At 57.8% G+C, this 134773-nt stretch overlaps 7 protein-coding genes across 19 annotated transcripts in view; 5 read left to right on the plus strand and 2 right to left on the minus strand.

Moving 5' to 3' along the window:
* Positions 1–1656: 1656 nt before the first annotated feature.
* On the plus strand, positions 1657–26585 carry ENOX2 (ecto-NOX disulfide-thiol exchanger 2). Of its 2 annotated transcripts, none has more exons than XM_082289504.1 (15): positions 1657–1811; positions 9234–9365; positions 9977–10108; positions 12132–12287; positions 13000–13206; positions 13677–13910; positions 14726–14938; positions 16427–16533; positions 18600–18714; positions 19722–19903; positions 20451–20558; positions 21375–21431; positions 22400–22508; positions 22752–22837; positions 24158–26585. In XM_082289504.1, exons 3-15 carry the CDS (start codon positions 10012–10014, stop codon positions 24287–24289), a joined length of 1803 nt encoding a protein of 600 aa, XP_082145630.1. In that variant the 5' UTR covers positions 1657–1811; positions 9234–9365; positions 9977–10011; the 3' UTR covers positions 24290–26585. The 2 variants fall into 2 exon arrangements, with proteins under 2 accessions (XP_082145630.1, XP_082145629.1); XM_082289503.1 differs by lacking the exon at positions 1657–1811 and adding an exon at positions 4914–5056.
* Positions 26586–40265: 13680 nt separating this feature from the next.
* On the plus strand, positions 40266–43530 carry LOC309577512 (regulator of cell cycle RGCC-like). Its single transcript, XM_082289610.1, has 5 exons — positions 40266–40316; positions 40902–41057; positions 41630–41710; positions 42000–42062; positions 42996–43530. Exons 2-5 carry the CDS (start codon positions 40904–40906, stop codon positions 43001–43003), a joined length of 306 nt encoding a protein of 101 aa, XP_082145736.1. The 5' UTR covers positions 40266–40316; positions 40902–40903; the 3' UTR covers positions 43004–43530.
* A 6936-nt stretch (positions 43531–50466) lies between these two features.
* Positions 50467–77036, plus strand: LOC309577319 (H(+)/Cl(-) exchange transporter 5). Of its 8 annotated transcripts, none has more exons than XM_082289244.1 (14): positions 50477–50590; positions 51515–51567; positions 60842–60991; positions 66156–66307; positions 67664–67763; positions 69056–69240; positions 69708–69830; positions 70274–70480; positions 71056–71136; positions 71797–72339; positions 72957–73143; positions 74248–74646; positions 76095–76311; positions 76664–77036. In XM_082289244.1, the coding sequence occupies exons 3-14, from the start codon at positions 60859–60861 to the stop codon at positions 76752–76754; spliced, it is 2418 nt and encodes an 805-aa protein (XP_082145370.1). In that variant the 5' UTR covers positions 50477–50590; positions 51515–51567; positions 60842–60858; the 3' UTR covers positions 76755–77036. The 8 variants fall into 8 exon arrangements, with proteins under 8 accessions (XP_082145376.1, XP_082145370.1, XP_082145373.1 ...); XM_082289247.1 differs by having other exon boundaries at positions 50480–50590; positions 51518–51567; XM_082289246.1 differs by having other exon boundaries at positions 50497–50550.
* Positions 77037–81835: 4799 nt separating this feature from the next.
* On the minus strand, positions 81836–87996 carry LOC309577398 (tumor necrosis factor ligand superfamily member 10-like). Its single transcript, XM_082289388.1, has 5 exons — positions 87678–87996; positions 84625–84771; positions 84334–84370; positions 83815–83922; positions 81836–83569 (listed from the first exon to the last, which is right to left on the minus strand). Exons 1-5 carry the CDS (start codon positions 87945–87947, stop codon positions 83139–83141), a joined length of 993 nt encoding a protein of 330 aa, XP_082145514.1. The 5' UTR covers positions 87948–87996; the 3' UTR covers positions 81836–83138.
* A 3671-nt stretch (positions 87997–91667) lies between these two features.
* Positions 91668–96862, plus strand: LOC309577515 (contactin-4-like). Its single transcript, XM_082289613.1, has 6 exons — positions 91668–91786; positions 92870–93199; positions 93289–93558; positions 93699–93758; positions 94938–94986; positions 95670–96862. The coding sequence occupies exons 1-6, from the start codon at positions 91705–91707 to the stop codon at positions 95671–95673; spliced, it is 795 nt and encodes a 264-aa protein (XP_082145739.1). The 5' UTR covers positions 91668–91704; the 3' UTR covers positions 95674–96862.
* Positions 96863–105357: 8495 nt separating this feature from the next.
* Positions 105358–116498, minus strand: TMLHE (trimethyllysine hydroxylase, epsilon). 4 transcript variants are annotated; one of them, XM_082289385.1, is made up of 10 exons: positions 116390–116498; positions 115986–116220; positions 112829–112952; positions 112349–112521; positions 111552–111728; positions 110588–110912; positions 109436–109555; positions 108634–108870; positions 107846–107984; positions 105358–106991 (listed from the first exon to the last, which is right to left on the minus strand). In XM_082289385.1, the coding sequence occupies exons 4-10, from the start codon at positions 112518–112520 to the stop codon at positions 106860–106862; spliced, it is 1302 nt and encodes a 433-aa protein (XP_082145511.1). In that variant the 5' UTR covers position 112521; positions 112829–112952; positions 115986–116220; positions 116390–116498; the 3' UTR covers positions 105358–106859. The 4 variants fall into 4 exon arrangements, with proteins under 4 accessions (XP_082145511.1, XP_082145512.1, XP_082145510.1 ...); XM_082289386.1 differs by lacking the exon at positions 112829–112952 and having other exon boundaries at positions 110588–110867; positions 116390–116492; XM_082289384.1 differs by lacking the exon at positions 116390–116498 and having other exon boundaries at positions 111552–111753; positions 115986–116344.
* Positions 116499–132642: 16144 nt separating this feature from the next.
* Positions 132643–134773, plus strand: part of SPRY3 (sprouty RTK signaling antagonist 3) — a 10506-nt gene continuing 8375 nt past the window's right edge. Inside the window, exon 1 of one of the 2 annotated variants that reach the window (XM_082289552.1) lies at positions 132643–132724. The gene's annotated coding sequence lies outside the window, so the exon portion shown is untranslated. Of the gene's footprint in view, positions 133000–134773 lie in introns of both variants that reach the window. The other variant, XM_082289551.1, reaches the window with a different exon arrangement.

Raw genomic sequence — 134773 nt, forward strand, 5'->3', positions numbered from 1 at the left:
CCCAGGGCAGGGGGCAGCCTGGGCACTGCCATCACTGTTTACCCAGGCTGTAAAAGGAGTCAATGAGTAACTGGCTGAACAGGGAGAGGGAGGATCGGCTGCCTCAGAGGTCCCCACGAAGGAGAGCTGCTGTGTCGCACTCAGGATTTGGGACTGGAAGGGTCCCTGCACACCCACTCACCCCATGGGACCCCCCCTTCTGCCCCAGTGGCCAGATGGCTGCCCCTGCCAGAGGCTATGCTGGTATTTAATTGCTTCTCATAAAATCGTTTTGTTTCATCTGCACGGCAAGAAAACTTCCCTTAGAAGAGGTTCATTTACTAAAAATGTACCCTCCCCTGAAAATGAGGGTGCTCTGCATGAAACAGCAGCTGTTCCCACCTCTGTTCTTGCCCCACTAGCAGACACGAAGGCTCAGGGCTGTATCCACTCGCATCCAGAACTCGCCATGGAGCTGAGGCCTTCCTGATCCTACAGAAAGAGACAAAAATGAAAGTGTCTTTAAAAGACCCCAAAACAAGAGGCCCTCTGTGGCATCCCCCTCGGCCTGGGAAAGGCCTGGGACCACGTACCACACGGCAGACACTCTTCCTGGCTGTGCCAGACGGACTCAGCCCGGGGGAAGGCTGCCCAGAGCAGTCTGGCTCCGTGGGCCGCTGTGTGTGGATCCAGCCCGGCTCAGCTCTGGGCTCAGCCCGTCACCTCCCCGCACCGGCGATTTGCTGCCTGTTCTTGGTGAGCTCTGCCGGCCGCGGCTTCGATCATCCTCATCCTCGCCGTTCCTCGTGAGGCCATGCCTGCTCCCATGCCTCACCCCAGAGAGGCCCTGCCGCCGTCCGCCTCCAGCCCGCGGTGACCGCGGCACCGAGCAGCGCCCGCGGGAGCGGCCGGACCGGGCTGTGCGCAGGGCGGCCGTGGGGGCACGGCCACGGAGCCATCCTGCCCCACAGGGAGACACGGAGGGCGCTTGCTGAATAAACGCCTTTGTGCTGGGCTGGTCTCTGCTCCGGTACCGGGGGCTCGGGGCGGCACCGGGGGCATCCGGGCTGCAGCAGGAGGGAGAGCACAGAACCGGGGCGGGGGAAAGGAGGGCGACAGCAGCGGACCCGCGGCTGCGGGGCCGGCCCTGTCCCAGTGAGGTGTTGCCGGTGGGATGTTCCTTATGGGATGCTCCCGGTCCCGGTGGGATGGTCCTGGTCCCGGTGTAATGACCCCTTGTCCCGGTGGGATGGTCCCGGCCCCGGCGGAATGGTCCCGGTCCCGGTGGGATGGCCCCTTGTCCCGGTAGGATGGTCCCGGTCCCGGTGGGGTGTGGCCTGTCCCGGTGGGATGGTCCCGGTCCCGGTCCCGGTGGGGTGTGGCCTGTCCCGGTGGGATGGTCCCGGTCCCGGCGGGGTGTGGCCGGTCCCGGTGGGATGGTCCCGGTCCCGGCGGGGTGTGGCCGGTCCCGGTGGGATGGTCCCGGTCCCGGCGGGGTGTGGCCTGTCCCGGTGGGATGGTCCCGGTCCCGGCGGGGTGTGGCCGGTCCCGCCCCGCCGCACGCCTCACGGCCCCGTCCCGGTGCGCGCGCAGCGCCCGTCCCGCCCCTTGCCCCGGGTCAGCCAATGGGCGCGCTCGGCGGGGGCGCGCGGGGCGGGGCGGCAGCGGTGGCAGCGGCGGCGCGTGCGGGAGCGGCCGGGCCGGGCCGAGCCGAGCCGAGCTGAGCCGGGCCGAGCCGGGCCGAGCCGAGCCGAGCCGAGCCGAGCCGAGCCGAGCTGAGCTGAGCCGGGCCGAGCCGGGCCGAGCCGAGCCGAGCCGAGCCGAGCCGGGCGGTGAGTGCGGGAATCGGGGGGAGCGGGGCCGGCCCGGCCTCGCCCTGTCCCGGAGCCCCGGCGGGAGAGGCGGAGCGGGCGGCGGGGAGCGGGCGGCGGCCGCGGCTGGGCCCGGAGCGCTCCCCTGCCGGGGCCCGGGCGTGCGGAGCGGCCGCCCCGCTCTCCATCGCCCTCCGGGCCGCTGCCCGGCCGTCAGCGGGGCTCGCCGGGCAGGACCGGCCTCCTCCGCGGCTCCGGCCGGGCCGAAGCAGCCGGGGAGTTTTGTGGAGGGTCTGAACAACCTCGTGGGAGCCGTCGGGACTTTGGAAGACTGGCGGGGACACCCGCGGGGCTCCGGTCCGTCCGGGTGGTGGGCAGGCTGTGTGGGAAAGTTTATTCCATGCGGGAAGTGTCTGGGCCACTGTTTGGGTTCAGTGGTAGTTAAAATCACTTCAGAAAGAACGTGAAAATCGCGTCAGAAAGGATGGAGAGTGTCCAGCGAAAGGTCTGGAGCCGCAGGAGCAGCTGAGGGAGCTGGGAAAGGGGCTCAGGCTGGAGCAAAGGAGGCTCAGGGGGGACCTTGTGGCTCTGCACAAGTCCCTGACAGGAGGGGCAGCCGGGGGGCCGGGATCTTGTGCCGTGTCGTGTTTCCCCAAGGTGCGAGGAACTGGCCTCGGGTCGCGCCAGGGTGGGTTCGGGTTAGGCATTAGTAACAATGGTTTCTCTGCCAGAGTGGTCAGGCCTTGGAATAAATTCCTCAGGGGGTGGTGGATGCACCACCTCTGGAAGTGTTCAGGAGGCACTTGGGGATGTGTTTTAGGGGTTATTGTGGTGGTGCTGGTGGGGTGGATGATCTTGAAGGTCTCTCTCACCCCCGATGATCCTGTGAAAGTGGCACAAGGAGAAATTGGTTGCATATAAAGAAATTATTCTGATGCTCCAAGAGTGAGTGGTTTGCAAAAGGGGTGGGGGGTGAAGGTGGCAGCAGCTTTCCCCCGGGGAGGGATGCACCTGGCTGTGCTCTCCCTTCTCCCGGGGCTCACACGTGTATCTGGGCTGTGCTGGATCCGTGGTGCCACAGCAGATGGTCCGTGGGCAGCACAGGGAGCTTTGGGGACGCTCGTGCCGGTGCCCACAGCTGCCGTGGGCTGCAGCTCTCCCACAGCCCTGGACTGTAACTCATATATGCACATGCACTCGTTTGTTTGGTTCCTTGAGCGTTTATATCGAGCTTCTTTAGTTTATGTGCTTCTTACTCTTATTTTCCTCCTGTTTTGGTGCTGTGTGCTGTTACCAGTAACATCCATCCAGGCCACTCTGCGTGGAGATGTTTTTGTTCTTTAGTGGCATGTGTTTGTTACACAAACATTAATCCTTGGGTAAGCTCCTCATTAGTCTGCACCATTCCTACCTCCCCTGTAGCTACATTTATTAGCCATTGTACTTTTTTGTATTTTCCTGCAGAAAGTTGCAGCAGAGCTGTGAGCTGGTGGGAAAGCATGGAGGTGACCTGGGGTAGGAGTTTGTCCCTCCAACTTGAGTTCCTTCTTACTCCAGCCATCCTCTTCCCTGTGCTGGAAGCCAAGTGGTTGGGTTCTCTGTTTCTTCAAGGCTTATTTGAGGAATTTTGAGGATCTAGTTAAAAAGCGCCTTGAGCAGAGTTGTTGAAAGCTGTGTGGGAGCTGGGGTAAGGTCAGGTTTCTGTGTTGAAGGTCATGTGTTTGGAGCTCGTATCAGGGATGAGGTTCAATCACCGACTCATTTCAAAGATCAGGTGTTGCTACTGAGGAATTCTGTATACCTTCCAAAGATGGTGTGAGATTTCTCCCTTAATCCCCAACTTTTCTGCTGACATTATTCCAGTTCCAGCAGGTCCATCCCGTCCAGCTGCTCCACTCTCAGCCAGCAGTTCCTCACGCTGGTGCTGGCTTTCCACAAGGCTCTCCTGCCCATCAGTCCAGGATTTTGCAATGGGGTTTTCTGATGATCCTGATTGCTGGCTCTCCTGGAGTTTTATTTGTGTATTCCCCTTTTTTCCCCCCCTCTTTTTCTTCTTCTTCCCCGTTTTTCTTCCTCAGTAGCTCTGCGTAGTTAGTCCTGCATCCCTTTGCCCATCAGTTTTCTTCTCCAAGCTTTTCAAAAAGATATTTCTGAAAACAGGAGCTGTTGAGCATTGTTCTGAGGTGGCACGTGCTGGGTGTTGTTCTCCAGGAGCGCTGAGGGGGTCTGGAAGGACAGAAAGGGATGGGGCTGATGAGCTGCCTGCTCTGCACCCCATGAAGCACGAGCAGCTCCCCCCCTGGACATCCCAGCGTTAGAGTTCCTAGATGTGTGTGCAGAGGGAGGGTGGTTTGGCAGAGCCTTGTGAGCACCCTGAACACATCCTGTGGAATATTAAATAATTTGGTGTGGTGAGCAGGGCAGGCTCCTCTGTTGGGAAGCACCGAGGGCTGTGTTGGGTCGCTGCTGGTGACACGCATGCGTGTACACACATGCTGGTAAGGAATTTTTTCCTTTGTTTTGGGTTACAACAGTGAGTGAAGAGCACAACTCACACAGGACTTGGTTAGCCCCCTATTTTTGCTGCTGTGGCTGTATTTTTGTGAAAACTCTGCAGGCTGGTGTCCCTGACTGGAGTTGCTGACTGCTGTGCTCTCGGCGCAAAGGAGAAAGGGGCTCTTCGTGCCTCTTGGTTTTACAGTGCCCTGCTAGAATAATTAGCTGCCTGAAATTAATATATTTCTTTCAAATACAAGTTTCCAGAATCAAGGAAAGCGAGCAGTGTGCCTCTTACCATCAGGGATTACCAGGAATTAATCTTTCAGTGCAAAGGCCACTAATCTCGGGCATGCAAACAGGGTTTGTTGAGCTGCGTGCCAGTGCTTAGAGCAGTGATGTATGAAATCCCTGGCAAATTCAGATGCTCTGGTTGTTAATTGCCTCCCCACCTGCTCATCCGCCTCCGTCCCCTGCATCCTGGAATCTGCCTATGGGTGTCAGTCACAGGAGATGGATGGTGACACATGGAGCTGCTGGGTGCCAGCCCCAGGCTGGCTTGGGCTCTCACGCCTGGGCAGTCCTGCCTGCCCCCGGGCAGTTCTGCTGTCACTAGGTCCCAGCTTTCCTGTTGTGCTGGGAGCTGAGCGTGGGGGCTCAGCCTGGCACTTGGATTTTCAAACCAAAAGCCAAGCTGGGAGCAGTGGGAGAACTGGCTGCACTCCTGCCTTACGACGAGCATCTTGCCATGTTCCTCGTGCAGTTCGCAGGTAATGCGGGGGGGTTCTGGGATTCCCTGCACGGATCCTGCTGTCCTGTAGGATTATCTGGAGCTGACAGAAGTCACTGTCAGAATTGTGCTGCTCTCATCAGCATGCCTGGCCAGCTCCCAGCTCAGGCTGATGACTGTGAAGCCCTACCAGTGATAATTAAGCCAGGAGTGTGGTAGAGGAACATGCACGAGCCCAGCAGTAGTTTTTGAATCTGGGAATTAGTTTTCAAAAGGAAATGATTGGGATCAAAATGTAACTTCAGAGCTTCGGTGTCCCTCTCCCTTCCCTGCTGGTCTCTTTTCTCCTGTGCTCTAATTGATTGCTGCAGATGTACTTTGGTGTCTTCTAAAGTGCATTTCTTGAGGGCTTAAAACCAGCACTGTGTAATCAATGGCACAGTGTATCCCGGAATCCAGTTTATTCCCACAAACACAGGCACCCTGCTCAGACTGAGCACTGCTTATTTCCTATATTTACCAATGTTGGCAAAAGGTAAATCCATATTTATAGTAAAGCCTGTGTTAGCCCATTTCTGGAGTTTCCCCGATGCTGGGAAAGAGAAGTCTCATATGTGTTCAGAGGAGCCCAGGGGACCCCAAAATATCACCTGAGGGGCTCAGAGGGACCTGGGGCACCCCAGAGTGTGACCCAGAGTAGTTGAGGGGGTTCCAGGACACCCCAAAATACAACCATACAAGCACCAGCCTGCACAGCCTTTTTGAGTGTATCATTGAAAGGCTTTTAGGTGTGTGACAGTGTCAGAGTACCTGTTCATAGTTGTAATTTGAGTTTTGGGGCAGAGGTTTATGTTCCTGCTGTTTATTAACTGGTTGGATGGCAGGAAAACTGTTCCAGTGCCTGGGCAGAGTGAGGCTGCAGTCGAAGTGTGTGGCTCCAGAGCAGTGCCAGGCTTGTGGCAGAGCTCGTGCCACCCTTCACTGAGTGTTCCTGAACCCAGCAGGGAACATTTCGCCCACATCCCAAGGTGGCAGCCCTGTAGGTGCTGTGTTGTTTCTAGGTGGTTCCAGGAGTGTTCCACAGGAGCTGCACAATCCCGTGTTTTCATTGTGATTTCCAGTGTTTCCAGCTCTTGGTCATGGGAATGATTTCAGAACAGGCTTTTCAGTTCACCTCAGGGACTGTTTGGGGTTTATTTTCCTCCTGGTCATTAAGGCGAATGGCCAAGCTCAGTTAGCAGGGTTGGAAAACCAAGTCCTGTCCTGGGTCTGGCACGGGACCCAGTGAGGATGGATCCTTGCCTTGATTTACGCCTGGAACATTGAGATCTTTGCTCTCTCTCCAGCCCCTTTCTGAAGCTGTGCTGTGAAAGCTGCAGCCATATTTAGCCCCTGGATTGATCCCACCCCAGTGGAATGGGGGGACTTTGCACTGTCAGTGCTCTTAGGCCAGTGGGAAGTGTGGACTCTTCCCATTAGGCACAGCTCAGCACCTATTTCCAGAGGGATAAACCGCCCACAAGGACCCGCTGTGCTGAGGGAGAGGCCTTGCTCAGAGTTGCCTTCTGCTCATCTTTCAGCATCCCCCCTTCTTTCCCTGATCTGTTTTTCTACTGAGGAATCTTCTAGCCCAAGTTTTTATTTTTAAATGTTTAGTCACTGCATTATGGCAGTGCCTCATGTCTCACTCTCAAAAATTGACTCTTCTGAAAATCCCTGGAGATAGGGATGAGGAGATGAAGGGCACACTGACACCTGTGCCACATATGGCTCTGGAAGTGCTGACACCGGTTCTGACACTTGCTGGAAACCCAAATTTTCTTCTTCCCCCCTTACTTTCTGTGTAGCATTTCCCAGCAAATGCAGAAATCTCATTTTGGCCTTTGCAGGCTGGCTCACTGCAGGAATACTGAGCAAACCTCCGTGGTTTGCTCCTGTGCTGGTCCCTTCCCTCCTGAGCAGAGCAGCTTGGAATGGCCAAGGACACTTCATTGTGGTTGGCACAAAAGACAGAGAGATGCTCCTGTTTGTGCCTCCTGGCTGTACTGGCTGAGCCTGTCAGCTTTTATCCTGCTCTGTGCCCAGGAGAGAGGATTTTTTGCAGCCTCAGCTTTCTTCTGAGCCCATTCTCTGTATCCAGTGGGGTGTGGCTGGAGCTCCGGCTGTTTGCTGAGATGACAGGAGAGAGGCAGGCAGGTCTGAAAGTTGGCTGCTGTCCACGGCATTTATCCTGTGTAGGGTGGCAAATCTGACATAATGAGGGTGTTGGGAATCTTATCTCTGGCTTGTTTTAATTTTTGGAGCAAACTTGCTGCTGCAAGAGCAGCAAGCAGGGTCCCTTTTACTGCTTCCATCGCCCACTTTCCATACTGCCCTTTGCTTTCCTGGGGCATTTGCTCTTTCTCCATCCTGGTGAAGTGAGAGCAAAGCTTTCCCAAGGAGTTTTGCTCCCCCATGTTTGTTGTTAGGTTCTGGTGGATGGTAGCTGGTCCTGTTTTGGGGAGCCCTGAGGACAAGGCTCATGCTCCAGGTCACACGGGTGCCTCCACCCAGAGCCTTCCAGGTGATTTGTTTCTGACTGTCAGCTGGCCCTGGGGACATTTGAGCATCCCAGCTCAACCTGGGGCTGGAAGTGCCTGGAGTGAGTGGCTGCTTGTGTTCCCCAGTGGGCTGGAAAGCAGTGGCTGGAGCAGTGTCCACTGGCATTGAGGTGCTGGTCAGTGCCAGGTGTCTCCACAGCGTTGTCTTCAGCCAGAGCAGTGTGTCTGTCCATCCTGGCAACACCAGTGTCCGGCTGTACTGCTGCTTCTCTCCATCCTTCCCTGTTCCCAAGGATCGGAAAACGTTTGTTTGAGTTCAATTTTGCCTTTTCTGTCACACGGGTGATATCAATGTAAGCTTAGAACTGCTCCTTTTCCTTTCTCCTGCTGTCTTCCCCGTGCACAACCTCTCTATTTTTAACCTACTGCATTCAGATTTGTTTTCCTGAGCCCTCATGACCTCCATGATATTTTGACTTTGGAATATTTAAGACACAGCATTGTAGGCATCCTGCATAGCCGGGCGTGACTATTGTTGTTGCCAGCTGAATAGTCCTTGTTTTTTTGGCTGCTTCTTGCGTTCTCACCTTTCAGTGGCTCAGAGAGGAGCCCTCCAGGCTCCCTGTATCCCCTTGGCTATTTACAGCCAGACCCAGCAGCCACGTTTGTTAAGTTCTTGGAAGTGGAATCCTCTGGAACAGAAACCACAATGCTGCAGAGAGTCTGGGGGAAGGTTTGGTACAAATGCCTCGGCCCATCAGTGCCTTGGGATGGGATAATTATCATTGTTGCTGCTCTGGGAGTTCTGCTGATTCCCCTGGGAACACAGAATATCTTAGAAATGTGGTTATCTGTATCACTTTATATGGGTCCACAAAAAAGATTTGTTTGGTTTTTTTTCTTTTTTTTTCCTGTATTGGCTGTTCAGAGTGATTTGCTGAGACAGAGGTAAATCAAACTCGATATTTTAATGCTCCTTTGGACTTGCATCCCTGCAAATGCTGGTTGTGGCAAGGCGGAGTGAGGAACTCGATGGTCAGTCAGTTCAGGGCGCTGGACCCATCTCTTCAGCCTGGAGAAAAGGAGGCTCATGAGGGACCTTCTTACTCTCCACAGCTCCCTGACAGGAGGGTGCAGCCAGTGGGGGTCTGGAGCTCCCCTTTTTGGGATGTGCATCCCAGAGCCCCTTCCACAGCCATGACCAGAAGCAGCTGTCTGGCAGGCTCTTGGAACAAAAATTCCAGCAGCATCTTCTCGTTTTGAAGATGATTCTCAGTTGTGCCTTGTTTTTTGGTAGTAAATCACTCCAGGTAAATTCTCCACTGGTGAAACATAAGTAATTATTAACAGTGTATTCCTGGACTGAAGAAACAGGGAAAAATCCAGTCCTTTGAGTTTCCAGGCTTGAAATGCTGCTCAACCCGCGGAAGATGCACCCCTGGCTTACACTGTCAGGCAGTTTGATTTGTGTGGGTGGTGGAATTGATGCTGGTGAGTAATATTTTATTGTGTAACATTCAGATCAGGTGGAGCTGGGGCCTGTAAGCAGCAGTCAGGATTCCTTCAGGGCCTGGAGTGCTGCTTGTGCCCACAATTGGGCATTTCTCTCACTACTGTGATCCAGAAGCATCACAAACCAGTTTAAGTAAAGCCTCTAAGTGTGCTCTTCTCCCTTAGGTTTAAACCACCTGCCCTTTGATCGTGCCAGCACCGAGTCCCTGGGGCTGGGCAGCGCTGCTGGCCCGCGGGGGTCGGACAGCCCGGCTGAGGATGGAAGTGACCCGAGGAAGAGGAGCAGCATTCCCCCAGGTGAGCCAAGTGCCAGCTCCATTGCTGGCAGTAGACAGGGGATCCCTGAATCCAGCCTGAGTGCAGCTGCTGTGCTGGGGTGTGGCTGTGCAGGCTGGGCAGGGCAGCTCTGGTGCTGCTGCAGCCCCACTGCTGTGCCTGGAGCCAGGCTCCGATTGTGGGATCTCCCCGAGGAGTACACAGTGATAGAACAGGGGGGAATGGCTTCCCAGTGCCAGAGGGCAGGGTTAGATGGGATATTGGGAAGGAATTGTTCCCTGGGAGGGTGGGGAGGCCCTGGCACAGGGTGCCCAGAGAAGCTGTGACTGCTCCATCCCTGGCAATGTCCAAGGCCAGGTTGGACGGGGCTTGGAGCAGCCTGGGATAGTGGAAGGTGTCCCTGCCCATGGCTGAGGGTGGGATGGGATGGTTTTTCATGTGCCTTCAAACACAAACCCTTCTGTGATTCTCTATACCTGTCCCAATAGATGTATTTTCATAGCTGGACAGAATCTGGCTCTTCCCTGAGAGTGGGTTGAGCTCTGGTTTTGGGTGCTGACACTGCAGAGCCTCACTGGGCAGAGCTGAGATCTGCTCTAAGCCCTTAATCACTTTTATGTTTCTCTCAACAGATGGTGGCAGAAATCTGAGCCTGGACTCCATTCCGATGGGATTGCCAATGTCCGACCCGACCGCCTGGGCCACCGCCATGAACAACCTGGGCATGGCTCCCATGGGCATGACAGGACAGCCCCTCCTGCCTGGTGAGCTGAGCCTGCCACAGCTCTTTGGGAATAGCCTGTTTCGGTGCTCTTGGGCAAACACCCCCACGTACAAACTGAGCTGTGTTTGAAATGCATTCATTCTGCACGTGATTTATTTAGAGACCTGAATTGAGAGGAAGTGAGGATACACGTGTTTTAATGCAAATAATAGTCATTGTGGGGTGCCTCTAGATACCCTGCAGCAGAGCAGGAGGAGGAGGGTGCCACACAGGACAGGAAGCCAATGATATCCAGGAACGAGTTACTCTGAGCTAAACTGGAATGGCTTATAAGGAAGGATGGGAGGAAGGTGAAGAGGAAAGCAACAGGGCAGCAAAATGGATATAGCAGAAATTAATGGAAGATTCTGCTCCAGAAATGACTACCTTATAGTCTGAAATACATGTGCATGGGTGAGTCACCTTGTACTGGGTGAAAGAGCTCCTGCAGGAACAGAGCTGAGCTGTGCCTGATTGCCCAGCAGTGCAGGATGCTGGACATCAAAGTCCTGAGTGGAACTGACTGTTCCAGTGCTTTGCTGCACTTAGAAGGATGCTCTCCCCTGCCTCAAGACCAGCCTGCTCACCTGGGGAGGGAAGTCTGTGCTGGCAGCACTCTGCCATCCCATTTCTGCTCTTGTGGCACACAGCAGGTGGGTTGCTGTGCAGCCAATCCTGTATTTAACACAACCACTTAACTTGCCCTAAGTTTTGCCTCCAGTCTGTGCTCTTGGAATCATGGAATGGTTTGGGCTGGGAGGGACCTTAAAGCTCATCTTATTCACCCCCTGCCACGGGCAGGGACACCTTCCATGAACCCAGGGTGCTCCAAGCCCTGTCCAGCCTGGCCTTGGACACTGCCAGAGATCCAGGGGCAGCCACAGCTTCTCTGGGCACCCTGTGCCAGGGCCTGCCCACCCTCCCAGGGAACAATTCCTTCCATATATCCCACTTAAATTTCCCTTCTGGCAGTGGAAGCCATTCTCCCTTGTCCTGTCACTCCAGGTCCTGATGCAGAGTCCTTCTCCGGTTTCCCTGTAGTGCCTTCAGATGCTGGGAGGTGTGGTGAGGTCTCCACACAACCTTCTCTTCTCCAGTTTGAACAGCCCCAACTCTCTCAGCAGTAATAGAGAAAGTTCTCTTCTGTCCCCGAGGCCTTGGTTCACATTTGGCTTTGCTGTGGAGATGGTGTTTCCATGTCCTTCTCCTGCTCACATTCTTCTATGAAGTAAAAATCAAATCTCTCCCATGGATAAGGATACAATTCCCATGTGCTCCTACGTCCATGTTTCGCAGCTGAAACAGGAAGGTTTCTTGTCCGTTCCTCCAAAAGCGCCGGTTGATGGCAGAGGGTTGGCCTCAGATCCGTGTTTTTGCTATGACTGTATTTCAAAATACCGAGGAGATGGCAGGTTCTTTGCTGCTGGAGTTGCTGCACTTGCCTGGTTGGTGAGATGATGCCCTAAATCCCAGAACCATTTAGGCTGGAAAAGACCTCCAGGATCATCGAGTCCAACCTGTGACTGTTCCCCACCTTGTCAACAGCCCAGAGCACTGAGTGCCACATCCAGTCATTCCTTGGACTCCACTGCTTCCAGTGCCTGACAACCTTTTCCATGTACAAATTCTTCCTGATGCCCTTAAGCCTGTGTCACAGCTGTCTGTGCTGCTGAACTACTTAATACAACCAAACTGGGTCAGGTTTTCCACTGTTTCCTTATGTCACAGGTGTCTTTTTGTGGACAGACCTCTCTGGGAAGGGTTTGACACTGGATGGGAGCCGGTTTCTACAGAGGAGAGAAGGAAGTAGTTTATTTTAACAGAGAAAAGTTACTAGGCTGTGGCAATGAGCAATGAAATAGTTTTAAAACATTATTTTAAGGGCGCAGATGTAAAGTTTGATGTTGTCACGTTCCTGATTTTCACCGGCAGGCGTGGGAGCGTTCCCCGTTTGCTGTCAGGGCTCACAGTCGCTGTGTGACTCTAGCCCCCCACTTGACTCCCTCGTTCTCTCCCCCACTTAGATTTTGATCCTGCTCTTGGGATGATGACTGGAATCCCTCCGATCAACCCCATGATGCCAGGCCTGGGGATCGTCCCACCTCCCATCCCTCCGGACATGCCGGCCGTGAAGGAGATCATCCACTGCAAGAGCTGCACTCTCTTCCCACCTAACCCACGTAAGTGTCTGCTTGTGCTGTGTCTCTGTAGGAGTATTCCCATGCTGGTGTTTCTATAAACCCCAGGTGTGTGTGAGAAAAGGGCCATTCCCGTGACTCACTGCTGGCAGGAAGGTGACAGAGCAACAGGAAAAGCCTGTTCTTGTCACTGAGTGTTTGCCATCTCCAGAAATAGCCTTTGCAGTTGCTAGATTGGTAAGGACTGGGGAAAAAGCCATTCCAGTTGCTGGGTATTTGAAGTGTTTGTGGTTTGATTCTCGTGTGTGGTGTGAGGTGTAGCTCAAGCACACAAGTCTGGAGCGTGTGCAGTTGCAGCACAGAGGATCCCCTGAGCAAGTTTTGTATGTGTTATTTACATTAGGGCACTCTTTTAAGCTGTGATTTTATAGCACCTCCCATGCTAAAGCTGGGAGCTCCTGGTGCTGCTTGTGTTCTTTGACAGCAGCTCAGTGAACCTCCTGCACTTGGGAGAGTGCTCGGAGGGCTCCAGGCTCCCAAGGTCTTTTGGAAACACGCTGGTGAATGTGCTTATTTTTTTTATCCAGCACCTCAGCAGTGCTGTGGATCCACTCCATAAATCTGAGTGTGGCATAGCCAGGTGTGTGTTTGGAGGAAGCCAGGAAGGTGTGGTCATCCCTCAGGAGAGAGGAGCAGGTGGAAGGAATGTGTGCCGGCAACCCAAAACCTGACCTGCTCTGCTTTCTCCCTTCAGATCTTCCCCCTCCAGCCACGAGAGAGAGGCCCCCAGGGTGCAAGACAGTGTTTGTTGGAGGCCTGCCAGAAAATGGGACAGAGCAGATCATCATGGAGGTGTTTGAGCAGTGTGGGGAGGTCATAGCTATCCGCAAGAGCAAGAAGAACTTCTGCCACATCCGCTTTGCTGAGGAGTTCATGGTGGACAAGGCACTTTACCTGTCTGGTGGGTGTGTTTGGCTCAGAGGGAAGCTTAAATTTCTGGGACAGAACTGTGATGGTGCCTTTATAGACGGAACAGTAGGAACTGGGGCAGATTTCTCTGATGCTGTGTCAGTTTGCCTTCTGCTGCTGTTGAATTTCTGCTTAAATACAAGAAAGCAGCTCCTGAGAGGAAAGGCAGCGATGCTTTGTCACCTGAAAACGTATACAAAACATTGGGCTGAGGTACAGAGTCTATCCCCATCTTACATGGATAAGTGCCCAGCTAATTCTCTAGATAGTGCCTACAAAAATGGACAGTTGCTCCTAATTTGCTGGCTGGGCTTGACTTCATGGGGTTTTATTTGGCTGATGGGCTTGGCTCGGTAGGATTTTCTTCTCTATCAGCCATCGGGGCTGAACCCCGTGGCCTCCTTTTGCCACGGGAGCCCCAGGTAAGCCCCCGTCCTACCTGAGCACCCTCATTCCCGCCAGGCTACCGCATCCGGCTGGGCTCCAGCACGGACAAGAAGGACATGGGGCGGCTGCACGTGGACTTTGCGCAGGCGCGGGATGACCTGTACGAGTGGGAGTGCAAGCAGCGCATGCTGGCGCGCGAGGAGCGGCACCGGCGCCGCCTGGCCGAGGAGCGCTTCCGCCCGCCCTCCCCGCCCCCCGTCGTCCACTACTCCGACCACGAGTGCAGCGTGGTGGCCGAGAAGCTCAAAGGTGAGAGGGGCTGGGCAGGCACAGCGCTGCGTTCGCCGGGGGCGCAGCAGCTCTCCGCCAGATTCCTTCTTTTTGTCAGAAAAATCCCCCGCGCTTGAATCGTATCTGTAGAAGCTCAGGATGGAGAGGACCTGAAGGCTCACCTGGCCCAACCTTTCTTGGCAGAGGCACGGTCTAGACCAGATGGCCCAACACTCTGCCCAGCCCAGTCTTGAAAGCCTCTGGTCTTGGGGAACCCAGCGCTTCCACAGTGCTGCCATTGTGAAAAGTTGTCCCCAGGAGTACCCATTCCCCCTCATCCTTTCCATCTTCATAGCCCTCCCCAGGATTTAGTGATGAGGTCTCCCCATAATCTTATTTTCCCAAGGCTGAACAAACCTGTTGAGTGCAGCAAACTTGTTCAAATCAAAACTGTTCAGTACAAGTTTCTTCCAGATAATTTTGGTTAAGGTTGAAAGGACTAGTGTAAGACCTTCTTGGAAGCCTGAGATTCATGTGTGACCTGATGATTTTGGAGCTGGAGGACATTTCCTTTCAGGGCCCATCTGAGTAGACATGGAGTTTTCCAGTAAGTTTCTAGTGCTCGTTCCTCCTCTTGCTGCACCTCAGCAGGTGATTTGCTCCATCAGCTTGGTGCTAAACTTGCCTTCCTTTGTACAGCCATGTGTTCAGATCCTTCCCTGCTTCCAGGAGTCATGATCAGTCACCTGAAGGATGCTGACCTTTGAAGGAGCAGTTCAGCTCCAGGAAAAGGACCTGAAAGCTGCCCAGGCCACCCCAGAGCTGTGGTGTAAAGCTGTCCTTTCTTGCTGCAGATGACACCAAGTTCTCGGAAGCCATCCAGACCTTGCTGACCTGGATAGAACGTGGGGAAGTGAACAGGAGAACTGCCAACAACTTCTACTCCATGATCCAGTCGGCCAACAGCCACATCCGCAGGCTCGTCAACGAGAAGGCGGCTCACGAGAAGGAGATGGAAGAAGCTAAAGAGAAGTTCAAACTGGCTCTCTCAGGGATCCTGGTGCAGTGTGAGTGGTGTCTCCACGCTGGATGTTGGTTGTCTGCTGTAGGGAAGACTCTTTAATTTCCAGAGTCTGGAGAGGCCCCGCTAAAAGGGCTCTGGGAAAAGAAGTGGCAATCGCTTCTGTGCAGCTATGGCTGATTTGGAATCATGTGGCACTAACCTGGCAAAAATTCCTTGTGGGACTTTTTACTGGAGTAAGAGTCCACATCTGGGGGGAGGAGAGAATGAATTCTGAATTTGTTTCCTCTTAATTATCGTCTGTTATTAGTTCTGTCATCTTTTCAACCCCTCCTGTGCACAGACAAGGTAAGTTCCTGGGAATCTGGTGCCTCAGCCAAGTGTGCAGGATTTGTTCGCCAAAGGTAGGACGCAGCAGAGTGCTTCTGACACCCTGCTGCAGAACCTGGGTCTTTCAAATCCCAGTACTTTAAAAACCAGGAAATCAAGGAAGAGGCATGGACTGTATTAATTCCAGGATGTGATTTGTAACAGTTCCTCAGACCATTCCTTGCCTCTTACACATCCTTGCTTTAATAAATCTGAATATTTTTACTTCTTTCCGGGTACCTTCTCCACAGTTGTACTAATTCTCCTTGAGCCCCTTGCCTAGCTTGTGAACATTCTTAACTTTTGGTTTTGTATCTAATGATTTTAGCTGTTAGTTGATTTTTTAAATTATTTTTTTTCTTTAAATTCTGTTAATGGTAAAAACTACGGGCACACGGTCCAGAGGGACATACAGTGAGCACTGCAGAGTAAGTAGTAATAGAGACTAGTGTGTAACTCCACTCTCTGAAACCAAGATGGATATCTCAGCCACTCTTAGGTTACTCTAAGGAGCAGGGAGATGTGTTTGTTTTGTGAGAATTATGGGTGCTGCATCACAAGCATAGAAAAAAGTCAAGTGGATGTGCTTTGTGCTGTGGGTGAGCTCTCAGCCAAGGAGAAACACTTTGTGTATTCCAAATCCTGTGAATTTTCTAGACAAGCAGAAGGCATAAATCCCAGGACCAAGAAAAGGTGATGGCTGGTGCCTTTGCTTTGATCCTGGTGCTTTTCCTGTAGCTCACACAGGCTGTGGCACTGTCCAAGGGCCAGAACTCGTGGTTGTAGCTCATCACCCCCTTTCAGAGGTGAGTCCTGCCCCTCTGAACTTACACTCCCAGCCAGCCTCACACAGCATATTTGGCTATTTTTCAGCACCTGTGCTGCCTTTTTCTCCACGTGTCCTGCCTTTTTCCCAGCTGAGAGCAGAGCCCGTTCCCCAGTTGGTCGTTGCTCCGTGAGCGTTTGGCACTGGCCTGGTGAAGCCCACAGGGCTCTTTCCAGACACTGAGCCCCTTCCCTGAGCGTAGCGTCAGCGCAGTGCAGTGTTATGAGAAAAGGGGAGCCAAACCACCTGCCTGATTCCACTTTTTTACTCCTTTACTCCTCTTGTTCGCCCTCTCTGGATGCTATTCGGGCCCGATTTGCTGCTGATTTGCTACTCCAGTCGAGCAGATAGTGGCCGTGTACCATTCTGCCTCCAAACAAAAGGCTTGGGACCATTTCACGAAAGCTCAGCGTAAGAACATCAGCGTGTGGTGCAAACAAGCAGAGGTTGGTAATCTTTTCTTGTGTTAGATCCTCCAGCACGGTCTCTTGCTTGTCAGGATGTTGATGTTCAGTTTGCACGATGCTCGCGTGGATAACAACACCTTCCTTCACAGTGTGAGGTGGGGATCACTCAGGAGGCTCTTGTGGTACAGGTAATAAATTTTCTCTTGGTATTTGTGTCACCAGTAGCAATACATCGAGACCCGTCTGCTGATTGAAGTTGTGCACAGTAACAGTCATAATAATGATAATAAACGTGGATTTTTCTGCTGGTTTTAATATTAAAGCAAGAAGGATTTCTAGAGAGATGTTTAAAAAAGCAACAACAAACCCTAAGTGTCATCAGAATCTGTTTTATCACGTTTTTGTGTGATATTTCCACCTTGAGAGGTGGAAATGATTGCAGATGAACAGCCTGGAAAGCTTGAGGGCGGATGTTCTCATGTTTGTGTATTTATCCCATGAAGTGACATGATGAAATGTGTGGTTTAAAGATGGTGATCAGGAAGGAGCTGATGGAAGAAGGCTTGTCACTCTCACTGCTCTTCCTGCAGGAGGAAGAATAGTTCTTAGTCCAATAAGATTTGATCAAATCAGATAAAGGAGTCAGGCAGAATGTCAGAAATAAGGAAGCTGAGGTAAAGAAAGGGTGTCCACTGGAAAGTGATGGGTGGGGAGATGTTTGTCCTGGGGGCTGTGGTGAAATCCGTGCTGCCAGCTGTCACCTTGGGCCTGCAGGACCTTGCACTTGGCCTTGTTGAGTCTCATGAGGTTTAATCCCACTCCTCCACCCTGTCCTGGTCCCTTTGGCTGTCATTCCTTACCTCTGGTGCAAATCGTCCTGTGGTTCTGGGTTTGTCTGGGATATTGAGTTCCTTACAACAAACTTGGAAAGGAAGTCTATCCCAGCAAAGCCAGGAGCTGCCTTTCACCTTTAAGATTATTTAACAACCAGAGTGAATTTGGGCAAAGCTGAGAGGCTGGTGATCCATGGTCACTGCAGGCCAGAGATGTGCAGGCTTGGGATCCCTGTGGGCTGGAGGTGTCCAGGCCTGTGATCCTCGTGGATTGGGGTGTCCAGGCCACCTTGCTGTACAGCTGCAGCCTGAGAAGGCTCTGGATCATGCCCAGCCAGGGCCCTGCTGGTACCAAGCAGGTGGTTGATCCTGCACCATGCTGGAACACTAAATGTCCATGCTGTCCTGGGAAGTTCCCAGCTGTGATCCCCCCATGAGACTGCACTTGTGGGACTTGCCAGAGCCCACTGAGTCAAACCTTGGTAGCAGCTAAAAGAGGAGCCAAGGTTCCTTTTGCACCTGTGCAATCTGATTCAGATTCACTCTGAGCTCAGTGCTCCTGTCCTTCCCTGCCTTCTGATTGCTGGCTGTGGCTGGGGTGGGAGCTCTCTCTCCAGCTGGAGCTGTCTTTTGTTCCAAGGTAAGTTCTCCCAGTGGGAGGAGGCTGTGAGACCACTGGTGAGGCCTCTTTCAGGAGCACTTCAGCTGCCAGGGCTCAGTCTGCTGCTCTCCCCCAGCTTAGGGACTGCTCTTAAGGGAAGGTGGAAGCCACAAGATGCAGCTTCTTGGTACAGGTGTTGGCAGATATATTTATAAAAACGTTGTGAGTAGATGATGCATTTTCAGGTGTAATTTAAAATGTCTCTCAGCTCATTGTAGATACCAGATGCTGGCTAACGGGTCTCTCAGCCTTTTGGGGTCACCTTGAGGAGGTCCCTGTACATGCAGGGGTGAAGCTGTAGCTTGCTTTGCTCTGTCCCAGCTCAGGTTGGGACTTTTGGCTCCAGAGAATTAGGGCTGACTCCAGTTCCTCACACAGCAAGGCTGACCTGCCTCATCACAAGAGCAGAAGGGACATGGAAGAGTCAGTAATCCCAGCAGCACTGGCAGAGTGTGCTGGATATTGCCCTTGATCTAATAATCTGTGCCAGTTTTTGAATCGTATCCTGGAGTTGTGTTTTGCAGACCTAGATTTCAGCAACTTTTCATCCAGTTCAGCCAACCTGTTCCTCGAAATGTGTATTGAAACCCCCTCTGCTTTCTGAACCCCAGGAAATCCGTAACATCCACAATGATGAGCTGATGGGCATTCGGAGGGAGGAGGAGATGGAGATGTCTGACGAAGAAATAGAAGATCCATCAGAGATGAAAGAAACAGAAGAGTCAGGTAAAATCCCTTTTTGCAGCTCATAACGTGCTTCTCTTCAGTGGTTTCTTTCAGGAGTCCCATTCTCAGTGTTTTGTGCCCCAAAGTGGCCACGGGCAGAGCAGAACCAGTGCAGTTCTGGAGCTGTTTCCTCTCGGTGCCTGGGTCTGCAGCCAGGGTCTGTCACTGCTCCCTGCCACACTCAGGGGAACCGAAAGCAGTGTCTGAGCTGCTGTTCCTGGGAGAGGGTTGGGATTCCTGGAGCTGGATGTGGAGGAGCTGGAAGCTCCCTGCCCTGTGCAGGTGGTGTCCAGGGGCAGAGGTTTACCCTAGAGCTGTCCCGTTCCAGTGCACTCCTGAGTCTGCCTCGGGATGCTCTTCCCCTCCTTTTTTTTACCTCTTCCAGCCTAAACATTGCATTGACACTGAGAGGGCCTCTTTGTCCAGAGGAGCTTGTTTACTAAAGAGATGCTGGAATCATGGAATGGGCTGGAAGGGACCTTAAAGCTGATTCAGTGCCACCCCTGCCATGGGCAGGGACACCTCCCACTGTCCCAGGCTGCTCCAAGCCCCAGTGTCCAGCCTGGCCTTGGACACTGCCAGGGATCCAGGGGCAGCCACAGTTGCTCTGGGCACCCTGTGCCAGGGCCTGCCCACCCTCCTAGGGAACAATTCCTTCTCAATATGCCATCCATCCCTGCCCCTCTGGCAGTGGGAAGCCATTCCCCTTGTCCTGTCACTCCATCCTTTGTCCAAAGTCCTTCTCCAGCTGTCTTGAGCCCTTTTAGGCCCTGGAAGGAGCTTTGAGGTCTCCCCCAGAGCCTTCTCTTCTCCAGGTGAGCACCCCCAGCTCTCCCAGCCTGGCTGCAGAGCAGAGGGGCTCCAGCCCTGTGATATCCCAAACAGCAGAAGCCATTCCTTTGGGTGCTCAGGATTTGTAACTGGGAGCTGCTGAGCCCCTGTGCAGGGTGGGGAGAGCTCCCAGGGGCTTCTTGCTCCCAGCTGTTTGACCCTGGTGCTGTCCCCAGCGCTGGTGTCTCAGGTGGAGGCGCTGAAGGAGGAGAACGACAGCCTGCGCTGGCAGCTGGACGCCTACCGCAACGAGGTGGAGCTGCTCAAGCAGGAGCAGGGCAAGGCCACCAGGGACGAGGACACCACCAAGGAGCAGCAGATGAAGCTCCTCCAGCAGGCTCTGCAGGGCATGCAGAAGGTGGGCCTGGAATTTTCCATAGCTGGGGCCACGCTGCAGGGGAAGGGGCTGGGATGGGCGGCTGAAACGTTTGGAAAAACACTCTGGATTTAAGCAGGATCCAAACTGCCAAGGGGGAGCAACTCTGTCGTTTCCAGTGTTGCTAAAAAAAACCCCAAAGCAAATATTGAAACCAGGGATTGTGTGTGAGCTGATAAATCCCGTGGAGGCAATCCATAGTTAATGGATTGCTCGTGTGCTCTTCACCGTGACTTCCAAAGTGCCCAGTCTGTCCATAACCAGCTGAGTAAGGAAGTGGGAAATCCGTCATTGGGGATGGAATTACTGCCCCATGTTTACACAACCGTGCTTTTTTGTATGCTGGTAGGCAAAGTTGGGATTTGAGGTAGATCCTTCTTGTTTTATGCTTCGTCTTGTAATGATGGATATGACCGGTCTGGTCTTCATGGAAAAGCCCTTCTAAATTGTATAGTCTTTGAACAATAGTTGGTGGAAGGCAGGTTAAGAAGGTGGCAGGCAGATTAAGAGTTTATCTTGTCTCTTCTAGCATCTTTTGAAAGTCCAAGAGGAGTACAAAAAGAGAGAAGCTGAGTTGGAAAAAGTGAAAGAAGACAAACTGAAAATAGAAACATTACTAGAAAACCTGAAGGAGCAGGTATGTGCCATCCAGGTCTTCCTTGTGCAGTGCTTGGATTTTCTGGTTGCTCAGGAGTGTGGTGAAGGACTTCTGTCCTGCTGCACTCTTGGTGAGAATGCCCAGCCCTGGTTTGGAGCAGTTGTCCTTGGAAAGTGAGGAGAAGTTACCTGTCAAATTGCAGGATGTCTGTCAGTAGTGGACCTGCTGATGCTTCATGTACCTGTGAGACAATCTCAGCAACTGTATAAATAAAATATAACTGTCACTGAACAGTGTACAGTGGCATCACAGCTGGAATGGGGTTTTATGCAACCTGAGCCTTTAAAAGATAAGAAAAAAGGTGTCAATTATCAGACTCTGGTATTTACAGTTGTGGTTTAGGAGCATGTTTTGATATGCCCTCCTTTGGAACGGGAAGTTTTTCTGGGTGTTCTAACACTTCTGTGCTCGCTGGGTTTATTCCAAGCAGAAATCCACACAGAATTCCAAGCAGAAATCCATAGTGCTGCTTCTCGGGTGTGATCCACTCTGATTTGATTGTGGATCAGGGCATGAATCTACACTTGCCTGGTCCTTTCCTCTATAGCACAGACACAATTACACAAGAAGCATGAGGCAGCACTGTCCCCCGTGGCCCACACAGCCTGATACTGGGTCTATCTCATTTTCCATCTTTAGTCCCACTTTTTTGTGCCAGGAGCTAAGGAAGATAATAAATGCTATTCTACTAACTAAAAATGGCTTTGTGCATTCCCGTAATCATCAGAGCAGGAGCTTCAAAACAAAAATGACAGATTATCATCAGTAATCTTGCCTTTCCTTGCCCATATATAGCAGAGCATGGCAGATGAAGAGGACAAGGAGGGAGATGCAGCTGACTGCCAAGGGAATGTAAGTCCAAGAGCTGCTTCTCTGGGACGGTGGAAGGTGTCCCTGCCCGTGGCGGGGGCTGGAACAGGGTGGGCTGTAAGGCCCCTTCCAACCCAACCCATTCCATGACTCTGTGATCTCCAGGAGAAGGCAGCCTGTGGGTTTGCAGTGCTGATCCAGTCCCTGGATCAGCTTCCACAGAGCAGAGCTCCTCTTTCTCCCCTGGAAGCAAATGTGGGGGCTCAGGCCATTCAGGCACAGCCTCAGCCCTGTGCAGCTGAGAACTGCACTGGTATAAGAATTTGAGCAAACCCAGGGGACCACTCAAGTCTATCTTCGTCCCTGGCCTCCCTCCAGCCCATCTCACTGGTCACTGGAGCTGTTCCCAGTTATAGCTGTCCACAGCTCTCAGGCCACTGGAATTCCGCATAAAATTAGGGGATAAAAGCAAGTCCTGCTTTTAGTGCAGCCACTGTCTTTGCATTGTTGTGTTTGTGTCAGGGATAATAAATGGTGCCAAATTCTGTTTTAATTCAGTACCACAAGCTCAAGTCAGGAACAGTCTGATCCTAAGCCCTGTGCAGCCCCATGGCACTTGATTAATCACATTTGTCTCAGTTTGGGCATTTGTAAAACAAACCTCTGCAGCTGAATTAGTCATGGCAAGGCCATGGTCTGGTTTGTATTTTGTTGTTTAAATCAAGGCCCTTCTGGAGCAGATGTCATGTCAGAGAGCAGGGCTGGTACAGGGTGCATGGTGGCATCTGGTGAACTTCATGGCCTTTTCATCTCACTTGGTGGCTCAGGCCCAGCAGCACGGACACAGCTGTGCTTTGTTGGGAGCATTCTGGAAAATAGAGAATACAGCAGTGATGGCTGCAGTGACTCAGAAACCAGGAAAACACCCCTGCATGGCCTGTTGAGCCTGCCCAAGGCAGTGCCTGGTGTGCCAGGTTGTCTGGAATGTGCCTTGGGGGTTTGTTTTGCAGGAGGGCAGCACGTCCAGAGTTTGTGCCTGCAGCCAGGAGAAGGAAAGTCCAGTGGAGAAGACATTGAGCAACAGCCCTGTGAAATCTGAGCGAGAAGTTCTCTTGGTTGGTGAGTCCTGCTGGGCTTGGTGGTGATGCTGGGGGAACCTGCTTCAAGGTGACCTTGCACTCCTCCTGCCCACCTCTGGCTCCTTTGGTTATCCCAGGGGAGGTGGCAGGCCTGGAACTGAGGAAAACCTTGAGCTTTGCTGGGGTCAGGGTGTGACCTTGTGCTGCCTGCAGTGGCGCAGGGCCGGTGTTCCCAGCTGGCTTTTGTCTCACGACAATGACCTCTGTGGTGTTCCTTTCCCAGGGATAATTTCAACGTTTCTCCACGTGCACCCCTTTGGAGCCAGCATTGAGTACATCTGCTCCTACCTGCAGCGCCTGGACAGCAAGGTGGGTGTGGGGACAGCGAGGTGGGTGTGGGGACAGGGGGGTGTGGGACAGGGGGGTGTGGGACAGGGGGGTGTGGGACAGATGGCTTTTGTGCTCCTTGAGTAATTGGGAGCCGCTGTGCAAAGGCTCCTGTCTGTACAAAGGAATTACAGCTCATTCTCCCCTATCCTGTTCTCCAACTGTCTTCCTTAAAGAGCCCCAGGGACAGGAGGCCCCACAGGCACGGGAATCCTGTCTTGGGATTGGAACTTTTCCAGCTGCTTGTGTTTGTGATTTGCTGAGTGTTTAATTTACCCTTTCCTAAGAAAACACGACTCCCTGGGCTGGCTCACTCCAGCCTTATAAAGACAGAGTTAATAATTCATCTCCTCATTCTAGCTTGGAATTTGTCTGTGGGGCCAACAGTCGCCTTTATTTTGGTTTGGAGCTCCTATAAAACTGCCATCACTGCATTCAGCTGCCTTCTGGAACTTCCTCTCTGGTCTCCACAGTGCAGAGAAGGGCTCCTGGAAGCTTCTGCCTGGGAGAACCCCTGTGCAGAGCCCACCCTTTAACCTGTGCTATGGCATCAGTCTCCTCGTGTTCACTCACGCTCAGGGCTATTCCCATTGTCCTTTGTGTTCCTTCTGAGCTCTTCTGTCTCCTCCTTGACTCTTGCAGGAGCTCACATTAGTTTGGGATGTTGTTTTTAACCCTGAGCAGATCTTTGGGCCTGAGGTGAGGCGGGAGGAGGGCGAGTACTTGGAAGTACAACCTGGTTTCTTGAAGCTGCCAACAGGGAAGGAAGGGGAATACCTTTCCCCTGTTCCCTGTCTATCATTCTCGCCAAGAGGGTCAGCAGAGAGCACAAAAATTACGATCCAAGGTGGATTGGAGCCCTTCAGAAGTTGTCTGTAGCCCTGAGTGTGGCTTGGCAGGACCTTGGGCTGACAAGCCCACCTCACCTCAGGTTCCTTCTCCTCAGTGGTGCAACCCCAGTTTTAGCTCTTGGCTCTGTTGGAGCAGCTCCTGCCCCATCAGGGATGTGAGAATTAAACTAAAATAAAGATAAAAGTGCTCCCTGTTCAGTGACTTCAATACCTGGGAGGTTTAAATCCATTCTCTTGCATTCCACAGAGGAGAAGTTCAGCCTGTCCCTTTGCCCTGACTCCAGTGTTGGTCCTGCAGCCATCTCACCCCCCAGTGTGACCCAGCATTATCCCCACGAGTTCAGGGAAAGCCTGGGTGAACCTCAGCAATGTAACTCCTTGAGTTTGAATGATCCCCAGCCAGCAGGGCTTCCATCTTCGCTTTCAGTGACGCTTTCCTTGTGTTCCCCAGATCTGCACGGCGGAGGTGGAAGTTCTCATGACACGACTGCAGAACACGTTCCGGCAGGAGCTGAGCGGGGTTGGGGCCAGCCTGGAGAAGAGGTGGAAGTTTTGTGGCTTTGATGGGTTGAAAATGACTTGAACTTTGACTTAACACTGGAAACAGTGGGATGGGGATGCTGAGAAAACCCGGGGTGCTCCTCCCTCTGTTCCTGATGATTCTCTCGCACCACGGCCTCGGGGTACAAGGTGTAAAAGTGAAACCAAGTCCACAGCAGCACTGGAAGGAACATTCTGCAACTCCTTTGGTCAGTTATTTGTTAATGGGCAAGTGCTGTTCAATATATTTGGGGAAAAAGCTCCTGCCTGACCCTTTGAAGCACAGCGTGTCGACTCCGTGTTCTGCCAATGTTGTATGTGCTTGTGTGCCCAAATTCCTCCTCCTCAGCCTTCCTTCTGCTGGGAACAGCCATAGACTGTCCTGAAGCAACAACCAAGGGGCATCTTCTGGTTTCTAGATCACCAAAAGGGACAAAAAAAGGCACTTTTTAGATATTTCTATGAGTAAAAACCGAGGTATGTTTAAACAGAAGATTTAGATGGCTCAGGAGCCTCTGAGCCAAGGCATTGGTTCTTTCTGTGCTGTTTTCTCTGGTAGCAGTTAAGCTGAGGTGGGGCAGAGGGGGATTCTGGCAGTGCCACTCGTGCTCTGGGTCAGTCTGTACAGAACCTTTCACATGGGAAGGGTGTTTAATTTCCTGGGGCTGTGGGTGAAGCAGAGCTACATCAGCCTGGCTTTTGGTGATTTTTACCACCCACTTCCTCCACCTGTGTTGCTTTGGAGACCAAGCTCAAGCAGCACAGACTCTCTGCTCCTGAACCTTCCCAGCACTGTTCCTCGTGTTCCCAGTGCACGCCAGGCTCTCCCCAGCTGTGCAGAGGTGCAGGGTAGCACAGCTCAGCCCATCGCTCCAGCCTGCCCAGAGCCCTGCGGGGATCCTCCTGCCCCAGCAGCCCCACATCCCTGCCCTGCCCGCTGTCACCTGCAGTGTTCCTGTTCCCACATCCTGACTGTTCCCAGCCCAGCAGCTCTCACTCTTTTTTCTCTCTCGGTTTTCCAGCTGCACTCTTCCAGCCCCTCCTGTTCATTCCCCACGCCCCAGGTGTTGGTGTGCTTCACTTGGGCTGTCGATCCCGCCTCATTTTTGGGGGAGAAGCCCCAATTCCTACGTTCCTGTTCTCAGGCACTTCCTGAATTTGTGACACATCCCCAGCCCTGGTGTCATTGTGCCAGATGTTTCGCCACCCTGTGCCATGGCTGAGGTGGTGCCCAGGTGAGCACAGGGACATTTCTGGAGTGTTCCTTGTAGCTGGCACAGACACCTGGTGTTGTGTGAGCAAATTCCTCATCCAAAACCCCAAAATTCCCCTGGTGACACCAGGCCTGGAGCCAGGCATTGACCTGCTGGCTCTGTTTCTCCTCCCACCATTCCCTGCAGGTGGAAGGATAGAGGAGAGCCCTCCCTGTGCTTCTGCTCCCTCATCCATTCGTCCCAAGGCCCTGAGGTCTCTCCAGATTACCTGGATTTCTTCCTGCACCTTCATCCTCCAGCCCAGATGAACCATCCTCTCCCTCTGCTCCCACTGGCAGGGCGTGGCACCAGTTCTCCCCACTGGGGGAGCTGGGATGGTCACAGAGGGGACGCCCCTGCTGTGCCAAGTGGGAATGTGGCACCTGTGCCAACTGTCCCTTGGGGTCAGCCCGGTGGAGAGAGGGCAGTGAGGTGAGACCTCTCCTTGGGAAAACCAGGGAAGAAACTTCAGGAATCAGGACGGTTCCAGAGCCCTGAGAGCAGCCATGGCTGGAGCACACCTGGAGTCAGGGGAGACGTGGGATGAGCGGGGCCGGGGCTGGGCTCCCCAGCGCGGCAGCTCCCGCGGCACAAGGGCTGCGGGGTGGGAGCTGGGATGGGGCCGGGGCACCGTGGGCAGCCAGAGCCCCCTCCCGGGGGGCTGAGGGGGCTGGGGCTGTTGGAGAGACCGGGCAGGTTGTTCCATGGGGCAGCAGGAGGGAGAGGAGCCAGGGCCTGTGGAGCAATGGCTGGTGCTGTGAAAGTGAGTCAGGGCTGGAGCACCCCAGGGTCCTGCTGCTTCCCCTCTCACGCATTTCCCTACCAGGGCCTTTCCAGAGGGGCTGAGGTTTCTCCCAGGAGAAATCTGTCCTGCAGATGAGCTGCCGAGGTGACACCCAGGGGTGGGTGACAGAGCCCTTCCCTCGGGATGAGCTGTTCCCGTGGGCTGTTTGCTCTCCCTGCTCCCAACACTGAGCACTTGCCACACTGGGAGCAGATAAAAAACTGTTAAAAAATGTTCTGAATAGTTGTGTCCCTGCAGATGAATGCTGTATTTTTAAGGAATAAACATTTTTTATGGGCAAATCTTGGCCTTGCTGCTTTCTTTGTCTTGTGTTTGTTGCCTGCCCGGGGGAGGGAGAGGCTCCATCCCATCTCCTCGGCTGTGCTCCTTCCCAGCTCCTCTTCCATGCTCCATCCCAGGTCCTCCAGCTTCCTTGCGAATCTCAAGAGCACTCACAAACACCAGGCCCCAGCTGCTCCCTTCTCCCTCTGCAACCTCGACGGTGACCCCAGCCCAGGCAGCGAATTCCTGGTCCATGAGCACCTTCCCCCCGCAGAGCAGCTGGAGTTTGCAGGTTGTGGCAGTGGTGGGGTGGACGTGGCCCAGCAGCACCAGTTTGTACTGGTGACCAGCATGGTCAGGGAGGTGATGCAGAGCAAACAGAACTGAGCAGCCCCCGGGGGTGTGTGCTGGGCTGGGAGGGAGCTGCGAGCGAGGCTGTGGCCCTGGAACGGAGCTGCTGTGGGGAAGGAGGCTGGGGGTGACTGGTGGCTGCTGGACTGGGACAGGCAGAGATCCCCAAACAAGCAGGAGCTGCTGAGGTTAAAGGGGAGCCTGGGGATAGCCCAGGCCCTCCTGAAGGAAAGATGCTCTGGAGATACCGAGCTGGCACAGGGTGCCCAGAGCAGCTGTGGCTGCCCCATCCCTGGCAGTGTCCAAGGCAAGGCTGGACATTGGGGCCTGGAGCAGCCTGGGATAGGGGAAGGTGTCCCTGCCTATGGCAGGGGTGGAATGAGATGAACTTAAAGGTCATTCCAACCCAAACCATTCCATGATCATGGGCCAGGAGCCTGGCTGTGGCCCCCGAGGGCTCGTGGATGTGTTAATGGGCAAGGAAGTGCCACTTTTGGGTGTTGGTGGAGGTTTGGGAGGCTCTCCAAGGTCTGTAACCTTCCAGGAACAACCTGAGCTGTAGATCCACCTGATCAGGTCTGTGAGCTCCTCAACACCAGAGCTCTACAGGGAACCTGGATGTGGAGAGCACCCGTGTGCCCAGGCTGTGCCAGCCCCCGCCGGACACTCAGTCACTGGGAAGATGCCATGAGGGAGCACCAGGAGGGTCTGCACAGAGAGCTGAGGTGGAAACCACCCACTGGCCCTCATCAGCCAGCCCAGGCAGCACGTTCCCAGCACATTCCCAGTGCAGGGTTCACCTGCCAGCACAGCCGATGCTTCGGGGGTGTCCTGGTCACCCTCGGGTGGGAGCGGGGAAGCCGAGGATGGAGGGGATTGAGCAATGGCCGATCCCTGCCAAGGCTCAGTGTCCAGCGTGGGAAGCACGGCTCCTTCCATCCAACCCTGCCCTCTCTCCACACGCTGTTTCTGGCTCTCATTTCTTTGGCAGAAAATTCACATTCTCATCCCCTCTCTCCTCCCCTCAGCTCTGGCAGCTCCTTTCCATCACTTCCCCACTTCTCCTCCCGCCTGTGGGCTGGGAAGGGCCCCTGGAGCCATTGAGGAGACGCTGCTGTGAAAACCTTCATCCCAAAGGAAGAGCCAGGAGCTGCTGGTCCTGCTGCGAGGTAAATGTGGGCCCTTTGTTCCAGCGGGGAAGAGAGAAACTCTGCTGCTGAAACTGGGGGAGCAGCCACTGCTCCTTGGGAATGGAGGGGGCTGGACTGAGCTTTCCCCATGAGATTTCCTGAAAAAGCACTGGTCCTGTTTTGAGTGAGTGAGATTCCTGCTCTGGCATCCCCTCCAAAGGAGGATTTCTGTGGGGCTCTGGCTTTGCCCCCACTGTGGGCTGGCATTTCCTTCCCTGTGGGGAGCCCCAGGGCCTGTCCAGGCTGGTGAGTTCTCCTGTCCCATGGGATCTGCAAGGATCGCTGATCCTTGTCCCCTGCAGGGACACCCACGTTGCTCTTATGCCTCTGGGTTGGAGGTGCTGGTCCCCATCTCAGCTGTTCCCAGGGATGTAAATCCACACCCGGGGTGAGAAGCAGGGGCAGGTGTTTGGGGTTAACTCCTGGAGGATGAGCTTTGGGAGTGCCAGTGCTGGTGGCACGTCACAGCGCTCTTGGAGGGGTGCCTGTGGTCGGGCAGATAAGCAGCAGCTTGTCCAGGCTTCTCCTTCCTGCCTTTCCTTCCTGCCTTCCCTCTGCTGCTCCCTCTCCTAACTGGGATTCCTCCTCCTCCTCCTCACCCCATGGCAGCTGCGACCCCCAGGGCTCTGCTCAGGCAGGGGCTGTGGCCGTGGGCTCTGCCGGAGAGTGGAGCTTCACCTGCACAAAGGTAATTCCCTGCAGTGTCTGGGGGTTTGTCCGTCCATCCATCCATCCATCCATCCACGGCAGAGCTGCTCCCGCCCTGCTGGGAGCTCCCGGTGCAGCAGAGGCACAGGAGCTGTCCCTGGCATGTGGAGATGCTCTCACCGGGGACAGCCAAGGAGTCACAGGCTCCGGGCTGTCCCGGGGGAGCAGGATGGAAGCTGTAAAATTCCCTGCATTGCGTCTCTTGAAGTTGACAGAGGGCAGGGTTGGATGGGATATTGGGAATTGTTCCCTGGGAGGGTGGGCAGGCCCTGGCACAGGGTGCCCAGAGCAGCTGGGGCTGCCCCTGGATCCCTGGCAGTGTCCAGGGCCAGGCTGGATGGGGCTTGGAGCTCCCCAGGATGGTGGAAGGTGTCCCTGCCCATGGCAGGGGTGGCACTGGATGGGCTTTGAGGTCTCTTCCAACCCAAACCAGTGTGGGATTCTGTGATGTAGCTGAATTCCCTTTTCAGTGTGTCCTTACAGGGAGCTCTGAACAGCTCTTTTATATTTGTTTTCTTCTTTAGTTTATGTAATTTCTAAAGACCTTTAGAAACTGGAATTTCAAACCTGGCCAGAAGGAACCAGTCTCAGGGGCTGGAGGGGGTGGCAGCCCTGGCTGAGGCTGACAAAGGAGCCCTGTCCCGTTCCTGGGGGTCTCGCCCTCATCCCTTGACACTTCCAGGCATTTATTTTTCATTCTTGCCTTAAGCCTCTTCGGGGAGGCTCCTTTCAGAGCCTGTACTCTGACCTCCGTCCTGTCTTCCCTCTGGGGCTGCTGCTGCTCTTTGGACTGTGCTGGGCGGTGCTGGTGCTGGGGCGGTGGCACAGGTGGCACCAGGAGGAGGTGGCACCGGCTGGAGGCAGCCAGGTCAGTGCGGGGTGAGGAACCAGCTCCCTGTGCGGGCTCTCCCAGAGCCTGCACACAACAGGGAGGGCTCCCCAAAGCTCTGGGACAGGGGATGGGGTGTCCAGGCTGTGTCCATGGGCTGTGGTCCAGCCTGTGCTGGGGGTAAAGGGCTTTGGCACCTCTGGTCATGTGATTTAAAAGAGATCAATCAGAACTGTGGAACTGCTTGGGCTGGGAGGGACCTTAAAGCTCATCTCGTTCCATGCAGGGACACCTTCCACTATCCCAGGATGCTCCAAGCCCTGTCCAGCCTGGCCATGGACACGTCCAGGGACAGAGCAAACACAGCTGCTCTGGGCACCCTGGGCCGGGGCCTCCCCACCCTCACAGGGAGGAATTCCTTCCCAATATCAAGTCTAAGTCTCTTCTCCTGATGCCTCCAAGGGTTTTGCTTGGAAGGCTGAAGTGAGATGATGTGGTTGGGGCACCTGCAGCCCCGCTGGCTCCTTGGAGAGGTGACAGAGGGACAAGTGTCTCCTGCAAAGACCCCCAGGGGTGTTCCCGGCGCTTTCTCTCCTAAAGCTGGTGTCGCTGCCGTGTGTTCCTTTCACACAGGTCTGTTTTCCAGAGGACCTTTGGCTCGGCCCCTGTGCCAGGCCCCAGCCCTGGGATGCAGCCCGTGGCCCTGCAGAGCCTGTCTGAGCTGGAGAGGGCCAGTCTGCAGGAGCTGGCGCTGTTCTGGCTGCAGGAGAGGCTGCTCGTGGGGCACCTCAGTCTGGACAGAGGTACAGGAGGGACAGGATGGGACAGGATGGGACAGGATGGGACAGGATGGGAGGGGAGGGAGAGGATGGGAGGGGGGCTGAGGCTGAGCCGTTCATGCCGCTCACCCCCGCACCACAGCCTGGGGCGATGGTTATGGAAAGACATTTGTGACACTTTTTGGTCCATTTTATTTCTCATTCCTGCTTTGTTCTGAGCCCCGAGGGCCTGATCAGCCTGTGGAGGGGTTTGCGTGTCCACAGCAGTGTGAGAACATGACCCTCCAAACCCAAACCAGATGTGACAACTCAGCGAGGGCTCCACTGGGATTGTCTGAGTGCCCTTGGGATGGGATTTGCTGCTTGGATCCACGTCCAGCACTAAGTCCCAGTGCTGGAAAGGGGCATGTGAGACAGTGGGCAATGCACTGGGACATTGAGGGTGGATCAGTTTAGGAGCTGAGTACAGAGGCCCTGTCAGGGTTGCCAGGGCTGCCTGTATCCCCCATCAGCAAACCCAGAGAGCTGGGGTTCCTCAGACTCCTTCCCAAATTCACTTCTTACCCCCTTGATGTGCCTCCTCTGCCCTGGGCCATGTTCCAGCAGGGCAGGGGATGCTACCAGCTCACCAGATCTGGGGCTGGGGGGTGCAGAGGGAGCTTGGGGGTCTCCAGCCCCCCTTCCCCTCACAGCAGCCCCAAGGATGGAGGCCCCAGGTCTCTGGAACCTCTCCCAGGGACGGAGCATCTCCCAAAGCCCAGCCTCACACCGAGCACCAAGCGCCTGAGGGGACACCCGAGTTTGGTTTCCCCTTAATATTCCGAAGATTTCATGCCATGAAATGGCTTCATGAAGAGTCCAGCACAGCTCCCCTCTCCCTCCCAGAACTCCCAGTTGCTCCAGGGCTGCAGGAGGACTCTGACCACAAACATCCTGATTCCTTTTCTGTTTTATTTCGGGCTGCTGTGATCTCCCTTGCAGTGACACCCTCTAGCAGCAGCTTCTCTAGGGACCAGTGCAGTGCCAAAAACAACCCCAGACCCCAATATTTCCTTCCTGGTTGGTCAGTGTGCTGCTGGATAATTATGTTGGCTTCCACACTCACGTTCCTCATTCCAGCTGTCAGAGCTTTCCTCTAAGGCTTACAAAATAACCCAAACAAGTAGATATAAGCTGTTCCTAGGAAGAGAATTCCTCAGGAATGAGGAGTATGAGCCAGAATAGGGGGATGTGTCCTGGAAGGATTTAGGGTGGGCAGTGACCGAATTCTCCGTTCACTGCTGCTGGATGTGTGAGGTGGGAGTGCTCCAGAGCAGGATGGGAGTGTGATGGTGTTTTGTACAACTTTGTGCTCCATAAAACATTCCCCAAAGCCCTTCTGGGCCACACTGCTCGTGTGGTGCCGCGGGGTTCCTCCATCCCTTCACCAGGGGAGGACGGTGCCCGTCTCTGGGAATGTCCATCTCCAGGGCTGTTCCCTGGCCAGCTGCTGCCCACCACATGTCCCGGGGGACTCCTGGACCCCCTCGGGGCTGTGGCTGTCACTGCAGTGTCCCCAGGCTGGAGGCTGCAGAGGGACAGGGAGCCTGTGCTGAACCAGCCCCAAAATGCTGGTGCTGAACCTGCCCTTCTCCTCACAGATGGCTCCAAAGGCATTAAATCCATCCGGCAGAAGCTGGAGAGCTTCTCAAAGGAGAGGAAAGGTGAGCAGCCTCCCTGTTACCCTGCTTTGGTCCCTGCTCTCAGGGGAACTGGTGATTTTTGGTGGGGTGGGAGGTGCCTGAATCCAGCAGGATGCTTCATCCCAGGTTGTTCTGCTGTTCCTGGGGTGGCACGAGCTCCATCAAGCCTGGAAGGCACAGACAGGTGTGTGGAATACGAACCTGGATTTCCAAGCTGTACACCTGGAAATGTGTCTCTCTGCCTGTTTTGCCCCAATCTTGCTGCTTCCAGTCCTATTTTATCGTCCCTTGAAGGACCTCGGTGACAATCCCAGGGCACACAGAGCCCTAGAGCAGAGCCAGGTGGGAATGAGCTTCCCCACACCAGCACGAAGCCCACTCAAGGGAACGACTGGCCTTGATGCCTCCTATTTTACCAAATGGATTCGTGGCTCTGCTCCGGGTGTGAAACCCCAGGGCAGTGCAGAGGCTGGGGGTGAGGAGAGCCCTCCTTGCCAGGGGGGTGGACAGGGACAGTTATTTGGGAAAAATGCCACCAATACTGAGACTTTTCTTGAGCAGACCTAGCCGAGGCAAACCCTGTAGAGAATTGGAGGTTAGAATTTGGGAAGGTGATTCATGAAGCTGTTGCTTCATAGACCCCATGGCATCTTCATGGGGCTGTACCCAGTTAAAGAAAGGAGAAACTCCAGGAGAAACTGGGACAGGCTCCAGCAAGCACACTGCCGAGAGCAGCTGTCCTTGGTGTCTCCTTCCTCTTCCTCCAGCACCCCATTTCCCACACCGTGCCCTCCCCGCTCGGCTCTTTGGCCCCCGGGGTCCCAGCACACCTTTCCTGCTCTCCAGGAGGAGCAGCTCCCTTCAGGCTTGCCTGGCTCCTTGGGAATGCACCACCGGCTCCAGGTGCTCCCAGGGGCAGGAACGCTGGGCTGCACAGAGCAGCCCCCTCAGCAGCGATGCCTTTCCCTCCTTCCCTCCCTCCCGTGTTTCCCCAGACTGCTCTCCCCACACCTTCGGGGTCCCACTCCCCCAGGTCATCGCCAACGACCGCGCCTGCCGGCAGCTGCAGGAGGCCGTGGGGAAGAGCCGCCGGCTCTGCCTGGAGGTGGAGGCCACAGTGACGAGATTCCGGGCTCAGAGGCAGCGGAGATTGGGAATGGGCACCAGCTGCATCCGGGCACCCGACGGGGGCTTCCCAGAGGAGCCGCTGTCCCCAGCGCTGCTGGACAAGAGCTCCTGGAGCCAGCGGAGGGTATGGTCCCCAAAATGGGCCGGGATGGTGCTCTGGGATGGGGGGTCTGAGTTCAGCGATACATGGGATTTTCCGGGATCTTTTCTTACTGACTGAGTCGGTTGTGTCCCAGGCTGGGCCTCAGGGAAAGGGTGATGCCCCCAGTCCCCTCAGAGATGGACTCTGAGGAGTGGGAGGCTTTCACTAGCGCAGCTCTTACAGGGGGACATTTAAGGGTCCAGAGGGCAGGGAGGGATGAGACATGGGGAAGGAATTGTTCCCTGGGAGGGTGGGCAGGCCCTGGCACAGGGTGCCCAGAGAAGCTGGGGCTGCCCCTGGATCCCTGGCAGTGCCCAAGGCCAGGCTGGACACTGGGGCTTGGAGCACCCCAGGACGGTGGAAGGTGTTCCTGCCCATGGCAGGGGTGGCACTGGGTGCTGTCCTTTCCCAGAAGCCCCCGAGGTCGTGGCAGTGATGGTTCTGTGGGGTCATTCCTGCCACCTGCAAACCCCCTCTGCCCCATCGCAGGGGGCCATGTCCGTGGATTCCATCGCGGACCTGAGTGACAACACGTCCGAGCTGCTGGAGGCACTGCAGCTCTCACACCCGCACGAGCTGGACCCTCGCAGGAGCCGGGGCAAGAAGAAGGCGCTGAGCCTGAACCCCATCAGCTGGCAGGTGCCACGGATCGTGGACAGGTGCTGCACTCACCTTGAGACACATGGTAAGGGCTGGAAAAGCTCCCGGTGTGGTCACTGGGACATCCTGGCCTGGGCACCCACAGGGTGGGAGGAGGCGCCTGGTTTAGTGGGCATCGTGGGAGTCACCCGAAAGTTGGACTCGATGGTCTTGGAGGTTTTCCAGCCTTAATGATTCTGTGAGTCCTGGGTAGAGCATCTCCCAAAAAGCCTCCTGTGGAGAGTGCTCTGGGCTGGATGCAGCGCCAGAGGGGAATGTCACTGAGAGGGGAATGTCACTGTGTGTGCCAGTGACCGTCTCCTGGGGCTTTAACTCCTGCTGCACATCCAGCCCTCACTCACAGTGACTGTAGGGATGAGATCTCCTCCCTTCCCGCAGACAACCCAAGGAAATCTCACGGCTCCACAGCCTTTCCTTTTCCTCACTGCCTGGAGAAGGGAGAGCCATGCAGGAGGAGCCCTGCCACAGTGCTGAGGTGCTCCCAGGAGCAGTCGGGGTGGCAGGGAGCCGTGGGAAGGCACAGCACTAACCTGTCTGTCCCCCAGGGCTCCAAACAGTCGGCATCTTCCGCGTCGGGAGCTCCAAGAAAAGAGTCCAGCAGGTAATGGGGACACTCGCTGCATCCTCTGGCTGTGCCTTGTCAGGGACAGAGGTTTGCATGGATGGGGATGGATAGAGCTGACACTGGTGTGGAGAGGTCTAAAACAGACCAGAACCAACTGTGATTTTCCTCCTCCTCATTTCTTCCATCTCCAAGCTGAGGGAAGAGTTTGACCGAGGGCTGGATGTTTTCTTGGATGAGCATCAAAGTGTTCATGATGTGGCTGCCCTGCTCAAAGAGTTTCTGCGGGATATGCCGGATCCCCTGATCCCCAGGGAGCTCTACAGCGCCTTCCTCAGCACAGCCAGTGAGTACCTGTGGGGCAGAGCCTGCACAGTCGCAGGAGGATTTGTGCTGGGGGCACCTTAAATCTTGTGGGCACCTCTCACTAGGTCAGGTTGCTCCCAGTCCTGTCCAACCTGACTTTGGACACTGCCAGGAACGGATCCTTCCTCACCACCCTTCTTTTCCAAAGCCTCTGGACAGCGATGGGGTGGGTGTTGTGTTGTCTGGCACTGACACCTGCAGTTACTGTCACCTGTGGGTTCGGTGGGGGCTTGGATTGGTTTCTTAAAAACTGGATTATAAAAATCCCTCTGGTCCAGGACAATCTGACTGGGGCTGTGCAATATCCAATATCCTCAGCCCTTGCTGGGTTCTCCATCCCATGGGATGAAGGGTGGGACAGCAGCCTGGCTCATTCCCACACAAGTGGAGGAGGGCTGGAGGTGCCTGCTGGGTTGGGATCCCCACTGACCACTGCCCTCTGCCCAGCCATGGAGGGGCCAGCACAGCTGGACACGCTGCAGCTGCTGCTGTTCCTGCTGCCCCCGTGCCACAGTGACACCCTGCTCCGGCTCCTGCGCTTCCTGGGCGAGGTGGCCCGGCATGCTGAGAGCTCCCGGGACCCCGAGGGCCGCGAGGTAAGGCTGATCCAGGGCGAGCTGCACGGGGAAGGGGCGCTCGGGCTGCTGCGGCTGGAACCGAGCAGCTGCAAGCCTGGGTGAAGCCTTTGGGAAAAAACAAATCTTTCAGGGAATCCCGGGATCCCTGAGGTTGGAAAAGGTGGGAGGGTGAGGCAGGTGGGAATGGGACCCTTTGTGCTGGCCCTGCCACCAGCTCAGAGAGGACCTAACTGGACCCAGACCAACATCTCGCCCTCAGCTTGCCCTTGTGCTCCTGCCCTGGGGTGCGTGAGGGTATCCTGGGACATCCCATGCCAGTACATCCACAGTCCACAGGTTCCTGTTGTGCTTCCCTGTAGATCCCTGGGAATAAAATGACAGCTTCCAACCTGGCTACAGTCTTCGGTCCCAACATCCTGCAGAAGGAGAAGCCTGGAGAGAAAGATGCCGGTGCCCTGAACTTTGAGGACAGTGCTGCCATAATCCTGGTGCTCCAGAGGCTCATCGAGCACCACCACTCCCTGTTCATGGTACGTGGGGCTCCTCAGGGCAGCTCCTCTGGGCCCTCCTTCTCTCTGAACTCTTCCAAGAGTAGCAGGGGAGAGGTGTGTGGCGTGTGACACCAACACGCTGGGCCTGTGACCACATCTCATCCTGGAGCCCCTCCAGTGCCCTCGGCTGTCTCTGCTCAGCCTCCTGCCAAGAGGAGCTCCTCGAGTGACGTGGCTGTGTCTCCCCAGGTCTCTCCAGAAATGCAGTGTGACGTCCTGAGGAGGCTGTTCCAGACAGACCCCGATGTCATTGAGTACCTGCTGCGCAGGAAGTTCCCCGACGTGCCGTAAGTGCCCCAGGGGCTCCTCGGGGCGCGGGGACAAGGACAGCACACCCTGCTCATTGTCCTGCAGATTTCTCCTTCCTACACTGCTTCTGGCCAGGAGCTCCCCAGCAAAAGCCCTTCTCACCCCAGCATTCCCATTCCTCCGAGCTCCCAGTTCTCGCTGTTTCCTCCCCAGCCTGTGCCAGCTCTCTCCAGAGCTCTCGGTATCCACACGGCTCCTGTCCAGCCCCTCCCCTGCTGCTGCCTCTTGCTGTCCCACACTGATGCCTGCTCCATCACCGGCCTTCTCCTCCATCCTCCATGTCCACGTTCCCATGCAGTTTTTGCCTGCCCCGTGTGTCTATGGGTGGTTGCCAGCTCTGTCCATATGTCCACATTTCGGGTGCAAGGTGGGACAGTCCCATCGGGGCTCAGAACTGGAGCTCGTGCCCTTCCCTGTGGTTGGGTGGCTAAAAGGACCTCATGTCCCATGAGCTGGGTCCACCACGGCACCTTCAGCAAGCACGAATTGTCCCATGGGAAGGGTTTTCCTGGACCACAGGCCACTTCCATACCAGTTTGGATGGGGCTTGGAGTAACCTGGTCTAGTGGAAGGTGTCCCTGCCCATGGACTAGATGGTCTTCAAAGTCCCTTCCAACCCATCTGTGCCACAGCTTCTTGTCTGCCTCCACCTTCCTTTCGGGGCTGTCTGGAGATGGCAGCCTTTGGGACCTTTGGGATCACTGCTGGAGCCCATTCGGGAGTGCAGCAGGCAATAGAAGCATTTGCAGACAGCATCTCTGCCTCTTTTTGCTTCCTTAGGAGCCCAGAGTGTGAGGACCCCGGGGAGGACCCTGCTCTGTCTGGCTGGACACGCAGCGTGGAGCGAGGCTCGGTCTCCTCGGAGCTGTACAGCAACGTCTCCTTCCTAAACCTGGATGTTGGCATCTAGCAAGCCCTGGCCAGCCCCTCTGGACAAAACCAGGCAGCTTTTCCCAGCAAAACCCAGTCCCTGCCTCACTTTGGGGGCAGCCCCTGCTCCTGTGCCATGGGGGCAGAGCTGTGCTCGGGGCTCACCTGCCAGGCCGTCACCTCCTCCCTGCAGGCCCAAAGGCCACCGTGCCCTCAGCACAGCCCTCCCTGCCCCCTCCTTCCTCACAGGACCTTGGGGACTGGGTTTCCATCCCTAGAGCTGGGGGTACTGGAGCATCCCTCTTGGGAGGAAAGGCTGAGGGGGCTGGGACTGTTCAGCCTGGAGAAGGCTGAGAGGGACCTTATCCAGGTACCCAAATGCTTTTGTAAGGGCCTGGAGGGACAGGACACAGGGAGCGGCTGCCCACTGCCAGAGGGCAGGGCTAGATGGGATACTGGGAGAAATTCTTCCCCGTGAGGGCGGAGAGGCCCTGGCACAGGCAGGGACACCTTCCACTGGACCAGGCTGCTCCAAGCCCCATCCAGCCCGGCCCTCTGGCCTTGGACATTTCCAGGGATGAGGCAGCCACAGCAGGGCACTTTTGGGGGTAAAACAGCACTTCTGCAAACACACCCAGGCTGGAATGATTGGCAGAACCACAGCACAGGGAGGGAGGGGGATGTTTAAAGGGCTGAAGCTCAATCACTTGTTCACTCCGTGCAGGTTTTCCTACATTCACATCCAGAGCTCGTGCATGGATCATATCCCATGGTTGTAGATGATCTTTAAGGTCCCTTCCAGCCCAAATCCTTCTGTGAGGGGCAGAACAGGGAATTGCAGCTGGAGCCAGCACCCCAGGAAGCTTTGGGCTGCTGGAATGGTCCCATCACAGAGCCATGGCTTTGGGCACATCTGGTAGCTCTGAGGGGATCATGAAGGACTGGATGAGCCTTTCCATGTTGCTGGCCTGAGAGGGAGGAGAGATTCCATGTTCCACATTCCACCACAGCCTGCACCCAGCCCTGGTCTGAAGGCACCCAGACCTTCTCAGGTGCCCTGCTCAGGGCTGGGCTCTTTTTCTGCAAAGGTCCCTTCCCTACGGATGGGTACAGTTGGGATGGGTGGGGAAGCATTTCCCGGAGGAGCTTGTGCTGTGAGATAGCTGGTGAGACCCCCTGGGAGCTGATAAGCTCCAGAGAACAGCAGAGCTGTTGAGTCTGGAGGAACAGATAAATTTGGGACACCGTGAGGCCACAGAAGGTTCCAGAGGCCACCGGCACAGTCGAGTGTCATCTGTGAAACCAACACTGTGTCCAGCCACTGCTCAGGGTGGGACTGTGCCTGCTGCAAGAGCAGCCCCCAGCCTTTCAAATTCCTTCCTAGGGTGGGCAGGCCCTGGCACAGGGTGCCCAGAGCAGCTGGGGCTGCCCCTGGATCCCTGGCAGTGTCCAAGGCCAGGCTGGACATTGGGGCTTGGAGCAGCCTGGCACAGTGGAAGATGTCCCTGCCCATGGCAGGGGGTGGAACTGGATGGACTTTAAGGTCCCTTCCCTTTATGTTCTGTGATTCCATGACTCTAGGACAGGGCAGGGGCGCTGACACAGGAGGCAGCTCTTTGCAGGAAAAGTCCCTGTTGAATTTCACGTTCCCAGCACCGGTGCGGGGGCACGGGGAGCTCGCTGGGAAGCGCCAGCTTCCTCTGTTCACTGCCGACCCACAAACGTGTCTGCAGGGTGTTTATCCCCGGCAGTGCATGTGGGACATTGCTGGAAACTCCGCTTGAGGGCAGCCCGGCACCGGCCTGGCCGCGGCCTCCTCCCGCCGCCTCAGAGCCTCCGCCTGCCCCGGAGCGGCCCCGGCGCTGCTGGACACGCAGGGCTGGCTCGGAGCTGTTCTGTTCCAGCCTCACGAAATAAACCCTCTCCCCAGTCGGTGGCAAAGCTCATTCATGGAGCCCTGGCTCCACTCCCGTTGGCTTTTGTCACACTCCGGGTTCTGTTCTCCGGGGCTCTTTGCCCCTGCAGGCCTTGGGGGTCACCTCAGAAACAATCGGGGAGTTTCTGTCTTGGTCTTTCCTGATCCCCAGTGTGGGCACAGGAGGGGCTGCTGCTGTTGGGGGTGGTGAATGCTGGGGGGTGTCTGCTGTTGTTGGGGCTGGTGGCTCTCGGGAGCTGGTCCCCGTTTGGGGGTGGTTTAGTATTTGGGGGGTCACTGCTGTTCGGGGAGTGGTTTTTAGAACCAGCCCCACCTTGAGCGCCTCAGCACCGGTGGGGATTCACAGGCAGAGCCAGGCCTAGGGCTTGTGCGAGGGGTACAGCAGGGGATCTGCAGGAGTGGGATTGGCTGCTCCGATTCCTGAGTGAGTTTAGAGCCAACAGCAAAGAAAGCAGAGCTCCTGCTCATCTTTTTATGAACTCCTGTGTCTCCCTCATGCTGCTGACCAGGATCCAGGGCAGTGCCCAGACACAGCTCTGGGCTTGACAACTCTCTGGGAAACCGGTGGGAGAGAATCGTGGAATCGCTGAGGTTGGAAAAGCCCCCCAAGACCACCAAGTCCAACCCCAGCACCTACAGTCCACCACAGGCCACCCTAACCCCTGTCCCCAGGTGCCACATCCACGCGGCTTTTAAATCCCTCCAGGCTTGGTGACTCCACCCCTGCCCTGGGCAGCTGTGCCAGGGCTGGACAGCCCTTTCCACGAAGGAATTTTTCCCAATACCCAACCCGACCCTCGCCTGGCACAACTTGAGCCCGTTCGTCGCTTGTTCCCCGGGAGCCGAGCCCGGGCCGTGTGCGCCAGCTCCTGTGCGAGGTTTGTGGGGAGCGGGCAGGGTCCCGCTGGGCCGGAGGGGAGGTTTGGGGTCAGGGGGGTGACCCCGGGACTCCCCGGGACTCCCCGGGACTCCCCGGGACCCCCGGACCGCGCGGCCGCTGGCGGGCGGAGCCTCCTGAGCCCCGCCCCCGGTGCGGGGCCAAAACCCCCGGCACCGGCACCGGGAGCTGCTGCTGCCGCCGGGACCGGAGCGCAGGGAGCCGAGCAGCCGGTGAGTACCGAACCGAACCGAACCGAACCAGGGCCGCCGCCTCCTCGGAACCCCCCGCCCGCAGGGGCTCCGCTCCTGTGTCCCCCCGCAACCTCCGGGCACCCCGGGAGCGGGATGGAGCCCGCGGCTCCCGCACTGTCCCGGCCGGGGGTTGTGCCCTCCTTCGCTCCCTCCGTGTGCCGCCAGGCTGTGGCTGTGGCTGCCCCTGGATCCCTGGGAATGTTCCAGACGAGGTTGGACAGGGGCTGGGGCAGCCTGGGACAGTGGAAGGTGTCCCTGCCTGTGGCAGGGGTGGGATGGGATGAACTTTAAGATCCCTTCCCACCCAAACCATTCTGGGATTCTATCAAGCCTGTGTAGGACCAGCTCTTACTAGGTCGGGCCCCAGGCTCAGCTGTGGGGTGAGGTGGAGGAAAGGCTGAGCTGTCCGAGGAGCTGGATATGCTCGGACCAGAGCTGGCCACTGCCTGCAGAGACGGGACCTGGAGCCTGGCTCTGTCCCATCCCAGCCTGGGCTGCTCCCAGGAGGCTCTTGCTGGCCCTGCCTGCCTGGTGGGCACCACAACATCTCTGTGTTTCCCCCAGCGATGGCTGAGGAGCTCAGTGAGCTGCTGAGGGAGTTTGACGAGGTCATGGAAGACTTTGACCGGGGCCCTGCAAGTCAGTACCAGCAGCACCTGGAGGAGCTGAAGAGGAAAGCGGGACAGAGCGTGTACGACAGCGGCATCGACGAGCTGGAGAGTGAGTCCAGGGCTGGGGGATGGCATTGGTGAGCTGGAGAGGGAGTCTGGGGCTGGGGGATGGCATCCATGAGCTGGAGAGGGACTCCAGGGGTGGGGGATGAGGAGCCCTGGGGGAGGATGGTGTCTGTCAGGGTGGGAGCTCTGTGGTTCCTCCATGAAAAAATCTTCCTGCTGATGCTGCCTGACTCATCCGTGGTGGGCTGGATGAGCAATCTGGGGGGATGACCGCTGGATACTTGCCCAGGACCTGCCAATATCTGCCAGGGATCCTTATGCCAGGCTGGCTGCTGCAGGACCATGAGAAGCTTGGGATAACCAGGAGCTTGGAGGGACCCAGTTCCCTGTAACAACCCTGTCCTTGTAACTGTGCCCAGACAACCTCTGGTGCTCTTTGACCTGACAAAGAAACTCAGTTCCATTTTCCCAAGCATTCCCAGAAGCAGGGGAGGAGCAGATGGGGTCTCCAAGAGTGTGCCACCCTGTGCCATGGGCATGATTGGGCCCTGTTCCTGCAAAGTGTTCATCAGGTGCCTGTGCCCAGGGCCAGGGACTGATGCTCTGTGTCCGCAGGTGCCAGCACGTCCCCAGGAAGCAGCCTCAACTCCAGTGAGGAGCACCTCAACACCCCAGCTGACACCTATCCCACCAAAGGTGAGCCTGGCCCCATCCAGAAGGGTTTGCAGGGCTTCCTTCTCCGTGCTCAGCTTGCCTTGGCAGTGACAGGCAGCCCTGGATAGGGGGGTGCCAGTGGGGCCCTACAGGCTGGGAATGAGCCCGGCTGTCCTGGGGGGAACCTGGAAGAGGCAGAAGTTGGATTGGGATTTTCCCAGTCGAGGCTGGACTGGCTGGGACAGAAACAGCTGGAGCAGCTGTGTCACGTTGGGGTCTTTCCTCAGGGAGAGGGGCAATGGGAAGAGCTGACTGTGTTTTTCCCCACTAGCAAAGCTTGGAGACACGCAGGAGCTGGAGGAGTTCATCGCAGACCTGGATAAAGCCTTGGAGGGTACGTGCCCAGCCTTGACCCCTGCACATCCCACGGGTGGGACACCTGGGCTGGCACAGCCTGGCCAGCACCTCCTCTGCCTGGGGGTCCCTGCAGGGGGCTTGGGACTTGATTTTGGCTGCAAAACCCTTCCATCTTTTCTTCTGGGGAGGGGCTCGTGGATGTCACCTCCCTCTTCAAGCTCTTTCAGCTTGGGAAGAAATTCCATGGCTTAAGTGTCTTCCCCCTCTGCTGCCTCAGTTTCCCCAGATGAGGTGGAGTGCTGGTGCCTGGGAGAGGGGACTGGGGACATGGAGGCCAGGTTGGTCCTGGCAGTGAAGCCCAACAGCACAGCCTGCAGAGCTGCTGATGTTTTTGGGAAGATGCACGGGGACCTGTGGCCCTCTGCCCGCAGCCTCCCTCCAGCTGCTGCTCAGAGGCTGCTCTTTACTTGGGGGGTATATCCTAACCCTATGGGAACACCCCATGAGGAGGGAGGAGAGTGGGTCTGTGTGGTGGCAGAGAGGGCAGTCCCAGCCTGTGGGTCGTGCTCGCCTCCTCCAGTTGTTTCCCTTCTGATAAGAGCCTGGGGGTGTCCCTGGGAGAGGGGGTGAAGCTGTGCTCAGCATCTCTGGCAGCAGCTCTGGAGAGTTTGGCTGCTTTGCTGGGGAAACCAAGGCAGAAGCCACTTCCTCTCACAGGGGCCCTGCGTGACAGGCTGGAGGCAGAGAGAACCCGATTAAAAAGTACTTCCCCCCACGCAGACTGTGAAGGCACAGTTCTGGTATCTGTTCCCATCCCTGGTGCTCGAAATGAGGTGGCTGGTGGGAGGTGTTCCTCTGCAGGCTCCAGCCATGCTGGGAGGGAGGCAGGCAGGGCACCAGAGCTGACCCCCTGCCCAAACTTCCTGCTGCAACCCTGCAGAGTGTCACCATCTTCTGTGCTGTCCTGCAGAGATGTGAGCCGTGCCTTGGAGTCTGGCGAGGAGCAGCCCCAGCCCTGAGTCTCCCTGATGCTGCCTCTGCTTCTGCACCCCTGGCTGGGGTGGGGACGGCTCCTGGGCTGCGCCGGGGACAGGGACGGGCACTGGGGATGGATCTGGCCGTGGGACGATGGTGGCCAAGCCCTGCCAGCACCAAGAGAGCACAGCCCTGGGCAGGCAGCGGGCCCTGCCCTGCGCGGGGTCTGGCGGCTCCTGGGACCGAGGGGTTTGGGGGGAGTCTGGGCCGCTGTTGAAGCCCCTGGAGTGATTTTGGGGAAGATCAGCTTGCAGGACATCAGCGTGCCCTCGGTGTCCCCCCAGGCCGGGAAGCCCTGTTCCTTGGTGGCATCTGCCACTGCTGACCCTTTGCTTTGCATGGGGAGCCCCAAATCGGGCCCCTCCCTGTCCCCCCCATGCCTCTGCCCCACTGCTGCTGTAAATACTGTAAAAAAGATGTTCTGTGCTGTACAGAGGGGACGTGTTTCTGTGAACAGGATTTTAAACCTCTGCTTGTCTGTGTCCGTCTTTCTCCCTTGGGCAGGGGTGGGAGCAGGGATGCCCGGGGCTGCCAGCTGGTGGGGCTGGCGCTGGAGAAGGGGGAGACCTCAGGGAAGAAAGCTCAGCAGCACATGCCTGGCTGAGGAGGAATATCAGGAATCCCTCATCCTCCCTTCCCCCTGGCGCTAGGACAGTGTGGGGTGGGAGAGGTGCAGAGTCCGTCCCTTTCTCCACGTGCTCAGGGAGATGGGCCATCCTGCTGGGGTGGATGACACTGCTCCGGGGGTCCTGCTCCCACAGGGAGCTGCCCTGGCACCCCTTCCTCTGGATGCTGCCCCTGGCAGCGGCCCCAGGAACCAGGCCCCCGGGATGTGGGTTTGCAGCCCTCTGCCATCCGGGCTCGGAGTGAGCTTTGGCTGTTGAGTGGTTTGATGGGTCCCGCCGGGATTCCCCTCCTGTCTTTCCCCCGGCGGTTTCCCATCCCCGGGAGGTGCCACCGTGAGCACCGGGATAACAGAAGAGGAACCTGTGGCTCTGCTCGTCGCCCCTCTCCCTGTGCTCTCCTCGTGGAGCAGGATCACGTGCGGCTCTGCTGCAACTTGTCCGAGCAGGAAATGGCCAGTTCCAGGCTCTTCCCTCGGCCCTGGGGGTGCTGACAGGAGGATGTTGGGCACCGCGCTGCCAGCCCCCGGGCTCGGTGCTGCCGCAGCAGGCTCTGGGCACACGCGGATCCCAGACCCAGAAGGAGGGTGGCAGCCCCAGAACGCTGGGCAGGGCAGGCGAGGGGACGCTTTGGGCTGTTGCTGTCCCCTTGCCGTGTGATGTGACCACTGATGCCCGTCCCTAGCGGACCCCGAGGGGCAGCCCGGAGATGGAGGTGAGTGTGTGCCGAGGTGGTGACGCTCAGGGATGTCTGTGGCACTCAGAGATGTTTGTGACACTCAGGGATCTGCCCGTGACGCTCTGTGGGACACACAGCCCCCATCCCTGGGGCCAGGGTGGTGCGGGGACTGTCCCCGCTGTGCTGATGGCAGCAATCCCCCTGTCACCCAGGGCGTTTTTCCCCTCTGAGTCACCGCACTCAGCGTTTTGCCCTCCCTGTCTTGCTCTGACTCTGCTGTTTGTTCCACCCACGGTCCCGTTCTGCCCCTGTGGGAAGGGGCTTTAAACCCACCACACGCAGCACAGTCCCGACGGGTCACAGCGATTCTCGGGCTGTCACTGTCCCCAGGTCCCCTTCGCCCCCTTCCACCCCCACAGCAATGGCAAATGTTGCCAAGCTACAGAAAGAAATATTTTCCAGCCCCAAATCTGCGGAGGCCGATAACCCCCGCAGCCACAGCACAGCTCTGGTGACGCTGCGGGGCTTTGTTTGTTGTGGGGGTTGCCAGGAGCAGGTTGGGGTGTCACCCCGGGCTCCTCGGGATCGGGCTGGCTGCGTGGGAGCTGCCTGTGTCCCAGGGCTGAGCTGTCCCCTCAGCGCAGGAGCCTTTCCCACCCCAGTGACACAGATCTCAGCATCTGCTTGGGTCGGGGCTGGGGGGTTCAGGGGGTGTCACTGGGCACTCCACAGTGCCAGTTCAGTGTGTGGGGTGACGGAGGACCTAGTGCCACCCCTGTCCTGCCCAGCCTGTGCTGACAGCAGATCATCCCAGACCTCCATGCCAGGCTTCCCAGGGCAGTGGTGGAATCCCCACCCCTAGAAATGTTCAAAAACCATGTGGATGTGGCATTTGGGGACATGGATTAGTGGTGGCTTTGGCAGTGCTGGGGGAACAGTTGGACTCGATGGTCTTGGAGGGCTTTTCCCACCTAAATGATCCCACGGTTGTGCGGCTTCTGCACATTGCTGAAGCAGTTCCCTGGGGGCACAGGGGCTCTTCTGCAGGGACAGGGGATGGATTTTTTTTCCTGGGAACCCCAGGAAGAGCTTGGGGACACACCAGGGTGGCACTGAGATGGAGGTTGTGACATCCACTGACCCATGCAGGGACAGTTGTCCAAGGGCTGTTGTGCAGCCTGGGAGGACCCCTGACCTCCCTCCACACTCAGGGGGGTATGAGGCTGAGGGGAGTGGGGGGCTGAGGAGTCTGTGGGTTGCAGGATCCGTGGGTTGCAGGCTCTGTGGGTTGCAGGCTCTGTGGGTTGCAGGCTCTGTGGGTCGCAGGGTCTGTGGCCCTGCACGTGCTGTGGAGCTGCTGCAAAATCCATCAGCGCGAACACACACGTCCTGCAGCACAGGCAGTTCCTCCCCAAGGCCTTGCTCCCCACAGCAGGAAAAGCATCCCAGCCCAGCCCTGGCCAGGCTGGAGTGGGGCTGTAGTGCTGCACGGGGCCACCAGCGAGGCTGTCACTGCTCCCTGCTGCGGTCCCCAGCGGCCCCTGAGTGTTTTCTGGGAAGCGCCGGCAGCGGGAAGTGGGTAACCCGAGCGGGGCGGCTGCATGAGCCTGCCACAAACCCGGCTCTTTTGGGGCCCACGTGGGCAGTGGGTCCCACACACTTTCTCCCACGGTCTCCAGTGAGCCCCTCTCCCCGGCTGGGGGATGCAGCTCCGGCTTGGGGCAGATCTCCTGGGGACCCAGAGGGATGTGCTGGGACAGGGAGGTGACAGCTTTAGTGGAGGTGGCCCTGGCTGGCAGCCAGTCACCTCCTTCCTGTACTGCATGGTGGGCACCACTGTAGGGACCACCTCTGGGCAGGGGTTGCCCGTATCTCCCTGCCTTTCCCTCTCTCATATCCCCAGGAAAGAGGGACGGAGGAGGGTCCCTCAAGGCAGGACCTCCGTGCAATGCCAGGGCCTCTGCCTGTGCCTGGGGCTGATGCAGCTGGAGGAGCTCCTCACCCTGCCCAGGTGTGATGTTCCTCAGTGAAGCTGCTCCCCCCTGGAAGGATCTCCCCAGCCACTGAGGGGGAAGGAAGAGTCACCAGAGGTCCCCTAGAAGAAGCTGTTGCCACTCTGATTTGGAGAGGAACCTCAGCTCTCTGGGGAAGTCCCTGGCTGCCCAGACAGTCTGGTTGTGATGGTGGAAGAGGCTGTAACTATTTTGGGAGACAGCCTAACCCCAGGGATGTCACGGGCTTTCTGTGCTGTAAAGCCCCCTCACATGTTTTTGTGGGATTGTAGAATAGTTTAGGTTAAAAGGGACATTAAAGCCCATCCCATCCCACCCCTGCCAGGGGCAGGGACACCTTCCACTGTCCCAGGCTGCTCCAAGCCCCATCCAGCCTGGCCTGGGACACTGCCAGGGATCCAGGGGCAGCCATAGCTGCTCTGGGAATTCCATCCCACCTGATCCCCACCTTCCCAGGGAACAATTCCTTCCCAATATCTCATCCATCCCTGCCCTCTGGCACTGGGAAGCCATTCCCTGTGTCCTGTCCAAGCCATGCCTTGTCCCCAGTCCCTCCCCAGCTCTCCTGGAGCCCCTTTAGGCCCTGGATGGGGCTCTAAGCTCTCCCTGGAACTTCCTTTTCTCCAGATGAACACCCCCAGCTCTCCCAGCCTGGCTCCAGCCCTGGGAGCGTGGAGGGATCCTTCCATATTTACAGGAAATGGAGAATTTGGGCCCTTTTGGGTTTGCCAGGGGCTGCTGCTGCACCCTGGGGCTGGCAGGATCCTCAGCAGTGCTGGGACTTCACCGAGTCCTGATGTCCCTGGGGAGTGTCCGTGTGCCCTCCAGCTGCCCAGGGGACAGGAGAGTTCCCCCTCCCAGGGATACCAGCCCCCATGGATGGGACACAGCCTCCCCCAGCCCTCGGTGAGGCTCAGAGCGTGGCAGGCACCTGTGATCAGGGGTTTGGTGTTTTCCTCTGGCCGCTGCTCCCTGCTCAGCCTCTGACTTCATCCCGCAGGTATCCAAAGAGACAATGCCGGTGGCGGTGGCCAGCACAGCATCCTGTCCCCTCGTGTCCCCCCCTGCCCGGTCACTTCCCGGGATTGTTCTGCTCCCCTGGCCGTGTCCCTCGGGGGCGGGCAGGGATGAGCCGCACGTGCTGCGGGGCCGAAGGAGCTTGGCTCAGCGCTGGGGCACGGGATGGAGCAAGGAAAAGTCATCCTGCCCCTGAGCTTTCTCCTGCACCCTCTGCCCCATCAGGAGCTGTCCTAACAGCTCGAGCCCCATTCCCATCCCAGACAAAACCCTTGGACTGATGTTCCCGAGCCTGGGCCAGATCGGGGCGAGCTCAGGAGCAGCGGCTGAAGCGGGCCAGGCTCCCTGCTGGCTTAGGCAGCATTAACCTCAGAACTGAACTAATTAATCCAATACCAGGAGAATCCAGCCCTGTGTCACCATTCCCTGGCTCCAAGCCTCCATTCAGGCAGGGGCTAAGCCTGCAAATACCCTCCTCGCCATAATCCCCTGATTTCTGTGCCCAGAGGTCAGCAGCTTGCTCCGGCAGTGATCTTTGGACCTGGAATATCGGCTTTTCCCGTGTAATTCTTTGTGTTTGGGAGCACGATGCCCAGCCCCAGGTTCCTTCCTCACTGTGTCCCACAAGTCTCCGTGTCCTGCCTGTCCAACTGCTGTGGGGAATGTTTCCAGTTGTGAAGCTCAGCTCTTTTCCCATTTGGCTGTGATATTTGCGTTTTTTGGGATGTGTTCATGGAATCCAAAACTAGTTTGGGTTGGGAGGGACCTTAAAGATCCAATCCCACCCCCTGCCAAGGGCAGGGACACCTTCCACTGTCCCAGGCTACTCCCAGCCCCAATGTCCAGCCTGGCCTTGGGCACTGCCAGGGATCCAGGGGCAGCCACAGCTTCTCTGGGCACCCTGTGCCAGGGCCTGCCCACTCTCCCAGGGAAGGATTTCTTCCCAATATCCCATCCAGCCCTGCCCTCTGTCTGTCTGAACCCATTATTCCTGGCTCTCTACCGGCTCCAGCAGCATTCCAGCTGTCAGCCCCTGGATGACCAACGCTGGGTGTGTGTTGCTGGCACACCCAGGTGTGTGTTGCTGTGCAGAGCCCAGGGGGATGAAGCATCCTCCTGCTCATCCCTGCAGCCTTGCATGGTCCAGAGCATCCCTCCCTCCCTCCTTCCTGCCTGGCCTCACTGTGGTCAGCTCAGGCCCAGTTCTGGGTCCCCCTGACCCCTCTGGGACAGCAGCTCTGGCCTGGCACAGTTGCAGTAGGGGCTGGGCCAGGAGCTGGTTGTTTCCTTCCTGAGGATTGCCCTGGTTTATCCCAGCCTGGGAAGAGGGGGAGCAGGGAGATCAGCACCTCTCCTCTGGGTGCCCTCTCCAAATGGGGTGCTGGATCCAGGGTGGCCCAGAGCTTCCAGGGATGGGTTCTGCTGGGATGAGGTGGGTGGGAGACGAGGATGTGCCATAGCATTAGAGGCAGAGGGCAGTGGGTTCATCCTGGAATGATGCCAAGGGCCTGTGCAGGAGAGCTGGGGGGACACTGGGTGCTCCCAGCTCTCCCCGGCCACGTGTTTCCAGCTTCTGCTATTTCAGGGCTTCCTGTTTCCCTGAACAAAGCGGCTTCCCGGCAGGCTGGGACCAGCCTGGGGCTGGCCGTGCCTTGCTGGGATGGGGCTGGGCTCCCCATCCAGCCAGCGGGGTTTGCTCTTCCTTCTGGTGGTGCTCCTGAGCATGGAAAACAATGGGCAGGAAACTGGGGATGGGGTCTGTGTTCCTCCCATGGAGCAGCTCAGTCCCGGCTGAGGGGGCTGGGGGGGCTCAGCCTGCAGAAAAGGAGGCTCAGGAGGGACCTCTTTGCTCCCTACAATTCCCTGAAGAGAGGGTGGAGCCGGGTGGGGATTACTTCTCCCAGGTAACAACTGGCAGGACAAAAGGAAACGCCTCAAATTGTGCCGGGGCGGTTTAGGTGGGATATTGGGAAAATTCCTTCATGGAAAGGGCTGTCCAGCCATGGCACAGCTGCCCAGGGCAGGGGTGGAGTCCCCATCCCTGGAGGGGTTTAACAGCACTTGGGGACATGGGGCAGTGGTGGCCTGGGCAGTGCTGGGCTCGTGGAGGGCTTTTCCCCAAAATTCCATGGTTCTGCGAGCGCTGCAGGGCTCCCTGCTCCTCTGGGCTGTCTCCCAGCAGGGACCGGCCACGCTTCCAGACCTGGAGGAGAAACCAGCGGCTTTTGAGCCAGTCCCGATGGGATGAGGAGGAGGAGGAGGGAGATGAGGAGGAGGGGGATGAGGGGGAGGAGGAGACGTCCCCGAGGACAGGCGGGATAACGGGAGCTCCGGGATGCTGCTGCCCTCTAGTGACCGCCAGCACCGCGGCTGGGGACACTGGGGGCACTGGGGACGCTGGGGACACTGGTGGCGCTGGGGGCACTGGTGGCGCTGGGGGCACTGGGAACACTGGGGACACTGGGGGCACTGGGGACACAGGGTGGGCTCTGCTGGTGGGGCTGCGTGCTCCTCCTCCAGACCGGCCCGCTGCAGAAACGGGGGGATGGAGCCCGCCCGGGGAGCGGGGACGGAGAGGGGTCAGCGCTGGGGAGGGGTCAGCGGTGGGGGTCATTGGTGGGGGTCTTTTCTGGGGAGGCTGGTGACGAGGGTCAAAGTTGGGGGGTCAGTGATGGTGGTCAGTGACGGCGGTCAGTGATGTGGGGTCAGCGATGGGGGGTCAGCAGCAGTGTGGGGGGTCAGTGATGCGGAGTCTCTGCTGGGGGCCAGGGCTAAGGCTGGACAGTGGGGGGGTCCGAGGTTGGGTGCCGGCGATGGGACGGAGCGGACAGGACAGGGTAGGGCAGGGCAGGGCAGGGCAGGGCCCGGAGCGGCTGCCGGTGCCGGTGCCGGTGCCGGTGCCGGTGCCGGTGCCGGTGCCGGTGCCGGTGCCCCCTCGGCCGCGCCGTGCGGAGCGGGGCGCTGCCGCTTTAAGAGCCCGCTGCCCTCACCCAAGATGGCGCCGGCGGGGCCGCCCGTGCCCGCGGGGGCGTGGCCTCGGCGGGTCGCGCGCCCGGCTCGCCCCGCCCCTTCCGCCCGCCCGCCCCGCCGGAGGAGCCGCCGGAGGGGCCGCGGGCACCGGGCCCGGGACGGGCCGGGCCGGAGAGAGCGGGGCCGCCGGTACGGGGACAGGGACAGACCGGAGAGAGCGGGGCCGCAGGTAAAGGGACAGGGACAGACCGGAGAGAGCGGGGCCGCAGGTAAAGGGACAGAGCCGGGCCGGAGAGAGCCGGGCCGCGGGTACAGGTACAGGGACAGGGCTGGAGAGAGCGGGGCCGCAGGTACGGGGACAGGGACAGACCGGAGAGAGCGGGGCCGCCGGTACGGGGACAGGGACAGACCGGAGAGAGCGGGGCCGCAGGTGCGGGGACAGGGACAGACCGGAGAGAGCGGGGCCGCAGGTACAGGGACAGGGCTGGAGAGAGCGGGGCCGCGGGTAAAGGGTCAGGGATAGACCAGAGAGAGCAGGGCCGCAGGTGCGGGGACAGAGATGCGGGGACAGGGCCGGGCCCGGGGCAGGGCCGGGGGATGCTCAGGGGACGGCAGCGCAGCCTCTTCCCCTCCCGGTGTGTGCGGCCGTGCCCTGGTGGGGAGGAACGCGGCCGCCGCACCGGGAGCTTTGGCAGAAGGTGGTGGTGGAAGCTCGGGGGAGTGCCGGAATGCGGGGTTGTGGATCCCCGCGTCGGGCAGGGACGTGCCCGTGACTGACAGGAGTCAGTGACTTCCAACTGCCAGGGTGCAGGGCCAGGTGGGCTATTGGGAAGGAATTGTGCAGGCCCTTGCACAGGGTGCCCAGAGCAGCTGTGGCTGCCCCTGGATCCCTGGCAGTGCCCAAGGTCAGGCTGGATGGGGCTTGGAGCAGCCTGGGACAGTGGAAGGTGTCCCTGCCCCTGGCAGGGGTGGGATGGGATGGGCTTTGAGGTCCCTCCCACCCCAAACCCTTCTGTGGCTCCGTGAGTCTGTGTGTGAAGTGCCAGCAGCCCCCCTGCTCCCGGTGCAGGGCTGACCCTGCCCCACAGCTTAGCCTGGGAAGGGCCCTGTGTCGTGGCTGGGCTTCCTTGCCTGAACCCTCTTTCTCTTCCAGCAGCTCCAGGAAGTGCCAGAGTGGAGGCAGGAGCAGCTGATCCTTGGGAGAAGGTACTGACACAGCTTGTTGGATGGATAAATGACCCTCTGGAATGGTCGCTGACCTCTCCGTGGGGGAATGCCGGTGCTGGGGGCAGAGAACGGGATGGAGCAGCACGGGGACGGGATTCCCTCCTGTGTGTCCCTGCTGCAGTGCACAGGGTAGAGCTGGGGTCCCTCTGGGTCTATTTGGGTGCTCAAGGGAAACTTGCCTCTCAAGGAGCCTCCAGGAATAGACAGGGTGAGAAATAGAGCAGCTGGAATTTGGGAATCCTGGGATACTGTGTGTTCCCAGCCTCTCGGTGCTGTGAGCTTTGGGTCGTCCAGGCTTTAAAGCCTTCCTTAATCTTGGAGCTTGTTCCTCAGGTTTTTGCAGCCAGAATGAAATGAATGATTCAGCTTTTTACATCTGTTCAGAACAGGTGTTTGTGGAATGCACACTTTGGGATTTTCCAGGTGTTGGTGGTTCTGTTCCAGGCTCAGGGGTCCGTGGGACAGGGCTGCGAGCACCCGGAGGCCGTGGAGGCGTGGCTGGCAGACAGTGCTGCTCCTCTGACTCCCTTTGTTCCCACAGGGACTCAAAAACAGGATTGTTTTTGTTTCCAAGTGCTGCATGGATGGTGCTTGTGTAGAATAGAGAATTGTTTTTAATTCTTTGGGATGCAGCAGCCAAATCATCTTCTGGCTGTGCTGGGCTGCCCCCTCGGGAATGGCCCCCACCCTCTGCACAGGGCAGGGAATGGGCTGGGGTGTGTGACCAAACTTGGCTGCACCAAAATGTCTTTTGAGGTTTGGATTTGGTTTGCCCAGGATTCTGTGGCATTGCCACTGAGGATTATTCTCCAGGAGCTGAAGTGGCTTGGGAGCAGCTCCCAGACAAAAGTGGGATGTTTACTGGAGCTCTCTTGTACCTGCCTCTTATGCTTTACTGTGCCCACTTTGGAAATCTCTTGTGGTCTCTGAGTGGACTCGGAGCTCACACTCTTCAGCTGCCTGAACACTCAGAGGTTGGAAAATCACTGTGGGCCCTAAAATTCCAGAGCTCATTCCTCTGCCCTGTTTGTAGCAGGTTCTTGGGAAGCTGTGCCAGAGGTGCTTTTCCTTTCCCATGTCCCTCTGTGTACAGCTGTGCTGCTGCTCCCTGCTCTTGGCAACTCCTGTGCCTTTCAGACAGGGTAATGCTGAAGGAAAGATCTGATTTCCATCTCAACACTTTCCTTGGTCCTTCTCCAGCATTATTTGTTCCATCCCATTTGGCCCGGGTTGTTCTTTGTTTAAAAAAACCCTAAGAAGCCACAAAGCTGGCAGTTGGGTGAGAAATGGGTCCACACTGTGGATATTTCAGGCATCTTCAAGGATTCGTGTGTGCAGTGGCCCCACAGATGGAGGGGCTGCAGCCCCTTGGCTCTCAAGGAGCACCTGCTTCTTCTGCTCCTGTGCCTTGCATCCACCTTCACCCCCCCTTCCCCAAATCCCAGATGATTTCTTTCCCTCTGTCACAGTCCCTCATTTTCTTCTTCCATCCTTGTTGTGGAAGGTGGCACCAGCTGTGTCTCCAGCTGGATGTGGCTGCTGGTAAAGGAAGGCAAATTGGCCCCCAAATTCCTCACCTGGAGCATGTTCACAGAGTTCATCCATGCAGTATCCCACGTCCTTTGGGTGTTCTGGGAGTCGGTCAGGATGTCTGCAGCCCCAGGCTGCCCAGACAGGTGAGGGCTGGCACTGACTGACCTTGCCGTGGTCTGGTCACAGACTCATCCAGCAGGTTTGTCCAGCAGCTGGGATTCAGGTGTGAGTGGTTCTGTGCATCAGGCTTTTAATTGTTCCCTCTGGGATAACAACCCACTCGTGGTGGTGCAGCACAGCCTCACGTGCCAGTGCTTGTGAGGGACTGTGAGCCCTGGTTTTACAGATCACGGAATGCTTTGGGTTGGAAGGGACCTTAAAGCCCATCCAGTGCCACCCCTGCCAGGGACAGGGGCTCCAGGCTGCTCCCAGCCCCAATGTCCAGCCTGGCCTTGGGCACTGCCAGGGATCCAGGGGCAGCCCCAGCTGCTCTGGGCACCCTGTGCCAGGGCCTGCCCACCCTCCCAGGGAGGAATTCCTTCCCAATATCCCATCCATCCCTGCTCTCTGGCAGTTTTAAGCCACCATTCCTTGCTCTCCATGGATGAATACGTGTTTTAGTTGGAACAAGGATGGTACAGTTGTCCCTGGAGCTTGGGAAGAGGAGGAAGCCTGGTTCAGCACTTTGGTCTGTCAGAGCAACTGGCATTTTGGGGTGGGATACTTCCATCATATCCCTGATTTTCTTCTTAATAGTCCCTTTTCCTCTTCATGGCTTTTCCTGCTGAGTATTTGGACCCAGAAATGTCCCAGTTTGTGCTGTTGCTGGGTGGAAGGTGAGGTTGGAATGTGTGTCCTGGTTTGGGAGGAGGTTGGAACCATCCCTGGAAATTCAATGAGTCTGGAGAGTGACTCCAGTGCTGCTGTGCCAGCCTGTTCTGCCTCAGTGCTGTGGGGTTCAGAGCTGCTGCGCTGTGACCCAGCACTTCCAAAGGCCTGGCTTTATTCCTCCCTTCTTCAGGAGCTTCTGTTTGTTTCTTAACCATCAACAAGGAAGGAGAGTTTGTAGTTCCGGTCAAGGAGGTGCCTGTGAGTGGAATGAGATCCTGTGGTTCGATAAAAATGTATAAAATCATCTCCTTGTTGTGTGCTGAGCAGCTGGGATGGATTTTGTGGAGAGGGAGGGCTTGGAAAGGTACCTGGTGTGCTCAGCTGTAATTCCCCCTGCAGTTGGCAGCAGCTCCGGGTCATCCATGTGGCTCCTCGGAGGCTCAGTAGCAGCCCTGGCCTGGGCTCTGGCTCTCCTCCCCTGACCCTCTCCCTTGCCTCAGGGAGGCTTTCCCAGGCTGTTCTCTCCTAGGATTTTATACAAGTTGGGTGTTTTATGATCTCTTTGTGCCTGAAAATCTCCTGTTAAACCTCTTGTAGCCCATATTTCAGTATTTTGGGGATTTTCGACCTTGCTGAGCAAGAGGCAGAGCTCAGATCTCCCAAAAATGAGTCTGGATCTGGTTCCATGTGGTGCTGTTTGGATTTTGGGGTGTGCTGAGAAGTGTCCCCTAGAAAGAACACCACAAGGAAGGTGTTCTGCTGGAAGAGATCCAGTGCTGGGCGTTCACAAAGCGTGGAATGACAGGTTTACAGTGGGGACTTGATGCAAGCGTGGCACTAAACTGGACTGTAAAATATAATTGGAAATATCTGTTGAAGTCTTGCTGTTGTAGCCATTATTAAAACAATAAAGGGAGGAAGGAAAGGAAAATGGGGAAAAAGAGATAATGTTTGAGCTGAGATGATATTTTATCAGTGGTTATTTGGTTGTTTTTTTTTTTTGTCTGGCACAGTTTTGGGCATCAGCTTTCTCTGTTAGATCTGTAACAGCAGATCCTTTTTCCTTTTGAATTCCAGGAAAATAACTAAACATAGCAGATATGGGAAGAATGGGATAAGTGTAAGGCATGTGATCTGAAGGTGTGGATTGTCTGTGTTGGTGAACGGACGGTGTGCCACTCCAGGAGGGACATTTATAACCTGGAAAGTGGAAATGAGCTTACAAAATACTACAGAACAAAGCCACAAACCAGTAACTCCCTTATTTGGGAAGTAGAGAGTTATCTTACTTGTTGTCCAGAGCAGCTGTGGCTGCCCCTGGATCCCTGGCAGTGTCCAAGGCCAGGTTGGATTGGGCTTGGAGGAGCCTGGGACAGTGGAAGGTGTCCCTGCCCAGGGCACAGGGACGAACTTTCAGGTCGCTTCCCACCCCAGGCATTCTGGAATTCCGTGGTTCTGGGTACTGACATCTTCTCACTTGCATCCAGGCCATTTCCCAGCTGCTTCTGTGGCGGATGTGCCGGGGCTGTTCTCACACACTGCTGTGAACTGGGGTGAATCTGTGGGGCTGCACCCTCGGGACCCTGTCCCAGAGAGAGGATGGGAAGAGGTCCTGAAGCCACTTTAATGCCATCTGGGAGCCCCTGAGCCCACTTCTCCTCAGCATGGACCTTGGCTGTGCTCCTTGAGCACAGGCTGTGGACACCTCTCTTGGAAATTCATCCAAGGAGCAGCCTAACCCTGTAAGCAAACCAGGGCCTGTAGGGATGTCCTGCTCCCCAGAGCTCTCCTGGGGAAGGAGCTGGCCAAGGGGACACCTGTGGTTGTGACCCGGTTTAAGACTAGACATTTTGGCAGGAGATGCCTTTGGAGCCTTCATCCAAGACTCCGGTGTTTTCAGGACGGAAGCAGTGCCAGATCAGCTCCGTGATGAAAACCAGCCCTGTTTATTCCGGCTGTTTCCCTCTGGGTCATGTGTTAGTCACACTCCTCCCGTGTGCCCGAGGGCTGGCAGCTGGGTGGGTGGTGTGGAGGCTTTGCTGACCCAGACACCTGGGAGTCATCACTTCCCAGCCACACAGGTATGTTGGGAAAACACAGTGATGCTGCTGCACGGAGCTGTGACACTGTCCTGAATTCCCAAAGAGGCTGGGAACGGCGGAGAAGCTGTTGTTGTGTTTCAGTATGGACACTGCTGTAAATAACTGGATCTAGTCTGGAAAATACAGTTCAGATTCCACTAGCAACCTCCCCTCAACTGGTCACAAACTACCTGTACATCTGGTCTTGGGCATTTTCGTGTTGTAGTCAAAACATTAAGCAAAAAGAAAAGAAGCTGGAAGTAGTTGTGAGGAAGCTTCTGGGAAGAGGTGGCTGGACTGAGACTGTGGCTTTTTAAGTGAGAGCTAAAATGGTAATGACAGAAAGTTTAGGAGGAAAAAAAAGAGGTTTTGCGGTGAGACCAATGGATGGGGCAGATAGCAGTGAGTAAGTAACCAAGACATTTTCCTAACTGAACTGTGATGTACCAGTGCTCCCAGCTCAGCTGGATTTGGCTAAACAACGTTTATTTTGGCTTTTGGGGGACTGGTGCTGGTTCTGAACAGGGCTGGCAGTGCCTTTGGGCACATCTGTACGCTCACCTTGGTCTGTACCTGCTGCTGGAGCAGTTGCTGGGGTGGGTTTGGGATGGGGGTGTTGCTGTTTGCCTCCATTTGGGTATTCCAGTGTCGGAGGAGCTCTGTGGAATGGTGGATTGTTCCGGAGGAGGTGGGACTGGTGTGGGTGTGAGGCCGTGGGCTCTGTGTGTCTGTGCATCCTGGGGTGGCAGTGAGTCAATCCTGTGCCAGCCCCGTGCCTGGGAAACCCAAACTGGCACAGGATTCATGTGCTGCTCTCTGCCGTGACCTGGTGACGGGTGCCAGCCCCTGTTACCCTGCTGGAGGGATGTCAGAGCAGAGCCTGAGGTATTGGCTCCCGGGCCCGTGTGAGTGCACGGCAGAGAGCAGCGAAGGAGCCCCGAACAAGCCCTAAAACAATGCAAGTCTTTGTGCTCAGCCTGTGTTGGTAGGATTCCCAGTTTCTCTCAAACCTCCTATTGTTCAGGCTGGCGTGGCCGGGCAGCCCTGGCCCCACACAAGCAGCATTCCCGGGATGTGTTTGTCTTTGCTGGAGCAGCTGCCGAGGGCGAGAGGCTGCCTGGAGAGGTCAGCCTTGTGCCGGGTCCAGCACAGTTCTGTGCCACTGGCCCGGGAGGGACAGCTGCTCCAGGATCCTGCTCCTGCACTGCTGGGAGCACCAGAGTCCTCCTTGGCCACCCCGAGAATGGAGCTGCCATGGAATCTTGGAGTGCTTTGGGTTGGAAGAGACCTTAGAGACCATCTACTGCCACGGGCAGGGACACCTTCCAGTATCCCAGGGTGCTCCAAGCCCTGTCCAACCTGGCCTTGAATATTCCAGGGATCTGGGGGCAGCCACAGCTTCTCTGGGCACCCTGTGCCAGGCCCTCATCACCCTCACAGGGAGGAATTCCTTCCCAATATCCCATCTATCCCTGCCCTCTGCTGGGGTGCAGCCAGTCCCCCTTGTCCTGTCACTCCAGGCCTGTGTAAATTTGGTGTAGTTTCCTCTCTACCGGAGCGGAGGCTGGTTGTGGTCCCTTCAGACAGCACAGGGAGCTGGAGGAGAGAATGGCTTGGAAAAATAACATTGTCTTGGAACTGCCTGCGGCAAATCATCGGCTCTTCTGTCACAGCATGGGGACACAGGGCTGGCCCCTCCCTGGGCTATTGATTTGGCAGCAGAGCTGTGCACGAGGCTTCTCAGTCCAACTCCTCCTGCAGAGGGTTCCATGTTTTGAGGGTTGGAATACAGCAAAATCCAAACCACCTCTCTCAGTTCACACAGAGATGGAGTTTCACCCTCATGGAGTCCCTTCCTCTGCTCAGGATGAGAAATGTGGGGATTTTTTGGTGTTGGTGGGAGCCTGTAGAGTGATGATGTTGCCCAGAGAGGTTGTGGACTCCCTGTCCCTGGAGGTGTTCCAGGCTGGGTTGGATGGAGCTTGGAGCAACCTGGAAGAGTGGAAGGTGTCCCTGCCCCTTGGACTTTAAGGTCCCTTCCAACCCAAGGCATTCCAGGACTGAAAGGCTGGCTCTGCTGGTTCCCAGGAGTATTGACCCAACAGCCAAATGCTACACTTTTTTCTCCTTTACTTTCCTTTTTTTCCCAGTTACAATTGGCTCATTCTGCATTTTTTTCCTACTTTGTACACCAGTGGATCTGGTACTTGTGGGAAGGGATGTGCCTGAGAACCATGTGGGGCTGGGAGGGAAGGAGAGCCCTGAGTTGTTAAAGCTCAGCTTAGATTTGCTGATCTCTAAAAAATGCCCACTCTTGTGATCCAGGGTTTTGGGTTCCCAGAGGAAACAGCCACCAGGTGGTAAGCGGGCTCCTTCCCGCAGCGGGAGTGACTCCAGAGGTGGCTGGTTGGGATTGCTGCCCGCTCCTGGCAGGGTTCTCCTGGTGCCATGTCCGTGCTGCTGGAGCTGGGGTTGAGCCTCTCCTCTGACAGGGAGGGGAAAAATGCTGTGGGAGCTTTTTCCGTGCTCTGACTGGGAAGGCCTCGAGCCTTTGGCTGGAAGGGCTGCTCCGAGCGTGGCAGTGCTCTCGGAGTCCCGGGCCCATTCCCTGGTGCCATGGTGGCACTGGGATAGGTGTTATGGTGAGACTGAGGGAGCCCATCTGCTGGGTGACACCGAAGCCTGGAACTGGGAGAAAACCTTGGAATGCTTGGGTTTTGGATTGGAAATCGCAGCCAGGGCTGATCATCCCGGCAGGATGGCAGCGAGGCTCTGGCTTCCTGCTGCCAGCCCTGTCATCTGAGTCACTTCCAGGCGGTGTCGTGGGGACCCTGCCGGGTTCTGCTTTGCTGCTTCCCTTTCTCTGAGTGCCCTGGGGAACACCAGGACGGAGTAGAAGGGCGGAGGAGGTGGATGGGAGCCGCTGGAGGAGGATGGCATCACACGGGCGCTGGGGACACCGGGAGCCCTGGGGTATGTACGTGTGCTCCGGGGCCTCTGGCAGTGCCATGGCCTGTGCAAGGAGGCAGCTGGACAACTGGGGTAAAGGAACAACCAGAAAAGCATGAAAACAGTCTAGTTTTTATTTTATTTTGTTTTATTCCTTGTGCCTGGGAAAGCATCGCTTACCTGTAGAGGGAGTGTTTTGGTAAGAAAAAGTGTCTGAAACCTGTGTCTCTGGGGCTGCCAGGAGAAGTGAGCATGGAGGTAGCCTCCTGTGTGTTCTTCTTGTGCTGCTGGGTGTTCCCTGGGCTCTGCTGTGGCTGGAAGGTGCCGTGTTTGCTGCCGTGGTTTTGAGTTTTAAAGCTGTAAATGAGAAGCAGCTCGGGGTGGGACTGGGGGGAGCAGGAGGTGCCGTTGCTCCGGTTTCTGCTCCTCCAGCAGGGACTCCGGCTGCCCGGGCTGCAGGACCCGATGCTTTCTGTGCAAAGCAGAGAGGTTTGGATGGAATGTTGGGGAGAAATTGTTCCCTGGGAGGGTGGGCAGGCCCTGGCACAGGGTGCCCAGAGCAGCTGTGGCTGCCTCTGGATCCCTGGCAGTGCCCAAGGTCGGGCTGGGAGCAGCCTGGGACAGTGGGAGGTGTCCCTGCCCATGGCAGGGGTGGGATGGGATGGGCTTTAAGATCCCTCCCAACCCAAACCACTCTGGGATTCTACAAGTGCAGAGATATTTTAACCCCATATCCCACATATTTACACACACAGAGTCTTACTGGAAAATCCCTGTAAAACCATGTTATGTTGCAAACGAGCCCCGAGACACGCGAGCACAGTTCCCTTAATTCTCTGCCAGGCTCGATGGGCCATCCCTGCCTCCTGGGCTGGGAGCTGGATCCACTGAGCTCCCTGGAAGCAGTTCACTGGAGGAGCACCACAGCACTTTAATGCCATTTAATTACTTTCATTGTTAGCTGGCAAATGCTAACTTTGAATTCCTGGGTTTCTCCAGGCCACGCTGTCTGTGTGCTCCCAGGGTGTGCAGCTGCTCATGTGCCTTCCCAAGCACACAGCTCCCCTCAGCTCCGTCTTTTCCAGGATCTTCTGCAACAGTTTAATGAGCAAACACCGCTTACAAGTGAAGGAACATGGTGTTCCACAGTGTAAGGCTCAGCAAAGAGCACCCTGTGCAGTGCCAAGGCTTTTTCTGTGTGCTGTGGTGGCTTTTTCTGTGTAATAAGGAAGAGTTTTCTGCAGAGTGTGTAATTCAGCCTGTTGGGAAGTGCTGGCTGGTGTTTTCCTTTCCTGGAGTAGGGCTGAGCTGGGTAGTTGGTTTCTCTCTTAATTCTCTGGAAAAAAGTGCACATGGCCAGCAGGGAGTCCAGGTGGGCAACCTGGCCTAGATCAAGAGCAGTGTGGCCAGCAGGACCAGGGCAGTGCTTGTCCCTCTATGCTGGCAGCTCGTTATCCAAAATCCAGTTTGAGCCCTTTTCCAGTGGATTGATGAGTAGAGGATGGATGTAGGATCCCTGTTAGGGAAGGACTCTCCTCTTGGGTGGGCAATGGTTGCTGAACTTGTTCTTTGAGCCCCATTTCTGCCATGTTTGTGGCTCCCCAGGTGGGTTCAGAAGCTGTACTGGGACCTGCTCTTTGTTTCTGGCATGTGACACTACGAAATCTAGTGCAAGAGAATTGTAAAGCTGTTCCAAAACCTTGGAATTCCAGCCTGAGCTTCAGGTGACAGCACTGCACGCACCCTTCCCGTGGGAAGAGCAGTGCAGCCTCTGGGTCTCCAGGGTCAGGTGTCAGTCCAGTTGGGTTAGAAAATGAGTTTTCCTGCTTGTGCTCTAAAAAGCTTCTCTTTGCCCCCAGGTTTGGAAGCTCTGGCCATGGATCAGAAGGGCTATCGTCGGGGCAGCTTCCAGAGCGCTACCAGCGATGAGGATATGCTGGAAATCGCTGGAGCATCCATGGATTTCTCCATGGCAGACGACGACCCGCCGCTCGACAGGGAGATGGGAGGTAACACCCACAAGCTCTCCCCCCTTGCTGTTTTTCCTGATGGCTGTGGTTAGGGTTTCATGGTAATATTTGCTGTGTGGATCCTGCTGGCCTCTGCCCGGGCTGGGTCTGGTGTTCCCTGGCACCAGGGTGAAGAGTTTGCAGGATTCTGTGCTGGATTGCATCCCCGTCCGTGTGGCTCCTGGGCTGTGACATGGAGCACATCCTCTGGCTTCAGGAGAGTCCTTCCTGGGGTTTTCCAGAGTAGCTGCTGTGGAGAAGAGCTGGCAGTGGCAGGAGGGAGGGCTGTGAGTGCCGTGGAAGGGCAGCACTGAGCCGTTCCTGGGGGGCTGTGATATGAGCACAGACTGTCCCCTCCTTCCCCTCCCTTCTTCCTTAGCTGTAATTTTGGAGGTTTTCTGTCATGGAGAGATTCTCACAGTGTGGCAGCATGGAGGGATTTGGTGCTTCCCCTGCCACCCCTTGTCTGGCCAGAGGGTCTGCTCCTCCTCCTCGAGTCTGAGCTGTGGAATTCATGGAGAAGGGATGAATCCACATGGATCTGCTGAGCTCTGGGGAGTGGTTGCCCTGCGTGAGGCTCTCTCTGTTGACAGGGTGCTCCAGTCCTCAGGGAGGTGACACTAAAGTAAAAGAGGAAATTTTAAAGGGGGAAGAGCTCCTTGCCCAAGCATCAGTTTCAGTTCTCCCTGGGAACTTCCCCTGCTGACTTCAGATGTTTGCTGGCAGATGTTTGGGTGCCAGGTGTGAAACCTGAAGCTGTGGGATTTAGCAGTGATGGATTTATTCTGCATCTTAAATTAAAAATGAAATTAAAAATTGAAGTGGGAGCCTTGAGCTGGCTCATCTCCCCTGCTTTCTTCACCCGCCTTCCTCCTTGACCTCAGACAAAACCCGGAGCTTTTATCAGTGAGACCAAAGTCCAAGTGGGGAGGGTGCAGAGGTTCAGCCTCCCAGACAATTTGTGAGTGACAAGTTATCACCAGCAAATTGGAGCCCGAGGAACTTAATCACCAGCCCCTTTGAGCTCTGTGTGCGTTGAATAAGGGCCAGATAAAGGCTGCTCGTGGGGCTGGCACTGGGAGAGCCTTTGAAGTCTGGCTGTGCCCGGAGGACAAAAGGAAAATCCAGTGCCTGCCTGCTGGAAAGACAGTGAGCATGGGAGTTACTGAGCAAGGAAAATGTCAGCTGGGTGGGAAAAGAAAGGGGTTTGTCTGTCAGTGCAGCAGTGACTGACCCACCGCTGTCAGGAGGCTGTTGTTAAATGTGTTCTCCTGTGCTGCATCGTGACTTGGGACAGAGCTTTGGGAATGGGCTGCAGAGCAGGGAGTGTGCCAGGCTGGGGTGCCAGGAGCAGGTTGGACGGGGCTTGGAGCCACCTGGGATAGTGGAAGGTGTCCCTGCCCATGGCAGGGGGTGGAATGGGATGGTCATTAAGGTCCCTTCCACCCCAGGCCCCTCTGTGACTCCATGAGCTGAGGTCAGAGTGCCTGGGCTACCCCAAAGCCTGATCTCGGGTGTTTGTGAACACAAACAGGATTTAGCAGCAGGTGTTTCCCCAGCTCTCTGCAGCTCCCAGTCTGCAGCACAGCAAACTGCTGTTAGTCCTGGGGAGTCCCTTCTTGCAGAGAAAATGTCCCAGGTGCTGCTGAAGTGGCTCCACTCGCTGCTCTGGGATTCCCCATCCCTGTGTCCCTCCTGCGAGCCTGACCCTCTCCTCGCTCCTGTCCTGTCCCTCGGTGTGTGCAGGGCTGGCTGTGGTGGCACTGTCCCTCGGTGTGTGCAGGGCTGGCTCTGGTGGCACTGTCCCCCCCTGGTGTGTGCAGGGCTGGCTCTGGTGGCACTGTCCCCCCCTGGTGTGTGCAGGGCTGGCTCTGGTGGCACTGTCCTCCCTCGGTGTGTGCAGGGGCTGGCTGTGGTGGCACTGTCCCCCCCTGGTGTGTGCAGGGCTGGCTCTGGTGGCACTGTCCTCCCTCGGTGTGTGCAGGGGCTGGCTGTGGTGGCACTGTCCCTCGGTGTGTGCAGGGCTGGCTCTGGTGGCACTGTCCTCCCTCGGTGTGTGCAGGGGCTGGCTCTGGTGGCACTGTCCCCCCCTGGTGTGTGCAGGGCTGGCTCTGGTGGCACTGTCCTCCCTCGGTGTGTGCAGGGCTGGCTCTGGTGGCACTGTCCCCTCGGTGTGTGCAGGGGCTGGCTGTGGTGGCACTGTCCCCTCGGTGTGTGCAGGGCTGGCTCTGGTGGCACTGTCCCCCCTCGGTGTGTGCAGGGGCTGGCTCTGGTGACGGTGCCGGTGACGCCAGGAGTGGGGAGGGCTCAGCGGAGCCCGGAGGAGGAGGAGGATGCCCAGAGTGCCGCTGTGAGCCCCGGGAATGGCCCCCTGAGCCCAGCCACGGCACCGACCCGCCCCCGGAGCTGCTCCTGCGGGATGGGGAGCGGCTGAGCCCGGGAGCGGCTGAGCCAGGGCGAGGAGACCCTTCTGGGGAGGAGAAGGAGATGTGAGCCGAGGGGAGCGTGTGCCTGTGCCCGTGTGCCCGGCACGCTGTGGGGCTGCTGGCAGCGGCTCCGGGGCCGGGATGAGGGTGCTGGATCAGGCTGGGTGGGCTGCAGGGGTTCTGCTGTGTGATGGGTGTTTGTTTGCATTCTCTCCCCTGCGAGCCCCCTGCTTTGTTGGGATTTGCTGGAGCAGGGAAGCAGCGGCGGAGCTCTCCAGGTGCAGGACAGTCAGCAAACGCTGTGGCTTTGCAGGGTGACACATGGCACAGCACCAAGTGCAGCCTGGTTTTCCTGAGCCCGGCAGGGCCTGAAGTGGGGCATTAATTGACCCCTTCTGGGGGTGATCAAAACACTGAGAAATCTCTGTTTGAAATGAGCTGTAACAGGGGCGCTTTCCACTCGCTGTGTCGGGCATGGAATTTGGCTGGGAGATCTGGACGTTACAATCAGGGAGATCTGTGCAATCATCTTGGATGTGTTTTGGCAGGGCATCACTGAGCTCATTTTCCTCCTTTATTCCTATCTGGGAATCCTAGGATCTTTGATTTGCAGCAAGCTGAGGCAGGAAATATGATCTTTATAAATATTTATGGCTGTCAGCCATTTTATAGTTCTGGATTACCCCTGGAAAAAATATAAAGATGTTTTCTCATAATCTGTCAAATGAACAATCGTGTGTGGCTGGAGGCCTCGGGATTCTCCTTTGGGAATAGAAATGCTGGTGCTGTAGGATGGCAGGCTGGGCTGAGCAGGGATCCTGGAGAGCAGGATCAGGCTCCAAACTGCACCTGCCTGGTCTGGAGATCACAGGGGCTGTGCCTGGGGGACTGCGGGTGCCATCAGGGTCTTGCTGGGGGCACCAGGACTTGGAGCCCCTCTGTCATTGCAGCTCTGTGCTTGCTCTGTGCCTCAGGGTCTGGTTCCTGGTGCTCCATGACAAGCTTTGAGCTGGGAGAGGGTTCCCAGGACAGCTCAAAGTCGCTGGTCTGGGCAGTTATTCCAGGAGAGTGAGCATGGAATGTGCCTGATCTCATCTTCTTGCAGCAAATGCTTCTCAGGGTGTTCTATTAGCTTGGTTGAGCTCTCCTTCATTAATACTTTTCTTTAGAACAGCTGTATCTTTTATCTTTAGGAAAGGTTATGGTAGACAGGCCAAAAAAAAAGACAAGGAATAACCAGTGAGATGCTGCTGCCTGCAGCACGGAGACAGGAATGGTTGGGGTGCTTCTGGGAGAGGTGGTCATTCCTGGGGGAACAAACCCAGCTCCTGCTCTGGGCTGCAGGTGGGACTTGCTCAGGTGACTGGGATGAGGCCTCTGTTTGTTCCTGGGGTAGCTCTCGTGTCCTTGGAACAGCACCAGCCCGGTGGCAGGAGGAGTTTCAGGCACTTCAGTGTTCCCTGTGCTCCACCTGCTCCTCTTGTGGTCAGGATGGTTTATTCAAGGAGATTCTGATCCATCAGATTGAGGGAACAGCATCTAGGATTTCCAGTGGGGATATTTTAGTGGGGAAGTCTCTGGAAGCCCTGATACTAATTCTGTATTTCCAAGCTTCTGGTCTCAGAAATGCTGTTAAAACTAGAGATCCCTCACGGAAAACGTGCCCCGTTTTCCTCCCGGTGCAGCTGGGGCTCACGGCCTGTGTACTCAGCATTTGGAAGAGCTTTGGAGAACTCCACCTTTTTTTGTCCCAAGTGAAGCGAGGAGCTGTTTTAAGTGGGTTATTTTGTGGTGGTTGTCAGTTCTGTACATGACTCATCTTGTTTCCCTGCAGCTGTGGCAGTCTGGGAGATGGGCTTGGGAAGACTTCACAGCTCTTTTCCCTTCCTGCCTCAGATGATGGGGCAGAGGGCAGCTCTTTGAATTCCTTATTTTTCCCATCTGGAGATACCTTTGCCCCCGTGATATCTGCAAGCTAAATATGCTCAGGTATCAACCATTATCCTTCTGCCAGGGACTTTTAACCCTCCTCTTCCCCTCACCTTTCAGTTTTGACTGGATTTTGGGTTTTGCTCATCTGTTTTTCCCTCTGGATGGCTGCAAACACGTATTGTCTTCCAGAGCCAGAGTTTTGGGAATGTACACCCAAGCTGAGCATTGTTTTCCATGGGCTGGAGCAGGTTAAACAGGAGGCCCAGTGGTTTGGCTAAATTCTCACCTGAGGAGGCTGCAAGTCCCAGTTTGGTGTTTTCCCCAGCCCCCACTTGATACCACTTTTTGCTTTCCAGGCCCCATTGGATGCTTTGCTTTCCCTGTTTCCCTCCTCCCATCCATGCCTTCCTGCCCATCCTGCTCTCATCCTTGCCACATACACCTGGTTCACCCTTCAGCTCTGTTGGAAATCCTAAATATTCCTTCTGTCCTCTCCCTCTCCCATCTGCTTGCCTCAAACGGCAAAATATCCTTGTGGCACATCCTGGATTTAGGGAGAAGTCACCATTTATATGCTGGTGGTGATTTACTTTGGTTTGAACCCCCAGTCTCCAGGTGAGCTGCTGAAGCTGGGAAGGGCACAGATCACCTGGGAACGTGTGCCTGTGCTGTTCAGCTCAGGGGACACCTCAGTAGCTCTTTATTTCCACTGAAATCTCCAGTTTTCCTCCTAAATGAGTTTTGATTTTTTATAAAAAGAGGGGAAACTGAGAAATGCTCAATTTCCCCCCTTCCTTCCCCACCAGGCTTTTCCTCGTATAATGGAGGAGGGATGAACGGCACGAGCACCATGATGGATTTCCTGGAGGAGCCTCTTCCTGGCGTGGGCACCTACGAAGATTTTAACACGATAGACTGGGTGCGAGAGAAGTCCAGGGATCGGGACAGGCACAGGGAGGTAAAAATTCCTGCTCCTCCTCGCTGGCTCTGAGTGCAGGATAAGGAATGTGTGACTCTTGCTGGGGTAGGGAGGCACTTCCTAGAGACCCCTGGGATGGAGGGACAGCCCTTAGGATGGGAGCTGAGAGTTCTGTTCGAGGAAAAGGAGCTCTGGATCCAACGTGTTGCAGTTCATTGGTTGCTGCTTCTCTTCGGAGGGCTTTGATTTGTTTGCAGTGGGGCCTTTGGGGCACAAAACCAGCCTGGTTTCCTGCTCTCACAGTTGCACTGCTGAATGGTGCTCTTTCTGTGGGGATTTTGTGCTTGAGAAGACTGAATGCAATTCTTCCAGAACTCCTTCCCAGTACTTCACTGCTCTGCAATTAAAGGAATCTGCTCAGAATGCAAGGGGGGCTTTAGCTGAAATAACCCATGTCCCCAGCCTGCTCCTGCCTTGCTGGCAGCACTCTTGCAGGGTGGTGACTGAACTCAACTTGTCTATTTGTTTGCCAGCATATTCTTTATTTTTTTCCCTGAGTGTCACAAAACAACTTGTGTCTTACTGACAGAGCCCAGGCAGAACACAGACCCTGCACAAATACAGGAAATAAATAGAATGCCCCAGTCTGGGCGAGTGCAGATCCAGCCAAGGGGACAGAATTCCAGAGAAAAACCCAACCAACGCTCATCCAGGCAGAAAGGATTCTTCTTGCATGTATTCCTCATTTAGGGGTGTTAGTTGTGTCCATCAATGTGCCTTTTTATCTGGGAGTAATAGTGGTGAGCTGGAATGTTTCCCTTTGGAGAGCCAGCCAGGCACACAACGGCTGTTCTGTCACCCTTTGTCTGCCTGTCAGGAGCAGTGAGACTGACAGCCCTCAGCCATCCTGGGGCATCTGGGACAGGGCTGAGTCCCACTCCTCACTGCCACCAGTGCCTGCTTCCCAGCTGGACAGTTCCTCTCTGCTGGCATTAAATCTGCAACCCCCTCATGTCCGTTTCCTTGGGACCCTGGCACAGGGTGCCCAGAGCAGCTGTGCCTGCCCCATCCCTGCAAGTGTTCCAGTCCAGGTGGAACGGGGCTTGAAGCAGCCTGGGATAATGGAAGGTGTCCCTGCCCATGGCAGGGGGTAGGACTGGGTGATCTTTAAGGTCCCTTCCCACCCAACCCCTTCTGGGATTCCGTGATCCTTGATCCATTCTCCTGCGCCTCCCGCCCAGCGCTGCACCAGCTGTCGGAGCAGCCACTGTCAGATGATTTACTCTCCCCCCTCAAAGCAGAGTGACAGTGTCCCCAAGTAGTTTTGGAGCATTCACACCACAGTGGATCAGAGTCCTCATGGATTTCTGTTTCTTTCTGCAAACCCTTTCCCAGATCACCAACAGAAGCAAAGAGTCCACCTGGGCACTGCTACACAGCGTGAGCGACGCCTTCTCTGGCTGGCTCTTGATGCTCCTCATTGGTTTGTTGGCAGGTGAGAGCAAACCTCCAGGTAAAGCCAATTCCTGCACTGCAGCATCAGGATCCATTCATCCCCAAGGCCTGGCAGGTCCCTGGAGCAGCGGGATTTGGGAGTGAGGACACCAAGGGCTCTGCTGCTGCCTTTTAATTCACGGGGAATTATTTTAAAGTGCTTTGAGGCTGTGTTTGTGCAAAACCAAAATACAAAACTGATGCTCACAAGTGTCCTGGACACTGCTCTGGCTCTGTTGCTGGTACAGAACTCTGAAATAAATAAAAAATATTCATTAAAGCAGAGCTGATCAAAATGCTGGGAATGTCTGTGCCGAATGCTCCTCGTGGGTACTGAAGGGATTAATGCCAGGGGTTGCCAGCAGGAGTTTCTTGCTTTTAGGGGGTTTTTCCTTCTATACTTAGATATAAGAAGTGAGAGGTGTTTCTTGGAAGTCAGGTGTCTTTCAGAATTCAGCTGGCTGAGACCTTTTAAATTACTTAGGAACAAACTTTGGCCCCAGGGCAGCAGGAATAAATCACTTGGATACAAATCTTCCCGATAGGAAGCAGCAAGCATCTGTCATGAGGGATGGAGTGAAATCCTCTGTTAATGTTTACCCAGGAAGGCCAGTTGGTCATTAACTGGGGGATTTGCTGAATGTTTATTGCAGCCTCTGGAGCTTGTACTGCCACTTGCTCCTGTGGATCAGAGGTCCCTGGCCTCTGCCTCCTTGTTGTGGGGGTTTTGGTCACAAAAGTGACTTGAAGATTCCTCCTAAAACCTGCCTTCCCTTCTGTGCTGGCTCTGCTTGCCTTGTTTTGTTTGGCACAGTTGTAACTTTCCCCTCCTTTATTTTTCTTTTTTTAAATTAGGGTTGGAAATGTTTTCTCCAAATTCAGAGTTATTCCTGTCACAGTGTCGGTGGTGTTGGTGCAGCTCCTGCATCCTGGTGACACACTTTGTCTGAGTCCCCCAGGAATGTGGGACATCCCTCTCTGCCCTCACTGCTGCTGTGCTGTATTTAACAAACAGTTATTGAGAAGAATTAATTGCTGGTAATGCGGGGGGGTTGAACACAGCCTCTGAAATATCATCAGCCACGCTCTGTTTCCTGACCTGCTCTTTTCAATATATTGAAATTACTCCAAAATTAGGCAAATCCTCTGGTTTAGCTCTCCATAGTTGTAGACAGAGCACCACACTGCTCTCTGTGTTGGGAGGTGAGTCAGAAATTGGTGGGGCAGACTGTGACCGTCAGGTGTTTGAGTCTGTTCATTAAATTATTTGGGTTTTTTTCCCTTTACAACTAGGTTCCTTGGCGGGTCTGATCGACATCTCTGCCCACTGGATGACGGATCTGAAGGAAGGAGTTTGTTTGGCAGGGTTCTGGTTCAACCATGAGCACTGCTGCTGGAAGTCCAACACCACCTTCACCGACAGGGACAAGTGTCCCGAGTGGAAGAGCTGGTCCCAGCTCATCCTTGGCCATGGAGAGGTGATGTGTGCCCAGAACTGGTTTTGCTGCTGAATTCCCTGTTTGCCCAGCCTGTATCATCCCTGGGGTGATGGGATGTAGATGCCAGGAGTCCAAGCTCTGGGTGGTTCAGTGGTTCATCGCTGGGGTCCTCAAGGGGTGTCAATAAACAAATGTTTTGGGTGTTGTCCTTGGGGGGGATGGGGTGAGGCAAAACACTGCTCCCCTCAGAGGTGCAGCGTGTCCCTGCTGTGTCCAGGGGGTGCTGTTGGAGGGTATTTTGCCCATGAGCATTTTGGGGGAATGCCATGATTGGTAACCCAGCGAATGGAACCTGTCCTTGAAACCTCAGACTTAGGGCAGGTCTCTCCGTTTCTAGCTGATGACTCTGGGATGACCTGCTCATTCCTGGTGCTCACTTCAGTGCCCAGGTTTGCTGTGGTTTCAGTTGAAACCATCTGATTTGGGCAATTTTCTCTGCGTTTCAGGGGGCCTTTGCGTATATCCTCAACTATTTCATGTACGTTATCTGGGCCTTGATGTTCTCCCTCCTTGCTGTGCTCCTTGTGAAGGGCTTTGCTCCCTATGCCTGTGGCTCAGGGATTCCAGAGGTGAGTGAGAACAAGAGGGGGTTGTTTTTCACGTGGGGTAGGAATCCACCATCCAAAATTTCCATGTACATGCTATGGAATAATTTCTCCCACTTTAGATGATGGCTTAATACGTCGGTGTTTTTCCAGGCTGTTGCTGAAACACGTCTAGTACTAAAGTCTCCATGCAGTCCCTTGAAAAAATGTGAAAAAGATGTTTTGGCGTTGCTGCAGGAGGCACTGCTTAGGTGTTCCTCCAGCAGGGGTAGTGGCCTGAGGGAAGGACTTGATGGCTGCTTCTGCCTTTGCGTGGAGAGAGATCTTTATGGACTCTCTCACTTTTGATAGCTCAGGGCAACTCTGAAAGCTCTAGGGAAGGGCAGGATTGGGAACGCCCAGTAAACCAGGAGCTCTGACCAGGGCTTGAATGAAAGCCTGTAGAGCTTTGTGTGCTTGACTTCCAGATCAAAACTATCTTAAGTGGTTTCATCATTAGAGGCTACCTGGGCAAGTGGACGCTGGTCATCAAAACCATCACCCTCGTGCTGGCCGTGTCCTCGGGGCTGAGCCTGGGCAAGGAGGGGCCCCTGGTCCACGTCGCCTGCTGCTGTGGGAACATCCTGTGCCACCTCTTCACCAAGTACCGCAAGAACGAGGCCAAGCGCAGGGAGGTGCGTGGGGACACCAGCCTGGGGAGGGCGAGCAGGGCTGGGGCTCTGGGGCTGAGGCTGAATGGTTCTGTTCTGGGGTAAATGGTTCTGTTTTGGCGTGTTCTGGTGTGCCAGTGTTGGCCAGTTTACCTTCTGCTGACCCAAACTGGACAGAATCCTCTGGGTGAGCTGGCAGTGTTTGGGGGGCCCCACAGCACCTCCAGTTACACTGTGGACACTGCTGGGACACAGGGGCAGTGTGAGATGGGAAAAGTCGGGGTGTTGTGGGAGGTGAAATTGCTGCCATTGTGCTGATGCTTTACCTAAGGTGGATCACCTGGAACAGCAGAGGAAGTTGCCAGCTTTGCCACTTTGCTGGTTTGGTGCTGGGACTGTTGAAATGCTAACACTGATTTTTTTTGGAGCTCCTTCTTAGGGAATTGGCTCACTCCACCTTTTCCCTGCTGTCTTAAAGCAGGTCAAACCTGGCTGACTGTACTGTAGATAAATGTTGTACAAATTTAAGTGAAGACAAACCAAAAACGGGGGATGTTTGGGAGGGCTGAGCAGTCTGAGTGCCTCTGTGTGTCCCTCAGGTGCTGTCAGCAGCGGCTGCCGCCGGCGTGTCTGTGGCTTTTGGAGCTCCCATTGGAGGAGTGCTCTTCAGCCTGGAGGAGGTAACCTTGGAATGCTGCTTTAGAGCAGACCTTACCCTGTGGGTTAAAAACACAGCCCATGGAGAAATTCCTCCTGATGTCCAGCCTGAAGCTCCCCTGGCACAGCTTGAGGCCATTTTCCCTTGTCCACTCTCCTGACAGCTGTGTCCCAGGGTACCTGGGAACAAACTTCTCTGGTTTATCAATCCTCTTTTCTTCCCAAGGACCACCTAATCCTTAATCTGCTGATCTAGATGTGAAAGGATCATTGCTGTTTAGCTCAGGGGAGTACCAGGATGGATTTCAGAGGAGGGCAGGGATGGATTTGCTCAGCTGGGCAGTAGTTGGTGGCGGTGATGGCAAGTGCTGCTGTTTGGTACTTTGGACCTTGCAGAGCCACAGAATTCTCTGCATTCAGCTCATGGCTGATGTGTAACAGCTTTTATTACCTGAGTGAGTCGCTCCAGGGATCACGGAGGGCACGTGCTGCAGTGGAAGTGTGCAGGCCAGGGCCCATCCCAGGCGCTGCAATCCCCATTGAACCGCAGCTCCAGACCAAGCCTGGGGTGCTTGGCTGGAGAGCAGGGAATGAGCACATGGATCTCTGTCCTGGCTTTACTCCCTTCACTGGGGTCGTGCTAAGTGGTCCAGTGACCAAAGGTGCTTTGTTCTTCCCTTCAGGTGAGTTACTACTTCCCCCTGAAGACCCTCTGGCGCTCCTTCTTCGCCGCGCTGGTCGCTGCCTTCACCCTGCGCTCCATCAACCCCTTCGGCAACAGCCGCCTCGTGCTCTTCTACGTGGAGTTCCACATGCCATGGCATCTGCTGGAGCTGGTGCCCTTCATCCTGCTGGGAATATTTGGTGGGCTCTGGGGAGCTTTCTTCATCCGCAGCAACATCGCCTGGTGCAGGCGGCGCAAGACGACGCGGCTGGGCAAGTACCCGGTGCTGGAGGTGTTTGTGGTGACGGCCATCACGGCCATCCTGGCCTTCCCCAACGAGTACACCAGGATGAGCACCAGTGAGCTGATTTCGGAGCTCTTCAACGACTGTGGGATTTTGGACTCGTCCCAGCTCTGTGAGTACGTGAATGATTTCAACAGCACCAAGGGGGACGATCTGCCCGACCGCGCTGCCGGCCCCGGCGTGTACACGGCCATGTGGCAGCTGGCACTGGCCCTCATCATGAAGGTCTTCATCACCATCTTCACCTTTGGCATGAAGGTGAGGGTTGCCTGTAAAGCAGCTCATGTTCTTCCCATTGTCTGCAGGGCCCGCAGAGTTTTGTTTCCTCCCTAAGCAGACCTCTGTCCCCCCGGGCTCTGTCAGAAGGAGACAGACTGCAGTTGTTTGTCCTGCCGCTCATACCTGAGGGCAGTAAAAACCCTCCAGCCTGAGTGTGGGCACCAAATGCAGTCACAAAACTGGTGCCTCAGGGCTCCACATTCTGTTTTCTAGGCACAGAATGCTCCTAAATTGTCCTGCCTCAAGCTTTTTTGATAAATATGTGATTTAGATGCAACAGCTAATTGCAAAGCAATCAGTGTCTTAATTTGTAAATGCTTAATTGGAGCTGTTCCTTGCTCAGATGGTCTGGAAGTTGTTTGGTGCAGCGTCTGGAGCTGCAGGTGTAGTTCCCAGGTGTGAGCTTTCCTGCAGCGGATGGAGCTGATGGACAGTTCTTACGGCCCAGCTCACTGCAGGGGCATTGGACTAGATGACTTCTCAAATGTCCCTTCCAGCTCAGCTCCAGCAAAGCCTCTGCCTCCCTCTGGTTGGAGGTTCCATCCCTGCTCTGCGTCGTGCCGGGGCTCTGGTGCTCACTGACCCTGTTCCCACAGGTGCCCTCGGGGCTCTTCATCCCCAGCATGGCCGTGGGGGCCATCGCGGGCCGGCTGCTGGGGGTGGCCGTGGAGCAGTTGGCCTTCTACCACCATGACTGGGCCATCTTCAGCGGCTGGTGCAGCCAGGGGGCCGACTGCATCACCCCCGGCCTCTACGCCATGGTGGGCGCCGCCGCCTGTCTGGGTAAGCTGGGGCTGGGCTGGCCACGTGAAGAGGGGTGTGGTGGGTGAATGGTTGGACCCCCTGATCTCAGAGCTCTTTCCCAGCCTTAATCATTGAAGCAAGGAATGGTTTGGGCTGGAAGGGCCCTTAAAGATGATCTCGTTCCACGCCGTAGCGACTCTGTGGCTGAAGAGCTGTGGTTGTGGCCGGCCATCAGAGCTGGTGTCACCTCAAGAACCCCAGGAAAGGCTGTAATAGAAGGTGCCACGTGCTCCTTGTCCTGGTGGTGTTCTTTTGCCATCCCCAGCCTGGTGCTGGGCACAGCAGGCTGCAGTGGGGAGCTCCTGAGTGGGAGCCAGAACAGTTGAGGCTGCCCAGGAACTTCAATTTTCCTGTGGGGTTTTAATTAATTTTACTTCCTGTTCTGGCCTTAAATCTTGTGATGCAATTCTGCTTCTAAGTGCTCTGTTTTCTCGTAACACTTCTTCCTCTTGGCCGAGTTGGAGAGACTGGGTGCATGTGACTGAACTTCACTTTCACAATTTCCAGTCTCCTCATCCGTGGAATAATATGTTTAACTCCTAAGGGACTACTTTACCAGGAGAAACTCTCCTCTAAAAACGTGCCACCAAACCCCATCTTTGGCCTTTTTAGAGGGGATACACCTTGTTTGAGCAACCCAATCCAGTGGAAGGTGTCCTTGCCTGTGGCAGGGGTTGGAATGAGATAGGCTTGAAGGTTCCTTCAAACCCAGACCCTTCTGGGATTGTTTGTATGGAAGATAAATGCACTTTGACTTCATTAATGGTTCTGTTTGCTGCTGGGCAGCACTGAAGGGTCAGTGCCCCTTTAGGGAATGGGTATGGGAGCAAAACTCCTGTAAAATACTTGGGAGTAGCTCTGGGACTTGAATCTGGAGAACTTAATTAAAACATGCCAAGACAAAACCACACAGAGACCTTGTTCTCCATCCCAGGGCTGGTGCTGTGGCAGGGACCGAGGTTTCAGTGCTGCTCTGATTGTGCTGGACGGGGCAGTCCAGCTGTGCTGGCAGCAGCCCCTCTCCAGAGGTGGGCACTGCTGTGACACGGTCCCAGAGTGACCTGAGGCGCGCTGTGTTGGCAGGGGGGGTGACCCGCATGACCGTGTCGCTGGTGGTCATCATGTTCGAGCTCACCGGGGGGCTGGAGTACATCGTGCCCCTGATGGCCGCAGCCATGACCAGCAAGTGGGTGGCCGATGCCATCGGCCGGGAGGGCATCTACGACGCCCACATCCGCCTGAACGGATACCCCTTCCTGGAGGCCAAGGAGGAGTTCTCGCACAAGACGCGGGCCATGGACGTGATGCGGCCGCGCAAGAACGACCCTCCCCTGACGGTCATCACGCAGGACAGCATGACCGTGGAGGACGTGGAGACCATCGTCACCAAAACCACCTACAGCGGCTACCCCGTGGTGGTGTCCCGGGCGTCCCAGCGCCTGGTCGGGTTTGTCCTCCGGAGAGACCTCATCATTTCCATCGGTAAGAGGGCACGCTGCCCACGTGGGTGTGCTGGCACGAGTAGTGCCAGCTGTCCCCGACTGAGGAGGTCACACGCCCTGCTGCTGGTGGCTGGGCCAGCATCCCTGCGTGCTGTGGGCTCTGCTTGCAGCGGAGGTGAAGGACAGGGTGGCTTGTCACAGGATCGTGGCATCATTGAGGTTGGAAAAGCCCTCCAGGATCATCGAGTCCAACCTGATCCTCACCTTGTCACCAGCCCAGAGCACTGAGTGCCACATCCAGGTGTTCCTAGGACACCTCCAGGGATGGGGACTCCAAACCTCCCTGGGCAGCCCCTGCCAATGTTAGTGAGCTTTCCTGGGAAGAAATTCCTCCTGGTTTCCAACCTGGGCCTCCCCTGGCACAGCCTGAGGCTGTGTCCTCTTGTCCTGTCACTGGGTGCCTGGGGCAATACGGAATAAAATACAGGAACGAGTGCATTAGGATATCATGTGCATTGCCTGCCTCCTGTGGTACCACCTGCACTTGGTCCTGTCCCCAAGCTGTGCACACTGAGGCACAGGATGGGATTTGGGTTTTCATGATCAAATATCCCAAATACTCTGAAGTGTTCTGAATATCCAGCCTGGTGTTTGGGCTGCCAGACCTGCCCCTTCCCAGGAGGTCTTGGAATGCTGGTTATCAGATTGCAGCGTGGCGGGTACCCACAGTGCCTGTGTGTGCACTGCTCTGCAGCTCTGAGGGATGGCCAGTACTTGACTTGTTTTCCATTCCTGACCCTGATGACGTTCACGGAGCCTGTGCCAGTCGTTAAGTGCTTTGAAATAGTCCTTTAACTGCTCTGCATGGGACCCAAATCAGTGACTCATAAAAGTACAGAGCATTTTATTTACCTCCTCTAAAAACTGGGAAGTTAAAAGTTCTCCAGACCTTGTATTTACCTGGCCAGAGCACAATGAGGTGCAACAGCCTCAGCTTTGGGCAAAGCATGTGCTGATCCCGCCCCTGCAGTGGAACTTTGGAGATCCTGGAGGTTGTGCCAGGTAAAGGAGTGACAGGACAAGACCTGAAGTTGTGCCAGGTGAGGTTTAGGTTGGATATTGGGGAAAATTTTTTCATGGAAAGGGTTGTCCAGCCCTGGCCCTCCACAGGTGGTGGAGTCCCCATCCCTGGAAGTGTTCAGGAAACACGTGGATGTGGCACTGGAGGACCTGGCTTAGTGGTGACCATGGTGGTGGTGCTGGTGGACAGTTGGACTTGATGGTCTTAAAGGTCTTTTCCAACCTTAATGATTCCATGATTCTCTTGGAAGAAAGGCTGGAAACTCATCACACCCTCCTGGGGTGGGAACAGCTCTGGTGAAGGGAAGGAAAGGACTCCTAAGGCCATTAAATGTGGGCAGAGGAAAGGGAATGCTCTTCTGTTTGGAAAGGGAAAGGAGTGCTGATATTCAATCAAATACTTTCCAGAAAACGCCCGGAAGAAGCAGGATGGGATCGTGAGCACCTCAGTTATTTGTTTCACTGACTACTGTCCCCCCCTGCCTCCGAGCTCCCCGTCTGTGCTGAAACTCAGGAGCATCCTGGACCTCAGTCCCTTCACGGTGACGGACGAGACGCCCATGGAAATCGTGGTGGACATATTCCGCAAGCTGGGGCTGCGCCAGTGCCTGGTCACTCACAACGGGTGAGAGCCCTGGGAGCCCGGGGCAGAGCCTCCTCTGTGCCCGGCAAAGGGGGCGGCGCTGGGATCCCTCTGGGGCGGGATGCGGGGCCGCTTCTGCCCTGGCCGGGGTGGTTGTGGCAGCCCAGCTCCAAGCCCCAGTGTCCAACCTGGCCTGGGACTCTTCCAGGGATCCAGGGGCAACCGCAGCTTCTCTGGGAGCCTGTGCCAGGGCCTGCCTGCCCTCAAAGGGTGTCATACTTTCTGTGGGGTGTCACTTTGAATCCCAAAAGACTCTTCAGCACCTGCAAGGGGCTCGAGTGGCCCTGCTGGGGTCCCTCCTGAGGGTGCATTAAAATCGTGTTTTGTTTTCCAGGAAGCTGCTGGGGATCATTACCAAAAAGGATGTACTAAAGCACATTGCACAGATGGCCAACCAGGACCCCAACTCCATCCTCTTCAACTAGAGGCAGACTGTAGGGATTGTGTGTCACACACACCTGGAACTTTCTAGCCCATCCTGGGTAGACTTTCCTATTTTTACTGAGACCACAGAACTGTTTCCAGCGTTTTCCTCCATGGAGTGAAGATTTTTTTTTTTTTTTTCTACCAGATAACCAATTGCACTACGGAATCTGTGGAACATGATCTTCTTTTTAGAAGAAAAAAAAAGAGACTTTATTTACGTTGCTTTTGTGAAGTTGCATTGGAAAGATGCCATGAAGGAGTAAAAGCAGAATGCTAGAGAATTGTATTTCCTCCTCGTCTTTTGTTGGAAGTGCTGTTAGGAACGTGGGGAGGAAACGCCAAGGTGTTTGTGCACTTGCAGAGGTGTGGAAGGAGCAGGATGGTTTTCCCACAGTGTTCAGGTGGTGGCAGAGGGACAGGGCTGGGCTCAGGGTGGTGTATTCCCAGTTGGCCACTTGGGAAAAATCACAGCCTTGCAAAGCCAAAATGGGGGAGAGAAAAATAAAATTTGGCCGGCTGAGGCTGCTTGGCTGAAAGAAGGAAAAAAAAATCCCAAACCAACCCCCCCAGATCAGATCTCCTTAAAATTGGGCCCAGTCTCTGACGGGGAAGATGCTGGTTTTGATTAATTAGTGAATGTATTAATTACTCTGCCACTGCCTGTCAGGAGAACCCCGAGGAGGAGGCGGGAAGGAGTCCTCAGGTGTCTTCCCATCCTGCTCCCTTTCTCAGATCCATGCCCAAGGATTCCTTCTCCTTGATTTCCCCTGAGCACGTCACTAAAACCCCAGAGGCCGAGTCTGAAACTCGTGCCCTTCCCCAAACCCGGCAGGGCTGGACATTGCCCAGCGGCTCCTGCTCACCCTGTCCCACTGCAGAGCCCCGTGCCTGGGGCCAGATGCTGTTCCCTGCTCCCTCCCCTCCATGGCTCCCAGCTGGAGGATTCCCAGTGTGGCACTGCTCCAGGTCTCCTCTGGCCAACATCTGTGCAAGAAACCCTTCTCAGCCCCCTCGGCCCTCGGTGCTCCTCAGGCCCTGTCCCAGTGCTGACCAAGTGATTTTCCTGTTAATAAAACTCTGCCCATTTACTGGGATTCAGGAGGCTTCTGGATGCCTTGGGAGGCTGATGCTGCTGGTCCTGGCCTCAGCTATTGGTGGTCCTTGATAAACCTGTTCGTGGGGACTGGGGACTCCTGGCTGGAGTTGGCTGGGCCCCTCTCAAAATCTCTGATACAAACAAATTCCTTGTCTTTCCAAGGAGCAAAAGCCAGATTCTTGATCTTCCAGAGCCATCCAGCAGCCAGTCCCTGCTCTGCTGCTTCCACCTGACGTCTCAATCCTTGTACAGCTCAAAGCTGCCTCAGCCTGAGGATGTCACCGATGGATCCAGTTCCGTCTCCTTGGAAAATAAATGCCTGGGCTGGTCTGTGGTGGTTCTGGGCAGCAGGAGATGGTTGGAATTCTTCGAGTGCTGCCTCAGCCTGTGCCACGGGCAGCTTTGCCTTTAAATGCCTTTTTTTGTTCTGTTTGGGGGGCAGATGGAAGCTCCTGGGATCTGGGGCTGAGTCCAGGGAAGAAGCTGCCATGTCCCCTTTCTGGGGTTGCCTGTCCTGTACTGGCTTCTTTTCCCTGTGGCACACCTGGGCTACCAGAAACACAAAGCTTTTCTATTTGTTTCCTCACCGTACCATCCTCAGGAGGGTCCCAGCTTGAAAAATGTGGTCCTGCTTCAATTAGATCCGTGATCCATTGGGGGAAGGCAGCAGCAGCCCAGTGCGAAGGTAAGGTGCCAAAAGGGAAACCCGTGTGCAGGGTCATCCCAGATGGAACGGCCCAGCTGGCGGGTGGCTCATCCCAGCTGCTCCTGGGGAAGCGGGAGGGCAGGGAGCAGCTGTCAGAGGGAATTGCAGCTGCTCTGCTGTCTGGGGATGGGAGCCCGGGGCAGGAAACACCTGCCAGCAGCTCCTCGCTCTCCTCAGCTGGTGCTGTGTCTGTCCCATGGGTCGTTTTGTCAGTGGGAGAGGTGTCCTGGAGAAAGTCCTGTCTGGGAGGGTGAGAGTGGGAACGGCAGGAAAAGCCCGGTAGGGCTGGGCTGTAGGGAGGCTCGCTTTAGGTGCGGGCGGGATCCTCACGGTGCCAAACTTCCCGCTCCTGAGAAGGGTTTTGCCCTGTCCGGTTCTTGCTCCGCCGTTGCTTCACTCCAGGAGGAGCCCCGTGATTCCCTCCAGCGACAGACGGGGATGCAGGACAGGGCTGGAGAGGTCCCTGCGCTGGATGGGTGGCCCGAAGGACCGGGGTGCTGCAAAATCCTGGGGATGCTGGGGAGCTCTCTGGGGCGGGGGCTGGATGCACTTGGAAGGGCGGGATGGGAGTGGGGGGAGCCGCCTTTGAGCCTCCCAGCGAGCTGATCTTTAAGGTCCCACCCCAAACCAGTCTGATGCCGGTTCTGTGGGGCCGTGCAGGGGTTTGAACAGGACACAAAATGAGGAGTTTCTTTAAAAAGTGGAATTATTTTTCCCTGCTTCTCTCATGGGGGAATAAGTAGGGAAAGCCGCGTGTGAGCCGGGCTGGGGCTGGCTCAGCCCCGGGCAGAGCCCGAGAGGGAACCGGGGAACGGCCCCGCTGCTGCCTCCGGCCCCGCCGCGCCCGGGCTGCTCCAGAGGCTGCTCCGGGAAGGACAACCGGTCCTGGAAAGGGAGAGAAATCCCCTTCTTTCCTTTGGGGTGTCAGTGGGACCGCGGGAAAGGGGCTGGGAGCAGATCTGGGGTGGGATTGAGCTAAATGGCCTTTGAGGTCCTCCCGACCCAAAGCAGCTGTGATTCCCCAGGGATGAGCTGAGCCCCTCCTGCAGCAGCCCCGCGTCCCCTGCTCGCTCACAGCGCCCCAGCATTAATGTTTGCCCGAGGGTTTAGGGAGCGTCCCGCAGCTCCACGAACCCTTCGTGCTGTAGGAAAGAGGTTTCTGTTTTGTTCCCCCTTTTTCGGGCGGAATCCCCGCCTGGGGGGAGCGGTGGCTGGGGAGGTGCCCTGGGGCAGAGCGGGGGGCGCTGCCGGGGTCACACCCCGCTGCCTCTCTTTGTTTGCTTTATTTACAAAGTCCCAAGGAATGATTTCCTGCCGCCTTGACGTGGATTCGGCGTGGATTTCCTCTCCCTGCTGGGAACTCGGGCCAGGCTGGGGACTTGAAAGTAAAACGAGATCGTGTCTGGGCAGGGATGGAGACTTGGAGGCAGTGATGAGCTGGTTCATAACAACAAAGAGGGGAAAAAAAGAGCGTTTAGCCCCAGGATTTATTTAGAGACGAAGGCTCAGGGCTGTGCACGCCCTGGGTTGGCCATCTCTGTGCTGGGCTAAAGCAGCTCCTCGGCAGGGGAGATAAGAGGGTCCTTTGGCAGCAGCTGCAGGAAGCATTTTGTGTCTGGATTGAGTCCACATGGCGAGGCCATGGGAAATCAGGTCACTGTGGAGATGTTATTAGTGCTGCAGTCCCCACCCACCTCCCAGTCCGGGTTAGAGCAGGAGGAAATCACAGAATTCTGGAATGGTTTGGGTTGGAAGGACCATAGAGCTTGTCTGGTTCCACTCCTGCCGTGGCAGGGGCACCTTCCCCTATCCCAGGCTGCTCCCAGCCCCATCCAGCCTGGCCTTGGGCACTGCCAGGGATCCAGGGGCAGCCCCAGCTTCTCCGGGCACCCTGTGCCAGGGCCTGCCCACCCTCCCAGGGAATTTCTCCCCAGTATCCCCTCTGACCCTGTCTCCTTCAGCCTCAGGCCGTTGAGGCAGGGCCGGGAGGTTCTGGAGTTGTCACTGTAGGGACGCTGTCACTGTGCTGCCTGGGGGCTGGAGCTCTTGGTTTTGGGGGATTCTGTTGCTTTTTCCTGTGGCTCTCCCCAGCCTGAGGGAGGTGCTGGCAGAGGAGGCTGTGTGTGGGGATGCAGAGTTGGTTTAGGGACCATGGACTTCGCTTTCTAGTAGGAACTACAGTGAACTTGTCAGCAATGCTCACGGTAAAATAGGGAGTTGTAATTTTTAATAAACAGTTTTAACAATAACAGGAAAGTTGTATGAGAAATCTCCAGTGCTTTGCTCCATTTTGCACACCAGGTTTTGTTTCCTCAGCCAGAGAAAAGTGTTGTGTCCTCATCCAGGTCTTCCCACACTTTGTTCCTCTTTCCTGGAGCCCGTCCTGGGACAGGCAGTGTTGGCACAGGTGCCTCAGGCAGTTTCCGTGGAGGCCGGGTTCTCCTGCTGCTGGAATCTCCTGCTGGTGGCCAATCCACTTGTTCAGGTGGGAGCATGGCCCTGGCCAGGCTGGGGATGTCCAGCCCTTCTCCTGGAAGCACCAGGACCGGGAGCACGATGGGAGAGGCAGAGGGGCCTCAGGGGCTGAGGCTGCTCAGGGTAACCTGTGCCAGGTCCTCGCAGTGAGGAATTCCAGGCCTGGGGCTCTCCCCAGACAGGGCGAGGCTGCTCTTTGCCCTGATGCTGCTGCAGTTCTCCCTCTCCCATCCACCCACCCCCGAGCCCTCTCCTTTCCAGGAAAGTGGGGTGGGCCAGTGCCCGCTGGCGCCGAGCCCGGCTCTCCCCGCTCACGCACACGGAGCTGCTTTCCCTGCTTCCTCCCCGGCACACACAACCTCTGCCGGCTCCATCGGCCGTGTCCCTTTAAACTCCCTTTCCAAGGAAACGCCGGAACCACCTGCTGCGTTTCCTGCAGCCCCAGATCCCCGGGGTCAGCCCTGCGCTCCCCTGGCTGCTGCCAGAGGTGAGATGAGCTCGGTGCTCCCTGGGGGTGCTTGAGACCTGAGGATGTCACGGGCCCTGTTGTGGGTCACCAGGGTGTTGGGACAGCAGGAGGTGGGATGAGAGGTGGAGGAAAAGGGATGGTTTTGGAATGGAGGGGTTTGGAATGCTTTGTTTGCTTTGGGCAGGGGCCCAGCGTGCTCCAGGGCCAAGGGCTGCCAAGCCAGGGCTCGGCTCAGCTCCCTCCGTCTCTCCACGGGGACTGGGAAAACAGAGCCCCTGCCATGGGGGGATCAGCCCTGTCACCCCTCTGGAGGCTGCAGGAGCGTGCTCTTGGTGCTCTTGGGCTTTGGATGAATTTCTGGAGGTTCTGGATGAGCTGGGGAATCTTCCCTTGCATTTGGGGCTGGTCCAGGTGTTGGTGTGCAGGTGCCAGGGTGGCACTGTGCCCTGTGGGGGTTGTACCAAGCCCCCTGGATGGGGAGCCTGCAGGAGATGGGGGCCGGGGAGTGGGAATGCCCAGCACCTGGGGGTGTGGGGGGATGTGGGAGCTGCTCCCCCTGGCTCCATGTCCACCCTGCCCGGGGCTGTGTCCTGGGTGCAAAGGGGCCAGGCCGGTGCTGGAGTACAAGGCTTTATTCTGTCCTTCCTGGGAGCCCCGCGCTTGTGGCAGCCCATGCTGCCACTGTCCATGAATCCCCACAGTCTTAGTTGGATACAGAGAGTACAGGGGTGGTTAGAAAAGGGGGCTGTGCCCCCCCAGTGTCCACGGGCTGAGCCAGCTGGGCCCTGCTCTGCCCTGCCCAAACCCACCTTTGGCCTCTGGAGTGGCTCCATCACCCTGGGGCTGGTTTGGTCCCCCCAAGGTCCTGCTGTGACCACCGGGCTCACCCAGAGCTGGAATCCTGCAGGGATTGCCAGGGCAGGAGATGTGAGGAAGTGGGGGCTGTGCTGGTCCGTGAGGGCTGGGGGGGAGCAAATCCCCACGGGGAGAGGTGCTTGGTCAGCAGCTGTGCCGAGGTCCTGGTCCTGCACAGCCTTGCTCGGTCACCACGTGCCCCAGTGCCACGTGCCGGGTGTGGTGCCAGGACTGCTCCGGTGTAAAGGTCCTGCCCTTTGCCCTCCCTGGAGCCATTGCTGGTGTTCTCCAGACTGAAACTCCTTTGTTCCTTTCCAGAGACCAACACTGGACCTGCCCCGTCCCCAAGATGTGGCCCAGGGGTGCCAGTCCTGTGCCCTGGGGGTGCCTCCAGCCCCGGGTCCCTGGCACCCCCAGCCCTGCCCAAGGCGGGGTCAGACCCGTGGGTGTCACCCTGCCATGGGGACACTTTGTCTGGCAGATGTGGCCCTGGTGCCTTTCCTGCTGCAGGGAGCCGTTGGGAGGTGCTGGGTCACCAGGGCTGCGATGTCCCCCATCGTGCACGTCCCCTGTAGGTCCTCGGACACCCTTCCTGGGTCACCGGCTTCCTCCCACCTGGAGGTGGCACCGAGCACAGCAGGTCCCCGTGGGCAGCCACCCTGGTGCCCTTCTTGGCTCATCCCTCACCACGAGGGACAACACCCAGCAAGAAGGACCCTGTGCCACCCCCGGGCCACTGGCCGTATCCAGGGGCCACGTGGGACAGGTGGGAGCGGAGGGGGTCACAGGTCGAGCCGGAAGGCCCCGAAGTAGCTGGCTGCTGCATCGTTGTAGTCGATGGCCAAGGAGGAGACGGAGACGAAGAGCTCATCACCGGCCTGGAGCTCGAAGAGTCCCCCCTGGTAGAGCGCGTGGAGCCCATAGTCGGCCTCGGGCGCCCAGCACTTGGTGCCCACGCCCTTGAGCAGCAGCACGGGCGGGCTGTGGGCCGGCTGCCACTGGATGCACTGCACGAGCTGCGGGCCCGAGGCGCCGGCGCCGCGGTAGCGGAAATAGATCTGGGAGTACACGTAGTACTTGCCCGGCTGCTCCACCCGCAGCCGCCCCGCCCGGTACGTCATGTTCTGCACGTGGGACTGCAGGCTGCTGGGCCCCCAGTGCGTGATGGCGTGGCGGCACGACTGCGACAGGTTCCCGAAGCGCTGGGAGCGTCCTGCGGGAAGGGAGAGCCACTGAGGGGAGCGACCTGGCAGGGTTGGATGGAGGGGACAGGGTGGCTCCGACTCTTTCCCAGTCATCCAGCTTGGAGCGATGGAGCTCGGTGGTCTTGGAGTGAACAGGAGACATCTCTCCCCCGTGGGCCACCCAACTCCTCCTCCATCCTGGTCCCCTGCCCTTTGATCTCTCCCATTCCCATCTTGGAGACCCAGCAGTGCCCAGAGGGGTTTCCCAACTCACCATCCTGAGCCAGGCTCTGTAGGCGGAGGGTGAGATGTGCCGAGGGTTTCCCGGCTATTTTGGGAGGAGGCTGCCCCTCTGAGGTGTTGAAATAGCTCCGCCAGGCCTCTGCAGGGAAGGGACAGATGCTGTAAGGACAGTGTGGGGACACCCGGCCCCATGCCAGCAGGGCCAGGGAATGCCCCACAGACCTACCAGCGCAAAAGGTTCCTGAGGGACGGAAATGTCTGGTCAATCATCAACCAACACATCTGTGCCGTGCCACGGCCCTGCTTCCCCAGCCTCCGGACAAACGGACATGGCTGTCCCCCAGCCCATTCCCAGCACGTGTGCCTGTCACGGCCAGTGACAATCCTGGCTCTCCCCTCTCCTGCCCCAGCTCACAGCACCGCAGTGTGTCTCAGGAGTGACCGGCCCCCCACCCCCTGCTGGCCTCCCTGGACCACGGCTCCCATGGGCCACAGCTCCTGTGGATCAGGCTCTGGCTGCAGCCCCAGAGCTGGCCCCGGAGGGACTCACCCTTCACCGCGCTCCTGCGGATGACGCTCTCCGTCACCTGCGCCACAGAGAAGAGAAAGTGCCCCGGTTACAGGTGACACGGGGGTCCCCATGCCTGAGCTCCTCCTCCGAGCCTCCCTCACCTTCCCTGTCCCGCTGCCTCTGGGCCCCACCAGGGTGGGGTCTGAGTCCTACTCCCACCTTAAACCACTCTGGCCATTCCCCCTCCCACGGCTCCGGGGAGGTGGATGGGGAAACTGAGGCACGGGGACAACCAGGAGCTCTCCCATCCTCCCCCGGTCCCGGGCTCACCGTGGCCACGTAGGCTTTGATGGTGCTGGCCAGCCTGAGGCAGCCCTGGCTGCTGCTCAGCTCCTCCAGGCTGGAGCCCTCGGGCTGTTGATTGAGCGCCTGCAGACAGCGCAGCTCCTCCGCGCTGCCCGGAGCCTGGGATTTCAGCTGGGATGGAAACAAAGCGAGATTCAAACTGGGACAGACGGAGGGAGCAGCCGGGATCCCACTGGGGTGTGGGTGTGGGGCAGCTGCTCAGCTCCTCCGGCATCCTGGGTGCTCAGAGAATGACCCCGATCCCAGAGCTGGTGCTGGGCCAGGCAGCACCACCGGGATGCAAACCCGGCTGTGTCTCCTGTGTGGGATGGAGGGGGCAGGAGGAGGCTTGGGTGGATCCAAGTTCAGCCAAAAATCTGTTTTTTGTGAATTGAGCAGGTTAAATCTCATCCTGTCCTCCTGCGATCCCCGGGAGACCATCCCAGCGCTTTGGGAAGCATGCCAGCCCCTTTCACAGAATTCCAGCATCAAGTGGGAGGAAGAAGAGGAGCAGGACCCAAGGACACTGACAAGCCACAGAGCACCAAGTAAAGAACCCCAAATTCCCATTATCCATCTCCTTCACCTCTTCCTCCCTATCCCAGGGGGAATGAGGCTCCTCCAGCTGCAGGATGTGCTCACTGCTCAGGGCCAGGAGCTGCCTTGGCTCGGAGCTGCTGCTGGAGGCTGGACCTGCCCAGGCAGCCAGGGCCACACTCCTGCTGCTCCCTGAGCTGAGCTGGGATTGCCAAACAGGCTCTGGCACAGCTCAGCCCTTCCAGCTGCTGAGCCCGGACCCCGAGCAGCGCCGGGGCAGCCCAGGCAGGGCTCGGGCACTTCCCTGTGCTGGGAAGTCTCCCCTCCTTGGGCCTGTCCCAGGGCTGTCCCAGCTCCACTCTGGCCGTGGCGTGGCCGTGGTGACTGTCACCCCTGATCATAGGGTCACACCACACCCTGCTGCTGTCCAGGGAAACTGAGGCACAGATGGGATGGCTGCCCTGCAATCACTGTGCCAGGAGCTGGTAATGAACACACGGCACCTTGGCCACCCTCCGTCTATCACCTGGGCACTTCCCAGGTCCCAGGACAGACCCAGGAGTCCTTGGGTGGCCCCGTGGTCACCTGGGGCTTGGCCACCTCCAGTGCCCCAAGTGTCCCCCACATCCCAGTTTGTTCCAAGACCCCCAGACCCCTGCCCACCACAGCTGGGTACGTGCTGCCTCCGACCAGGATGTGCTCAGGTCTGGGATCTATATCCCATCTATGTGTGGATGTGCCTCTATATCAACAGAATACCGGGATTCATGCAGCCTCTGGATCCACAGGATACTGGGATCAACACAGCCTCTGGATCCACAGGATACTGGGATCAACACAGCCTCTGCATCCACAGGACAGCTGTGTGAGGTCAGATTGAAAGGGTTTGGGTTCATGTCTCCCCCCTAACCCTGCCCCGGCCGTTCCCCGCGGACGGGCTGCGGGAGGGCTGCCGGCTGTTCCTGCACACGCCTGCCCGCCCAGGTGCGTGTGCCGGGTGCTCCAAGGCCGTGAATCCCCCCGGGATGGGGCTGTTCCCTTGGAATGCCCGCGGCGGGTGCGTGTCCGGGCTGGCTGCGGCGTGTGCCCGTCCCGGGACCGGGGCCAGCCCGGCACGGAGCTGCTGGAGCGGCTCCAGAGAAAGCCACGGAACTGCTCCAGGGCTGGAGCCGCTCTGGAGCCATGCTGGGAGGGCTGGGGGTGCTCACTTGGAGAAGGGAAGGCTCCAGGGAGAGCTCAAAGCCCCTTCCAGGGCCTAAAGGGTCTCCAGGAGCCTGACTCCGTATTCCCAGCACAGATCCGGTGACCGGCCGCTGAAATTAGCCCAAATTGTTCCACTACAGCGGTTTTCTCCTCCCTCCACCTCTTCCCTGGGGCTGTGTCTCCCCGTTCCCCTCCTCTCCCCGCCTTTCATGTAAATCCCTCTCAGCGGGACCTCGTGTGACCCAGGGATGGAGACAAAGCCCGCAGGAGGGCTGGAGCCCACTCCAAAGGATGCTCCGCTGGATCCAGACAGGCTGTTTATTCCCTCTGCGTCCGTGGGCAGGGCTTTTCCTTTTTCCCCGTCTCTGGTGTGATTTGTGGAATGTCTGGCACTGCAGGACCCTTTTTTTTGCCGCAGCCTCAGTGATGAGGGTGGCTTCCATGGAGCTGCTGCCAGCCCCGAATTTCCCTCTGCCCATGGATCTCCTGCCTGGCTGCTTGGGGGTTGTTGTGGGTCGGAATCAGCGGCTGAGGGGAGGGGCTGGTGAGGCTGTTGAAAGGATCAGAGCCGTCGCGGCCAAGTTTGGGAGTGGTTTTGGCCGAGTGACCCCGTGGGAGGTGGGAATGGCGGGATCCCAGCACAGTTGGTGGAACTGCACTGGAGCAAGAAAAGAGCGGCTGGAATGGGGGGTGCTGGAATGGGGGGTCCCAGCATCTCACAAAGGGGGTTGAGGAGGATTTGGAGGTCCTGGAGTGTGGGGAAGATGGGAATGAGGGGAGGGAGAGGTGAAGCAGGGGTCAGTGGGGCCTGGAGCCCAGCGAAGTCCCCTCACATCCCCATCTGGGGCTGGAGGCTCCGATGGGATCCCAGGGCAGAGCCCCCTCTCCCAGTGCAACCCCTCAGCTCCAGGCGGAGCCGAGGACAAAGGCACGGTCTCTGCACATCTGGAGGTGGGACAATGTCCACCCCTCCGCCCCCGCCTGCACAGCTGGATCTGCAGCTCCGGGCGGGGCTTGGGCAGTGTCCACCCCCAATCCACATCTGGACCCGCGGCTCCCTGGGGAGCTGGGGCAGTGTCCACCCCCAATCCACATCTGGACCCGCGGCTCCCTGGGGAGCTGGGGCAGTGTCCACCCCCAATCCACATCTGGACCCGCGGCTCCCTGGGGAGCTGGGGCAGTGTCCACCCCGCACTCCGCATCTGGACCCGCTGGTCGCTGCCGTGCCCGCGGGCAGAGGCGCGGGGCGGGGAGCGGGCAGAGCCCTCCCGCAGCCGCCGGTCCGGGACAAAGCTCACCTTGGAGATGGCCATGCTGAAGTAGACGAAGAGGACGGTGGTGGAGGCGATCTGCAGGGCCAAGATGGCCATGAAGGCCACGCTGCCCCACAGCGGCCCGCACCGCCGCCGCCGCTGCCCCCGCGCCGCACCGGGGCCGCCGTCCGGACCGGCACCGGCACCGGGACAGTCACCGGGAGCGGGAGCGGGAGCCTCGGCCAGCATAGGCGTGTCGGAGCCGCCGCTGTCGGAGCGCAGGTAGTGCCCGGCGCTGGGCGGGTGCGGGGCCATGGCCCGGCCCGGTCCCGGTCCCGCTGCCCCGGGCCCGAGCGCGGCGGGACGGACGGGCGGGGGCGGGCCGGGGGGTGGGGAGGTGGGGGTGGCCTGGGGCCGAAGGGGCGGGGCCACTCGCGGCCACCGAGGGGACCGAGGGGGCGATGGTGGCCCCGGGACTGCGGCTCGGGAGGCAGCGGGGCCGCGGGGAGCCGCAGAGTGACCCTTCACGGGTACATAGCGACAAAGGGGAATGGCTTCGCTCTGACAGAGGGCAGGGTCAGATGGGATATTGGGAACAGATTCCGATCCGGGAGGTTGCCCTGGGAAGCTGTGGCTGCCCCTGGATCCCTGGCAGTGTCCAAGGCCAGGTTGGACGGGGCTTGGAGCAGCCTGGGACAGTGGAAGGTGTCCCTGCCCATGGCAGGGGGTGGCACTGGGTGAGATTTAAGGTCCCTTCCCACCCAGCCCATTCCATGATTCCTGAATGCGCCTCATGCCACCATCACAGGACGGTGTGGGTGCTGCTGGGGTGGCCGCAGGCGAGGATACCCCAGCGTGCCTGGGCTAAGAACAGAAGGTCTCAGGACTGGAGGGACATGACCTGAGCCGGGTTTAGGTGATGGGCCACATGTCATCTCTGGCCAGCACCAAAGGCTCAGGGAGGGGCAGGTTTGCAGGAGGGGGGGGTCAAGAGCTGCTGAACATCTCCTGGAGGCCTTGCTGGGGGGGCCGTGCCCACCCTGCCCTCCTGCCCTGGGCACAGGGCTGCCCATCCCTGCTGAACCCCAGGCTCTGTCCTGCTGCTGGGTCACATTCCCATTGCTCCACAACAGAAATGTGGAGCAGTTTGGAAAGCAGAAAGGCTCCTCTGAGCCGCCGGGGCTCAGAGCAGGGGATCTTCCACCCCGAAACATCTGCCAGGCCCATGACTGATTTCTCTGCCTCTCCGCCAGCGCAGTGTGTACCCAGTGCCAGAGCCCCATCCCTGCCCTGGCATGGAGCTGTTTCCCCAGGCGAGATTCCCTCCTTGGAGTTTGGGAAGGGCGCTGAGCTGGGAGGGAGGTAACTATGTCTAAAAAAATCCCGCGGCAACTCAGCCCTCCCGGTTGTTCTCAGGAAAGGGCTCAGGACCTGCAGAGCCGGGTGAGGAGGGAAGAGCTGCAAATGGCACATCTGGGGAACAAATAGGTGCCAGCCTGGTCTAGTGGAAGATGTCCCTGTCCATGGCAGGGGGATGGAATGGGATGAGCTTTCAGATCTCTTCCAGCCCAAACCATTCCATGATTCTATGATTTGCTGTTTGGGGCATGGATGTTTGTGCTGGCACCACTGCTCTGAGTGCTGATCTGTGGGATGTGGCAGGGGCACAGCTGAGCTCTGCTGAGGAGCAGAGGGAAACCAGGAGCCTGGGGCTGCTCTTTTGGAGAGAGAAGGTTTGTCTGTGAGTCAGGGCAGGACCAGAACTGGAACTGTGCAGAGAAAATTGGGTGGGAGCCAGGGGGAAAAGAATGCCTCAATCCTGGCTGAGGAGTTGTTTTTCACTTCTAATGTTTCCTGGTCTGTGCACTGGGAGAGCTGGGTCAGGCACAGCCTGGAAATCTGTTTCCTCAGTGCCCCGTGGTGCAGAGCAAGTGCCGGGGAGCAGGAGAGAGAGGGGCTGGTTGGGGTCTGCCGGTGCTGGCAGTGAGGCGCTGGGATGGGGGCAACCCGGCAGGAGGTGCCGACGTGGACATGGGGCTGTGTCTGGGATTTCCCAGCCCGTCCCTTGGATTCGCCCCGGTTCGCTTCAGGCAGGATGGAGGAACGCGCGATTTTTGTTGTTTTCCATGTTTTATGGGATGGCCAAGGCAGACGCCCTGAGCTGGGTCAGCGCAGGATGCTCCTCCCCGGGGAGGTCCCAGGGCCGGCTCTCAGCTCCCCGCGCTGCTCCCTCAAGCCAAGCCCGGCCCGGCGCTGGCTCCGGCCGCTGCTGACTCCGAACATGTGCTGGCCACACGGCGCTCCCTCCCTCAGGAAACAGCAGCCCCTGGGACGTGAAGTCATCGCGTGCGGCTCAGGAGCTGCTGTAACCTCCTTGGAATGTGCCCTCAGATGTTTGTCTTTCGATGGAACTCATCAGTTCCTGTGCTGAGGTGTTTTTTGGGGAAAAACCTCTTCCCCATCACACCGTACTTCCAAGGGGAAGGTCAGGCATCCAGCCTCTTCCCTCCAAACCCTGGGAGCACCCCAACCCTTCCCTGGGTCTATCCCGCCCGGGGGCTGGGGCCGGGGTTTGTTTGTCCCTGTTAGAGCAGAGCAGGCAGAGACATTCCCTGCCTGGTGGCATCGGAGCTGCTCCAGAGCTGCTCCAGCCTCACACGTGCCGGGATGGAGGGATGGAGGGATGGGGTGGTCACCCAAGTGGGACAGGACGTTGGCTTGGATGGGCACAAGCTGGTCCTCACAGCCCTCCCTGGCCTCTGGCTGGTGGTGGCAGCTCGAGGTTGGGAGCCGAGGGAAAGGAGGAGCAGGGAGGCCCCGTGGGTAGCCAGGGCTGCTCCCCGAGCTGCCGGCAGGCGTTTGCCACAGGAGGGATGGATGGAGGAGCCCCGTAAAACCCTGGATGGAGGAGCCCCGTAAAACCCTGGACCCGCGGGCTTCCCCAGGAGGGATGAGGAGCAGCACCTCTGGAACATCTCAAGGCGGGACAGCAGCTCCCGAGACATCCCCGCCCCGGCCAGGATCGTCCCCGGGCTCCGGTGATGGAATGACAGGAAAGTTCTGCTGCAGCTCCTTCCTGGGCTGGGCTCCCTGATCCCAGCGCCTCCGCCGGCTCCTCGCACAGCCGATGTCCTCTCGGCCGATGTCCTCTCACAGCCGATCTCCTCTCACAGCCGATCTCCTCTCACAGCCGATCTCCTCCCACAGCCGATCTCCTCGCTCCCTCTAGTGGGGTTGGGAGAGCTGCGTGGGCTCCTGTCTGGGCACACCTGTGTCCCTGTTCCTCCTCCTGATGTCCTCCTGGAGATCCTCCTCTGGCCATGCTGGGTGGTTGTTGGTTTTTTTTTTGCTGCCACAAAGGCCCCAGCACTTCCCAAGCTGCCCAGGTGATGGAAACAACCTCCTGGGGAAGGAGAAGAACATTGTCCCGATCCCGCCTGGAACATTCCGAGACGAATCTCCTGCAGGAGCAGCGTCCCAGCCATGTCCTGTCCTCCCCACAGCCCTGCCTGGAGCTGGAAGGGCTGCTCCAGGAAATGATTAAACTCCCAGTTTTTGTGGCTGAGCTGGGATCCTGGGGACAGGGGACGGGGTGAGGCCATTCCCCCGGTGCCCCTGAGCTGGGATTTGGGGGTTTTACACCGCGGCAGGTGGAGGAGGGACAGGAGGGACGGGAGAAGGCAGCGCCTTGGGGGGGGGGGGGGGGTCCGTGTGTTGGGTTTGGATGTCCTGGAAAGGAGAGAGGGAGGAGGAAGAGAGGAAGAGGAGAAGAAAACGGAGAGGAGGAAGAGGATGAGGAGAAGGGAGGTGAGAAGCGGGAGAGGGAAAGGAAGGGAGTGGAGGAAAAGGGAGAGGAGGGAAGGGAAGAAGAGGGGAGAGGCGTAGAAGAGAGAAGAGGAAGAGAGGAGGTGAGGAGAGGAAGAAGGGGAGGGAGGGAAAGGAGGGAAGGGGAGGAGAGGGGAAGAGAAGAGGAGAAGGAGACGGAGGGGAGAGCCCGCCCCGTCCCGCCCCGTCCCGCCCCGAGGAGCCCCCGGAGCCCCGTGGCGGAGCTGTGGCCGCGCCGGCCCCGCAGATGTTCCCCGTCCCCCTCCTCCTCCTCCTCCGCCTCCTCCTCCTCGCCCCCGGCAGCGCCGCGGCCGCCCCGGGGGTCACAGGCGAGTGTCAGCCCCGGGCCGGGCGTGTCCGGGCCGGGCCGGTCCCGTTCCAGGGATGCCCGAGGGTCTCTCCCGGAGCCTTTTGGGGAGGTTTGGCCGAGTTGGGCCGCGGGGGGAAGGCGGGCGGGATCCCCCCGCCGCACGGAGCCGCTCCCGGCTTTGGGAAGCTTTTCCTGGCGCCTGATTTAAGACGCGAGGGCGACTCCGGGCTCGGGCACGCCTTGATCCCGGAGAAAAGCTTTTAGGGGAAGGTCGGGAAGGGACTTGCGGCTTTTCTCGGCTCTCGGCCCGTGTTCCTGGCAGGGACTGTGCCCGGCGGGCCCTCAGCTCCGCTTGTGCCCCCTCAGAGCAGGAGGGAGCATTTCCATGTCCCCGCTGAACGATTCGGGGCTGTTGGTGGATGAGAAGCTCAGCATGGCCCGGCCAGCACGGGTTGAGCCCCAGATCCCCAGATCTGGGATCTCAGAGCGTGGGGAGGGGGGATTCTGCCCCTGTGCCCCCTCAGACCCCACCTGCAGAGCTGCCCCAGCCCTGGGCCCAGCACAGGAAGGAGCCGGAGCTGCTCCGAGGCCTGGAGCTCACCTGGAGAAGGGAAGGCTCCAGAGCCCCTTGCAGGGCCTAAAGGGGCTCCAGGAGAGCTGGAGAGGGACTGGGGACAAGGGCCTGGAATGACAGGACAAGGGGGATGGCTTCCCAGTGCCAGAGGGCAGGGAGAGACAGGGTATTGGAAGAAATTCCTCCCTGTGAGGGTGGTGAGGCCCAAGCACTGATGTCTCCCAGAGAAGCTGTGGCTGCTGCTGGAATTTGGACGGGGCTTGGAACATGGGTCCCTGCCCATGAAACTGGGCGATCTTTAAGGTCCCTTCCAAGCCAAACCCTTCCATGATTCTATAAATAATTCCCTCTGCAGCTGAGCCAGGAGGGGCTCCAGCAGCAGCTCCCAGGTGGATGCGGGGGGATCGCTGTGGCGGTGGGATCCCCGTGGTGGTGGGATCCCCGTGGCGGTGGGATCCCCGTGGCTGTGGGATCCCCGTGGCTGTGGGATCCCCGTGGCTGTGGGGTGACTCCTGGTTTCTCTTCCAGCCCGCACGCTCGCTCCCTGCTACTCCGCCGACCTGCGCCCGGCCTCGGGGAGCCTGGTGTCGGCCGTGGGCTGCACCGTGCTGCTGACGGCCCCCGCGCTGCGGGGCAGCAGGGCGGTGTCCTGGGAGTACAGAGCGGGCACGGAGGAGGGGGTCATCCTCAGCTATGCCCACAACCGCCCCTCCATCATGTCCCGGCTCTACGAGAACCGCACGACGTTCAACGAGTCGACCCTGTCGCTGCAGGTGGTGCTGCAGAGCGGGGACAGCCGCCTCTACCGCCTCCGGTCCCAGGAGGAGGCCACGGCCTGGTTCCATCTGCACGTCGTGGGTGAGTGGTGCCGTGGCCAGCCCTCCTGCTTGGCTGGGAGCCGGGATTGCCGCGGGTTTGAGCGCTGACGCTGCCTCTGCCTCTCCCAGCACCGCTGTCCAAGCCAGAGATCGTGGGCAACTCCTCGGTGAAGGCGGGAGGCAACACCAAACTGGTCTGCAACGTGCTACAAGGGAAGGCAGACTCCTACTGGTGGAAGAAAAATGGGCAGCTGCTCCTGGGAAGTGAGCGCATCCAGTTTGTGGAGAACACCACGCTCTGCATCCTGCGGGCGTCCATCAGCGACAGCGGCTACTACACGTGCGTGGTGAGCAACGCCGTGAGCCAGAACGAGACCTCCTTCCTGCTGCATGTCCACCGTGAGTGCCCCGGGGAGCAGCTGGGAGACAGCCCCGGTGAAGGGGTCCTCCCTCCGTGCCCGTGCTGAGCAGGGTGTGGGAGGGTAAAGCTCAGGTTAAATTCACTCTGGTGCAGAGGCTCTGGGTTCTCCCCCTTGCAGACTCTGCCAACGTGGTGCTGCCCGTGGTCCTGGCCTGTGTCATCATCGGCTCGCTCGCAGGTGGGTGCTGGGCTGGGCAGGTGGGTGCTGGGGTGACTCTTTGCCCTGTTTCTGGCTGGTGGGTGCCATGGCAGGTGCTGTGGCCACAGGAGATAGGTGAGAGGGTCCAGTGTGGCACATCCCTGCCAGGACCTGGCTTTCCCACCCCGGCATCCCGTGGGCAGGGGCTGGGCTGTGTCACAGCTGCTGTTTCCAGCAGGGTGTCCCCAGTCCAGGGAGGTCATGCTGGCCTCCGTTGTCCTCTTTGGCCTTCCCTTGTCTCCCTCCTCCCAGACATGAACGGGAAAGTCGTGAGAACCCCTCCTGCATTTCCAGGACAGGCAGGAGATGATATTTGACTGTTCTGGTCTGAGTCAGCCCCCACAAAATCCAGGGGATGTCAGACATCCCTTCTATGATGACAGCACCGAGCTCCCACCATGCTCTGAGGGTTTTCTGCCCTCAGCAGGGAAAGGTGCCTCCAATCTTGCTTTTCCTCCTTTTTTGGAGCTGGAGAGTGTGTTTTCCATCCCATCCCATCCCATCCCATCCCATCCCATCCCATCCCATCCCAAATCCCTGGCAAAGTGAGGATTTGAATTCTCAGATTGCCAACTGCAAAAAAACCCAAGACCCAGCCAAGCCTGGAGGTGGATGTGGATGGAGCAGGAGGTTCTCCCTGGGGATTGTGGGTGTGTTTTTGTATTGCACAAAGATTTCAGGTTTTTCCTGGGAAAGCCTCCGGGTGCTGGGGAGGTGCTGGAAAAGCTCCTGGCCCTGCTCCTGCAGTTGTCATTCCATCACACTCCCCTTGCCCTGGGGACACAGGTCACGCGTGGCCAGAGCTGGTGGCTGGTCCCCTCCCCAGCTGTTGGGGTGGGAGCTGTGGGGCAGTGTGGGGTGAATAGGGGGTTCTACCCCAGGCCCCAAATCCCAATCCTGTCTTGGGGAGGGCTGATGGGCTCCTGGACTGAGGTTTCCCAGCTGGAAAAGGCATCTCCAGGGCCTTTAATGGAGAGGATGATGATGATGATGATGATGATGATGATGATGATGATGATGGGGCTCTGAGCAGCCTGGTCTAGTGGAAGGTGTTCGTGCCCATGGCAGGGAGTTGGAACAGGATGGGCTTTAAAGGTCCCTCCAACCCAAACAGTTGTGGGATTCTGGGATTCTCTGATGCTGCTGCTTTGTCTCCAGGTATCTTCGTCTGGTGTCAGAGAAGGGAGGACGAGTGTGACAACTGTTGGTAAGATGCCTCCAGCCCCCTCTTGGGGGGGCCCCCTTGCTCCAGCCAAAATTTACTCCCTGCAAGCCCAAATTTATCCTTGGCTGGATCCGAGTGAGCTGGAGCAGTGGGAGAGCTCGGGGTGCTGTCCCAGCCTCTTTGGGAAGAAGCTGCTCTCCCACCCTGGAGGCTCAAAGGATTTGCTGTCCCCTCTATTTAACCCCCCCTGGGATTTCATCTGGAAATATTCTCGATTCCTCCCCCAGAGCCTGACATGTGTGGTTATCTTGGCTCTGAATAACGGGTGGGCTTTTGAATACTCCGGAGATTTCTGGGAAGTGAGTGATTCCTGAGATTTTCTCAGAAATTGCTCCCTCCTCGTGACCACAAACACACTCAGGCTGTTCACTGGAGCTCCCTGGAGGCTGAGGACAAGGATGTGAGTCCCTCAGGATGGAAAACCCATCCCACGTGGTGGCAGGTTGCAAGCAGGAGAGCTCTCAGGTGTCTTGTGCAGCCAAATCCCAGGGAACTCCACCCAGGGATAAACTGGCCAAGGTAGCTCCTGGAATTTGGAGTAGGGCAGAGGTCCAGACCTGCCGGTGCTGCCCCTGCCAGCGTGGGACACTCGGAGCTGGCTGAGGCCGTGGAGGGGTCCGAGTGCCCAGGACATGGTTCATGTGGGGCCTCTCTTCTCCTTGCAGGTAGAGCTGGGTCAGCCCTGCTGTTGCCCTTCCCTGATGATGGATACAGCTGGGAGTGCCAGGTATCCCAGCTCAGCCTCTCCTGGACTCCCCTCTGAAGTGTTCAAGCTGCCAGAACCTGCAGATATTGTTTTGGAAAGCACTGGTTTGGACTATTTCTATGTTGTCCTGCTCTTCCTGTTGTGCATCCCTGGAGAGGGATGTGCCTGCTCCTCCCTCCATCCTCCCGGCTCCCTCCAGAGCCCTGCACAGGCTCATGGCTCTGGAAAGAGCCACTGTCCCTGCTGGGCAAATCCACAGTCCTGGGAGCCAGCCCTGCCTCCCGGTGTCCTGCCGTGCCAGGGGTTTGCCAGGGGGCTCGGGGGCTGAGGCTCTGGGCATCCTGCTCCGTGTGGCCCTCGGAGGGAGGAGAAAGGGCAGGACTGCGCTGCGTGTGCGTCCAGGCGGGAATGGGGAGCAGCAAAGGAGTTCAGGGTTTGAAGGCAGATCCCAAGGAAATCCCTGCAGCCGGCTGAGGTAGGGATGCTCCCGAGCCCATCTCCTCCAGCCCTGGGCTCTGCAGCATCTGGGGATATCCCTGGGGACATCCCCTCCTCTTCCCAGCACAAGGAGTGCTGGTGCCAGCTCTGCTGCTCCTGCGGGTGACATCAGCCTTGGCCTGGTTGGATACCGGGAGCCCTGCTCCTGTCCCCTGCTGTCCCCTCCCTCCCCGTGCTGCTTCTGCAGGGCTCTCCTGGGCGGTGCTGTGAGGGGAGGCAGAGCAGGCATCTCCCACCTGCAGAGAACTGGATGCTCCCCCGGGGTGCTGCACCTCACTGTTGGTCACCCCGGGACATTTGCACCCCCTTTTTGGTCTCAGCTCCAGGGCCCACCCTGAGCCGGTCCCCAGCGCCTCTGGAGCAGGCGGGGGACCTCTCCAAGGCCAACTGGAAAATTGTGGGAGAGGATATTCAGGGGCTGTTAGCAAGGGGCCATCTCAGCCTGGGGTTTCATGGAGCCATTGGAGGAAGCAGAGGAGTTTGGGTGGAGTAGATGAGATTCCGACCCCACTGGAAGCTGCAGGACAGGTTGTCGTGTTCTCTGTTGCACGTGAGGGTGTAAAACGTAGCCACACGTTTTACAAGGAAACCTTTCCTAAGTTGGGGAGTTTTCTGTGAGTTGTTGTGGAGACTTTGTGGTTTGTTGATGGCTGTTGCTGCTAATAAAGAGTGTGTGTTATCCCAGAGGGTGTTGCTGTGGTGTGTAGGGGTGGGAAATGCCCCTCGGGGTAGCAGTGGGATGGGAATCAGCCCCTGCTGGGTTGTGGCTGGTGGCAGCCCCGGGAATGCTGGATTTATCCCCGTGTCCGGCTCTGGGACAGGATCCATTGCTCTTGAGGACAGCATTTGTTCCCTTTGTGGGGTTCCTGCCTCCCATCCCCTCCCTCCCCTGCTCCAGTGGTGGTGACAGCCTGAGGGCCTCAGCTGGGGTTAAAAACAGCCCAGCAGCTCTGCTCCAAATGTGGCTGAGGGTATTTTTAACCTGCCCCCATTCCCTGAGTCACGGGAGCCTGGCAGCTGCCCTGGCAGTGCCAAGGGAGGAGCTGCCTCCCAAGGAGCTGGGTCGGGGCTCACCCAGGGCTCACCCAGGGGGGATTTTTGGGGAGGTTTGGGGTTCATCTGGGGGCCTTTGGGTGCAGGGTTGTGCTCAGCAGCTGTTTGGGGTTGGAAAAGCTCCCCTGGGCTGCAGGAAGTGCCTTGGTGTGTTGTGTCAGCCAGGAACAACAGCCCCTGGCACAAGCTGGGCACGAGTTTAATCCTGCCCCGAGTGAATAAATCCCAGAGTGTGCCGGATGCCCTGGGCTGGGCCCGAGGAAGAGCTTGACAGCATCCACCTCCTCCCATCCCAGTTTTTCTCCTTCCTCCACCTTTACTAGTAGTAAAGCCAGGATGTATTTCAAGTTACTACAGGGTTACACCCAGAAAAGTATTTCATGCTATCCCAGGTGTATCTTACACAAACAGCTCAGCCACCTGCTCCAGGAGCAGCGCAAATCCGTGCTGGAAAAAGCCTCCCTCTGTGGATGATCCATGTTGGGATCCAGGGTCAGGGCACTCCTGGTGGGTCTCCCTCTCACTTAACTCCTGACACACACTGCATTCTCATCCGGGTTTTTGGAGAGGAGTCCAAACTGTGGAAAACAGGATTTCTCCCCATTTTCTTGATCCAAGAAGCCCAGGAGCTGTGATGTTCCTACACAAGGATGGGAGGATGTGGGGGGATGAGATATGAATGTGATGCTGCCGGTTCAGGCAGGAAAATCCAAGGACGAAGACAAGAAAAAATATAAATAAGGTGGATAAGGATTAAATAATAATATGGATAAGGAATAGTGGATAAAAGGGATACGGATCCACATTCCTGCTGGCCACGAGGAGCAAGACTTCCCCAGCCCCAGTGCACAGGCAGGACCTTGTGGGGAGCACCCAAATCCTGGCCCCATACTAAAGGGGACAGGCAGCAGATGGATTTAGGGGAAGAGCACCCCAAAACATGCCTTGAAATATCTGCCCAGGGAGCCGTGGAAGGAGGGGGAGGGTGCCTTGGGTTATCCACAAACATTAAATAAAGATAAACCAGTGAAACTCCTGCAGCTGCTGCTAAAGGGGCTTCAGGCCCTGGTTTTCTGGAGAAAGAAAGGGGAAATGTGCATTTGGCCTCCCCTGGGTCTGTTTTAATTAAAAAAAAGGCAGAATCAGGTTAATTTCATGGACATTTATTACAAGGATCATAGAGGAACCAAAACTGAGAGCCCTGAGCCCACTCAACCTGGGGAAAGGCTTGGGCTGGCTCAGCCAAGGGTGAACCAGCCCGATGGATCAGCTGGGAACGGGGTCCTTGGTGCATGGCTGGGACATTTCGAAGGAGCTGGAAGGAAGAGGAGGGGGGACAGGCTGAGCATCAAAATCTTTCCCTGGGAGGGTGGGCAGGCCCTGGCACAGGGTGCCCAGAGCAGCTGTGGCTGCCCCTGGATCCCTGGCAGTGCCCAAGGCCAGGTTGGACATTGGGGCTGGGAGCAGCCTGGGACAGTGGGAGGCATCCCTGCCATGGCAGGGGGTGGAACTGGATAATCTTAGAGTTCCCTTTCCACCCAAACCATTCTGTTAATCCATGAATCCAGGAGGAATTAAGGCTTGAAAGCTTCGGGCTGAGGTTGTATGGGGGAGCTTTGAGTGGGATCTCAAGGGCTTTGCTGGATGGGGACCCCACCAGAGCGTCCCCCTGAACCCAGCATGAGCCCAGGGGCTGCCAGGTAGTGTTGGGCTGAATCTTCCTTGGGGTCTGGGTCTTACACCAAAACACAGGATGGTTTCTGTGTCCTGCCTCTTTCACTTCAAGATGTACAAATTCACGTGGAAAATAGGGATTTATGTGGAAAATAGGAACAAAGGATCTACCTGACTTTGTCCGTCCAACAGACGTCACGGTCCTTCCGCCAGCCCTGCGTGGTGTGATCTGTGAAGGACAAATCTGTTCCCAGATCAGGAGAAGGTGTGAGAGGCACCAAGGACGGGGTGCTGTGCTTGGGGTACCGGGGGAGGGAAACGGTCAGTGGGGCCCATTGGCCATGGGGGCTTCCAAAAGCCAAATAAAGCACTTCTAAATGATTCCTGCTGGATGGTGTGGGGACCTGGAGGCATTGGGAAGAGGATGAAGGAGCAGACTTACAGCAGAGGCCGATGGCGAGGAGCGGGAGGGCCGACACGGCCGCCGTGCTGACCACCAGGATGGTCACGTTCGTGAACTCGGCGCATCCTTCTTCTGCCGCCGGAGAAAACAGGAGCCAGCACGGAGCAGGGGGAGGGGAAGGAGGAAGGTGAGTTACCACCATGAAAACACACACACACAAAACAGAAAATAAAATAGATGGAGGATGTTGAAACTGAATTTCCCTCCTGCCAAGATTTCACTTCCCCGAAAATCCCGGTTTGTTGGGTTGGTTTTTGGACGTTTATCTCCAACAGCCGAATTGAAGGGACGTGGGGATGACACGAGCTGTGGCCTCGGGGCAGTCCCTGGGGGATCTCTGCTCACCGTGGCGGTGGTAGATGTTCTTGATGAGGAAGGTGGTGGTCAGCACCACGGTCACCACGGCCCCCGGCGCGGCGTAGCCCATGGTGCGCTGTGCTGCAGAGGGAGACGGGAAAAGGGATGTGGAGGAGCGTCCCAGGGTGCGGGTGGGGGGCTGGCCTCACCCAGGCTCTGCTGTGGGATCCACCAGCCTGAGTCAGCACAGGAGTTCTCATTTTAAAAAGTCAGGGATGACGTTTGGGGCAGAATAATCCCCCTTGGACCAGTTTGGGCCATCCTTGGTGGAACTGCTCACCCTTTTTGCTCTTCAGATGGTTGAAATCCGTGGGCTGGAAAATGACGGTCGTGGCCACCAGGAAGGTGACCACGGTGAGGTAGCTCAGGGCGATCTCGGGCAGGATGACAGCAACAGAAGGGCCTGAAAGACAACGGGACGAGGCAGAGACCCCGATGTTACACTGCCACCCCCGTCATCACCTGGTAACCCTGCACTACATCCCTCCCCACCCTCCTCTGACTCCCAGCCTTTCCTTGCAAGCGGCCTCTCCATTCTCTGATCATTTTACTGTGCTTGGAACTCATCCTGGGAACGGGCTCGGGGAAAAGGGGAATAACTGCATCAATTGTCCAGGGGGTGTGTAATGCACGTGGTGGCGCAGGCTCCCCCCGACCTGGAGATCACACCTGGAGGTCACACCTGGATCACGAATTGCTCTGCAGGGGTCCATCACCCCACACTCCACGGCCTGACTCCCCTGTCCCCCCTGCCTCCCTCTCTGGGCCCCACCGGACTCTGCATCTCCCACGGGGTCTGTCCCCCCTCCCTCCAGACCGCCCCGCAGCCCCTCTGACCTTCCTGCCACATCCAGAGGATGCCGGCGGTGCCATCCAGGATGCAGGCGATGCACACCAGCCCGCAGGTGTAGGAGCTGAGCCACCTCCAGAGCTCCCCCCCTAAAACCCAGGGCAGAGCGGGGTGAGCGCTGTGACCTCCGGGAATCCCGTGCCAGCCACCAGCCCCTCCTCAGAGTGGGGCGCAGCCCGTGCCCAGCCCGATGCTGTGGGGTATCCCAGGACCTGGGGGTTCCCGCAGCAACGCTCTTTGCTCTCCCCCACCAGACAAGGGAAAGGGGGTCCCGCTGCCCCCAACTCACTTATCCTGAGCTTTTCGGACTGGCAAACGGGAATAATTAATCCCCAGGCCGAGACAACAGCGAAGACCACAGCGACCACCGCAATCCTCAGGGTGTCCTTCAGGAGACGGGAGAGACCTGGGAAAGAGCGACCCCGAGGGACAGGACACGGGACATCAGCAGGACCAGCGCCACCGGCTCTGGTGGCCGCAGGCATCCTCCATCACCTCAGGGATGCTCCGTTTATCTCCCAGCTGGTGGCCAAATACCCTTCATGAAATGTCCAGCCTGGGGTGGGTGCTCCCCACAGGCTTCCCGGCCGCCCTCCCACCCGTGTCCTGCTCACATCACCTTGGCCAAGGGCCATCATTTTGGAGCTGCTCCCAGAGGGAACGGCCGATCTCCTGCCGAGGACTGTGCCTGGGTGGGATCAGGGGCTGGGAATGGCTGCGGATCATCCCACGATGGGCAGCTCCTGTCCACAGCGTGTGGGCACCACCCCCCGGGGATGGAGGCTGAGGGAGGGGATGGAACCCCTGAGGCATCCCCAGGGAAGGGTGGGGGGCAGGAGGAGCAGTGGGAGGTGAGACCTTCAATGGTGACGTTCAGGGAGCTCTCCTGCCAGCTGATCCCGTTGCTGGCGTTGCAGGAGTAGGAGCCGCAGTCCGACCTCTGGGCTGGCCTCAGGTACAGAACGCTGCGGCTGCCGGAGAGCCGGGAAACCCTGGCTGGGGGAAGTGGCTGCCCATCCTTCTTCCAGGTGATGTCGTCCACTCTGCTCTCTGCCACCTCACAGACAATCTTGCCAGTGGCCCGAGCCAGGAGGGCGCTGGTCCAGAGCTGAGGGCGGGACACGGACCCTGGAAAGGGAACAGAGGCGCCAGCACTTCTCTCAGACACAGAACCACAAAATGGTTTGGGCTGGGAGGGACCTTAAAGCTCATCCCATATCACTCCTGCCATGGGAAGGGACACCTTCCCCTATCCCAGGCTGCTCCAGCCCCAATGTCCAACCTGGCCTTGGGCACTGCCAGGGATCCAGGGGCAGCCACAGCTGCTCTGGGCACCCTGTGCCAGTGAACGTGACCTGGAGCATCCCTGATGGGCCCGTGGGCTGCAACTGCCACCACAGCATTTCCCTGGGGAAGTCCATCCTGCTGCTGCACTTTGCAGGACTGGTTTTTTTCCAGTTGAATCACTGATTTTAATGGATGTGGGTAAATACGGAGCGTTTCAAAATGCGTCAGGAAATGAGAAAATAGCAGGGGAGGCAGCAGATCCCACTTGGATTGCATGTGGTTGGAGGGAGAGGCGGGTGGTGAAGGGCTGCGGTGGCATTATGGCCGTGGAGCGATCAGTGAGAGGCTGGATAAGCCGGAGCAAATGAAGGGAATTGCTGGGAGCAGTGCTGAGGAGGGACTTCTGGGCCCTTTCAAGTGCCTCTTATCTCTGTGGTGGCAGCTGGCGCCTGCAGAGGGCAAGGGGGACAGCCTGGGCTGAGGGGTGGTGGCTCCTCCAGAAACCTGAGCTCCGCTGGCTCTGCCAGGTGTCCCCTGGCAAAGGGCTCGGGGGAGGAACCCTGCAGGTGGCAGAGCCACAGCAGCCCACCAGTCCCTCCCTTATCCCGCTGGTCCCTCCGTGCTCCCACCAGTTCTTCCATCCTGTTACTAGTCCCTCCATCGTCCCTTTATCCTCCCATCAGTCCCTCCAGCCCTGCACTGAAGTGTGGAAAATGGGAGGGGATTGCCTTTCCAGGATGGAACTTGTCCCTCTGTCCCAGCCAGGCCCTTGGAAAGTCTCACTGGGCAGCACATCCAGATCTGCTCCCCTAGGATGGGTTGGGAACCTCTTTCCAGGGTCTCCACACCGGACAGGTGCAAACACGCTCAGGACTGGCCCATCAGCCCTGGCTCAAATCCCTTCTCCAACCCCCCTGGTCTGGCTCCTGGTCTGGCTCCTGGTCCTTGTGCAAATTCTGCTTGGATCCATCGCCCCACTCCTCCCTCCCAGCCCCAGCACTCACGGAGGACTTCCAGCTGGATTTCCCGGCTCTTCCTGTCTCCTGTGCTGACAGTCACTCTGTAGGTGCCACTGTCGCTTTCCTGGACATCCTCCAGTGTGAGTGATCCATTGGATGGATGGAAAGCGGCTCGTCCTGCGTAGGGGGCGTGGATGGCGGGGGGGTGAGCCCCGCCACGGTGCTGCAGGATGGTGTGGGAGCTGCTGCCACTGCGGAATTCCCACTGCACGGAATCGCTGTGGGTGATGTTGTCCAGCCCAGGGAGCAGCACGGAGGATCCCACCGCAGCCGTGGCTCTCTGCTGGGGAGGTTCCACTGCCTCCAGAGCCAGAGGGAACGGCACCAGCAACCCTGGAGGGAGGAGAGGGGTGGGGATGGAGCTGGGAGAAACTGCTCCGGGGAAAGGTGTCCCTTCGGTGGAATGAGCTTCTCCTACCTGGGTTTTTGTCGTACTGACCTGATACCCAGGGCTCATTCCCAATGCATAGAGCCCTGGAATGGTTTGGGTTGGAAGGGAACTCAAAGCCCGTCTCATTCCAACTCTGCCACCCACAGTGACACCTTCCCCTAGACGAGGCTGCTCCAAGCCCTGTTCAGCCTGCCTTTGAACATTTCCGGGGTGGGACAGCCACAAAATTCCTGGTCTTGTTTGGGGCTGAACGTGTCCACATGCTCCCAGCAGTGCAGGATGCAGCCGTCTTCCCGAAATTTCTGGGCTTGTCACGACTGGGGCTCTAAGAGCTGCTCAAGGACTTTAGGAGGAGCTGCTGTGGGGAGGTCACAGCTCCCAGAGCCCCATCCCCAGTAAAGAGGATTCCAGGAAAGAGGAGAGGGGCAGGAAGGGGCAGAGGGAGGGGGAGAGCTCCCAGCTCCTGTGGCTCCGGAGCCGGGCAGGGTGGCCCAGGGATCCTCACAGGCTGTGTTTGCTCTCGGCCCTGTCTCTCAGCTCCTGCCCTGATAAGCACCTGTTCCCCTGCATTCCCACTGCACCTGCCAGGCAAACGGCCCTGGAAACTCCTGCTGCTCCCACAGGGAATGGTGCAGCACAGGTGGGAAGGTAAAGAAGTGGGACAATCCAGGTGAATCAAGTTCATTGGGAGATTTTAATTTCTCTCACTTATAACCTCGAAAGGCAGGTGTTTTCATGCCTGCCTGCCTGCCCCCAAAGGGTAGATGTGGAGGAAGAAAATACAATTTAATTACTAAAAAGTCTTTTTCTCTGAAAAATTTCCTTTTTTCTGCTGAGAAAACACTATTTCTAGAGAACAGAACCATGAGCTGAAGGAAAGAGGAAAACACTCAATCTTTCACAGCTGCAATGGCCAAAACTCATCCTACAGACACTGAGAGCTCCCTGACACCATCCCAAAATCAAGCTGTGGGGTACTGGGCTTCCTTTCTATTTTAGATGCTCATCCTGAAAACCTCTGTCCGTTTGGATCCAGCACCGGCTGCCCAGAGCAGCTGTGGCTGCTCCGTCCCTGGAAATGTCCAAGGCCAGGTTGGGCAGGGCTTGCTACAACCTGGGGGTGGAATGGGATGAGCTGTAAGGTCCTTTTCCACCCAAACCCTCCTGTCATTCCACGGTTTGTGTTTCCAGGCAGCCAGTGCCTATTGAAGGAGCACAGTGAAAATGCTCATCCGAGTTTGACTGCAGGAAAGTTTGTGGCTTTAAAAACATCACGTATCTTTACATACATATTTTTGACACAAACACACGTGCTAACACATATCCCTCTGTTTCTGTGTCAGCACACCCATCAGCCCCACCACAAATCTGGCTGCAGCAGACTTTTATCCCCGGAGCTGTGCCTGGCTCTTCCTCCTCCTCTCCCCCTGGACAAAAGCACCTTTGCCTTCCACGTTAAGCCTTTTACCCACCTAAAGAGTCTGGCCCAGAGCTCCCCACGCTCGGCTCCGAAGGGGTTTGGAAGAGGCGAGGACCCGGCGTGGAGCCCCGGGGCCAGCCCAGCCCAGCCCGGGGCCACCTTACCTGCGAGGAGCACCCAGGCGGTGCCCAGCAGCTCGGCGGGACGGCACAGCAGCATCTGCCAAGGGAACACGGCCCCAAATCGCCCCGATCTCAAATATCCCTTTGAAAACCCACGCCGTGCTCAGAGCCGCAGGTGCGGCTGTACCGTGGGGGCTGAGCCCTGGGATGGATTCCCGGTGCCGCGGGTATTCCCAGCCTGTTCTCCTGCCGATGGCTCCCCTCCCTCGGCGCCGATTCCCCTCCCAGAGCCCTTCCCGGCAGCAGCGGCAGCTCCCGCTGTCCCCGCGCCGGCCGCTCCCCGGCTGGGAAGGAGCTGCCGCTGGTTCCGGGATCGATCGGCGGCTCCGGCGGCACCGCTCACCTTTGGCCCGGGGGTCCGGCGACACCTTTTGGTGGAAAATACCCTTTCTGTGGGCAAACCATTCTCTTTTTTGTACAAGCTTTTATTAATATCGTTGTGATTATGGCGATTCCTTCAGTAAATTGTGACTCCAACTCAGAATCTCTCCTAGTGTTTTTCCTCCACTACGGAAAGGGGGTGGCTGGAGGGGGCTTAATTTTCCTGCTGAGTTTTAAAATCGGCACAGCTGGCTCTGCTCCGAGGAGAATCCAGGCTCCTGCCGGGATCCAGGGCCGCCAGTGGGAGCAGTATCTCCCAGGGCAGCTCACCAGGCACCACCTGCCCAGCCTCGGCTCAGAAATCCCTCTGAGCCCTGCCGACTCCCCGCGGCTCACTGGGGATGGGAAGCACTGGGAACACTGAGACTGGGAGCATCAGGGAGCTCAGCCCACAGCCAGAGCAGATTCCAGGAGAGTCCTGGCGCCGGGATCTCTACATTCAGTGTTTGGATTGAACAAAGGCAGCAGGTTTAGCACTGTGCACCTGCCCTGAGGACACGGAGCACCTCACACAGCACAGCCAGGGGGAGCGGGCCCAGCCCTGCCTTAGGGTCTGGTCAGAGCAGAGGGAACACCCCAAAAAATAGGGCAGAATGAAAAATTCTGTAACAGCACGATTTGCTTTTGCTCCTTACCCCGTGGCCCTTCAGTGTGTCACATCCCAGTTTACTTCCCCAGCTCCCAGGAGCTGAAAGGCACCTCTGAGTTACACTCAGAGTAGGAGAATTTTGGGGAAAAAATACACCCAAAGAGTGAGGTTTGTGCAGCAGAGAGTGTGATGGTGACCTAAGGCCGATTCCTTAAGAAAGGATGGAAGAGGAGGCACGGAGGGAATTTGTCAGAAGTCCTGCGGCTGCTGAGCGTTGCCCTCAACACAAGTGCAGTGCAACAGGCAGAGGGAACTGCAGCACAGCAGGACTGGAAGGCAAGGAAAAGTGGGAATTCCATCCCTCACCTAACATGGTCACCTCTGCTTCCCAACATGCAGATCTTGCTGCTTTCCCTTTCCTCTAACCTAAACCTTCTCAGAAATGCCCAAAGTACACCAGGATCTCTCCAGGCAGCTTGGCTTGGGTCAGTGATAAGAGACAAGACCCCAGAGATTTCCATTCTGCTCTCCTAAAAGTCCCCAAAAACTGGCAGCTGAATAAAAGGCCAAACAGGGAATAATGCAAAGCTTCCAGATCCTGAAGGCACGTGCTTGGAGGAGCACTTCCCGAGGTGGGATTAACCCAGCTGAGCCACCCTGGCTGCAAGCACGGACAGCAAGAGCTGCCTGTGCTCAAAGGCAGAGCGTGGTCCCAAAAAATGGTCCCACAACCTTTGGTTTCCCCCTCTCCTGAGCAAGCCCTGGGAGCTGCTTGGGGAGGGTGGAAGTGTCTGAGGTATTGCAGTGTCTTTGTGGTGCTGAGGCACTGGTACAGAGGGCCTGGAGTGTCTGGGGGACACCAGCTCAGCTGGCCTGGCACGGAGCGGGGCTGGGGGGCTCCTGCCTCTCCCAGGGGTGGGACTGGGGGGCTCCTGCCTCTCCCAGGGGTGGGACTGGGGGCTGCCCGGCTCCCTGGAGGGCTGAGCTAGGCCTGCAGCCCCAGCAGGCGGGCGGTGTTCAGCACGTCGTCCCTCGTCAGGTAACAGCCGCAGAGCTGCCGGTACCCCGTGAACGCTTCCCGGCCGTGCAGGACACGCCAGTTATCCACAAACAGGGCCTGCAGGGAAGGGAAAAGGGCATCAGGAGGAGAGAAACCACAGCAGGCAGGGCCAGGAGCCTCTGGCAGGCAGGTCGTGGGGATCCCTGAAGACTGGAAAAGCAGGTAAGGGTGTGCCACAGTGGGCATGAGCCTCCTGTTCCACACTGGCACTGGTGAGGCTACAGCCAGCTGCTCATGGCATCCAGCACAGCTCTTTCTGGAGCCAGCCCAGAAACACATTTTGGGGTTTCTTTGCTTTTCTACTGGAGAGGAGATAGTTCACCAGCAATAGACAGTGGCCATCTTGTCACTGAATCCCAGAATGCTTGGGTTGGAAGGAACCTTAAAGCCCATCTTGATCTACCCCCTGCCATGGGCAGGGACACCTTTCACTGCTGCTTCAAGCCCCATCCAACCTGGGTTTGAACACTTCCAGGCATGGGGCAGCCCTGACCTCCTGCTTCTGCAGTGTCACCTACCCATGCAAGGGCTCAAATAAAACCTCAGAACTGTAATTTCTTCTGGAAGAAGTGAAAGCCTGAACATTTAGTGTTCCAGCCTCTCTGCTCCTGAGGATTCTCATTTCAGAGGCTGGAAACTGCGACTAACTTTCCTCAGAGGCAGAGCTTGAACTAAACATCTCTGCCCCACCTGGAAGCTCGTGCTGCTTCAGGAAAGAAGGGAAACACACCCACAGAGGCACTACTGTAACTTCAGAGCACCCAGAAAGAGGAAAACTGCTGGATCTGGCAGTGCCCAGACACTGGCACACCCACAGAGCACAGAGCCTTTCTCCCTGTGCCAAACCCACAGGATTCAGCTCCCAAGTCCCACCCTGGACCAATCCCAGAGGATGCAGCTCCAGGTCCCACCTTGCCTGGCTTCAGCTTGACCCAGAGCTCGTTGTCGGGCCGGCGCAGCTCGGCGGTGAGGGCGCGGTGCGCGTGGTACCAGCGGCGCACCACGTCATGGGGCACCGTGTTGATCACGGCACGGTCGTAGTTGTTGTACCTGCAGGGAGAGCAGAGACAAGAGACTGCCCAACGTGGCTCCAGCTGCTTCCAAGAGAACCTCAGGAGCCTGTGGGATTAGCTGGTATTTAAGGGAGGCTGTGGAGGTGACCAGAGAGGTTGCGCTGCCAGCACAGGACTTTTGGGAACACGGCACTGAGGGCAAGAGGAGTTTACTATCAAGTGTCAACCTGTTCTTCCTGGTTTTCCATGGAAGGACATGGCAAGACTGAGAGCTGTTTAGAATGGAAGTGCAGAGCAGTGCTGGACAACCTCCAGAACTGAGCCAAACTGTAGTTTCAAAAATCAGCCCAAGATCCCTTTGGAAGGGCTCACTGTGCTCTCCCTGCGTGCCAGGAGAGTTTCTAGGGGCTTCTCCAGAGAAGGGCTGAATTCTTCTGCATCTCGAATGGAATGGGATGAGGGCTTGGAGCTGAAGGGAGAATGCCAGGAGTGAAAAATCAAAGCTCAGCACCGACACCCATCTCTGTATCAGCGGTGCTGACGCTTCCTCTAAAGCGGGAGGAACACAGGGTGCTCTGTGGTTTCACCCCTGCTCCTCAAAGACACACTGGCTTTTAGTCCATGGAATGTTCTGGAAAACCACCCCCACAAGGTGCTCTCCTCCCCAGAGGCCTCCTGGGCGTTACCTGATGAGGTAAAGCTCGTTGTTCCAGGGGTACACGTTGAGCACCGGCCCCACTCCGATCATGTGGTTGTGGCAGCCACCCACGCTCTCCACGTACTCGTGCTTGAGGGGCACCTTGGCGAGCAGCTCGAAGTGCTCCGGGGCCCGGCGCAGCACCTGCTCGGCCGCGTGGAACCCGTCCACCAGCAGCGTCCGCCCGCCCGTGCCCTCGTGCTTCAGGCAGTGGAACACCTGGATGCTGCATGGAGACACAATCCAAGAGGAACGACCATGGCTGCCTGTCCCTGGGCAGAAGGTGCTCCCCAAGGACACGGCCAGGTGTGGGTGGATGCACCACCTGCACCTGCTGCTTCTCCAGACCCAATCCCACGCGTTTTGCTGGGTGAGGAGGCAGCAAACTGCCTGTGCTGCTTCCCGAACCCAGTGACACGAGTCTGGGAGACCTCAGGAGCTGCAGGATGAAGCCCATGTCAGCCAAAATCCAAACCCAAAGAGGCTGTGGCTGCCCCATCCTTGGAAGTGTCTAAGGACAGGCTGGATGGGGCTTTGAGCAACCTGGGATAGTGGAAGGTGTCCCCTGCACGGGGTGGGACTGGATGGGCTTTAACACAAACCAATCTGGGATTCTGTGATCAGACAGGCCCCAGAATTGCTGCAGTACATCCCATCAGGAGCTCTGGAGACAAGGACATTGTGCTGGCATTGCTGTGGCTCCCTCCTGCTCCTGCCCCCCGTGTCTGGGCAGCAGCAGCAGCAGCAGCAGCAGCAGCAGCAGCAGCAGCAGCAGCAGCAGCAGCTCGTACCCGCAGGGCTCCTGGAAGTAGGTGGTGTCCGTGTGCCGATCCAGGGCCAGCTTGGTGTAGGCTGTGTCTCCTCGGGAGAAGTCAGAGGTGAAGTACCACATCCTGCCATAGATGGTCTCCCTGGAAAACAGACGGGCACTTATCACGGATCAGTGTCCGGGTAAGGCACAGCCTCCCCTGACCTTGAGTTATTCCCCTCTGTCCCATGCACAGAGTCGTTAAAGCAACTTCACAAAATTCACATTGTCAGGGATGGTGCTTCTAATTCCCCTTCTGGTGTTCGACTCCTCTTTTTCCTCCCCAAAAGGCTCCTGGTGACGAGTCTTCCCCTCCACCAATGCTGGTGTTTCCACACCAACCATCATCCCCAATCATGGAAGTGACACAAGGAGCTGCCTGAGTGCAGCCAGCCCTTACCTGTATCCACACAGGGCTGCCCAATAATTCCATTCCTTCTTCCCAGAACCCTGCTTTCACTACCTCCCCCTGCCAGCAAGAACAGCAGGGAAGGGACAGCAGGCAAGGCCAAACAGCACTCGGGGGCTACAGGGGGAGGGTGCCTGGAGACAAAAGCTGGCTGGATATTCCCTGGAGCCCCTTGTTTCTATGTCATTAACAGGAATCCCTTCTTTTTCAATGGGCCCAGGCAAATCAAACTTTCTACAGCTTGGGTAAGGCCCCAAACTCAGCCCCTGGCCTGCCATGCTGGTCACAAACACAAAGCCAGCACAAACTCCTCTCATTGCTTTTATTTAGCAAGAGCTCCAGCTTGTTTTTGATCTCCCTGGCTCCCAGGGCCAGGCTGCCCTTGCGACCCCTCAAGCCATAACAGGAAATGTCTCTCCTTGCAAAGCTCTGCTCTTCCCAGACAGCCACTTCCTTCAGCCCCTCCCCTCTGCACAGTCCCACTATCACAAAAGTCATTGGATGCTCTGGGGCAGCTCCATAACTGAGTGACTCCCAGCTCTCCCATAAAGCAGATCCCACAGTGGGATCCTCCATCCCAGGTGAAGTCGAGCAGCCAGAGGCTGTAGAAGACCCAGAGCATTTGTCTGCAAACCAGGCTGTGGCACAGAAAACACAGGGTAAGGAGGCAGCAGCTTTCCAAACAAAAAGAGAACAAGCCTAGCCTTCCCAGGATAGCCCAGATACCTGATGATGCTGATCCTCTCTGCCAAGATTTCCGTGTCCTCCTTGGTGGGAGTGACATTCTCCACAAAAGCAATCCCGTACAACAAGAAGTTCTGCAGGAATTCCTTCAGCCCCTCGTCTGTCTCCAGGAAGCTCCGGCAGTCGACGGAGGGGACCTGGGCTTGCCGGTAGATCTCAGCATTCCAGAGGATCCGGGGGTGCATGACCTGCTGCTTCTGCCCCTCGTAGCTGTTCCTCACCAGCCACTCCAGCCCGTACCGTGTCACGTGTCCATCTGGCCCTGGCACAGGGGCAAGGGCAGAGTCACCAAATGCCACTGACCAGCCTGAAATCGTGGCACCCGTCAGCCCAGGACAGGCCTCACCCTTGTCACCTGTCTGGGGATGGGCTCTTTGCACCCTGCTGTCACCCAAAATAGCATCTGTAAGGGCACAGGTCCTAAAGGTGTTGCCATTGCTGCCACAACTCCAAATTCAGGGCAGCTGCTGCAACCCCCTCCAAATTCCCAGCGAACCATCCACAGTGGTTTTGGCTTTTGCTGACAGGACTCCAAGGACAATCAAAGCTCTGAAGTCAAGCCCTCAAATAAAGGCAAGCTCCACCAAAAGGAAGAAAGCAGCTGGGAAAGTGAGGAGAAAGGATGGAAAATGGGCATCGTGAGCAGGGCTGACAGCTGCTCACACAGGCCAAGGAAGGAAAGAGAACCAACCGTGCCATGCCCCATCTGTTCACCACCTGCACTGCTGGGGGAGCTTGACCAAACCAGACACTGCACACACACAGAAAGGGCTGGGGGAGGAAAACCACATCAATTTGATGCTGAGCTGTGTTCATAGCGAGAGCAGCGTTTAAAGCCTGCTCACAGCTCAGTCTCTTCCCAGACAGGCAGATTCCGGATAAAGCTGCCCTCTCCCAGCACAGAGGGATCCAGCTCCCTCCACAACAGGAGGTGCTCAGGACTCACAGGTGAGGAAGAGCGTGGTCTCGTCCACCCGCACGGCCTGGGGCCGGATGGCCAGGTCCACGCTGGCCGTGTCCAGGCTGCGCTGGTTGGTCTTGGCGTTGTAGCAGGAGGCGGAGCGGCAGTGGTCCCGCAGCCACACGAAATCCAGGCGCATCAGGGTGCTCCCGTACCTCAGCTCTGCCAGGGATGGGAGCAGAGGATGCTTTGGGGCAACAGGGAGGACAAACAAAGCCAAGAACTGAAGCCCAGTTCCACACCTTATCATCCCAATTACAGGGGATGCAGTGGTACCCCTTGACATAACTTGTCACGTGAGGAAGACCTGGCAGAGGATCTTGTCAAAGGCCTGGCTCCTTTGCTTGGAGCCACTGTGTGAAATGCTGAGCAATTCCCTTTGCTTGCAGGTGACTCAGAGTACTGAGGTCCTGCTGGCCTCAGCTGCCATCACCCTGCACAAGGTGGGGCAGGAGAGGTGGGCACACACCAGAGCTGAGGGGGGCTCTGCCATGGAGAGCCTGAGCATGGCACAGAAAATGGTGCATGACAGGGCAAAGCTCAGACTTTGTAATCCCTGGATTTGATTACTGATTTAGCACTGCCTCACTTGTCATAGAAGACAAGGCTGCTCCATCCTGCCTTTGGGAATTCCTGAAGGAAACATGAAACGGCCCCAGTGTGCATCCCTCTAACCCAGGCTATTCCAGAAGGAAAACACAAATCATTCCAGGCAACGAGGGCTGGAAACTTTCCCTGCTGTCCCTGGTCAGAGCAGGAACACCCACACCCAGCACACCTACCGAGATGGTCCTGGTGCAGCTGCCAGGCGCACCGGGGGGCCGCCGGGGCCGTGGGGCAGCAGCGCACCGGGGCAGCCGGGACGGGCCCGAGGTCCTGGGACAGCCACGGCCAGCGACGTCCGGTGCTCCCACGCTGCCCCCGGAGCAGCCACGCCAGCCTCTGGCACCACATCCTGGCAGTCAGGAGAGAGGGGACAAGGTGACTTGGATGTGAGACTCTGTCCTAAACCCCAGCAGGACACAGCCCTGAGCAGACACAAAGGAGATGCCAGCAACCTGTGAGGGTGGGCAGGCCCTGGCACAGGGTGCCCAGAGCAGCTGGGGCTGCCCCTGGATCCCTGGCAGTGCCCAAGGCCAGACTGGATGAGGCTTGGAGCACCTGGGATCGTGGAAGGTGTCCCTGCCCATGGCAGGGGGTGGAATGGGATGAGCTTTAAGGTCCCTTCCAACCCAAACCATTCCATGAATTCTGTGATTTACCAGGCAAAGCCATTCCAGGAGCTGTGTTCAACACTCTTGTGCAAAACAGTGGCAAAGCCTCATCTCTGAGGGTCTTGTCCCCCCTCCAGCATTCCCAGTTTGAATTCACCATTCCTGGATGGAACTGCAGCAATTGGGGAAGCAAAGTGACCTTGGTTAGGGAAGCAGTAACAGAGAAATCCAGTAATTAGGTCAGTTCTAGAAAAAGCAGGCAAAACAATGAGGAGGAGGAAGATCTCTGCTGCTGGTGAAGGACACAGCTGGCATGGAGGAGAAACCACCGTGATTAATTTTAGGATAGAGATTAGAAGACAATTTCTCAGAGGGAAATTTATAACAACTCTTCAGTGCAAAGAGCAAGGGCAAAAACCTGACAAGCTTTAGGAGATGAAGCCTCAGTCTAAATGCCTGTCATGTTTATGAATTTCTGGGGGCCAGGATTTTAACAGCACTTTGAAGTGCACTGAAATGTGGTCTCTCTGGATAAGACACAGGCTCAGAAAGCATTTCTTATCCTAGACTTCTGATTTTCCCTCATTTTCTTATCTGGAGAGTCCAGGCACTGGAGCTCTGGCTGTCCACGCTGCTTCTGCTCTGCAGAGATCTCAAAAGCTGCTGATAACAACCAAATCCACAGAGGTGCCGCACTCCCAGCCAACAGCTTGTTAGGCAGGGATGAAAGAATGCAGACATCTCCAGGGAGAAGAAGTGGGAATGTTTCAGAAGAGAAGGTCTGAGATGGAGGCACACTGACACACTTCAGCCACGGAGCCCTTTCCATGAGGAATTTTCCCAACATCCAACCTAAACCTCCCCTGGCACAGCTTGAGGGTATTTCCTCTTGTCCTGTCCCTTGCTACCTGGGAGAAGAGACCAACCCCCACCTGGCTCCAGCCTCCTTTTCCAAGACATCCATTTCCTGTTCCCGCTCCCCAGCTTTGACAATCTGGGGTAGGAAAAGGAACGAGCCCCATTTGATGCACAAACCTCAGAACCAAGTGAATAAAACCTACAGCTACAAACTCCAGGAGCTGCCCCTGATGCTGATCAGCTTTAAAAGCTTAAAGAAATTATTTAAATGCCTGAACCAACGACTCACAAAGCTTATCTGAGAGAGGGAAGCTCTGTCCAGTTCGCCTTTTGGAAAACAGAAGGAATCTTGTTTGCACACACAAACAGGACCCAAAATGCCAGGAAAGGCTCACCCACAAACCCATTTAGCACATGGCCTGTGCCTGGGGCAGCTCCAGCCTTAGTTTGATCTTTCCACACACATTTCTTTTATCTCCTCCTCTCCCAGTATCAAAACTGAGCAGGGAATTAACACAGGTAATGGGAAGTGACCCAGATAGTTAAACCTAATCAGGGAGATCTCGTGCTGCTCTTACTGGAAGAAAACACCACAGGCAGCTCACTGAGAGCCTTAAATTCAATCTTTCCAAGAGATACTAAAACTAAGAGGCATTAAACCCCCCCAAATCTGTATGATTAGGGAGGATTTACATTTTTTTGTTGTTTCATCAGAGCTAACAGCTGGATGAGCTACGTGAACAGCAAACTCTCTTCCTGCACCTCCTGCTACCTCACCTTTATGCTTTACGCTGTCCAGACACCTGGGCAGCAGTGAAATGAGAGCATTCCAGAGAACATTTCCCTCAGAATTCAAAGAGAAAGGGCAGGAGGGAGAAGACATCAAGTTCTCAGTGCATAAACACACAAGCTGGGTGACACAGGAGCAGGCACAGAACACACAGGATGAAGGAGAGAAGAGTGCTGGAGGGAAAAGCAGAAACCTCAACGCTGTTGTGGTTTGAGGAATTCCCATCAGTCTCTGGAGAAAAAGGACAGGAGATGCTGTGGAAGGAGCAGAAAGGAAGGCTGGGTTTCACAGGCCCTGCAGTTTGTCTCACAAGAAACATTTTAAGGAAACAAAACTGGGTTTAACCCCTCTGAGGAAAAGCCACAGTCCCCATTCTGGGCAAAGGAAATGGTGCAAAAATGAGTGACCAAATAGTTTCAGCAACGGGAACATCTAAGAAAGGAGAAACCCCGCAAATCTGGAGGCTTTCACCAGCTTTTAGCCAAACCCTCCTGGGCACGGGATGACCCCACTGCCCTCCCTGCCCTGCTCCAGCACTCCCAGCCTGTTTGTGCAGCTCCTTGGAAAAAAAATTGGGAGTTTTCCATTAAAAACATCTCGAACATTCAGCTGCTCACACTCACATGGCCATTTTTACTTCTGGAAGCAGCTGGCTAGAGCCAAGGTTTCTGATCCATACAGGAAGATGTCAGCAGCACAACAGCTCAAAGTGAGAGAATTTGGGTTTTGATGCTCTAGGATCCTTTAACCTGACAGCTCTCCCTGCAGTGAAGGAACACCAAGAAAAAGAGGAATTCTGCAAAGGCTGAGCTGCCCTGAGGGCTCTGCCAGGGCCAGAGGAGCCGAGAGCACAACCCCAGGTGACAAACCAGATCCCCCAGGATGGCAGCACCTCTTGGACAGGACACAGGCAGAGTTTAACAGCCTGAGCTGACTCAGTTAATTACAATTAATTACCACAGAGACAAAAAGCAGACTGGCTGTTCCCTGCTGAGCTCCTGCCCTCACCCTGCAGACAACTCCATCAGATCTCAGCTGTCAGGAACCAGATTCCCCTTCCAGCCCTTCCCCACATGGGATTTCAATGAAATTAAGGAGCTAATAAAGACATCCCAGGCACTGCCAGCTTCACAGCTACTTCATTTTCCTGGAAGCAAAGGGAATTATCTGCTCACCCCATGTTTCACACTGACCACCTGACTCCAGGCCATTCCCAGAACCTTATTCCAGCCTCCTGTTTGCATCTCTCCCAAGCAAAGCCTTTCCAGGCCACACAGCTCAACAGAAACAAGTCCCAATTCCTGTTTTTTTCCAGCAAAGCAGCCAGCCCTGGTGGTAGAACCCCCACAGAGGAGTCACTGGAATAAACTCCTATTGCTAAATCACTTGATGCTCTGGGTCCTGCCCGGGCAAAGAGGAGCCAGGCAGCTCTCCCGGGCAGGGAGGGGTTGTGTTTTTCCAGGGAATGAGGGAAAACAGCTCTGCCCACGAGCTGCAGCCTTCCATTCCTTTTCCATGGGATCGTAATCCCTGGGTGAGCCCCGGGCCCGTCCTTACCTGGGACCTTGGAGCTGGGGGATGATGGAGCGAGGCTCCGGCCGGGCCGGGGATGCGGGATGGATCACGGAGCGGCTCTGCCCGAGGGAATTCCGCAGCGTCTGCGCGGCTGCTCCCGGCTCTTCCCTGCTCCTTCCTCCTCCTCCTCCTCCCTGCGCCCACCAGGCCGAAAGCGCCGCTCGGAGCTTTTCCACATCGGCCGCTGCTGCCCGAGGGAACCGGCGTCTCGCTGACCCTTTAAAGAGGAAAAAAAACAAGGAAAAAAACCCGACGTTGCAAACGGGTTCCTCGCCGAGGGGGCCCAAGCGCAGCCCCCGAGCCCCGCGGGCGGGACGCGCCCCGCTCCGAGCCCCGGGGCTGCGGGGCACCGCGACCGCCGTGCCCCGCCTCGGCCCCCGACCCACCTCGGCGGCTCCCCGGCCCCCCGGCGCGGCCCCGGCGCCTCGGAGCGGCGTTGCCGGGCCCCAAAGCCCGCGGGCGGCGGCGGGGCCGGGCCGGGAGCGGGGCCGGGCCGGGAGCGGGGCCGGGCCGGGAGCGGGGCCGGGCCGGGAGCGGGGCCGGGCCGGGAGCGGGGCCGTCTCAGGCCGCCCCGGGGCGGGGCCGCCGCGCCGAGCGCCGCCGCCATAGAGACGCGCGGGGCAGAGCGTCCGCAAACCATAGAGGCAGGGCGGGAGGGGGCCGGCGGGAAGCGGGACCAGACCGAAACAAGAGTGTGACGGGGCCGGGTCGGAGCGGGGCCGCCCCGGGAGGAGCAGGACGGAGCACCGGGGGCGGCACAGAGATCGGGGAAGGGGCGGATAAAGCGCCGCGCAGCACCAGGGAGACGCGCGGGTGCCGGAGCGTGCGGACGGCGCCAGCGGTGGCGGGCTCGGGGCATAGAGCGGTGCCTGCAGAGCTGCTGCCCCCTGGCGGGCAGGCGGGGAGACGGACAGCGGGAGGGGAGCGGCGCTGCCCCGGCCCCGTCCCCGTCCCCGTCCCCGTCCCTGTCCCTGTCCCCATCCCCGTCCCTGTCCCCATCCCCGTCCCCGTCCCCATCCCCGTCCCTGTCCCCGTCCCCGTCCCTGTCCCCGTCCCTGTCCCCATCCCCGTCCCTGTCCCCATCCCCGTCCCTGTCCCCGTCCCCGTCCCTGTCCCCGTCCCTGTCCCTGTCCCCATCCCCGTCCCTGTCCCCATCCCCGTCCCCGTCCCTGTCCCCGTCCCCGTCCCTGTCCCCATCCCCGTCCCCGTCCCCGTCCCTGTCCCCGTCTCTGTCCCCATCCCCGTCCCTGTCCCCGTCCCCATCCCTGTCCCCGTCCCTGTCCCCGTCCCTGTCCCTGTCACCACCTTGCCCCATCCCCGTTACTGTTCCCGTCCCTGTCTCTGCCCTTGTCCCTGTCCCTGCCTTGCCCCCGCCCCGTCCCCCTCCCTGTCCCTGTCCCTTTCCCTGCTCCCATCCCTGTCCTGTCCCTGTCCCTGCCTACCCCTTCCCCGTCACTGTTCTCCCTTCTCCTGTCCCTGTCCCCGTCCTGCCCCGCTGCAAGTGCTGCGGTGCCGGGGGTACACACACACACACACACACACACACACACACACACGCCAGCTTTTGGGTTACAAACCGCTGATTTTCATCCAAACGCACCGGAACATCGGCGTGTACGCCGGGCTGGCAGCGGCTCCCCGCTGGAGGGCTGCCTCGGCCCGGCGGTGGCGACCGCTGCCCCTCGCCCCCCTTCCACCACCCCCGGCCCTGCGCTCCCGCCGCCTCCCTGGAGAGCGTGCCCAGCCCCGGAGATGCCCCGGAGCATCCCGGGGAGCACCCGCCGAGACCCTCGGGGCGGTGGCTCCTGTCCCTGGTGCTCCAGGTTGTTCTGCAGCACGAAGCACCCGCAGGGATTGATTTGGTGGATCAGGAAGAGCTCCACAGCCGAAAGTGGGAGCGGCAGGTGGCACTGGGGGCACGGCGCTGGCGGCGGGGGGGAGAATAGATGACAGGTGGTGACACTGGAGCCCTTGGGGGGTTACCTGGGGATCAGGATCAACCTGTCGGGCACAGAGAATTCCAGAATGGTTTGGGTTGGAGGAGACCCTAAAGCTCATCCCGTTCCAACTCCCTACCAAGGGCAGGGACACCTTCTACTACCCCAGGTTGCTCCAAGTCTCGTCCAACCTGGCACGGAACATTTCTAGGGACACTTTCCTCTGTGCTTAAACGTGATGGTGCCTCCCTGGGGTGGGAATGGGGCAGGATGAGACCTCAGCGGTGCCTCCCTGGGGTGGGAATGGGGCAGGATGAGACTTCAGCGGTGCCTCCCCGGTACCTGTGCAGACAAACTGCCCCAGCGAAGCACTGGGAGCTACTCCCCAGTGCTGCGCCGGAATTTCCATGCCTGGTTTTCCAAAATCCAGGTGTTCTGAGTCTTTCCAGCTTCCTTGCCGTGGCACTCCCGGGTGTGTGGGCAGAGGAGCCGCTCGCTGTCATTGTCCTCGCAGCGAGGGGACGCGCTGGTGCCACCGCGGATTCCTGATTTCCGAGTGTTTTTCAGGAAAGGGGTGGGGGCGGCGCCTGGAACAGGCAGAGGAGCTGTCGGGGATCTGCTGCTTCCCAAAACCTCGGTGCAGCTCCCGCGGGAGATAAACAAGTTAGTCACTGGGTGAGCTCACGGCAGAGGCATCCCGGCCTCCATGAGAACTTGTCGCGGGCCCTTCCCGGGGTGCGATCGCGCCCCGGTACCGGCTCCCGGGAGGAGGCAGCGGATGCGATGAGCAGCCTGGTGCTCGGCCCTTCCTGGCAGGAAGCCCGGGTCCCTGTCCCTCCGTGCCCGGGCACAGCCCCTCAGACCAGCGGGGACTCACCGGGTGCCCGCGGGATCCAGACGTGTTCCCGACGGGAGCGACGGATGCGAGCAGACGGGATCAAACAGTGCCTCAGCTGAAGGGCTGGGCTGGGGGCCCTGGGGGGCTCTGGGGAGGGGGGATCCCCCTCCCGTGGTGTCCCACTGGCTGCGTTTGGGATGGGCAGTGCAGCAGCATTGGGGTGCCCCGTGGGTTGTGCTCATGGGGTTGTTTCTCTTCGGGGTGTGGAGCACGGTGGTCTCTGGAGCTCACTGGGATTTGTGGTCCCTCCTGTGCCCCGCAGGGCCCCGTGGGACAGGGATAGGCAGCGCCAGGACCCTCCTGGAGGAGGCTGACGTGCCCCGCAGGAACGTGGTGCTCTGGGGATGCACCTGCTGCTTGGCCTCAGCACGTAGGAACGCATGTGCTGGGAAAGAGAGTGCCTGGGAACTTTCTGGGGATTTCCCAGGGAGAGCTGGGATCTGGGAATTTTCTGCCCTCCCCTTTCTCCCCTCCTTCCTCACTCACACGCTGCTCCCGGGGTCACAAACGGCTTTAAAAAAAGCAACAGCCCACACAATGCTCTTCCCTTCTCCAGCGGGCGCTGGTGACGAGATCCCGCATCCGGTGCAGGGGATACGGAATTAGCCCTGTGCCTGGGAAAGGCCCTGCCAGGCCCTGCCGTGGGTCCCGCACCGTGGGGCTCCCGTGGCCACGCGCGGAGGAAAGGGACTCCGGATCCCGCAGGTGCATCCTCCGCTGGGCCTGCTCAGCTGAGTCGTGCAAGAAATCCATCCCCCTTCCCTGCCCCAGGACTTCCTGAGGCGGCCTTGTGGTGCTGATGTCAAACAGAGCTTTGGGTGACGTGCAGGGCACATGGAGGTTTCTCCCTGCGCGTGGGGGACGTTTCTGGACACGGTTAGGACAGAGAATTCACATTTTCCAGGAAATCTTCTGGCAATTTCCATGAGAGCAGCAGGAACCCAGGGTGGCTGAGCCAAGGGGATATTCCTGGAAATGGCTCATGGGACAAAAGTTCTGAAAAATGTTGCTGTGGGTGTTGGAACTGTTTAATGAATGAGCCACTTCAACCCTGCTCGATGTGAATGATCCAACAAAACCCATCCCAACCATTCCAGCCGAATCCAACATGAATGAGCCAACCCAACACAAATGAGCCAACCCAACATGAATGAGCCAACCCAACATGAATGACCCAACCCAACATGAACGACCCACCTCAACCCAATGCGGATGACCCAGCATGACCCAACACAACATGAATGATCCAATGTAATCCAACATGAAAAACCCACCTCAATCCAACCCGACAGGAGTGACCCAACCCAGCTGACCCAACACAACCCATCCTGAATGATCCACCCAACACAATCCAATGCAAATGATCCATGTAACCCAGCACGAATGACCCACCTTGACCTAACCCAACCCAACCCGGTGGTGCACGGACTGGAGCTCCAGCTGGCTGCTCCTGACCTACCCTTGCTGTTGGAATGACATAGAAAGAGGAAAACAACCTCTCCCACCAGGACTTCCCCTGCAAACAGGCTGTGCGTTCCTGGTGAGCCATGGCTGTGTGTCAGGGACCTGGGAATCCAGGGAGAATTTCTGGTGGTCCAAGGGCTATCGGAGCCAAGGGACTTGTGCTGGTCCCTTGGACGCAGGGGCGGGCTGCATGTGGGGCCACTTGTGGCATCACTGCCTTGGGTGCTCCAGCATTGCTTCTCCCCCAGGCCAAGCTCCCACTCCCAGGAATGCATCATGTCCCCGTGGAGACACAAACGATTATTTATTTAACTTGTTTCGGTCTTCATAAATTTAATTGAATTCCCCATCTCTCACTCTCTCTTTTTTTTTTTTTTTTTTTTTGGTTATTCGAAGGAAGGAAGGAAGCCCAAACTCGGATGTTTGTTTGTTCTGTCCTGGCTGATGTTCCCTTGGTCGCACTCCAGTGGCTGATAAACTGGCAGAGAAGTGGAGCGTGGAGCACGGCAGAGCCTGGGAAAGGCCAGGACCCCACTTCCCCCAGCCTTGCGTCATGGTTTCTCTCCGATTATCTTGGCCTGGGGGCCGCCGCTGCCAGCTGCCTCTGCTCCCTCTGCTCCTGCCTTTGTCACCAGCTCACGGGACTGTGCTTGGTGGGACATCCACAAGGACAATGTCTCCTTGCCACCCAGATTCCCTCTCCCTGCCCTGGTGTCACCTCCAAACTCCTGGCCCATGGGACCATGGAGAGGGAGTACCCACACGGATCCGAGCTCAGGTGTGGGCTGTGCTCCTCTCATGGAACCTCACCTTCTCCATCCAGGCAGGTTCTGCCTGTGATGGTCCCACCCAGTGATGTCTGAGGCTGTCACAGACCTCAGGCAGGAGAGGAGGGGGTGCTCACTGCTCTGAGCAATGTAGGGAGCTTATCCCATGGCTCCTGCCACGAGCCATTAGCTTGGAAAGTCTCTCCATCCTCCAAGCTGGAATATGTCCCAGGAGAGAGAAATATTTATGGGGTGTGGAGTATGTGCCATGGGTGGGGGAGCTGGGAGCTTTGTGATCCCACTCCCTGTCAGGGGACTGGGATGTGGTTGAAGGCAAGGGTCGGTGGGGGCAGGATCAGCTCGGGAAGCTTCTGAAGCTCCTCTGGGAAGAGCGTCTCCCTTGGGATATTGGGGTGACTCCAGAGACGTGACACCCCCTGATTCCCTAGCATCCCTGGGCTGGGAGAAACATTTGAGTGGGCTCAGGAGAAGAGTCCCTGGGAGATCTGCAGGGTAAATGAGGATGCAGGAGGTAGCAGAGGGGAGGCGTGGTGGGAAATGCTGCAGCCGGGAGGCAATGGGGCCGTCTGCCCATTGCAATGGAGCCTTTCACTCTCCGTGGTCTTCGCAGCAGTGAGGGGCCCTGGGTGTCCCCTCTTTAGGGGAGGACAGGAGGAATGTGGGTGTCCCCCTCACCCCTCAGGTGATGGTCCTTGTGCAGGAGACTCCAACTTCTCCCAGCCAAGACAAACGTAAGCAGCTCCCAAACCTCCTCCCTGGGGTCACCCAGCAATGCTTCTATCTGCTGCTCCTCTGCTCCAGGCCAGTTTGTTCCAGGGATCCCAGCAAATTCCCTCATCACTTCCAGCATCTCAGTGCTTTGGGAAAGGGAACTGCCTCAATGATGCAGAGAACAACCATGGGCATCTGGGTCTGGTGAGGAGAGCGCAGGTGGCCGAGGAGGAAGGTGTCTCTATGGCCATCCTTGGCACGAGGTCACTGTCCCTTTCCATGGTCCCAGAAACCGCTTGGGAGGCTCCCAGCTCTGGCTTTCTTCTCTCACCCCTATGTGCTTGACAGCCCTGTGGAGGAGGGTGGTGGGCACTGGTGGGCACTGGTGGGCACTGGTGGCTTTCCTGGGGGTGAGCAGGGATGCTCTGGGTGGTCCCAGAGCTCAGTGCTGGGCCAGGTGCTCCCCAGCCCCTGCCCTGGCTCGCTGCCCACTGGCCCGGGACCCGTTCCAAAGGATAAAATACGGCCCTGGTGCTGCTAATTGGAGCTCTTTCTCTACACTTCCTCCTCTCCCTCTCCCGCCCCCGGCTCCGCAGGGTCAATAAGTGATCCGCATTAGGCAGAGTCTCCGCGGGTTCCGTGCGGCTCCGGCAGCAGCCGGGGCTCTCCGGGGCGGGAGGAAGAGGGGGCTGCATCCTCAGGGGAAATCCTCCAGACCCCCCAAGGTGGGGGACAAATCCTTCAAAGTCTCCTCCATCCGAACCTTCTCCCACCACGTGGTTCTGCTGCCTTTCCCCACGTCCCTGGGGTCCCCCTGCACCTTCTCCATCTCCCGCCCCGCCCCAGCCCCTCTCTCTCGGGCTGGCCACCGGCAGACAGCCGCTATCGATTTTCCTGGGTCAGCAAAACCCGGCCGTGGGGGGAGCCGGGCAGTGGTGACATGGGGATGGCACTCCAAAGGTCCTGAGGGAGCTGTCAGGAGAGCTGTCCCCATCCCCCAGGTCCCCACCAGCACTGTGTCCTGTTCCCTGCGGGACATGGGTGGCTCTTCCTCCCCTGCGCCCCGAGCAGCCCCGGTTCGTGGGAGCCGGCGGTGGGGAAACGCAGCTCCTGCACAGGATCACTCTGGGAGCTGGGGAGGAGGAAACCTTCAGCCTTGCTCCGAGCATGAAGAGTGCTTTGCTCCCAGGAGGGTCAGGACGTGGTTTCCCCAAGGAGCGTGTGATTTTCTCAAGCCTTTTCCCAGCTGAAATCCCACCGTCCCCCCAAATTTCCTGGGACACCAGCAGTAGGGGAGGAGCTACATCCAGCACTGAGGCTGGATCCTCACCCTCTTTCCAGCCTCCTGGAATGAACCCTGATGAAGCTGCTTTGGCCTGTGGTGTCCTGGAAAGCAGTGGCCAATCTGCTTCTCTGGCCACGCCCTGGAGATCTTGCACATTTCTCACAGCATTTCCCAAATTACCGCGGAATGAGGGTGAGCCATGGCACCTGTCAGTGGGAAACTGAGTCAGGAACCATGAACCAACTTCATTTCCTGATTTCCATGGATGTGTGCTTGGTGATGTCCCTCAGGAAGGGAGGAGGTGAGCAGGACAGGCAAAGCCGAACCCCTTCCTTTGGGCCTCATTTCCTGGGTATTTGTTGTGGAGCAGCCCGGCCTCTCCCAGGCTCTCACTCCCTCCACGTGTGGACAATCACAAACTGCCCAGAGGACACGTGGTCCCTCCTTGTGAGGTGTCCAGCTCCGGGTCTGTGGTCCCTGAGCCAGGCACACCCTGCTGCCCCCCACCCCGGGGCAGGGGACACGGACGTGTCCCCCCCTTTGTGGCAGTTGCTGTGTTTCGGAGCAAGGATGGCTCTGCCTGCAGCAAGAGCAGTGTGACAGGAGGGCTCCATCCCTCCTGGAGCATCCCTGGGCTCACCCCCACCCCAGGGACCCCCTTCACCCCGGGGTCACCGCTCTGGCTGCCCCTTTCCCCATCCACCCCACGTTTCCCACTGCCTGAGCCGAGCGGGGCCCTGCCCCAGCCTTTCCACAGCCCCCAGATCCCGATGCCTGCCCTGGAAGATGCTTTTCCTGGGAAGCATGAGCTGGGTGTGTGAGACCCTGGCGCATGGGATCACCATGGTTTGACCCTCCCCTCTCTTCAGATCCATCTGGGAATCCTCTGCCGCTCGGGAGAGAGGAGCAGATCCCCCCCTCTGCCCTGGCCAGAGACCCTCAGCCTCCCTCATTGCCAGCACCGCAGGGAGCATCTTCCATGCTTTGGGCATCTTCACGCCATGTGCAATGGGTGGAAGTTCCTGGGGGATTTGGGGGCTCCCAGGCATGCTCAGGGAGCTGGGAGATGTTGGGGAACAGTGAGGGATGGGGTGCCAGGGGGTCCTGGCTGTGGGGCAGAACCTCTGTGTCAGCAGAGGACGGTGAGGAGGTGAGAGAAGGCCAGAAAAGTTTCTGCCTGGCCCGAAAGCCTGAGGCAGGAGGGTCCGAGATAACCACGGTTATTTAATTTATTTTTTCTAAATAAAAAAAAGGAAGGAAGTTAATAAATAATGTAAAGTGGAGAATGCATTAATGAAAGGGAGAGCGAGGCAGAGAGAGGGAGAGAGAGGAAGGGACAGGGCAGAGTGAGAGCGCAGGGAGTGGGGGGAGATATTCCTGCCGGTATCGATTGGATATGATTACATTAGAGCTATCAAATATTCATACTACATTCCACAAGAGGTCATTGTGTGTGTTTTTCCAATTTAGCTCTGCCTTGGTGCAGGGAGCAGGCTCCGGGTGGGAAGAGGCTGAGCATGGCTCCAGCCCCCGGGTCTGGGCTGCCGCTCCCATGGCCACAGGGATGTCACCCCCTGGAATGCGGCCAGCTCCGAGCGGGATGGGGGGCTGGGGTGGGTGGGGAGGGGTGCTGAGCTGGCTGCTGGCCCTGAGGGTCCTTCACAAAGCCCCTGAGGCTGTGGATGGTGTGTGGCTACAGAAGCGGGGCACACGCGTGTCCCAGCTCTGGCACCTCGCTCCTCCTTGGCAATCCCTCCTGCTCGCTCCCCAGCCAGGCCAGGGCCCGTGGTCACCATTTACTGGCTGCTCCAGGCTGCTGCTTGTCCTTAATGGAGCATTTGTGCCAGCCGGCAAGGTCAGCCCAGGCCACGGAGCCAGGCGGGAGGGATGCGCTGCCGTGTGGACTCGGGCAGGGATGTGTGGCAGGTCTCCCGCTGGGGTGCCCATCCTCCAGGGCACCCCGGCTCCTCTCCACCTGCCTCCATCCTCCCTCCAGGCCGCCTGTGCTGCCGGGATCCTCCCCGAGGAGACAGCCACGAGGGACAAGGGCCCTCAGCATGAGTGCCCCCGAGTCGGGGCTCCAAGGACACGGCTCCGCGGTGTCTCGGGTGCAGACCTGGGCTTGTCACCCTGAGCAGGCGGCTGGCGGCTGCTGCCCGATTTCACTTCCACAGAGGCACTTCCCTCTCTCGTGCCTCAGTTTCCCCGTTTGCCCACGCTCCCGCAGCATCACCGGGGCACCGCTGCGGTCCCCGCAGCCCCCGGCCCCGCCGGCCCCGCCGCGCCCCCCTGGCCTCCGCCCGCCGCGGCCCCGGGCGCTGGGAGCCAGCGCTGCCTTCTCTCCTTACATTAATAAAAATTTTACAGCACGGTGGCAGGAAATGCATTTTCAGTTCATCTGCTGCAGCTATTAGATTACCAGGAAATGGCTGGCTGGCCGGCGGCCAGGGCTCCGCAGGGCCGCGGCGCGGGGAGAAGGCGAGCGGAGCACTGGGATGAGCCGATGACACCTGTCCCCATCCTCCTGGATGTCCCCGTGGTGTGCCAGGCTGTGCCACCAGCCCTGCCTGGGTCCTGGGTGCGAGGCTCCCTGGGGATTGTCTGAGCTGGCGGGGATGGATCCGGTCCCTGCTGCTTTGCGACGAGCAGGGGAGGTGTCTCCTGATGAATCTCTGCTCCAGCCTGAGACCCGCGGAGCCCAACTGGCCACAGCCCTTGCTGAGGCTGTGCTGGGTTGCAGGGAGAAGTGGAAGATTTGGGACTGGGACCAGGGAGAAGTGGGAGACTTGAGGCTGGGACCAAGGAGAGATGGGAGATGTGGGGCTTGGATCAGGGAGAGGTGAGATTTGGGGCTGGGACCAGGGAGAGGTGGCAGATTCGAGGCTGTGATGGGGAGGATGCATTCATCAAGTGCAGCAGGTCTCTGCAGCGGCCGGTTATTCCAAGCTGTCGGAATTTTAAATCACCAGGCTGGGCTGGAGTCAGGCAGAGCCGGGGAAAGAGTTAAATGTGTGTTGTCTGTAGCAGAGCCGGAGGAGGGGGCAGGTGCTGGCTATAAATACCTGTACCTGCCTCGGAGGTGGCTGTGCTAATGAAGGAAGGGAATTGTGAGCAGCCCCTCGGGGAGGGGGCCAGCAGCAGCAGCAGCGGCTGCAGTGGCTCCGTGGGCCCTGGGGAGGGAGGGACAGACGGGGTAGGGTTTTAAGGACCTGGTTTTTAGGCTAGGCAGGGTTTTCAGGAGAGCCCTCTTAGAGGTGACTGTGGCCAAGTGCTGGAGCTGCTCTCTACAGGTGGGACAATTTCATGCTGGGACCCCCTGAGCGCAGCCCAGCCATGGGCCCTGGGATCCTTTCCACAATCCTGGAATGAGCCTGAGATCATCTCCACGTGAGCATCAGGCACCAAAGCGAAGCATCTTCCTGTGGTGGGGGTGATACCCTGGGGCAGTGGGTGTTCCCTCCCTGGAGCATCCTGGGCTCCAGAGGGATGCTCCAGGCTCCAGAGGGATGCTCCAGAGGGATGCTCCAGAGGGATGCTCCAGGCTCCAGAGGGATGCTCCTTGCCAGTGCCTGGCAGCATCTCGGAGGGTCAAGCCCTCTCTGCCTGCCCGGCCTCCCAGAGACCCTGAGCTGGCTGCAGGACGCTGCTTTAGGGAAGGAGGTGACCCCAGCCCTCGGCTCCCCAGCCCTGCCACGGTGACAGCTCCATCCCCACTCTGGTACCGGCGACTGGACTGGAGCAAAGAAGACACCTGGGAAATGAGCCGTGGAGAACAGGGAAGGCGAGGAATGGTGGAGAGGAACGGAGCAAGGAACGGAGCAAAGTGTGGGGAGAAAGGAAGGTCTGAGCCTCACCGGGGTTTATTAAAGTTTGAAAGAACAGAAACCCTGGTTTGCGTGGAGGGGACCAGCTATTTTTAGCCGTGGGTAGGATGTCAGCTCTGAAAATAGCCTGCTACCAGATCCTAATGAAATCCTCTCTTTGGCTGTCACCCGGAGCGAGTTTGGAGGGGGAGGATCGCTGTCACACCCGCAGCCGAGGAGCTCCTGACATTCACAATGACTCGCCTGGTTTTTTCTTATTTATTTATTAATTTTTTTTTTTTCCTTCCCCCTCCGGTTTCTCCTATTCTTTGCCGGCTCTGCCTTACGCCGAGTAGAGGAGTCACCAGCCAAAAAAGTGACTGCGGGGGCGGTGCTGCTTAGCTACGGCCAAATCCCAGCAGCATGTGACCAGCTTGGCAATTTAATACGGAGCCCTGCTCCCCGGCACACGCGCGCTCGAGTTAAAGTGACATTGAAACGGGGACTCCAAGTGCTGAAGGCACAGAATTTGGGGGGAGCAGCCTCCCCCCGGCGCCTCCCTTCCATCCCTGGGGAGCGGGGCTTGCTCCGTGGGGTGTGGGAGCGGGAAGGGTGGTGCCCAGGTGAGGGAGGATGCTTGGGATGGGTGTTGGGGCTTGGGGGGGAGCAAGGGTTGGGAGAGCTGCAGGGTGGGTGGGGCGGCTGCTCTGGGGGGAGCTGAGCAGCCTGGAGCAGCAGCAGGAGGGATCGTGGGGTACACCGATGTGCCTGGGATACCCTGCTGTACACGGGATACCCGGGACATTTGGGAGATGTAGGGGGTGTGGTACCTGAGGGATACCTGGTGCACATGGGATACCTCACACATTTGGGAGATGTAGGGTGCCTGGTGTATATGGGATACCTGGGGCACATGGGATCCTGGTACACGTGGGATACCTGGAGTATGTGGGATACCTGGTGCACATGGAACACCTGGTACGTGTGGGATCCCTGCTGGAGATGGCACATGTGGGACATTTGGGACTTTTAGGGTACCTGGTACATGCGGGCTACGTGGTGCACATGGGGTATCTGGTACGTGTGGGATCCCTGGTGTATGTGGGATCCCTGGTACACGTGGTACCTGTAGTGCAGTTCAGTCTGGGATCACTGGAAAGCCTGAAGAAGAAGACTTGGAGCAGTGCGTGGTGACTGCTCCCAGCAATGATCCGGGACTGCCTGAGGAGCATCACAGGGAGCACATGACAGAGAATCCGGGCAGAGAGAGGGCCCTGAGGGCTTGGGGACAGAAAAGAAGCTACAGGAGCATCATGTCCCCATCAAGGCAGGGGTGAAGAGGCCACAAAGGCATGGCTTAGGTGAGAAACATGTCCTGCAGAGGCAGGGTGTGACTTGTCAAAGGAACCAGTGCTCCAAGGGCCTTCTGGGGACATTCAGGGTCTGGAGGGTGCAGGCCCTTTGTCCCTTGATTCCCCAATGGGAGTCTAGCAGTGGGTTTTGGGCAGGATCCAGCTCCAGAGCTGTACCACAGGCACAGCAGTGCCCAGATGCTTCCCAGGGAGCTGGAAGATGGAGTTAACAATTTCCCAGCAAGGCAATGCTTGTATCACCCATCCCTTTACATCTCAGTGTCTCCTCACCCACCCTGCTCAGGTTCCCCAGGAGCTCAGGGTCGGGGTCTCACCTTTGGATTCAACACTGCTTGAGCCGCATCTGCTTCCTCTGCTGTAGGGGGATGTGGCTCCGGGCAGGGCCTCATCAGGACAAACCTGTTCTGTGGAAGAAGAGCTGCTGTGGAAGCGTGGGGAGCCCACAGACCACGGAATCACGGAACGATTTGGGTTGGCAGGCACATTAAAGATCCTCTAGTTCTGATCCCCTGCAGGGACACCTCCCACTGTCCCAGGCTGCTCCAAGCCCCATCCAAGCTGTATCCCTTGGACACTGCCAGGGATCCAGGGGCAGCCACAGCTGCTCTGGGCACCCTGTGCCAGGACCTGCCACCCTCATGGTGACGATGCACAGGCACAGCCAGCACTGTGCGCTCGCTGCACACGGCGGGACCGGGAAATCGCGCCATGGGAAATCATTTCCCTGTCCTACTGCCCCCCTCGGGCTGGGCTGAGGTGCCGGATCCCTGCTCACTGGAGAGCCCCTGGAGACGCTGCTCCTGCTCGGCGCGGGGCCGGAACCATCTGCATCAATGAGTCAGCAGGACCCACTTAACACTTCCCCAGCAGAATCTGCTCCTCTCTCCCGACAGAATGGGCAGCTCTGGCAGGCTCTGGCAGCGTGTTACAATCTCAGCTCATTAAGGGACGCATCCTGAGCGCTTTATTGATGTTTTATGCTGCCTGGCTCCATCTTCAGAGGGAAACTCTCATTGCAGTCAATGACTACACCTCCGGCTGCTGCAGGCTGAGCTCGCAGCTCCGGCTCCGGCTCCCGGAGGGGCAGGCTCAGCTCCCACGGCTGCACTGCAAACCGTGGGGTTTGACCCCAAAGCGGGCAAAGAACAGCTCAGGGCCAGCATCCTTGTTTTCTTCCCAGGGACAAGGGAACACTCAAAAGGAAAACACAAGGAAGGAGTTGTTTTTTCCCGTGCTTATCCCTCTTTCTGTGAGAAGGAGGTGCATGACAGGGAAGGGAAATGATGTTTCCTCTCCCCCAGCGCTGCCGTCTGTTCAGCCGAAGCCCAGCCGGGTGGGTGTACCTGGCCTCCTCCTCTCCCAGCGTGCTGGGAGCCACATGTCCCCACCTCGGGAGAATCACAGTCCTTTAATAAGTTCCCCAGTGCTGGCTGTTGCTTCTGAAAAGCTCGTGGCACTGTCTGGCTTCAAGTGGCTTTTACATAATACAGACTGTCAGGCTAGATGAGCATCACGGTCCCTTCTGGCCCTAAAATCTGTGAATCTCCAAATTAGAGGGCACCAGCACCTCCTTGTTTCTGGCTGATTGAATCAGGGGAATCGCGTGTTCTCTTTCTCCTCTCTCTTTTTTTTCTCCCTCCCCTGCATCATCTTTAACTGGAGGTGAATTACCCTCCCCCTGCGCCCAGGCTTGGCAAACAGCAGCAGGAGACACCAAGCAGCTTCAGCCTTGCTCTGGGATGTCCTGCTCTCCTGCCCACTCCCGGGCTGATTCCCAGGGGTGAATTGGCTGTGGGCTCAGGCAGGGCTGGAGCTGGTCAGGCTCAGAGGAGGCTGGAAAATCTGTGAGGAAAATGGTGCCGAGCTCTCCTGATTGTTTTAAAATCCCAACGAAGTTCTCAGAGCTCCTTCAGATTTGTGACCAAGGTGTGGATGTAGAGAAACACTTTTTGGGAAGGGAAATGAAAGTGAGTGACTCCCCATGCTTTTGGGGATGTAGGGACATGCAGGGAGAATGGGAAGAGCAGAGTGGGGAGGAATTGCTGATGATCTGTGGGGATTGGTGGGGATGGGAGTTCTCCAAATGCAGGGGTCTGCAACAGGAGCTGGGGCCCTGCTGAGCAGGCTCAGCTGGAGTTGGGAACCCCGAGATGTCCATCCTGATGTCGGTGTCTTGGTGCCCTCAGCTGCCCAGGGAGGATGGGCACTGACAGCCTCAAACATAAATGGGACACTCAGGAGCTGCTTCTGCCCATCCCTTTGGGCAGGACCCCAGCGGCGTTCAAGGGCTGCAAGGTGGTGGATTTCCACTGGGACGAGGGGTGGGACCAATCCCAAAGGTGAGCTGAGGAGCTGGGGTGGGGTGCAGAGTGTGGGGCGCAGCGTGGGCTGTGGGAGGGCTGTTCAGTCCCTGCTCCCACACACCCCACGAGGGGAGAGATGGCCAGGAACCTACAGAAGTCTCACACCTTCCTCCGCCACAGCTCCTCAGGAGGAACCACATCCCTCTCCCAACAGCCAAAACCCCTCCAAAGCAGGGGGGCTCCATCCCAGACCCTTCCCTTGGGGGAGGCTCTAAACTTTCCTGCTTTGCAAACGCATGTGGGTTCCCAGCCCTCCTCTCCAGCGGTGCCGTGGTCAATAACTCACCGGGAGGCTGCTATTCTCCCTGCGCTTCCCACCCTCCCACTCCTCCCGGGAGCTCTGCATTCATGCCTTTTTGGCCCTCCCTCGGCAGCGAGTGAGGAATAAAGCGGCGCCGGCTGAGCACGACGCAGGCTGCCCTGGGATGCTGTGAGCCAGCGAGGGAAGCCTGAATCACCGGCACCTCAAGGTGGGAGTGAGAGATTTGGGCTGGGAGAAAGGGAGGGCATCACACGTGCTCCCAGCAGTCAGGTGCTCCCAGCCAGCTGCCTGGGAATTGGGCAGCTTGGATCCTCTCTGTGCCTTTAAAGACGGAACTGAGAGCGATGGGGAGAAGAGGAGGGGCCGGTGGGAGCGCACAGGGATTCAGCCTGAAGGCTCTGAGCTGGAGCCGGGGCTGAGGGATGCTCTCAGGGACTCGTTCTTCTTGGAGAAACTCCTGGAGGAGCATCCCTGGTGGGATCCCATGGAGATGGAGAAATCCTCAGCCTAGAAATGCCTAAAATTTAGTCTGGAAAGGCTCAGCTGGGCACCATGTGGGACAGTGGACTCACTGGCCCCAGCTGGGGGGATTCCAGTGCTTCTGCTGGCATCAGCTGGGAGGGAGCCCCTGAGGTCTGTGGGATCATCCTGGTTTGTCCCATCTGTTACAGCCACAAGCGGCAGAGCCGGATTTATCCCTCTGATTCCAGGTCCTTCTCTTCCCTTCTGTCCCCATCCTGCTCTCACACACTCGGACCCTGTGTTTGCCATCCAGCCTGGGGACCTGCCTGCCCCGAGGGGGCCCTGTGCTGCTGGGGACCTGTCTGGGGGGCCTGAGGGCTTGGTGGTTTCATCTTCACCTGTGTGAGACAGGTTCCGAGCCCTCCCTGAGCTGGGGATGTCTCTTTGCTCATCTGGTGAGCATTCCCAGGAAGGATGGGTGACCACCCTGGAAGAGGAATGGAGGAGGGAGTGTGGGGGCTCTGGTGGGGTCCGTAGGTGACGTCCAATGTCGTCAGCGTGGCCTTGTGTCTTTGGGACTGTCAAGCCAGGTCCACTTTACTTATAAACAGGGCTGAGGGGTGTCACAAGGATCCCTGGTGCTCCTGAGCCACGGTCAGGGAAAGCAGCAAGGAGGGAGCATGCAGCAACTTGGGAAAACCTCTGGGATGGAAGATCGAGGTCCTGCTTGGACTGTGAGCCCAAGCTTTTTGTTTCTGGGAGAGTGGGATGTGTGTGGGCTGATTCTGTGGGTCTCAGCGTGGAAAAGCTGCTTTCCAGCCTCTCTGCCCTGAGCGTCTCTTACAGGAGCTAATTCAGGTGCAGACTCGGACTTCAGGGAAGTATCGGAGGTGGATGGCACCTGGGCTGTCCCTGGTGTCCCCTGGGAAGAGGTGAGCTGGCAGAAGGTTGGACTCGATGACCTCAGAGATCTTTTCCCACCTTTTTCGTGATTCCCTGAGGTGACTGTGCCCGTTTCACGGTGATTTATGGATCAAGCCCAAGGTGGCGGATCCCGAGCCGCTCCCGGCCCTTTGCGACCCAACCCGACACGACCTGCCCACGGTGTCACACTGCCCCCAGCCCATCCCGTGTCTGTGCTGCGTCCCCAAGGGAGGCTGTCCCGGTGGGCGCAGGGGAACACCGGCCCGGGGCGCGGGAGGGCCATCCCGAGGGGCGCAGGGAGGGACACGGAGCCCGGGGCAGACGGAAGCGTTTAAATAGCGGCTGAGCATCCCGCGGCGGGGCTGGGCGGCAGCGGCGCCTGGGGAGCGCTGCGGGGCTCTGCGGGGCCGCTAATGGGCCGAGTCCATTTCAGCGGGATGACGCCACTTGGGTAAAGCGTTAAGAGCTCCGGGAAGGCAGCGCAGAGCGAGGGGGAGCGCGATGCTCCTGGGCAGCACCAGGTCCCTCCCTCCTCCCTCCATCCCTCCTCCTCCTCCCTCCTCCCAGCCTCCCGTTCCCACCGAGCGCGGGGCCCCCCCCGCCGCTCCCGCTGCCCGCGGCGCGGGGCTCGGCTGCGGGGCCGGGGCTGCCCCGCTGCCCGCCCCGGGGCTGCCCCCGCCGCGCTCGGGCTCCGCGGGCGGATGGACCGGCGGCGGCGGCTGCGGGGTGAGTCCGCCCGGCGCGGACACGCGTGGGCTGCGGGACGGCGGCGGAACGCGGCGGGGGGGACGCGAGTGGGCCGGGCGGGCGGGGGTCCTGGGCACGCGTGAGCAGCGGGGATGGGGGTCCTGGGCACGCGTGGGCTGTTCCTGAAGGGACGCGGGTCCCTGGATGCGCACGGGCTGTGCAAGGAAGCTGCGGCCCCGCGCGGTGGGGGTTGGGGTCCTGCACACGCGTGGGGTGCGCGTGGTGGGGCCGGGGCCGCGTGTGGGTCCGAGTCACGCGTGGGCTGTCCCGCACACGGGCGGGCCGCGGCGGGGCCCGGGGGTCCCGGGGACGCGGGGGCTGCGTGTGCGTGGAGGGGCTGCGGGACCGCGCCGGGTGCGAGCCCCGCGTGGGCTACGCGCTGAGTGGGGCCGGGGGCTCAGCCTCCCCCCGGCACCTCGCTCCACCCCGCAGCACCCAGACACGGTGAGGGGGTCCCTTTTCTCCCACCTGGCGCCCTGAGCCGCTTGCCCCCGGCTCGCAGCCACCTCCAGCCTGTAAATCATTTGCTTTTACGATCCCTCCTCTGGCCCATTATCACACGAACTTTATATGTTTGGGGCTGGTGGTGGCCATAAAGCTGGCCCGGTTTCCGGGGCTGGCATGCCCGCCTGGCAGGCAGGGTGTGAGGAGGAGGAGGCTGGGGGGACGCCCCAGGGCCGGGCAGGTAGGCAGGGAGGGGTGCAGCAGAGCCCCGGGGATGCTCAGCTCGGTGGGCTGGGATAAGGACCGACTGCAGCCCTGGAATCGGGCTGGAGCTGGGAGGGCTGGGAGGGAGCGGGGGATACTGGGCTGTCCCGGGGTGGGGAGGAGGGAGAAGTGGGGTTCCAGCTCCGGTCATTCAGCCCCTCTGGAGGACCCACAGATGTTCTGCCCAGCTCCCCTTGGTTCCCACAGGGACATTTGCCTGCCCCCAGCCAGCCAGCGAGTCCAGGTCCTTGCCTGATCCCTGCACCTGGAATCACAGCTCTGGGGGCATTCGGGCCCCAGCCCAGTGCTGGGGATGCTCCCAACATCTGTCCTTCCCAAGATGCTGTGTCTGAGCCCTGCCCCCAGATCTGGAGTGTCGGGCACAGCCGATGGCCAGCTCCTCTCCGTCCATGTCCCCGGGGCTCGGTTCCTCCTCACGGTGTCCCTCCCACCCCAGCCGGGCTCAGGGGTCTCCTCGTGCCTCCTGAGCTCCTGGTGTTCAGAGGATTGGGTTTCCCTGTACTGGGCCAGCCCTTTGGCTGCCCTTTATCTCCCAGCCCCATTGGCTCCAGGGCAGTGGGACCCTCTGCATGGTCTCTCCCTTTGGGGGTCCCCATGGGACCCTCACGGGGTTGGTCTCACTGGCCAAGTCCGAATGCCCAAGTACTGAGCCCAGGTGAGTGGGGATGGACACCCGGGTGTGAGCAGCTGCTCCGGGCTGGAACCTGCATCGTCCCCTGAATGATCCCGTCCCGACAGGATCTGGGTCATGAGGGCTGTGGGAATGCACCGAGGCTGCTCCCTGCTCCCCTCTGCGCATCCCCGGCTGCAGGCTGGGATGGGTCATCCCTCTTCAGGGAGCGCTGGGGCTTCAGGTCCCCCAGCTGTGCTTTAGCAAGACCCTCCCAGGTGAGGAGCTTGGTGGCAGCAGGTGACAGCCGGGAGAGCTTTGCCTCTGGCCTGTTCCCATCCCGGCAGGGCGCCCACAAACCTTCCCTGGGTCAGCCGTGCCCTCCGAATTCACCTTGGTATTGCTGTGACAGAA

The sequence above is a fragment of the Coloeus monedula genome (assembly GCF_965178545.1).
Source record: "Coloeus monedula genome assembly, chromosome: 12".
Lineage (NCBI taxonomy): Eukaryota > Metazoa > Chordata > Aves > Passeriformes > Corvidae > Coloeus > Coloeus monedula.

Bases quoted from the DNA above. Each gene is read 5' to 3' on its own strand.
- LOC309577319 (XM_082289250.1), top strand. From the start codon at position 60,859: ATGGATCAGAAGGGCTATCGTCGGGGCAGCTTCCAGAGCGCTACCAGC. The intron at 70,481-71,055 runs GTGCGTGGGGAC...TGTGTCCCTCAG, and splicing joins ACGAGGCCAAGCGCAGGGAG to GTGCTGTCAGCAGCGGCTGC. The intron at 74,647-76,094 runs GTAAGAGGGCAC...AATACTTTCCAG, and splicing joins AGACCTCATCATTTCCATCG to AAAACGCCCGGAAGAAGCAG.
- LOC309577512 (XM_082289610.1), top strand. From the start codon at position 40,904: ATGGCTGAGGAGCTCAGTGAGCTGCTGAGGGAGTTTGACGAGGTCATG. The intron at 41,058-41,629 runs GTGAGTCCAGGG...CTGTGTCCGCAG, and splicing joins CGGCATCGACGAGCTGGAGA to GTGCCAGCACGTCCCCAGGA. The intron at 41,711-41,999 runs GTGAGCCTGGCC...TTTCCCCACTAG, and splicing joins TGACACCTATCCCACCAAAG to CAAAGCTTGGAGACACGCAG.
- ENOX2 (XM_082289503.1), top strand. From the start codon at position 5,035: ATGTTCCTCGTGCAGTTCGCAG. The intron at 9,366-9,976 runs GTGAGCCAAGTG...TTCTCTCAACAG, and splicing joins GAGGAGCAGCATTCCCCCAG to ATGGTGGCAGAAATCTGAGC. The intron at 22,838-24,157 runs GTGGGTGTGGGG...TGTGTTCCCCAG, and splicing joins TGCAGCGCCTGGACAGCAAG to ATCTGCACGGCGGAGGTGGA.
- LOC309577398 (XM_082289388.1), bottom strand. From the start codon at position 87,947: ATGGCCCCGCACCCGCCCAGCGCCGGGCACTACCTGCGCTCCGACAGC. The intron at 84,772-87,677 runs GTGAGCTTTGTC...TTTCCATCCCAG, and splicing joins TCAGCATGGCCATCTCCAAG to CTGAAATCCCAGGCTCCGGG. The intron at 84,371-84,624 runs GTGAGCCCGGGA...TCTGTGGCGCAG, and splicing joins TCAAAGCCTACGTGGCCACG to GTGACGGAGAGCGTCATCCG.
- LOC309577515 (XM_082289613.1), top strand. From the start codon at position 91,705: ATGTTCCCCGTCCCCCTCCTCCTCCTCCTCCGCCTCCTCCTCCTCGCC. The intron at 91,787-92,869 runs GCGAGTGTCAGC...TTTCTCTTCCAG, and splicing joins GGCCGCCCCGGGGGTCACAG to CCCGCACGCTCGCTCCCTGC. The intron at 93,200-93,288 runs GTGAGTGGTGCC...TGCCTCTCCCAG, and splicing joins GTTCCATCTGCACGTCGTGG to CACCGCTGTCCAAGCCAGAG.
- TMLHE (XM_082289384.1), bottom strand. From the start codon at position 112,940: ATGGTGAATTCAAACTGGGAATGCTGGAGGGGGGACAAGACCCTCAGA. The intron at 107,985-108,633 runs GTAACGCCCAGG...CTCTCCCTGCAG, and splicing joins AACGAGCTTTACCTCATCAG to GTACAACAACTACGACCGTG. The intron at 106,992-107,845 runs GTGGGACCTGGA...CCTTCCCTGCAG, and splicing joins TCAAGCTGAAGCCAGGCAAG to GCCCTGTTTGTGGATAACTG.